Here is a 143,296-nt window from a genome sequence, read left to right on the forward strand (position 1 = left end):
CTGAGAACGAACGGAACGGTCTGCTAAAACGAATATGATTATGTAGTTTCTTTCTAACTTTCTTTAAAGCCTTACCTTTTGTTTGAAAAGCAAGCTGCATATTATAATAATAATACACACTGATGCAGTTGCAGAGGAAGAAGAAGAAGAAGAAGAAACGCGCTTTTAAAGTCGTACAGTGTGGTCCTCGCGATACACCGCACCGCAACCCGTGACGTACATGACAAACAGGAAGTGAGTTGCTGTTATTTCTGCTACTTCCAGTTTTTTTACCCCCCCTCTCGGGTAGACAAATAATATTTACACTTTTTCGGCTAAACCATGTCTCAGGATCCGTGGTAAGTGGATCTGCATCATTCTTTGCATTTTTCAAAATATCTGTGCAGCTCGAATTAGCTTGATATTTGCCTGGCTGTGCTTGTGTGAGCTGAAGTAGCTAGCTGCTAACAACAACAAGCCAAACAGATCAGAATTCCTTTCGCTTGCTTTTGTATGAGAGAATAAATAGGTGGGAATAACTATATGAAGGAAGCAAAAGACAGTTTGAATGTTTTCACTTCCTTCTCATTTAGCTGAATCGATTAGCAGTATGTACGTGATATGATTCCAGTGGATTGGCATGGTTGTTTTTTTTTTTTTTTTTTTTTTTTTTTTTTCTTTTTTAAAAAAAAAACAACTTTGTCAGTTGTGGAAAAAAATGGGCCCTGTCTGGCCTGTCAGAAAGTGCCACCACATTGTCGTTTTGACATATACCACCTCTGTCCTTACCTTTCATGATGATTCCTATGCCGGTTTGCTTCATGTTCAGCCATGGCAGGATGACCAGGGCAGTGTGACCATCACATGACTAGAGTTCATTTCTGAGCCATGAGCACCAAGGCCCAAGGCTTGTGATCTGGATTTCCGTTTGTGATCTGGATTGAAAACTATCCGTAGGTTCAGCGGAGACACGTCTACACTTGCATTTTTTTCATTTCGCTGACACCTTTGTTCAAGACAGCTTACGGTCCTACGTAATCAACTCCATATCCATTGATAGAGCTGGGTATTGTTAGTGTATCAGTTCAGGGTGAGTACCTTCATTAAGGGTCCTACAGCAGGAGTGGAGCTTTAAACTAATGTCCTTCAGATTGTGAGGCAACAGCTCTGCAACTGCATCAGCTGTTACCCTCACCTACCTCATAACCTTTTCCGAATCCATGCCTCCCCAACACATGAATGTATGGATATAGTTTTTGGCCTCACCTTTCAACAAGTTGTAACAGAACATTTGTATGCCCACTCAGTTGAGATACAATAATGAATGTAATCCCATATGTCTACTTAAAACAAAGTGCCTAATGTACAAATGTTAATAACTGTCTGCAGTGTGTTTCATTGTTTTGATGTGTTTGCTAATTACTGTCAGCCACTTGTTTCAGGCTGCAGAATTATGATGCCACCTGTCGCCTTGCCCAAGAGATCGCAGAAAATATCCATGAGAGGAACAAGCTGCAGAGAAATGGCGGGAACCCCGCCAAGGTGAATGGGTGCATGTGATATAAGGAATAAACATGACTTTGTCTTAGGTCTTTGAAGACATGTTTCATTTGGAATGAACTCCCTCAGAAATGCTGAATCACCCCCGCAGAATTCAGGAAGGGTCTTAAAAGACACTTCTTGGACCATTTCTTTCCTGATCCCCTGACAGCTGTAAAAATTTGTTTAATGTCATCTACTGTGGTTGTGTAGCATATATTTGCTATTGGAATTTCACTTTTATAGGAATATACTCAAATACCTCCTTTGTGCTAACATATGGTATCAAAAAAACTCTGAGCTGTACTTCACTTGGGAGAAAAGTGTCTGCCAAATGAATAAATGTAAAATGTAAATGTAAACAAGGTGTGCTTTAATAATCACCTGATAGTATTGAAAGCTCTTCCTCTGTTGTTGAATTAATTTTTTGTAAATGTGCTGTCTTCTGTCTTTTTTCCAGTTCAACATGTCTCTTCGAGCTTCACTACAAAAGCTAAAGCAGCAGATAGCCCAGCTAAGAGAGACTTTGCTCCGAGCTACATCTTCCCGTCGCATGTATCTTTAAAAAAATCCATGTATTTCCAGTAAAGTGCTGTAGTCAGAATTACTTATTTACAACATTGGGATTGAATTTATGTTGGTTTTAATTTACTATAGTGCACCATTCTGATTTTATGCATAGTTTTAACTCATATCTGCCTTTGAAATGTTGGCAACTTTTTTTCTATGGAACGAAAATGAGAACCTATGCATATGTAATTAGCTTTGTTGTCCTTTAGGTGGCACTGTTTTTTTAAAATTGCAGTTACCCAGCTGCACAGTTACAATAACCTATTAAAATATAGTTTTATATTTATAACTTTACGTTTATAAATGTAACACTTTATAATTTTTTCTATTTTCCATGGTTTCAGGGCATAATTCTCATATTTAAAAATGTAAAGATATGGTGCCTTGATGACCATCATTTTCATATTAGTTTTTTGCATAGTGAGCGGTGTTTGTCTCCATAGTTCATGGTATTGTTATTGTCATTATGGAAGACTGAATTAATCCCTTAATGTAACTAAAACCACAGAATGCAATCAGAATCGGACAGAAGGCAGAACCTTGTGGATGATCTTGTTACACGAGAAAAGCAGCTCAATGCCACATTCAGGGGTGATGCCACAGAACCGGAGTCATCAAGGTAATTAGAGTAATTGAGTCTTTGATCTTCTGCTGTACGTTTTTACAGCATGATGGGTGACTAGTCAATATATTTTCCGAATCTGTTAATTTGCTTTTTGAGCTATTAAGTGTATATATATATAATGTTCCTCAGTGGGTGGACTCGTTGAACATGTATTTTGAGTGATCTGTAGCAGGCTCGATTGCTTTGTTTTTCCTTACAATACTCCACATGGTGTTTTGAAAAGATGTCATTAATGATCGCTATGGACAGCTGCAGAAGTTGCCTGGTGTTAAGATCCCCTTCTTACTGACCCAGCCTGACCTGCTCTAAAAGCGGATGTCCCTGTGCCTTTCAAAGTAGCTGACTTTTGAATTATTTCATTCATTAAGTGTCCTGCGCCAACGATCACACACTTGGCACCTCCTGGAAATGAGCATGGGGGGTTTTTTCAGAAACACAACTTGAACCCAAGTTTATAGTTTAACACCGTTCACTGAGCTCACATCCTCTCATGGGCGGTTTAAGTAAGGAGCAGTATGCCATCAGCTATATCCTGTGTACATATTATTCTTAATCTAAGTGACAGCTTTGTACTGTTGCTTAGGAACCGGCTAGTCTTTATTTTGTATTGAACCTGACCCAAGTGCCATGAATTTGGACAGGAAAGGAAGTGTAGTTGAGTCGCAGTGGCTTGGACATCCTCTGTTGTTTTCATTTCGAAGCCCCTTCAGTCTAACACTACTGTACTGTTTAAAGAAGCTAATGCAAAAAATCTAAAACGGATCAATGTTACTTTTACCTATTGTGCCAAGACAGGAATAAATAAGGGTGTGTTGGAAGCGCGGTGATTAGTGCTGTTCTTTTGCACTCCAAGGACCTAGGTTTGAATTACTGTTCCTGCTGTTGCACCCTTGAGCGCGATGCTTACTCTGAATTTGTCCAGTTAAAATTACCCTGGTGTAAATGGGTAAATCATTGAAAGCAGTTCAGAATGAAAGCATAGAATTATAGTTTGCTTTGGAGAAACACATCAGCTAAATGGGGGGAAAAAAAAAAAATATAGCGCTTATTTGCCTTTATGAAATGGCAGATGCTCTGTAGAAAGCTCAAGAATTGTCTTATCCTTTTAAATCTTTTAAAAGCTACAGTCAGCTACAACTTTTATTAGCTACAGTCAACTAGAATGTATTTTGTACTTATATCCGCAGTTAAAACTCCATTCCTTCACCAGAGACATTACATTCTTGTTTTATTAGCAGTGCTTAAAGAAACCTCTTCCATCAATGACATGGAGATTCTTGATTATGCGTTTTGCAAGTGTTTTAAGCTGGTCAGATGAATGTATTTTGGTGTATTTGCTGGGAGGGTCCTACTCAGTGTGTGGTCTTTGTCTGGCGGTGGAATTAGCTGTGCGTGAATAATCTAAGCTTTTCATTTTTAAACCGGTGGCAGCCAAAAGTGGGCTTACCATATTCACAGACTAATACATTCTTGAATGTCATGCCCTTAATCAAGTAAAAAGGGACATGGCACCTGTTTTCCAAAGTTGGAACTCCCAGCCTTCCCTGTTTCAACATTAGTCTACTTTAACATTTGATCACCGCACCATTAGTTGTAAGAAAGCAAATATCCTCCTCAGATTCAAGCCCTGTTTTCCGGCGACCATAGCAGCGTGATCGTTTTTCTGAGCTCCGCTTGATTGACTTGGCCAACTTAAGTGGATGGTTAATTGGATAAACTTTAATCTTCACGCTACTAACCTTGAGAGTTCAGAGGTGCTGTAGGAAACGGAGAGGTGCCCAGCATTAAGGAAGTTACCAAACATGTCAGAAAGATTAGCATTGACTAGCAACCTCTTGACAGGGATCGCTGGTAGATTAGCAGCAACTGGGTGCAGGAAAAAGTCTGCACTGATAATAGCATTAAAATGCCTCAGTTGGGTCTTCCTCCAAAATAGGGAGAAATATTTAAACTTCAGCAAAGGTGAGCAACCCCTGTTAGTGCCAAGTAGCACAGCCTGAACTAAAAACAACAGAAGGAAATATATGATCAGTTTAATGAAGACCTGTCTCTTTAATCTCCACAAGGTGTTAATAAAAATTAGTAGTGGGCAGCGTTGGGGTGCCCATTATTGCAAAAATACATATACTTTTCTTGCTAGCAAGTACCAATAATTTCCCAGTAATCAGAGGTGGCTAGCAGTGAGTCCCATTCACTCACTTATGAGTTACATTTGCATTTAATACTCACATACTTACTTGTACTGAAGCAGATTTCTAAACAGACTATAGTGTTCAGAGTAGTTTTCGAGAAAGATGCTTTTTACTGTGACCCAAGTATATTTGAAAATAAAAGAAATGTACTGTTAGCACGTTACATTCATATCACTTTCAGCCTCTTACTTTTGAGTTGTTCACATGTAATGTTTGAATGTTCTCTCCCTTTTCCTACCAACAGTAGTGACATCTCTTCACTCTCAGCTCACTTGTTCCATGGATTATACTGGCTGCTGTTGGCTGTCATTTGCAGTTTTCCCTTTAACCGGTCAAGTGTAAACAGAACTTTTACCAGCGAGTCTTGAGCAGCGGCCAGTTAAATGTTTCAGACGTTGACTATGCTTTCAGGTTTGGGAGATTGAGAATCGTGAAACATTAAATAGTGGAAATAGGTTAAGGCAGCACAGTGGCACAACAGGTAGCACCATCCCTCACAATTCCTGTGTTGTGAAATTAAATCTGTGTTTGAATCTCGCTGATACTCTGTGGAGTCCTCCTTGTTAACGTGAGTTTCTTCTGGGTGCTCTGGTTTCCACAGTTCGAAGAATTGGCTATAGTTTGCGTTGCATTTGTCCTGAATGTGTGAATTATTCTTCATAGTTTAGTGTATCTGGTATTATAAGCTGCTTTAGAGAAGTGTGTCAGCTAAATACTTATTGTCCATAGTGTGTGTGTGTGTGTGTGGGATAGCCTTGTGATTGACTGGCTCCTCATCCACAGTGTACCCTGTGTTTCCAAATTTTCCTGCGGATAACTCCAGTGCTGTATTGGACAAGTTTATTGATAAATATTAATAGCATCAGTCAATATGCTTTTTTTTTCTTTCACAAACTTGCTTCTAGTGATGTGCATAGTTATAAATTCTTTCATGGATTTGTGGTAAGAAATATTAAAGCAAATGGGAAATAAGAGGGCAGAGTGGAGAAAACATGGGAACTTTCCACCTAGTACATCTCGTGCCAGGTGCCCTGCATCATTGAAGTAGGGTAAATATTTCGGAAGACTTGGCACAGAGCCCGAGGAAATGGCAACCTATAACACATCAGACCCCCATGGCAAACCTGATCTGTTTGCAATTTCCTCTCTAAACTGTGTATGCAGAAACACTCCCCTTGAACTCAGCTATGTGGCAACAAAGTTTCAGCCATCGTCATTCCAGTTATTTCAGTGTTTCTCTTTGTCTGATTTTTTTTTTTTTTTTTTGTGGCATAAAATGTCTTGCTTTGCACCGCGTATTTGTTACAGCAGTACAGTTGATGGCTTCATGGAATATTTCCAGATGGGATACAATTTGAAATGTTGAAGAAGACCATAAGATGTAACTGGCTCCTTCAGCATGAAGTCTTCCACACTATGGCTATCATGTCAGTGTATGCAAATAAAAGTCTGTAAAAATTCTAGGTTTGTCAGTGCAAGGATTATATGGAACAACTTTGTATGTAAAAAGGAGACATAATTTTATTCCCTTGTTTTTTTTTTTTTAAAAATGAGTATCAAAGTTCTCAAGAAGCAATGTTAGAAGGAAGCAGAACTAGTCCATTGTTCACTTCTTTCTTTAATCTAAAAAAAGGTAAAATTATTGACTGATTCCACTTTGTGCTTAAGTAATTGTCTGCTTTTTATTATGCCTTTCCCAGCATGCTGCATTTCATGAATTTTTAGTCCCAGAAAACTACAGAGGAGTGTTGAGCCACGTTTGTAACTTGTAACTTAACTAATTAGTGTCACTGTGTTGGTATGGATTTATGTTTATGTCTGCAGTTAAATGAACCACAGTATAGGACAGGATAGGATAATATTTTATTACCTCCTACAGGGAAATTCACAGTTCTGCTGACGTAGTATGACATGATCTCATTAATAAATCCATTGTATTTCTAACATAACTGAAAAGACATATACTTGTAACCTGAGGGATTCAGGTTTTAGTCCAAGCTTTTATACTACTGCTTGAGTACCCTTGAGCAAAGTACTGAATTGCACAGTAGAAATACCAAGTTGCATAAATAGGTCAAGTACTAGAAGCTTTTTAAAATAATAATAATAATAATAATAATAATAATAATAATAATAATTTTTACATAACCAATAGGTGGCGCAATGCTCTTGAGTTTATGTTTTTTCCAAGGCTATTCCTGACTTCAGAGGACTTTCAGCTCTTGTTGGCCAGACAGTTTCAGGGTTTGGATACAGATTTTCTTAATTAGCATAAGAATAGCATAAAACCACATAACATTCTTAATACAACACCACAGACCTCTCTTATTATGCAGCTCTGACGGTGTTAGCCTGCGCCCTGCAGCTGATTATCTAGTGCTGTTTACAGCGAGCCTTCTCTTTTCAGCGCATAAAACTCGCTGCCTCTTTCAGAAGATGTCGAGAGGCCTAAGTAAACATCATGTGATCTTTTGGGAGAAATGTTATTTGTTGTTCCAAAGGTATAAAATACAATTTCTTGAGTGCTCTGCATAAATATTCAAAGAAACATAAGTGTCACAGATGTGGTCGATTTAACAAACTGCACCAGCGCGCCCGTCTGCGTCGTGCGCTCGCAGGCTCGACGTGTTTATTTCCGTTAGGGAAGTCAACAGGGTCTGTTTATTCAGCCTGCGTGGTTTGCTGCTGATTGACAGCTATGTGCTAGGTATGCAGTGCAGCATCGTGTGACGGACGCCCTGTGTTGTTCTCTGATGCTCCACAGGTCGACCCTGATGATGGGGGCAGGGGAGCAGGGGGCCCCAGTGAACCCATGGCTAATCGATGAGCCAGACGAGACCCGTGGCCTAGGCTTCGGAGAGATCAAGCAGCAGCAGCAGCGCATCATTGAAGGTGAGGAGGCGCCAGGGCACTCGTACAAGATGGCAACAACTGTTCTGATGCTCACCTCGGAGCAGAGAGTCCTGCTGGACCTGTTACAGCAGAAGTTCCCCTAAACCACAGATGAGTCCTTCATTCATCAAGTCCACTTGTGCATCAAGGCTAATTTCGCAACACTCCTCCATCATAACGTCTCCATAGTGGTTTCTCATATAACCACTGTCAGCGAAAAGCTAGTACTTCAGATAGTTCTCCTTCCAGCAGCAGAAACCCCTTTACACATTTAAGCCACACAGGGCCAGCATGTGGCAGAGTGGTTAAAGCATTTGCCTTACATTTACTTTTATTCATTTAGCAGACACTTTTCTCCAAAGCAGTGTACAACTCACAGAAAAATACAATGAGTGCATTACGATGCAGACGCGTGATTCTAAAGCACAGTTAATTTACTTTCCACGTTATGAACCAATCTTATATCACACGAGTAGCTACAGAAAGGTTTATCCAAATAATCGGCAATTCCTAGTCACATTTTTTTTTTAAAATCCTTTACATCACTAGCTGCATGAAAGTTTATTCGTTATTCAACAGTTTCAATCAGAAGGCCCAGGTTAAAATCTCTGTTTCTATTGTAGGACCCTTAAGCAAGGTTCTTAGCCTGAATCTTCCCAGTAACAATTTCCCAGCTCTATAAATAGTTAGATATTTCTAAGTAGCTTAACTTTGTAAATTAACAATAATAATAATGATAATAGTTCTTGTGGTATCATGTGGTGAGTTTGTAAAAAGAGTTGGGCCCTCCTGTCCCTTACCTCATGTGGCAATAAGCAGTGGCTCTGACTTAGCAGGGAGCTTCAGAGAAGCTAGCTGGAAGACAGTTACTGTGGGGACCTTATGCTGAAAGCTGAACATGCCTTAAGTGTAGAGCACTGTCTGAGCTAGTGTTTGTACCGCACTCCCACCCTTGATGTCTAGATAACTGTCTTTCTCAGCACTGACTGTGAAGGTAAAAGCCCCAGACTCTTCTACTCGGGGCAAAGTGCAACATGACTCATCAGTGTCAGAACTGAAGCACAACACCACCACACTCCATTCCCAAATTGTTGTATTATGAAATCATAACACAGGAAATTGGTTCCTACTTCCAAATGACTTGTTTAAGGAGGATTTTAAAAATTGTTTTTATTCTCCCTTCTGGAGTTTAATAAAAAAAAAAAAAAAAAAAAAGACCCACCTTCCTTGTCCCCAGCCACATTCTCACACATTTTCAGACAGTCATGTCTGCAGTGCCAGCTCTGAGACCCTCCAAGGAGCAGTGGCCCTCTGTTCTGACTCTTTGTGGGGCCTGAGGCTTATTGGAGTGGGGCTGCTGGTGCCGTGCAACCATCAACGTCCACAAGTGGAAGTCTGCAGATTAGAGGTTTTTTATAGCTTGACTAACAGGGAAATGGAAGCTATACAACAAGGCCCGGTACCAGTTATCTGGGGTTTAAAGGACGATAGTGTATGACATGAGAAAATTTACTCAGCATTGTTTCCTACATTACTTTCTTCTTGTGCTAGGTATACTTAACTGTGTGTGTCGGTGTATATTTGTGTATACACAATCAGTCTAGAAAGTATTCCACCCTAGACTACCACACTTTGCTATGTTACAACTGAATGTTACAACAAATTTCAGTTCTTTTTCTTTGTATGGTAAACCAATCATAACTTTTATGATTGACCATAATAACTTTTATACACACCGTCTGAAATTGCTTGTCCCAAGCGGGGTCGCGGCGAACCAGAGTCTAACCCGGCAACATAGAGCGCAAGGCTGGAGGGGGGACACACACACCCAGGACGGTATGCCAGTCTGGCACAAGGCACCCCAAGCAGGAATCGAACCCCAGACCCACCAGAGAACAGGCACAGGCCAAACCCGCCACGCCACCACGCCCCCTACTAACTTTTATTATTAAAGTAAGTACAAATACACAACGGAAAAATCCCACTTTAAAAAATATTAACCCCCTTAGCATTTAGTGTCATCAAAAAACACAGCCTTAGTCTGTCTTCATTTCCAGTTGAAAAATTTGTTGGTGGGAATCCATCTCTGTACTTGCACTGTTTTTACTGAATTCACCTGTCCTTGTAAAGTTAAATACACCTGTCTGCTTGAGATCACAGTTCTGGCCATTGCACACAAAGCACTATGAAGACAAAAGGAGCTTCCTCAGTAGCTGAGGAACAGAGTTGATGACAAACACAAGTCAGGTGAGGGATATAATAGGATTTCAAAGGTGCTGGGAACTCCAAGGAAAGCAGTTAAATCAATATCAGGTAATAGAGGACACACAAAACTACGCAGAATCTTAAAAGAACAAGTAATCCCCCAAAACCCACAGCTGAGCAAGAAAATTGACCAGAAAAGCAGTTGAAAGACTTAAAACAACTCTTAAAGATTTGCAGCATGTTGCAAATGAGATGGGAGAAATTGAGTCAGTTAACAGTTGCTCAGGTACTCCACCAGTGTGGACCGCATGGTGGAGTAGTGAGGGATTGAATTTAGAAAATTTAATTTCCAAAAAAAGCATGTAGCAGCCTCTAAGGGTTTGTGAAAAAGAGTTCTGTGGTATGATGAGACAAAAATGTAGTTACTTGGTCTTAATGCTAAGTACTATGTGTGGTGAAAAGAGCAAATCTTATCATTTACAAAACACAATCTCTACATTAAAGTATGGTGGTGGCAGCATTATGCTATGGGGTTGCTTTTCATTGGCAGGGAATGGTAGGCTTGTCAAAACACAGGTTAAAATTGATGGAGCAAGATATTGAGACATAATGGAGCAAACTTGTACAGTCTTGAAAAAAATATGAAACTGGGACAGCTTCAACAAGTCACTGACCCCTTTCTCAGAGCAAAGGTGAAAGTGAAACTCCTTCAGTGGTCCAGTCAAATTCCTGAGTTAAATCCAACACAAAATCTATTGCAGGAAATAAAAATTGTTGTACACTGTTATTCCACAGATAACCTGCAACAGTTGCAACAATTTTGCAAGGAAGAGTGGGAAAATTAAACTGTTAAAATGCTAAAAACTGGTTACCACAAAAGACTTGAATCTGTAATTGTTGTGAAAAGGGCAAAAACTAAAGAGGGGCGAATATTTTTTAATTTTACATTTTTACAGTTTTATTCACCTTTCTAATAAAAGTGATTATGCTTAATCAAAATGTTAAGTATGTTTTGTTTTAACTTTTAGTTGTAACACAGGAAGTTGTGGTAGCAGTCTGGGGGGGGTTAGAATGTTTTCTGAACCCACTGTGTGTGTGTGTGTGTGTGTGTGTGTGTGTGTGTGTGTGTGTGTGTGTGTGTGTGTGTATCACAGGTGGACTGAATGTTGTGCATCAGATGGCATTTAAGCTTATGCACTGGATTGTTATGATTTTTAGAATGCCACTGATGTAGCTCTAATTGCAGCTGTAACATGTCGTCTGTGCAGCGTTGGCAATGTGTATACTTTCTCTACTGAAATATTACATTCCTCATCACAGTTTATAGTGAGACATGTGCAGGATTTCAGTGAAGTGTTTTGTTACTAGATCATCTCATGGTCTGCTGACCTTTCTACTGAAGCGCCCCTATTTGTCTGCCCACAGAACAGGATGCGGGACTGGATGTCCTGGCGGCTGTCATCAGCAGACAGAAGCAGATGGGTCAGGAGATCGGCAATGAACTGGACGAGCAGAATGGTGAGGATGGCTCAAGGAGCAATATGAAGGGGACTGAAGTTATTGTTGTATATTAATTGCCTATATAGCAACTGGTTTCCTGAATCAAACATGAGCGTTGTCTTTGCTGAGTTGGATGTTCAGGAAATGTGCCCAGCAATATTTGGGAGTCCTTTGCAAGCTGTACCTTTGCTACAAGTTCATTGCTAAGACACAAGAACTGAAGTACTCCCAGATTTTATTATGGTACACCTTAAATTTCACTGTCAACAAAAACAATGCTGGGATGTGTTAATGAAGTCCTTCCCAGGCTACCCATGGAGCAACCCTTCTGACAGCATTCTCCGTGTTGTTAGACTGCTATGTGTTGTCTTCCCAAAATATTTAACAAGGATTTCTTTCATAGGCCCAGCTTGCAGGCACCAGACTTATTTATGCATTATGGAGGGAATCCCAGGAGCGCTTAGCAGCTGTAGAGGCAGGAGTTGTGGGGATTTCTGACCAGTGCTGGCGCGCTCCCTGAGCAGGTGACAGTCTTTAAACACTGAGGGGTGCATCAAGAGCCAAGGCCAGTGATACCAGCAATGGAAGAGTACAGCTCCGAGTTCATGAGTTCCCCATTGCTTTTCTTGGACACCCTGCCCCACAGTGCCACAGTTCTAGAGGCCACATAATTACAACCTGCTATTCCACTAAATGGTGCTTTTCTTTCTGCTTCATGTGTAAAAGTGACGACATGATTGGTGTTTGCCCCCAAAGAGCCTGAATTTTGCTGTTTGGGTTCCCATCTAGACCAGGCCGCCTTCTTGGGTCTCAGAACCTGTTGAAATAGCAGCGATGTCATGCTCTGCATATTCATAAGCAAACTTTATGTAAACCTATGCATATTTATATGCATTGTTATGTGAAGCCTTTGTTTATTTTAGATTGGCCATTCCAGGTTAGGTAAGATGACTTGGTAATACTGTGTCCCTGGCTCACCACAAACAAATTTTAGGTTCGTATAGCAGAACGTAACCTTCCCGTCAAACTAAACTAATTAATCCTGCTCTGGGAATCAGAGGGGCTTGGCTCACATTGGCCTTTAATGGTCCATCCCAGTCAGGGAAAGTGGTACGCCTGATTATTTTAGCCTGTTCTCCACTTACCTTATTTAGCATGAGTATCACTTTCTAGTGCTGCGATGTGTTTTTTCCTTTTGAAATGTGTGTATATATATAAATATATATATATGTGTGTGTGTGTGTGTGTATGATGTCATTGTTTCCAATAACAAGTTCCTGGGACAGCGATGTGGAACCTGTAACTGAGAATGAGGAGTTTTTAGCAGCAAGGGAAAGAGAAGGAATGAGATGGAAAGTGATGGAAAGCCAAGTGTTTGATGATGGGCATGCTCTCCACCGTGCGATTCCTCTGAAGCAGGATACATGCTGGCTCAGCCAGTTTCCCAGCTGCGCTGCTGCATTTCACGAGAGGTGGAACCTGCTTAATCCAGGCTTTTGCAGCTCAGCAACAATTCTTAGCATGCAGCGCCTTCTCTGAACTTTCTTGAAGAGGGCCCCGCAGAAGGAGAATGTAGGGTTTCTGCTTTCTGTGTTGCTTCAGGTTCTAGAACATCTCAAATTTGTCTGCACCATGACCAAATTTACAGTGCTCCCCCATGAGGTCATGCGGGTTCATTCAGTAGTGCAAAGCAGTTATTTACAAAGCCAGTCCTGCTTTCATCTAACCTTCCACAAGTGACTCATTTGATGCTGTGGTCCTGAGGTGTGAGGCAGGTGAAATGAGTAGATGGTGAGTTGCACTGATGCTGATGAGCTCTGGGTAACTGTAGGTGCAGGGTCTCCCTGCCTGATTTGCAGCTTTAGCCTCTGGGGGGGACCAGTGAATGAAAGTGGAGGGATCGCCACCGTTGAGCACGCTCTGCTGGAGCTGATCCGAGCCACGGCTGCTTGAGAGACGGCGTGGTGACAAATTTATAGTGTGTAAGTGTTTGGAGTCACCCACACACCTATGGCCCCAGGACCACCGCATGTGATATATGTTCCCAGTAAGCATATGCACTTTCTGCATGGAAATGATTGACGGTCCTCTTTTTCCACTCATTTTAATATAAGGCACTTTTTACATCTGTGCTGAGTTTAAAGTTTTTCTTCATTAAATACTTTCATTATGTCACCTGCTGCTTTGGAATGTTTGCTTTGGTAGAAATGGTATTTCATATTTGTAAAAAATGAGTACATTTGCAAGGTCAAATAGTGTGGCACAACCACAGATGAGATGAAAGCAGACAAGGACGGAGAACCTTCTTTCATTTCTTCCAGAACCCCGCATTTACATCACTTGTAATTTTTTCCATGGAGCACTGGAATGTACCGGTTCCCCTTCTGTGCATTTCTATAAATAGGCTGAGAGCTTGGGGTAGATGCAAGGGTGGTGGTGTTCTCTGTTGCCCTTCAGACCTCTGCATGACCAGGGCTGCAGATACCTCCTAGTTTGGGAAGAAGCTGTGGCTGAGGGTGACTGTGAAGATTGATTGGAATGAGGTCCCTGGGCTGCCACTCAGCTCCATGCTGTACGCTACAATGCAGCCCCACGAAACTGCTTGTGTTCATAAGTAACCGGCCTTGTACCCTCAGACTTCCCTCTGTTTTTTTCCTTGTCAACACCGTGCATAGATAAACTTCACAGCACAATTGTACACCAGGTAGTGCTGATGCTCCACACCTCTTTGCAGTACCTTCAAATATAGCTGAAGAGTTATTGTGTTTTACCCATGTTTACATGGGGTTCCCGCATTTGCTTTGGTTTGATTTCAAAAGACATTTCAGGCGAGCTGGTGACAGTAACTTGCCTGCTGTGTGTGTGTGTGTGTGTGTGTGTGTGTGTGTGTGTGTGTGTGTGTGTGTTACATTACATTGTTATATGAATAAGTCAATTATTGTGGATTGTTTAGTAAAATACCTCTAGCAATGTATGTCATCTTAGATGCAGGTGTCAGCTGAGTACAATGTTATAGTTTTTCATATTAAAAGCATTATTAGTTTTTGTCTGTTAAAATCCTAACTTCTAAATTATACTTCTAATCTGTTGATTGTAGCTGTAAAGTAGATGTGCTTGGTTTCTCTGTTTCATACAGAGTCCTTCATCTTCACTCCATACTTTTATGAGGCCCATTAATGCTCTGGCATGATAGGATTGTTAGATTAATTTGTCTGGGTTATGCATGTTCTCTCTCCTGTTTCGTGTTATTTTGCCAACACTGATACCCTTTCGAGATGGACATTAAGATCCCCCAGCACATGTACTATTCATTGGAGTTGGTCATTATGGTTTGGATTACCACCCTACCTCATTCTTTTTTCATAAATACGCTTTGCTATTACAGAATGGGTTTGGGCATTGCAACGGTGACCTTTGTTCAACCCACCTTGCTTTGCTCATAATGCTACCTGGACCGTGCTATAGCCTCTTTTCTTTGTGTTCACATTATTTTATTATGAGACAATATTTTGCCAGTATCTGTTAAAAGTGAACTCATTCTGAGCAGGAAAGATCAGTGTCACTTTGTTTGGATTTGGGCTGCTCTGCTGGGCATTTGGGGATAAGGTCCTGAAAGAAATATAAAATACCCCTGCCTTGTAAAAGTTTAAAAAAAAAAAGTTTACATAGTATAACCTTCAATACTGAAGCCCAGCAAGCCAGTGTCGGCAAAGACCCATACGTTAGCCATGTCACTTTTGGAGACTGAATTTACACAGTGCAGAAAATGACTGCATGTTGAAAGAAATGAAGTATCATTGGTTGCGTGTGAGAGCAGTATTTGGAGAACTAGGGCCTGTTTTAATCTTGGGGGGAGGAAGCTGCAGCCTTCAGGTTCCCGCCAGATCATTGTCCCTCAACCGGATCAGCAGTTTCAGTCTGGGCCCTAATTAGCTACAAATAAACACTGGACTTGGGAAAGTGTTTATTATGCAGGAAGACAGAGACGTCATTGGCGGGCTGTCCCTCCGCGGACCAGCGGGGTCCCGGTCGCCGCTTCAGCAACAGCCATCAGAACAAATAAACTGTGCTAATGGTTGCGCTCAGCAGCCAGATGAAGCAGCAGGTTGATTAATGGTTCCCCTTCCTTGTTGCAGCTGGCCTCTGCCGTTTAATACGACATCTCTATCGACGGGCCTCCAGGGCGTCAGAAACACCGGTGTCAGTGCCATTGTTGTTGTTCTTGCTGTTCACCAAACCGCACTGTCAGTGTGGGTTCTGTGTTGATCCACTGCAGTTATACTCAAAACTGGCTGAACCAGAGTTATTTCAGTGTGGTTGTTCAGTCATGAGCCAAATGGCAATTTTTTAACCTCATCATTGCTTACTTTGGCTTTCTTTTAAAACAGCTTTCCAGGAAGAGAGGGAAAAATAGTTATTGCTGTATTGTACTGTTTTTGCTTTTGCTGTGTGCTTTTCTTCCTGTTTCATCTGCCCTGGCAGTAAAGATTGACATTTTCATGCATCCAGAGGAAAGCATCCTGCTGCACTCTGTCAGGTTGTGCTGGACATTATGGAGATCGCATCGCAATATTGACTGTACCTGCAGCTGTGTGTGAACTGATTCTTAAACAGCTCTCCTTGTTTGGGGGACCAGTGACTTGAACGTAAACAGTAATAATGCTTTAACGCAGTAATAATCATGTGTTTGTTCCATGGCTTTTTCTGTCTGTGGCTGATGGAGTAGAACAAACGGCGTCTTGCAGACTGACAAAGACAGAAGAAGGATTTACTAAGTTAGGGGGCCAGACTCTGGTTTGGCACAGTAGGACTATGGAGGGATCCATCATGCAGCATCTCTTTGCTGTTCGGCAGCGTGCGCTTCTGTTACAGTTCCTGAGGGCTTTGATTTGGGTGGCCGCTGTGACGAATGAACACCCAGTCAGTGTGGGTGAGAGTGTGTACGGGAAGGAGAAGAGAGGAAGGATTTGTATGCAGATGGCTTCATCAATCATGACTTTTACGATATGCACAAATGGCCTAGCTCTATTCATCAGGTTGTTTCTCCGGAAGCTCCCCAGTGCCGTTTTTTTGTAGCAGTGTAGCTTTCAGATCTAGATTAGTGCAGTGCAGAAAGAGATGTCAGGGGCTCAGTCTGGCTGGTGTACAAACTGTTACGGCTAGTGTGAAAACAAAGTAATACCCTGAACTGCGATAACACTGACTCATTGGTTCTGCTGTTCAGGTTTAACTTCTACTTGAGGAGATTGCTTGACAAACCCAAACAGAGTACTACCATTGTTTCGTATACTATTAAGGCTTTCATGCTCTGCGATCTATTGGGTATATTGAGGTTACCAGTAATGTAGTAAACAATCATGACGCCTTGAATATACTCATGGTGTATTCAGTGCACATTTCCTGACAAACTTGGATATGATCTGCTGTCCTAAGAGAACTTTTTCAGGGTCTGAAAAAAATAAATCCTGTGCAGGACAACAGTGACACTGTAGCACAGAGGTAAAACTCTTATTGATGGTGAAATAGCTGTGTTTACCTGTGGCACATTGTGGGTTTCAGTTTTGCTCTGTACATCCTTGATTAACCACATGAATTTCCAGTCATCATCTGGAGCAAAAGAGGCTCACATTGTCAGACAATGGAGGCAGTTCCAGATGCCACATAGGCGCGATTTTTCCCATTGCATACTGATGGGCTAGAGAGGGAGTGGAGTGCGGAGCCTGATGTTTCTGTTGCACTTCCTGTCGTTATTAATACAGAAAGACACACTTTTAGGCATTCGTGCTGGAGAATTCAGCACCTGCCCTTGCTGTCACGTGTGAATTCATAAACATTAAAGACTTCAGGATGAGTAAATAGACCTCCTTGTTTAGCGCTCATGTAAATATTCATGTAATATAAATGAGATGATAGTTTAAATGCACTGTATTTTCAAAATACACAAAGGAATGTGGTACAGCAGACCTAATGAGGTTGTGGGCTTCAGTTGTTTAAAATGAAACACTGCATAATGGGGTGCGGAGTTGCATGTGTGTGAGACCGACCAGGGAGAAGGAGATCAGTATGAATTCTTATACGGTCTGGCCTTTTTGCTGTATAAGTCTTTGGCAGGCACCTTTGCTAGACTAGCTGGTGTGCCCCTGGGTTCAAATGACCCTGAGTCTGCACTTGGCAGTCCAGTACAAAGGGTGTTTGTGGCAGTTTGTGCTTGGAATGGCTAAATAAAAACCTCCATTCCAGAATATTTAACTGGCATGCATTATTCAGCAAACGGGTATGTATTCAGAAGTACGGTCAGCAAAAAATATCTACTGTTACAAGATTGCACCTCATTCTTGCCCCTCTAAAAAAGAGACAATGCTCTGGATACTGTGCTGGTGAAGGAAAGCTGTGTATTAGTTCAGATCTGTATGTGTAAATGATCTCTCTCTGCTGCTTTGGATTCAAAGATAAGATGAACAGCTCTGAAAAATCTAACAAGAAGGTTCGAGAAAACCCAGGGACACTTCTGCACACCTTTCCAGTGGCTTTGGATCCTTAAACCATGAAATGAGGAGGCTATAATAACCCAAGAATGGGTACTTTTTAAGACGTTTTGCACTGAGTGAAAAAGTCAAAACGGCACATGGTCAAGAGTTTCTGTTCTGGAGGATGTCACATAAGTTTAGCACTCGATCCACGTTGGTGTATCATTCTAATGTGCTGTAGTCCACATTCAAATCTGTCATCTGCAATGAATCTCTTGTATACAGTTGTGATGGATAATATCAGAGATGTTTTTCAGGGCTTTGCATTACCCAGCAGCTCCTGCAGCAACTGCCCTGTGTTTGGTCACCAGGAATATTACAGTAAAGACACCCTACGGTCCCATCATTAGGCATCATGCACCTTAATGCTGAGGTTTAGTGTGTTCAGCAGATGCCTGTCAGCGGACTCTCTTGTCAAAGTGTCGGGCCCACGTGGGGGTTATCCTGCACCTCCAGCTCTTCCAGCTTGTCCACCACAATCACTTGCATGTTTTGCCTGCCAATGGGACAGTAGATCGCATCCAGATGTGCACACGGTGGGAGAGATTCTCCCCATCAGTGATGGTCTTGCACCCATTTTATTCAGAGAAAATAAAAAGGGTTAATATGCGGGTAATGGAGAGGATGCGTAATGTGTAAGAATGATGTTGCGTACATGTCCTCTTGTGTTTACTGTTTTTCAGGAGGAGCTATTGCTTGTAAGCATAAAATTGCTTTGTGATTTGTTTTTGACATGAGCGGCATGTGAATTCAAAATGTGCCACATTGCGTTGTATTTATTACTTTTGCTCAGGGTCACTGGTGTAATGGGAAGCAGTGGATTTTCTAGTGTGTTCTCCATTTACTGCTCATCGTTAATACTGTCTTATTTTTGTATACCTGTTGGTTAATCTACAAGTGGCTGCTTGTTAATGTATAGCTACTAGTAAGTGTCTGTCTGTTTCCAATTAGATTTGGGTTGTCTCTTTTGTTTACCTTTAGCCAGGTTTGAAAGCAAAGGAATGCCTGCGCTTTTCTTTCCCCCCACTCTCCCTAAATAGCATGTGGGGGCTGACAGGGTTAAACTCTTGATCCCTTTTGTTCACATAGCCATGTCACCGTTATTACTTTTTTTGAGGAGTGTTACCTAACGCTGGTGGTATTTAAGTCATTAAGCTACAGCCCGGCCCTTGCATCTGAATATCTGGCTGTAATTTTCCCCTGGAGGAGGTTGCGGACTGCTCTGGAGGGAAGGGTTTGCCACGAATGAGCTTTGCAATTTCTCTTGGCAGTTTCTCCCCTCTAGTAGTGAAAGGATTCCCAGCCATTATATTACACCTTGGACCGTTCTAAGTTGGCCAGTGGCAGCTGTGATCGACAGTGGTAATGAATCCCCCCACTCATGTTTATTTAGCTAGTCTTACAGCTTGTGTACTTGGGCCGCTGCAACTGACTTTTACCCACAGCACATATTTGCAACATCAGTCGTCTCTCAGCACTAGTGGAGCACCTGTTTCACATTCTGCAGGTTTTGAAAAAAGGAAAGGAGACTGTATGCTCTTGTCATCAAGCAGTGTTGTGAATACCGTTGTAGCATTCAGGACGTTTGTAAGGGCTTTCTGAACATGTGCCGAATTGTTACCACACTCTTCCCACCGTCCTCTCCTTTCTTGAACATTTTTTCTGTCAATCTGCACTTCGTTGACATCTTAGTGTGGGACTTCTCCTTTGCACATTAAGAGGAGTTACAAGACTTAGTCATCCAATATGACGAAGTTATAGCGCCTGCTCTGGTCTCTTATTTTTTTGTCTGCTAAATGCTAGTTTCACTAATTGGGATTTGTCTTTGACTGGGATAATTGGTCTTGCTAAATGTTTTTCAATAATCCACAGTCACTTCTTTATGGTGACTGATAGAGGGTGAGTCTTTTAAGGTGTTGGTTGAGAACCATGTTATTAGTAGGACACACCACAAGAGCTGGTTGGTTTTTCAACAGAGTCTGATAGCCTTTCCTCCTGATGCTAGTGTATCCATTGTTCTGAGAAAACTTGTTGTTCAGGATGTTGAGTTTAAACATTGAGCTTTGCTTTTGTTTTGCACATGTTTGTTACCAATCTAGGAGACATAGTATGTCTTTCTTCTTTTGCCCCAGGAGGGATGGAAGGCATAGGCTGCCAACAAGGTCTCTCCAGGCATCCCTAAGAGCTGAGTTGTCATGAAGTTCCCTTGTTGGCGTTTCTGTAGCTGGCAAGGTTTTTACGGTGTGGGTTAGCTAGCCCTGTGCCCAACCCTCCTCCTTTCTTAGCTGGACTTAAGACTGTCCATAGTGGAGTTTGTAGTACGTAGAAAATGGAGGGGCATGGGAGGAGCACATAAGCTATCAAAGAACCCTGATAGGTGCATGGTTTCTGACTGGCTGATCAGTTTGCAACTACCTTGATCCTTTGCTATTCACCTTTTTTTGGGTTTCTGGATGTGTTCAACCTATCTGCGGCATGAGCTCCTTACCCCTCGTAGATGGCGTCAGAATCCACGTGCTGGTTGATGAATCTGGTCTGGAGGATCAAGCTTCCAGAAACTCCATACTTTGTCTGTAGCTGGGTCAGATGAAAACCTTTACCTTTTCCCAACTGGAGGTGTGTCACTTATTTCCTATTTACTATTTTTTAGGTTCATGTGTTCAGAGGGTTGTACAAAGTACTAGTCAGTTAAAATGTAGCGCACTGGACAAATTGCAGTTGCAGAGTGTATGTGCTCCAAGTGCAGCTGACACACCACAGTTACAATAACACTTTGACAAAATGTCAAACAGCAAATAACTGAACCCAGATCAGCCTGAGATTGACATTCTGAAGGAAGGTGCTGATTGAAAGCTTTAGGTAAAAGAGCCTAGTTCTGCTTGCTCTGCTGCAAGACTTGTTGCAGATATCAGACCTGGGCTGTGGACAGAGGACTTCATCTGATTCACTCATTTGCTAAATTTTGTTGTGGAATCTGGCTCGCCTGGCTAGATCTTGTACACTTTCACACATTTGTCAGTTTAGTCACGTTCTATTTTTTTTAGTGCTTGAGGCTGCTGGGTTTAAGTCCTCTTGTCCCAATGGAGGAAGGTGGTTCTGATTCTGCTGCAGTGTTAATGTACCTGTACAACTTTGGGACTCCTGGGCATCACACTGATGCTGATAAAAATGAAGCAAAGAAGATGGTAAAAAACACTTCAGATTTAAATTGATACTATGGAAGCAGGTGATTTGAAACCTTGGTGATCCCCAAAGCACGAGACGCTTTATAACGCATTGGCATTAGCAGCGTGATGGAAAGACAAGTGGCATAACTGTCTCAAAACCTGTAAACCCCAGGGCTCTTTGTTGGGATATTTATCATGCTGAAGGAGATGGAGTAAAAAAAATTTTGTTTGTTAAAGGGAGAAATGGGTGAACACAGGTGCCTGAGCTCCTAGTGAAGGTCCTTGAAATGCTCAATAAGGACATTTTTTGTCTAACTGTTGTGTCATTTGACATGCTTACTGTGCCTAAAATTCACAAAACAAATCCTGCGGATTAAGAGCAGCAAATGCCAATGTTAGCAGAACTTCCATGTCCAAGCCTGCTTTTGTACTTAACAAAATATTTCCTTTTTTTGTTGAGTGTGGAGAGCTGTTTTGTTTTGCGGTTCTTCTATTTATTCAGCTCGCATAAACACAGTGCTGCTTTGATCTGTCATCTCAGAAACCAAACTTTTTGTTCATGTCCCCCAAATCTTTTACTTCAAAGCAGGGCGAGCGGGTAGCATTAACCAGGTCAGTATGATGGCCCACTGGCTGTGTGGTGCCCAGATGGAGTTGTGCGGCACCATCTGAGAGGTATGATGACCTCTTCCTTTTGTGAATCACCTTCATTTTGATTTATAGCTTACCGGAAATGTTTTGTACACTTCCCCCCCACATTATTGCATTCAAACTGAAATTTGCTGGCTTAAGTTCCAGAGTTTTCAGTTTTGGTTTTCAGGAGCAAGGTTCTAAATCTGAGTTGGTTGGATAATATGCATCTGTACATATAAAACTTTAGGCAGCGTTGCAATTCTTTACTACATTACTGCGAAAGCTGTTTTGTACCTAAATATATAACTGTGGGTGAATGCGCCATTCCATTTGTACGGGCTTCGTTGCACATTGGTCTTGCCTAGTCCTTACATGTTCACAGCTGCATTCTCTGTTCGGAACTGTGTTTCGGCTGGGGAAGTTGCTGGAGCGTCCATCCACCAGTGGGCATTCTAGGAGATGCCATCGTGTCTCTGGGGCACAGGCTACAGTGGGACCTGCTAAAGACAGTGCAGCACAGATGAGGTCATGATGCCTCTATTTGAATTTGTTCATTTGCTTTAAATCCCAGAGAGGGTTTTGTTTTCAGTTAGCCCTCACCCAACCTCAGTTTCAGTTTGTTAACCGCTTGCCACAATCTCATTTTTCTCACAGTCAGCGGAGAACACCTGCAGTTACTGCTGGACGCATTGCTCTTCTGAGCTGCTGAATGAAATTAGGGGGATTGAAAAACATTTGTATGATTGCTATTAAAAGTTGATAAAAACCCAAGCTGAACACTGGCAGTGTGTTGTCCGTAGCAGTTATGAGTATTTTAATTTGACTAAACAATTAAAAACTAGACATTTACATTTATTTATTTTGATGACACTTTACTCCAAAATGACTTACAGTTAAGGTGTATATGATGATTTACCCATTTGTACAGCTGTATGGATTCAGTAACTTGCTCAAGGGTGCTACAGCAGGAGGTGGGATTCAGATGTGCAAAGTTGGTACAAAGTGCAGGGTAGCAACTCTAACCACTATCACTTCTACAATAAAAATTGTGATATGTTTAGTCGTTTTTATGTTGTTTTTAAGGGGGGGTGCGGTGGCGCAGTGGGCTTGGCTGGGTCCCACTCTGTGGTGGGTCTGGGGTTCGAGTCCTGCTTGGGGTGCCTTGCGATGGACTGATGTCCTGTCCTGGGCGTGTCCCTTCCCGATCCAAGCATACACCCTGTGTTGCCAGGTTAGGCTCCGGTTCACCATGACCCTGCTTAAGACAAGCGGTTTCAGACTGTGTGTGTGTATGTGTGTATGATGATGTTTTCATATGTAAAGTTTAGTTTTGCATTTTTCCTTTGTAAGAAGGAGAATGATATGTTTTATATCCATGGACTGGGTTGCCAGTTTTTTGTTAGAAGTTAGATGGTCACCTGTTAGTTGAGGTATATCTAACTGAAACGTGCCTTTACAGGTATATCAAAACTATCACATAAAACTCATTAACTCCAGGTGGGCCGATGTTTAAATTGACACATGATAGATCATTTCTGCCAATTTCACGACTGACATCCTTAAGCATCATGGGATCGGTTTGTGGCCAGTTTGCCACCTTTAAATTATTTATTTTTTGCAACAGACTGCAGCGTGAGTTATACGAGCCTCCTATTTTTCTAATGTCATCACGATAGCTCTCCATTCCCCTTCACCTCTAAACCCTTTCTGGAGTCACTGTTTGTCCCGCAGTGAGTTTGCAGGTTCGATTCCTATCTCCAGCTATAGTACCTTTGAGTGTGGATGCCCCTCTCCGCACCTCTTTTCAGCTCTCCTTCGTTCCTCTTGCCCTCCTCTAGCCCCGACCCAGACGCCGCTTCTGGTCCTTTCTTATTCTTCAGCTTTGCCAAGATCAAGGAGTCCCTCTCAAGGAAGGGTGGCATCTCCATCAGAACTGTGAGAGAGGGAACAAGGAACGGAGGGAAGGGTAGGATGAGTGAAGAAATTCAGATTACAACTGCATATATTCACTCACCAGCAGTTCTGGAAAAACTTTAGTGTGGGAAAGAAACCTTCAAAATGAATAAACTCAAGTCATTAAGACAGTTAAGTGGTACAGATGGTAGTGTAGTGGTTAGCTTTTAATCTGAAGATGTCTGGTTTTAATCTCTCCTAGTGCTCTTGTGCTCTTGAGCAAAGTACTTATTGCTCCAGTAAAATTACTCAGTTGTATAAATGGCTAAATAATTGTAAGTAACTTAAACTTGTAAGTTACTCTGGGTAAAAGCATCTGCTACATGAATTAATGTTGATTTTGTAAATCTGTGAGTGCATGCATCAGTATTTAGCTGACGCTTTTCTCCAAAGTGATTTACAGTGTTAATCTGCTCACAGTTATTTACCCATTTATACAGCCAGGTAATTTTGTAGTTGTATGCATATTTGATTGTGTGCCAATATTTCTCAGTCTGTTCTGTATGTGTATTTGATTTCAGTTTAAGGAGTTTCCAGGTCTTGCTGATTAGTCAGTTGCAGTTGCCTGGTTGACACTGGAAGCGCAGAGCAGAGGAAGTGACCCCTCTCCTAGAGAGGAGTCCTGCTCCCAGTGTTGATAGGAAGTTGTTTCAGGTGGTACATATGCAAACGTTTTCACTGGCTGCGACCAACCTGTCAAGCTCAGTATTACCTCGCTGCCACTCCCCCCTGCCCCATGCACCCGACTATAGGTGTGTGTGGGGCCCTGATTCCACAACCTGTGCCATAAAATGGTGGATTCCAGCAGGAAATATATTCATATATTGCACATTCTGAACCGGTCAATCTCATGGGGTACCGTTTAGAAAAATGTTGAAATAACACCTGCTCAAGGAAGTATGTTGTACGTACATGCTTTTTTTCCCCTCCCCAAATTCCATCATTTCTGTTTTGCAAGAATGCACACTAGTACAATGTGGTTTTAGTTTACTGTGGTATATCATCATATGTGAAAGCTGAAAAACCATGGTACTCTTCAGAGTGAATTTACTTACCTTGGAACTCATATGTGAAGTATAATCCACATTAATCAAGTTTATCTTACAAGTAAATATGCACACTCTCTAAATGTTTTTCAGGTGATCATTGTATGACAGACCACTAGTTTTGTAATGTTGTCATGAAAAGAAGGGAGAGTATGCAAACAGTATATTCCTGCGTCCCGGTCAGTCGTTTTCCTTGTACTTGTTTTGTTCAAATTATTTGAATAACTAATGAATTTTTTTCACATTATTCTGAACAGCTGAGTTGAGCTGAGGGCCAAATTTGATTTGGTACAAGTAAGTGGCAGGAAGGAGGTCCTCTATTTTATTTATTTATTTATTTATTTTTTTTTTACAGACTACCAAGACCTACGTAGTCAAAATTATGAGCTTGTAGATTCTCAGTCTTGACTCCACTGTGGTGGAACAAACTCCCTCTGTTCCTTAGAACTGCTGAGTTCTTTCCGGCATTCAAGAAGGGTCTCAAAACTCATCTCTTTAGCACCCAATTCTCTCCTGAGCTCCTGATAATTTTGTAAGTTTGTCCTTCACCACTTGTTCCTTTAACCTATGTATTTTCCTATTCATATCTCACTTCTGTAGACAACTGATAGGAAAATAGCAGTACCAAACAAACAGTGTTTAAGTGCTGTGTCTTTTGTGAGATTCCCTTTTTGATCTATACATCTACTAAAAAATGTCTGCTAAATGAACAACTGTAAATACGGTGTCCTGTCCACTCTCAGCATAATTTTTGATCATCCTGACCCTGATCTGACAGGCAGGCACTTGGCAGCCTGTATCCTTGACACACTTAACTACACTCTCACCTTGATGGTGATAGTGGTGCGGGTCGCTGTGTTCCCAACGGCCCACTCGAGTCATTCTCAGTGGAGCAGGACTACGGTCATAGAGCTATACATCCTCCTCCGTGTTACATCTGTGAGCACACAGGGCCAGGGCCCTACGATCTCATGGAAAATGCAGGAAATCACACTTGGCAGACAGAGCTGGCACTGATTCCCTTCTCTGGCCTTGTTCTCCTTACCCTCTCTTTATTGACGCCATTGCCACTCGTTTGGGACGGTAGCTGTCCCTTGTTTAGAAAATATGGCCCATGTTGTGACGTGACCTTGTCACTCCACTTTCCGGAAGGGACATGAGGAAATGGCTACTGCCAACAGGATATCCATTTCACGCCTTCAAGTTGTTTTTCCCCCACTTTTCATTTTGCTTCAGCCCAGGTCTCCTTTCCAGGAGTGCTGGAGTTGGCATGCATAGTGGGAGAGCGGTGGTATAATGAGGGTGACTTCTCAATTGGGAAGGGCAGCCAGGGGAGGAAGGTCAGCTCCCAAATGGCCAGGCAGGTGCGTGCCGGGTTACAGGTCTCGGCAGCAGATCAAAGTGGTCCTGGAACTGTGTGGGGTCAGCACCATCTCTAGCCTTGTAAACCGCCCCACCAGTCCTCGGCACCCCCAGCTGGGGAACATAAATTGGTACTGATGTGTTTTGGTTTTGAAAAATCCACAACCTGTTTGTTTTTTATTTCCAAATTCTGTGCATGGCTTTTACAGAGAGTCTACACCTAACACATGGATGCTGAAGGTACACCATACAGTAGCAGGTTTGAAAAATGTGTTCTTTAAAACCACTGCTTTTTTGTATTTTCTCACTTTTTAGCACTTCAATTTTTCATCATTGGCCAGTCAGTGAACTCTAACAGTAGGGGTGCACCTTTGAGTTTGTCTCCTTGTCCCCTTGGGCTTCTGCAGGTCTGGCTGTGCAGCCGGTGCCCTCATTCTAATCACTGCGTCTGTTGTCCAGTGGAGTTTTGTCTGCAGTGAGCATATCCCAGGCCCACAGAACTGAGAGTCGTGAACCGACTCTGCTGGGACTGAGTGTTAGTTTTTTTTTTTTTTTTTTTTTTTCTTTCTTTCTTTCTTTAAAAAAAAGAAAAAACTATTATAATAAAATAATCACAGTACTATTCTTCAGCTTTTCCATTCCAGTGTGGAAGACTATCCAGTAAGAACTTCTTAATCATTACTGAAATTGATTTTTAGAAGCTGACAAGTTAACATGGAGGTATTTACCACTGATTTTCTTGGCTCTTATGGATGCCAAGTTGCTCCTGCTTCTTAAATGGTTGTTTGAGAACTCTTTCCAGGAGGGAGACTCACTGAGGAGCACTCTAGCAAAATTCTAGATCCAGGTATTCACACTGGGTCCAATACCTTAAACAGCTGTTTGGCATACCTGATTTCACCTGATGTCTGTTTCTGTTAAGAGCCCATTCAGCCTGTTGGCCACCATCAAGCTCATTCACCCTAACTTCATGTACTAGCACTAGTGTCTCACAGCACCTGGGTGACACAAGAGGACGTGGGTTTGATCCCCGCTCAGTCTGTGTGGAGTTTGCATGTTCTCCGGGTGCTTTGGTTTTCTCCCGTAGTTCAAAACGGGCTGTTCAGTGGATTGGTGATTCAAAAAAGTCACTCATTGTTTGTGTGTGTGTCACTGATGGGAAGAAAGTGTGTTTCTCTGGTGTATGAATGAATAACTCATTGTAAATACTGTATCTAGTATTTTAAGTCACCTTGGGTAAATAAGATGTGGGCTCATAACACTACATAGTATTTATTGGAAGTTGCTTTGGAGAAAAGCGTCTGCTAATTGAATAAAGTTAGAAACTTAAATGTACTGCTTCACTTTTATGTTGCACTGTGATGAGGTGGGTACTGAAGTGGTGGTGGACAAGAATGAGCTGTTGGTATGCACTCTTTGTTGGGGTTTAGTTTGTGACTGACAGCTGGAAATGTAGTGGTTAGAGCTGCTGCCTTTGGACCCAAAGGCTGCAGGTTCAAATCTCACCTCCAGCTGTAGTACCCTTGAGCAATCTACTTACCCCAAAATTGCTCTAGTAATATTACCCAGCTGTATAAATGGGTAAATAATTGCAAGTACCTTAACATCACTTTGGAGGAAAGTGTCTGCTAAATAAATAAATGTAAAATGTAAATGAGTGACAGACCAACCAAGCATTCTGTTGTGTGGTAGCTTAGCCCTCAGCAGGTAAAGGGTGGAATCTGTATTTAACCTGTTGTACCAGCACTGGTTCAGCTCCTTCACTTGTGTGTGTAATCACCAGATGAGAAGAAGAGACTTCAAGATTGACTGGAACTCTTCTTTATCTCACACACTCATACTGTCATGCACAGTGATAATCAAGTGTTCTTCTCATATCCTTGTAGGTGGATTGGGCCTCACCTCTCCATATGGACTGCTTTGTCCCTCTGTCCATAGACTGTGTGGCTCCAGGTGGTGGCTGCAGGTCTGCAGCATTGCTGAGGCTTTATTGACGCCAGACCTCTGTGGTTCTGACGTGATGTTTGAAAGGGTTTCCCATTAACAGCCAGCCCCCTTCACAAATGAACAACAGATCAAATGCTCACCACGGGTTGTTTCTGCTGTGTTTGTCACAACAGGGCACCATGGTCTTGCGGCAGGATTCCACAGCTTTCGCTGGCATTGAGAAGGCTTTAATGAGCAGCAAATGTTAGCTACTTTTGCAGCCATACAGTGTGGACCTTTCCTTTGTATATTTTGTATACCACTGTTCCTGCACCTTCCCCTTGTACGGCAGGCAGAGCAGCCCATGGAGAAGACATCTCCAGCTAAGAGAGCTTTTACCCTTTAGCAGAGAAGCAAGGGTTGAGCCGTTGTGGGTTCTTTCGTATTTATTTGGGGGAAAAAAACGTACTCGAGTCCTGTTCACTGCAGCCTTCCCTGTGGCTTTTGGTTCTTTTGGAAATGTGGGTCTAGGGTTTTTTTTTTTTTTTCTTCTCTTCTCCCCCCTCTTTGTTTCATTTTTATACTCAGGCAGCATTCACCCTTACATAGAGTTGGTGTGTGGAAAGTGCTGTCACATTGAGTTCAATCTGTGATTGTTTTATGATCTCTGCCTTCAGCATATAACTTTGGGTTTGTGAACACAAGAAGGACATACAAACTCTATACACTGTGAGCTGCATTTGAACCTACACTTGAATGAACAGCTCAATTACTGCACCACTCAGCCAATAATATTTTTCTTTTAGGGTGAAGACCAGTTTGAAGTCTTGTTTTGCCATCAGATTTTACAGTTTTATGTGTCTGTAAATTGGGACAAGCATAGTGGTTAGAGCTGCTGCCTTTGGGCCTAAAGGTTGCAGGTTCAAATCCCAGCTATAGTACCCTTACTACTTGTAAGTTGCTTTGGAGAAAAGCATCAGCTATGTGAATTAATGCAATGTATACACAGTGCTGGGTATTTACTGTCCTCTTCAGACTCGATCCTGAAATCTTGTGTATAGAAGTCGATTTATTTGACAGCTATGCTGCTTACTGGCCTGTGAGGCCTCTTGCAGATACAACCAGGGATGTGGCAGGTTGCTGTAGGGCACTCAGTAGTTGAGCTTCAGGGGGACAACATGTCCCTACTACATATGAAACTTAACTGTAACAATCAAAATGGAACATTTCAGGATTTTTGTCCTTTCTGTTGAACAAGAGCAATTATCTCTGTGTGTGTAAATCTCTGTGCCAGATGGTTATGAAATGAGTTACCGCCAACTCTCCGTGGGACCAGCTGCCCTGGGTTCAGCTGCAGCTCAGTGATGCTCACTGGGTTTATTGCAGCCTTGTGCAGCTGTAAAATCTCCCTGTCTGGTGCTCTGGTCCTTGGTCAACAGGTTTTGGGGGGTGCCTGGAGAGATGGGTGAAGGGCTGACCCTACGGCAAGGAAACAGGAGGACATCCAGCAAATATCATGAATGCCTGAAATATGTTGCTGAAGTATAGGAGGCTATGTGACTAAAGTTCCAGGAACACCGGAGTGCTGTGTTTTTGTTGGCAGGTGCTGTTCCTGCTGTGGGCCAGATAGAAACAGTTGTAGGAGAGCAGGCTGGGCAGAGCCTCCCCACCCCAGTCAATGTCAGTGCCTGCAGTAGCCTCAGGAGGAATTATCTGAGTAAATGCAACGGAGCTATCGTGGGTAGGTTTGTGTTTGAGCCAAGGGAAAGCAAGTGGCAAGCAAAGCGGTTCAGGAGAAGGTATCCTTTAGTAGCGTACATGGCTTGTAGGTTGGGGCCATGTTTGTTACTGGGAGTGGTGAAGTTGGGTGGCGGTGCTTATAAATCAATTTCTGACAGTCAGTGTTGTGTCACATCCCTCAACTATGTTGGCTGCAGGAGGTACTGGACACTGTTTCATGGCAGAGGCATGATGTATGGATTCTTGGGCCCCTTTACTGGCTTACACAGCACCTAGGGCAACATGGGGCAACTTCATACCAGCTCCAGCATCCCTAAGTCCTCCCTGGTGGTGCACACTGTACATTCTTGTGATGACAGCTGGCTACCAGGCTACCAATTCATTAGTACCTTCAGGTTGTCATGGATGGTCTTTAGAGTCTGGAACATTGTTCTAATGGCTCTTAACAGTCTTCATGCTCTTTGGGCTCCACTGGAACTAGTGGTATAGACACACATTAATACTGCTAATGAATACTCTTAATATACTGTATTAATACTGTGTCTTTGTTGGTTTTATTCTGCGTATTTTCACAGTTATATAAGTGTATTTTTCAGACTGTCCTGCCCTCCTCGCACTTTTCTCAAACCAGTTCATAAAGATACCCCTTAACTTTACTTTAGAGCCTTGCCTTTTGGGCTGTTTTTCTGTGACTGGTTGAAGTACCACAATTTAATAGGATGAACTGTGGTCAGCCAGTAATAGTTGTTTTGTTTAATGTGGCACATCTGGATGCTCCTGACTAAGTAGGAAAACCACAGAAGGACAAAATCCTGGCCCATTTGTGGTCCTTTGCTGTTAATAGCCTTTTCCTATACTTCTGACAATTTCTATGGAGACATTGCTTGTGATGGAGTGGTAACCATGGTATTAATGGTAACCATATCCATGATAATGGTTACTATTATCTGGTCATGTCAACAGTGATTGTAAGCACCTGTTTGTGTTCTAGGCATTTTTAGGACCCAGTGTCAAAACTGATTAGATTATATTATAAAACACAGAAATATTTGAATGTTTGTTTTATCAGAATATATATTATAAACAACATTTATAGTCATAAGTTTCTGTAATGGCTCTGTTAATTCAGTTTAACCTCAGTATAGTGTAGTCTTATAGTTTGTGTGTGTGTTATTTGTATGAAAGGTTGTGGTGAAGAGGGACAGGAAGGAGGCTTTCAAGTGACATTCAATCAGAATACAGATATATACATGGTTACTCTCCCTCCCTTCAGACATATAACTTTCTCAGTTATTTAATAATCCTCTAAAGTGTTGTCATGTTACTCCTGGAAAAGCTGCCTAGTTCCTGAAATAAAGAGACCTTTTGTTCATGTCACACTGAGCTGTAAAGGAAGTTTCCCATTAAAGTCCAACTTTCAAAAGCTAAGGAATGGGAACCTGCACACTAATTTGTCTCCTTAAGTGTAACTGGCAAGAATAAAGACATTTTTAACAAAGGCTTTATGATCTGCAGTTGGGAAATAAAAGAAAGGGATGATGTAATCCAGTTGAACATCTGTGTCCGATTGCCCTTATTCTCAAGTTGTCTCATTCCAACAGGTCTGGTGGCGAGGATGCGAAGCCGTGCTGTTCCAGTGGGCTCCGGTGATATGAGCTGCCATTGTTCAGTTCACTCAGGCCAACTTCATGCATTGGACAGCTGTTTGAGCAAGTGTTTTGTGTGTTTCACACACAGTGATGCCCTAGTTACTGGCAAGAATGCCCCCTTCTTACTTGCGCACATGCTGATCCTCTAGCCTGGCCTCCACCTGTTCAGGAAAGGGAACTCGAGACAATGAAACAGCTCAAAAAACATAACAAAACGAGAGAAAGAAGAGGCCATGCATCTTATGCACTTGTTTACTGGGAATGTGAAAGGAGGACATGGAGGGTACAGGAACCTCTGAGAGAGATGGGATTGCTGCATCGTGTTAGTGGAAAGTATTTCTCATGTGGTCACTTCTCTTGTTCCCTTCAGCATGTAAGTTCAGCCTGTCGGTCACTCTCCTCGCTCCATGGATTCCCTGATTCTTTGGCTGCCGAACAGCGCGGCTCTGTTCTCCTATTGCTTCAGCTCTGGTGTCACCACCTGCGGTGCAGAAGTACTAACACAGTGAGGGCAGGCTGCACTTACAATTAGGAACACATTAGTTACTCTTTACGCTATTTGGAAAATCATCCTGCTGGTACACGTGTCATTGTTTGAGTCAAGACAGTGTAGAAAAACTTTATAAACATGAGAGATCTGCATCTTCTTTCTTTTCAGAGTGTGGCTTGACTACACACGTAATTGGAATGAGCGTGATTTACCTTGTTTGTTTTACTTATTTTGTCAACGGTTCTAGCTTGCATTCACTTGTCCCTCAGTTAACAAGTAAACAACAACTGAATTGTGCAAATGCCTGTTTTCCAAAGATTTGCACGTCTTTGATTTTCATTTTTTTCTCTAATAATTGTTTTATGTGAAACCCATTTGTAGACAGGTTTTTTTTTTTTTTTGGGTGATCGTGAGGTATTAATCATGTATACATGTATGCATACATAATAATAATAGGATTAATCATGCTCTTTTAGTTTTGTACAGTAAACTGAGGAGTGTCTTGTTTCATCCAGCGAAAGGAAGGTTACTTTAGTGTGAATGTTTTGTCTGCGGTGAATCATGCTGTAAAAGACAATGGTGTTCAGAGAAGTCACCTGTTTGCTGCAATACTTTGCTGGTCTTGGCTTTTTTCTGTCTTTCCTGAGGGTCCTAGTCTCTATTGCCGCTGCCATGCTCATCCATGAGTCTCTTTTATTGTTGTTTGTTGCAGAAGTTGCGAGTTGAGACAGCCAGCATCATGAATACATGTCCCATTTTTCACACAGATACAATGCCTAAATCTAAGTGTAGATAGCGCATCATGCTGGCACTCTTTCTAGTGCCTCATGAAAGGTGGAGACTCTCAAATTGTCCACTTCCTGCCCTGTTGGTTTGCGCTAGTTAGAGAGGTGTGTGTGTGTGTGTGTGTGTGTGTGTGTGTGTGTGTGTGTGTGTGTGTGTGAGAGAGAGAAAGAGAGAGAAGGTCCTCTATAAGGATTTTGAAGTTTATCCAGTTTAATAGCCTTTAAATAAACAGCCTTAGCTTGGAACAGGCCCTGTTTTGTTCTGCGGTTGATCGAGAAAGTTACAGCCAAAAAGAGCAGCTGTCATATATCTGAACGAGCACTACATTAGGAAATTGAGAATTATGTTGTTGGAGTGTTCTGAGGAAAAGGGGTGGGAAGGGCTTTGGTTTCGTGAAAAGCCATGATGTGTAACTGGTGAAGTTTACACATTCGTGCAGCCAAAATCTGTCTTTCTTTTGAGACAGCTGCTCCTGGGTTTTCTTTGTTTATTTGGCTCTGCAGGCATTGTTCATCTAAAGCTTCTCATGTAGCTGGCCATTTGACACGTCACCTACTGGTTAGACAACTGGATATCTTCTACCAAAGAAATCTTGGTCATTTACATCGCCCAAGGTTACAGCACGTTTTAGTTACTGATGCAGTTTCTTAACTTTTGCATATTCTTGTTTCACGCATAATATTTCTTGGCAAAAATTCCTGCATTATGCCAAGGTTAAGTGCTTATCACCTTCAAAGAATTGCTCTGAACCCTTCACAAAGATGGCCCTTCCTGTGTCTATGTCAAATCAAAACCTTCTTGTAGCTAGGTCAACCTGTCTACATATCAAACTCATACCTTCAGGCAGCAGGGTCAAATTTTCTACATATCAAACCCAACACTTCACACAACTGGCTCAACCAATTTCGATGTCAGATTCAACCTTTTTAGGTAACTGGGCCAACCTGCCTCCATTTCAAACCCAACCCTCAATACTGCTGTGTCATCCTTTGCCTACATCACCCCTAACCTTCACACAAATAAGCTACCCCTCTAGCCACAACATACCCAAACCCTTCAGACTAGTCATTCTCCACATCACCACCAGTCTTTCGCACAACTGGACCCCTCTATCTCTACATCATCACCAACCACTCTTCATACAGGACTATATACTCATTATGCACACAACTGCTTCATTCATCACTTACTTCCCACATTGGTATTGTTTTAGAATTTTTGTAACGTAGGCCATTTTCCTGAGTTGGCACTGCCGCCCAGAAGGTGGATAGTGGGTAAGAATTGCAATGGGAGGCTTGGCGAATTAGTCCTCCAAGGATGTCGTAAGTGAGGAAATATTGCCCCAGCGCTCCCAGCATTCCCTGGGAATGCTATTGTATAACTTGGTCTTCGCCACACAGTGCGCTGATTATATCTGAGTGTCAATGACCAATCTTTAGAGTATGCTGGGTGTTTTTCCCCTCATGTGAAACAGGTTATTTCTTCTCCATAGTGCCTTGTTTGAGTTGGCAGACGAGGGCCACCACCAGAAGAAAGCCATGCTTCCCTTCTCTCCTGACAAACATCCAACTTGCTGTTAGTATATATTTGAATGGGGTTTCTGTCGTAGAGCCTTTTTTCAGCAACGGTTTCTGTTTGCAGATTGAGTTTACTTCATTGTTCCCTGCTCTGTTATTAGAAAAATGGCTGCTGGGAGAAGCTTCCTGTGAAAGTGACCAAATATCTTCTAGACAAAGTAGCCAGAGCATGCTTTTTTTTTTTTTCTTTTTTTTCTTTTTTTCAACAGATGGCCTATAAAGTTTGTACATTAGGCATATTTTTTTAGAGGAATAGCCATGTATTATGTAAATTCTTTTTTTTTTCTTAAGATTTATCCCAGTTTAAGGCTCGGTTTCTGCAGCATTTCTGAGTTGAATTGCAGCTGTTGAAAAGTCTTTGGGGTCAGAGTTCAAGGCCATCCATCTAAAGTCAATGCTGTGAATTAGTTTTCATTGAGGGCATGAACCTGGGGCTATGTTTCTCCATGGATGAGCAGTTTGAAAGAGGCATCCATGACCTCAAGTTTTCCTCGTCTCTGCTCATAAGTGACATGATTGAGCTCTCTGGGAGCTTCTTGGGGTGCTCAGGTGAAATTTCATGCAGGATCTCTTCACCCAAGTCCCAGACTCAGTGAGCAGTGTGTAGACTTTAATTTCAGATGCTGGCTTTGTTCATCCAATAAACCATCTTCTGCTGGCCCCCAATAGCTCCACTCATGAACACACCCTTTCTCTCTGTGTTCAACACAACAGCTCTCCTCACTGAACATCCCATCCCTGTCAACTTAACCCAACAGCACTCCTCACTGAACACATCTAGTATCTGTTTGCTCAGTACAACAGCGCCTTTCAATGAATGCTGAATGTGCTTACCATCTCCACTCAGCAGCAGACCACTTCCAAGCCCCCTCCATCCTCTCAAAGCACCAAACCTCTGCTTCTCAACTTAACAAGCATAGCCCACCCATCTCCATACAGAGCCATTTCTCTGTCACCACACACCACCTCCATACACTGCTCAGTTTGGCAGTGGGAATCACAGTGGTGTGCAGCAGCAGCAACGGCAGCACGAATGGTGGTCTCTGCACAGTGTTACAAATGCCAGACCTCCTGCTGGGCAGCCCTGGGCTAAGGCCCTCCTGCGGCAAGGCCCGGAGCACTGCTTTTCAAACAGCCCTCAGTGCTGATTAAAGCCAGATTTGAGCTGAATGTGAGGCGTGTGGGACTTCGCACATTTCCACTCATGGCTTTTGTCCGGCCAGTTGTGCCGTAAAAGCTGCCATCAGGTCAAACATCATTTCCTTTTTTGTCAGTTGCATTTCTGTGTATGCTGATTTTATTGGTAGAGAGAAAATCATGAGGGAGTGTAACATTAGTACTGTTTTGTTCATAGCCCAATTGAACTGATTGCTCAAATTAAATGTTCGTTTGTGTTTGCAGAAATCATCGATGACCTCACGCACCTTGTGGACAAAACAGACAGCAGGATTCGGAACGAGTCTCGGAGGGTTAAACTAGTGGAGACAAAGTCATCCTCCTGTGGTGAGTCTGACCTTTTAGCACAAAGTTTTTTTTTTAAATCTATATTGTTTTAATGTCTCATATCTCATCATTGTTGTAATATCTTGTCATTTTGGTGAGACTTTGGTCACACTTCTTGGGTCTATACCTTTGAGGCAAGGCATTGATATTGACCTTACTGGCAATAACTCAAAGCTGATGTTAAAGTGTGACCTTTGTCACCTTTAAACTGCTGTTAAAACATTAAGAATGCCTTAATAGAAGTCATCTCTGCAAAATATTATGCTCCAGACAACAGAGCTGTCTATTGAAAACTAGTACAGTTGAGTTGAACTGGTTTGCTGTGACCTTTCAGCAAGAGTCAGGAAAAAGCCACTTGGCTTATGTGAGCCACTGTGCAGAAACAGGGCATGCTGGGAGCCAAGCTGAGAAACATTTCTTCACGATCATTAGTATTGCATCCATGTTGCGCCTCCCAGCTAGGCCTAATGCAAGAATTACTGTTTAAATGAGATTCCAAATGTGGAAGTGAGGATAGGCATATGAAATTTAATTGTTTTTGTTTGAGATCAGTTTCTCCTATTTGTACCTACATGTTTATAATCTAGAGCTGGTGTGGTTTATAAAGGCTCCCGCAGCATTACCTGGGACTTTCTATTCCGCCTTTTTTTGTCCTTCCATGGACCTGTCCAATGTGAAAAGCCAAGAGGGCTAGAGATAACCACCAGGGCAGGGGAGAAGGGGCCTTCTTTTATTTGCCAGGGGCTAGATTGTCTGGGAAAAGTCTGCATACTTGTGTCTTTGGTGCCCTGGTAACAGCCAGCTCAGGGCTTCGTGGTCAGCTCTACTGAAACAACTAGATGAAGGTCAACTAATATAACAGTTGATGCCATTTCCTGGTCCCCATGACATCCAGTAAGGCTTTATTTGAGGATCCCAGACCTCAAGTCACTGCTCATTGTTCCAGGCGTGAAGATCTCCCTCTTTTGCCAGTGCTTAACGATATTAATGTATTCCGTGTGGAGGGGTGGAGGGAGACCACGCTGAATGGGAAAACACCCCACTTATTTACACCCATCCTACCTCTGTCTTCTCCTCCCTCCTTTCTGCCTCTCCCTCTATTTCTTTCTTTCTCCCTCTCTGTCAGTCTGTCTGTCTCTTTCACTTTGTTTGACATTTGTCTTTGTCTCTCCAGCAGAAGGAACTGAAAATAGAACATACCACAAATCTATTGGAAGATTTTGTTTTAGAGTTCATGCTTGTGATACTTCTGTTTATTTTTGAAGTCCCATTGATCTAAAGGCAGAGCCTTATGTTATGTCTTCCTTGAATGATTCTGTACATGGGAAAGGCGGTATTTAACACTTGAGGGCATATCTGGCATACTTTCCTGCAACCATGTCATTATAACTGTCACCTTCAAACATTTGAGGCATTCCGTTGCAGTGAACTGAGCCAGCAAAGCTTTAGGAGGAACTGCCCCTTCAAAATCACAGTTCATTATAAAAGGATGATAAAAATGATGAAAAACAATTTCCTTTACAATGTTTTTGACTGCAGAGCAAAGTGTAACATGCTCTGTTGAGTGCAGAAAAGGTTAGTTTTCCACAACGGTCAAGGGGTCTGGAATGAAATGTACCACAAAATCACCATGGAATGCATTGTTTCCTTCCCCACGAACTCATACCTTTCATTTTTAATCACCTAGACAAACACGATGAGAAATGTATTTCCAGTTCAGACATGTAGTAGGTGTAAGATAAACTTAACTTATTAATGTTGCTGTGTTTAACAGAAGTTTTGAAGGTTTGGAAACCCTAAAGAAGAAGCTGAAATGGTTACTTCCTCTGTCCAGATATGAGAATTGATGTGTACTGCAGAACCCCTGTCAGTGTTGTATTCTCAGCATTAGCAAGACCACCGTCTAGGGATTGTTCACATTACGTTTAAGGGAACAGGCAAAAAAGAGACGAGTCAGAACACAGAGGGAGAGAAATTCTCGCCTGAACCATTAATTTGTAATATGCTCTTTAATCCTGCATGGAAATGTTAATGAGGAGAAAGCAAAGGGGCTGAAATACCTCTGCGCACTTTGGAAGGCTTGAGAGGTGGGAGGGTTGGGAGGGTGAGATGAATCTCAGACTTTCTAGAAGGGCTTCTCCAAGACACATGAGAAGAGCCTTTGTTTCCTGTTTAATAAGCCAGGAATAAAGCCTTCGAATCACAAGAGCCCTGGAAGCAAAGACAGAGAGGTGGGAGGCGGGAGACGCGGGGGGTTTGTGTCACACTTTGTGGGTATTATACACTTGGTTTATAGAGAAGGTGAGGGTTTGCCGGTTTGGATTGGTCGCTCCAAAAGGGCTGATGCGATGGACACACACTGAAGGTGTAAGCTGAGCACTCCAGTGGGCCTTCCTCCCGTTTTGACTTAATTAAGGAACTTGAGCCTTTTGTTTCTGAGACTTCCCATTACGTGCAGAGCTCCGAAACTGAGTGGACTTCGGCCCTGGAGATGGGGGGCAGCTGGGGCGTGGAGGGGGAGGTTGAGGCTGTTCAGGCTGGAAAAAGTGTCTGCACGCAGCCTGCCTTTGTCTTTTGTTGCCAAACTGAAGGCAGGAATAAGTGCGGGCCAGGCCTTGCCAGGGGTCACCTCCCATGAAGGGGGAGATCCCTCAGCGTCCATGGCTCTGGGCGGTGGGTTCCCAGCTCTGGGCTCCCTGCTCTTTTAAATGGCAGCCTGCAAACAAGCTGAGGGAGAAACAGGTAGCTTGTAGCCGGTAGCATGACTCTGGTAGACAAACAAAGGGACCTTTGCTCCACACCCCTCCACCTCCACCCAGCCCACCCAGCCGAGAACATGTGCAAACCCGGTCTCCATCACTGCCCGTGGTAACTTTTGGCTACTGCTCTGTTTGAAAACAATTTCCACACAGATGAAAAAGCCTTCATATCCAGGATAAGTAGTGATTGGACTGGATGTTAATGTAAAAAAAAAAAAATTCTAATTTATTATTATTTATTGTTTTTACTGACACTTTTCTCCAAATTGACTTACAGTGTTAGGTTTGCTTACTAAACCTCGTAAAATCATTTATCCAATTTCATGAAAGGGCCATTTTTTACTATGTCAGTTGCAGAGAAAGACCTTTTCAGTGGTGCTGCAGCAGGAGGTGGGATTCAAACCTATGTCCTTGAACGCAAGGCTCGGCTATAAGCACTTTGCTGCTCTCTAGTTTGAGAAATACTGAGAATGAATACTGGTAAAGTAGTTGTGAAGAAACTGATGAAGGAAATGGCATACTTTTTTGTAATTATGCTGCCTTTAATGAATCTTTCCATTGATAACGATTTGATATGACACGCAGTGCACGATTTAGCCTGTATTCAGCAGACGGACTGGTTTTCCAGCAGACTAATGAGTTTGTGAGCTGCTGTGAACTTCCACAGTAGTGCCGTTAAGTTGTTATTGAGCTTAATTGCTGGAAAGCAGTCATGGAAGCATATTTAAAGATGTCAGACATTTGATTCCCAGTACTGCCAGAGCTGTGATGATGACTTCCCTTTGAATGTGATGTTCCCTTTGACACTGTGATGCTATGATGCTATTAAAAAATGGATTTGAATGGCATCTTAAGCATGTCTTGGATAGTTTGTGTCAGCTTCATGAGCAGTGAGAGAATGCCTGGGAGTGTAGGCAAAGGGGCGAAAAATACCAGTAGATGCAGAAGAAGAATACCAGAAGATGGCTTGATCACGTATAGTTTACAGTTGAATAGGAACTTTGAACTGAGGGAGAAAAACAGCCTTAAATTGGCCTATTCTAATGGCCACTGAGCGCACCCCAACTGAAATTAGGAGCCGAGTCCACCTTTAAAAAGTTAAATGAAATGCTTTTCATAGAGTCACTTTTCCAGCTGGAGAGGAGAGGGAAGATTAACCCAGTGATGCTGAAGGCCTCAGGCTGGGTGGCGCGAGTTTCCCAAGGGGCTTAATCGCCTTGTGGGGGTACTCCGGGGCAGCTCCTCTTCACCACTAATCTGCTTAGTCAGCAGCGGGACACTCCTTCGGTCTGCATGTGGCTCTGCATCTTAAACTGCCGTGTTTTGCCGGCGCTCTTGAAGAGTCGTCGTACAGGGGAACAGCGAGCCAACCATGGGGCGCCTCGTTTATTTCTGCTGGGGTTCTCCATTTCCATCTTAGACTCATTCCTTTCCTGTTGGAGAATGCGATTCAAGGCCTGTCACCTGGAAATTGAAATGTGTGTATTGTCACATCTGTGCGTGACGGGCACACACACGAACTCGCCATTAGTGTGGCATCTGGCAATTACTCCCACATTCTGCTCTTGTAAAAGTTCATTTTTCTGTGTTGTATGAAGTTTTCTGTTTTCCCCTTCAATTCATAATCCTTTTTTTATCTTTATGTAATGATTATATGCCAATCAGGAGGGTTTGTGAATCGTGTGGTGGGGGATGGGCAATGTACGTTTTATGAAAGCCTATTGTGTGGCTGCTAACAGGATTACAATTGCTAAAATGATGGCTGATCATGTTAACACAAGACCTGACCCCTCCGCAAAGGTCACTGGCGCCTTTTGTTCCTCACCGTGGTGCTGAACATGAGCCTGGGAGTTTCTGATGTGTGCCCTGGCATCTCACCCCCATCTGATTTTGTTTGCGGGACTGAGAATGGGGGGTGCTGCTTTCAAAACCCTTGGGTGGTCAATTTGACTCTGGTAGAGAGTGTAAGGGCCACCTACTGAATTGTTGCCTCTGATCTGTTCAGCCAGTGATGGTGATCATTAAAAGTCATTCGCAGAAGCTGGGTCAGAAGCAGCTCATTCAGTTACTTAGATCCCTGATGACTTGATGACAGTTCTAAAAAAAAGAATGGCGTGAAAAAGGCACAAGGAGAGTGGTGAAGGTGAAGCCACTGTGACTAAAACGGGGCAGAGTTGAGCCCCTTTCAAAGTGCTCCTCCGTTCCCCCATGTGACAGCGGAAGGCTTGCCTGTAGCTTTGCACAGTTTCACCCAAAGTGATGTTGTCCATGTGGTGAGGCTCCATGTGTATATTTTTCTTCTTTGTGGCATTCAAGGATACATTATGAGGATTATTTGGAGGAAGTTTTTTACCGCCGCGCTCACATATGTGATCCGTACAGGGCAGCCGGTCCATTTAGACTGTGGATCAAATGGCGTTAAAGGATCGCAGCTTTCGCTGCTTTCACTCACTCGCTCCGTGCCGTTGCCGTCTCGCATATGGGAACGCTATCTCAGGCCGTGGCCCTGTTGTTCCCCTTGTTTTCACCTCCCATGTGTGAGTGTGTGGGAGTGTTGGGGGATTCAGCATTTTCTGCTGTTGGTACCTCCTCCCACCCCCGTTATTGCTCGAGAACATTGCCCCCATTCTTACCACCTCCTTGTTGTGTAGAAGGCTCTCCCCTCCCCCTGCAGCCCCACAGCCTGTTTCCTGGGAGCTCAGGGCTGCCGATGGAGTGGTCCTGAAGGTACGGTGGCCCAGAGCAGAGGAGTGACGGCAAGTACGCAGAGCTGTCCGGAACGGAGAGCCGCAGCAGGCCTTTGGACCCTGTCCGGACCCCGGTGCACTCACAGTACCGTACTCTTCTGTGTCGCTGCGGCTTCCCGTTGTCCCATGGCGGCCGTACAAAATTTAAACCAAAAGTAGAAGAGAAAGAAGCCAGCAGCCCTGGAAGTAACAATGGACAGTGCGTATATTGCTTGGCCTTTGCGTTCGTACATGTTTGAAACCCATGTTGACTCCTTCCGCAAAACCATGAGGAAATTGCAGTTAACTTGGCTCTCAGAGTCACAGTTGTCCTCAAATCACGTGTGGCACAGAAACAGAAAGAAGTGCAGCTTGTCACATCGCATATGAGTGGCGCTGGTGGGCGTCTGTTGAATACTGTACTATATGCGACAGGATGTTGTTCTTGTTATCGCAGTTATGTTGCTTAGCTCACCGATTTAATCATTTTATTGATGCCGCTGACCTCATGGAAACACCGTCCTGTTTGTGTAAAGAGACAGTTCAAGTGCTTGGCTGTGGTCACCCGTCTTACCACCTTTGCACCCTGTTGTGCCGGGAATCTCGACCTCTGTATTTCACTCCCACAACGTGGGCCAAGAAATCGAGAGGGATTTCTAATAAATATTAGGAAGCCTAAGAGAAGCATTCAGCACCAGCCCAGGAGAGAGCCTGCGGAGCCTTGAAGGGGTTGAGGTGCGAGGGCAGTAGCGGCGGCTGCGCAGTGCAAATTGTCTGTCGCCATGGTGTCTCTCACCGTGGTGGATTTCGTAACGCACGTTTTTATGGAAGAACTGGGCACCAGCCGTCCGACTGGTCTGAGTTGCGTAATGCACAGTGTTCATACAAAGGACTTGTTTATTTTACCACAAATATGTTTTAGAATGCTGTCAGTTACAAAACAGTTTGAGCAGCTTGTGATTTTCATGAGAAAGAGCGAGCAGAAAAAAACTCTGTACAGGTGGTCCCCGATTTACGATGGGGTTTCGTTGTGTGAAACCCACTGGAAGTCGAAAATATTGTAAGTCAAAAATGCATTTAATACATCTAATGCATGCCTCCCAGCATCGCGAGAGACTATCACTCTGCATATCGCTTGTCCAGGATAAAATCGAAATTCAAAGTTCGAGGTACAGTTTCTATTGAATGTCTATCACCAGCTCATCATCGTAAAGTCGAAAAAATCATGTTGAGCAATCGTAAATCGGGTACCACCTGTATACCGTGTATCTGACTCTACACCGTAGTTTCTGGTTTCTATCATTCCTACTGTATCTTTAAAATAGTTTTCCACCTTTTTTTTTTTTTTTTTTTTGTTTTTGTGTGTCAGTGAGGGGGATATGAACATTTCAAAGTGTCTTTGGAATCTGAAAGGTGTCAACTATAAGCACTTCTCCCCCCCCCCCCCGATATCCTTTGCCCACATTTTTTGAATAGATTGCAACCTATCTGTTTTTGTATTTTATAATATTTGTCATTGTTTCTGTTTGGAACTCCAGGAAAAAAATTGGGAAAAAAGCCACACCGTAACAGCCTTTGCAGTGAGGCTGCAGGTCCTTGCAGGGGGTGATTGTGCAATGTCAGTCTCAGCATAATATATCACCTCTGTGCATCTGAGACCGACTTGTTCAGGACACTGTAGGCATCTGTGTTTCTCTCCTCTCTTCTCATGACAGGAATGCTGGTGGTGATTGTACTGCTCCTCATCGCCATCGTGGTGGTCGCCGTGTGGCCCACCAGCTAACGGGGGCGGCCCTGCCGGGAGAAGCGTTTCGATGAGCACGTATGGTGACGGTTCTTCTTACTGCAGAGGAGATGCAGCGGAGAGGGGGGTCCTTCCCAGCTCTTTGTACTACTGGTCACTTCCACCCCTTAGCCCCTACCTCCACACACTCCTCCCCCCCTGCACTTTTTGTTCCTCCCAATTGAAATTTGAATTACGACGGAAACTGCAGCTGGGTAAATGAGTCCTTGTGGAAAACTAGCACCAGTGTTTCTCTGGAGTGGGGTGCGGGGTGTGAACTGGTGACCTCTGGGTTTCTAAGCACCTTTTCTTTCCAAAGTATGGCTGCATTCCAATGTCAAGATTGTATTTAATCCGGCGCTCTTCTCATGCCATGTGTTAGCCCAACACGTCTGTCATTGGTGCAAATCACAGGTCAGTGATGATGATGATGATGATGATGATGATGATGATAATACCACTAGCTTAACAATATTCACACATATTTACTCTACATGCTTATATGTTGTTGTCTCTGCTGGAATTTTCTAATGTTTATATGAGAAACTGAGCCAGAACAAAATAATGATACTGTCTGCTAACTTAACTGTTATAATTATGTAAATCAGATAGGATTAACAACTGCAGTTTCTAATAAATTACACTGGAAGATAATAAATACCCTGGCGGTTGTGGTTTTACGTGCGTTTTTCTCAGTCTGCAAACCTAGAAAGGATTATGGCCATAATAGTTTAGATTATATAAATCCTTTTATCCTCTGTGCATTTTCTTGTTTATCACCGCTTACAGTCCATGTCAAAATCGAGTTACAAAAGAGTGGCAGAAAAGTTGCATTGTGTGAAACATTTTAACATGCTGCTTCGAGAAGGATGTGTGCGTAGGGTGCACTTTTCACTTGTGTTAAGAACTGACATTATAAATTTAATTCCACAGACACAGAACCTGCTGTTTGTATGGTGACAACACTGATCACACTGGTCAGAGTGAACAGATTTTTGAGTATATAAATGTGTAGCCCGATTTAGGATATAGAAATGGTAACACTGTAAATTAGCTTGGGTACGAAATGCGAACATCATCTCAAAAATGTTTTTTTTTTTGAGTTCACATTGTGTTAATGCAGAACATTTAGTCAATTCTGTGATGAGGAAAATAACGAGAAAGCATTTTTGGTGACTTTGCTAAGGAAATGACACACTTTGCTGGAATACCTGTTCTGGGGCGACTGGTGACCTCCGTTTAAAATAAATGATCTGAATTGTGTGGTGATTGAATCACAGCACAAGGAAGGAGTTGCCTCCTCTGCAGGAACACCAGGATTCGACCCACGGAAAGGGACTCCATTGTTGGGTTTACACGAGTTTATTTCAGTTGAGTTCTGGATTTAGTTCCACTAGGTTGGTGTTCAGTAGTTATAGTTTCCTTCTGATTTTAATTACAACCATCTAACAAGCACAAATCTTAAAAAAAGACAAAAAAATCCACAATGTTTCATGTCATTAAATATATTCATATATAATAACCATAATATATTAGTATGCATTGTAAAACAACATGGCAAACCTGCAACTGCCACAGCTAGACAACATTTACAATTCATAGTATGAACAAAAGCTGACGAGTCAGCTCTAAACATTGGATGCTGGGACACATTTTCCTGTAACTTGAGAAAAAAAGAATTAAAATTTATAACGTTGGGCTACTGAACACAATACATAAGTTTTAGGTTTGATTACGTATGTTGTGCCAAACATAGATACATTTACATGTGATACTTTTGAATATTATGATGCATGACAGTAAAATGTATTTTTATAAATATATGTTTCAGAAGACAACAGTACAAAGTGTTTATTTTAATGTTCTACATATTTATTACATACGTGAAATCTTTACACCTCCTTAACATATTCTCCCTTAAATTCTGCTTGATGGAAAGGATTTGGGACTAATTTATTTGCAGACCTCCTCCCTCTGCCCTAATAAAGAGAATGTGCTGTTTTCGCTTTATTAGCCTGCACTACCTCTTTGTGCGAGACCGTTTTTCCGTGCGCCTGTGAGATGGTCACCGCTGATGGCCCGGCGTCTTCTAAATCCTCTTGGCCGCGGAGGAGATGGGCAGGCTTATACTGGCAACACCGCACAGGAGCTCCAAGGCGTCACAGGTGTCCGGACATGTAAAATACATGCATATTGTCCTCGATTTTCAAACTGCTCCCTTTAATTTTTTTTTTTTTTTTAACAACCACTAGCATGTTGCTTTCCTCCAAGGCACCGTATAATTTTAGCCTTTTGTTACAGGGTGTTTTACTGGAGCAATTCACATTAAGCATCTTCCTTAACAGCACAGCAGCAGCGTCCCACCGGGGACCGAGTGCGTTTCTGTGCGAGTTCGATGTGTACTGCACAAAACCGCCAGCCGGTGCCCATATTAACCTTTATCCCGGCAAACAGCACTGCGCTTTCTGTTCGTTTGTCTCTTTGTTATAATCTACATTAATTAGAATTTTGGTTAATCTTTAGATATAATCTATATAATGATTTACATCAAAATACTAACTATACAGATAAATATCATCGACTTGCCACCCTTCCGTGGATGGAAGAACGCTTTCAGGGTTTATGAATTCACACATCAATTACAGGTTTGCTATATTCACACTATGCTTGTTCTTTTTATTGTTGTTGAATTTGCATTTTTGTTCTTTACAGCCACAGGAGAGAAAAAAAAACTGAATGCGTGATGTAATTAAGCCAAGTTGGAATGTTTGATGAACCTTTTCAATGGCATTATTCTGTTCAGAATTTTTTCCACAGACATACGTGTTTTCCGACTGGTGCTCCGCTGCAGTAAATTGCTGTGCCTGTATGTTCACTCGCACTGCCTTTGTGAGTCAGCTTTTTTGTTTCTAATGAAGTTTTTTTTGCTCATTTTGTTTCTCAATTTTGCCTGGCCGACCAATAATTTCCTTTGTTTTATATTTTCACCCAGTTCTGCGATGTTGTCAACCCAGCTATTTTGACAGCGCAAGCAGGGTAAAGGCTGCAGAATCAGACGTACGCTTCTGGAAGCAGTATTTCTAACACAACTTTGTCCATGCGTTGGAGGAAATAGCGGAAATCAACAATTGCCGTGGTGTCGCCAAATAAGTGCTGGATCCAGCTGGGTTTCTGCACCGGGTGCCGCAAAAACCTTACGCTTTAGACGCTTTAGACTGAGATTAGTTGTTGGGTCTTTGTGTGTGTTGAGTACAGATTCCGTTTTTGAAACGCAGTCCCTGCCGGCACACCAGAAGGCTCCGGGTTGGCCTGAACCAACCCGCAGAGCAAAGCTGCCTCTTTGCTAAAGCGCATTGTTGGTGTGGTCGTCGTCGGACCTCATCGTTACCCGCCCGCTGACTCGGGAGAGCTGAACCCCATTATCCGGCGTTCGAACAATGAGCGCTACCGCCTGACGACGAGAAGAATACACGCGACACGTCGCAAGCCAGCGCAAACCAACAAGAACGAGTTCTGATCCGTGCTCTAATTTGAAGGGATCTCCGGGATGCCCAAACACCTCTGGGTAAAGTCGCAGACGCCGTTTAAACAGTCCGTTGTCTTTATATGTTGGAAATCCAGCAGACAGATAAAAGAAAAATAATAAAGTAAGTATGGAACAGCAGCACCAGTCTCGAGAACAAGTAAATGAGAGAATTGTGGGAAGAGACACATGCAACCATAAACTGTACAAGAGAGCATCACACTAAGAACATTCATTCCCTATAGGTGAGAATACTGCTTTTTGCCCCCCTTGCAGCTGCAGCTGTAAAATCTACAGATATTTCTCACCTTAGTATCCTCAGTATTGGCGAGAAACACTCAAAGCAATGTTAAATTAAATCTGGGTCTCAGACCCACAACTATTTACTTAAACCCCCTGAAGTGATGACTAGAGTGTTAAAGGATGCGCACAGTAGATTTAACCCAAACATGCAACTTCTGGGTCCCTTATTTACCTACAAAGAGAGCTTTTACCTATGAGGTATTGTCCATGTAACGACCGCTTTCTTAACAAAGGATTTTTCTTAATATTCCAAGGATGCTGGTTAGCGTTTCACCGACACTGCCCCCTTTGCAAAAGCGTGTGTTCTTTCCGATCCCGTTTTATCGTGTCGAATGCAGAATCCACCTTTAAAGTGAAGCTCTGCTATAACTTTTCCTTGGCTGCTCACACAGTTTTTTTTTTTTTTTTTTTCCGCACATTAAACAAGAACTCGCAGCTAAAGGTGTGAATCGTGGGACAACAGCTCCCGCTCACATCCTGTTCCACCGCCTCTGCCGGTAAAAAGCTGTACAACATAGGGTGCGTAGCCTCAGCGCCGACTTCCGAACAGAACTGCGATACAGTGGCACGTTTCCTTGTAACTGCAGTATAACGACACGCGGAGCTTAAGACGAACTGAAAAAGCTACGGAATTATAATGGATGGAAAAAGGAGCTTGGGTGCAAACTCGGCAAATCCACGAAAAATCTTGAAGGGAATAATAGGAAAAAAAACTGCAATCGAGCTCCTTCACAATAAGTCCCTAGGAAAAAAAATCGTCCTAATACACTCTTCATGCTTCTACTCAAAGCAGCAACGTTCAGTTCCTTTCTCCTTCTCTCTCCACCCCCTCCTGTCTCTCTCTCTCCCCGCTCTCAGTTTCCCATGATATCGTGCTCCTTCCTCTTCCTCCTCCCCAGAAAGGATGCGCCCCTTATTTTAGGCCTTCTTGCACTTGCCCTTCTTCTCGCGCTGCTGGAACTTCCTGAGTCGCCGGGCCCACGTGTCCCTCCACTGGATCACCAGGCTGCCCTTATCGGCCACCACGCCGCTCTGGTCCGGAGAGTCATCATCGTTGCCCAGCAGAAGGTATTTCTTCCCAGGCTTGATCTTTGGGCACTTGCAGGCTACGTCCTTGGCACGCACCCAAAGGAACTGGTCGCCGCGTCGGATGCGGTATTCCCCTTGCTTGTAGACAGAGATTATGTTAACGGTGAACTTCCACCATTCACCCGCCTTGTCTGCCTTAAGGATGTGCACCTGGACCGCTGGAACACAAGAGATGAAGAAACATGAGAAAGTTCTTTTTGGAAAGAAACGCTGTTATTAATATACAGGCTTCACGTGCACAAGTATCATTTGTCCCATAAATCTGTTTTTAAAGCGAATTTTCGGGGGAAAAAAACTCTTAATTACCAGTTAAGAGTTGAACTAAGTTAAAGAGGAGAAATAAAGTGTTCATGAGACACAAATTATTCTGCCATTTTTTCACATAACGTTCATTTCCTGTCCTACCTTTTAAACATGGAGAAAATGTCATTCTCAACCAGTTTCAGAACATCACAACTACTCTGGGCACCTTTAATTCCAGGTTTAAGACCCACATGTTCAAAACTGTTCATGCATAACATACTCGCATGTCTCCTTTTCCTCTTATTAGTTATCTAAGCAATATTTTCTCTTTTTATTTTGTTCTCTAGTATGTTTTTCTTGAGCTGTACAGTAGCGTAGTGGGTAGTGCCGCACAGCTCCTGTGCTGTAGGTTCACATCAAGCGTAGTGTGTGTAGATTTTGCATGTTGGTGTCTCTGTTCAGAGTGAATAAGTGTGTGTGTTTGCCCTGGAGTGGACTGGTGTACATACAGGGTGTCCCCTCTATCGTGGCCTACGTTTCTCCGATAGGGTCTTGGCCACTGTGACCATGCACTAGACAAGAGCTTAATGATAATGGGTGCATTCTGTTATTCTTTTACCGATGTAATTTTTTAAATGCTGATTTTAAAGAGTGAGCTTTTTTAAAAATTTGTTTTTTCTTATTGTTCATTTGTTTTTGATGCTGACATTTAAATTAGTTTGCTTTGCATTTCCAGCCCATATCTTCCTTTTTTATTGTAAGTACTTTGAGAAGCTGCTTTTATATATGTTATATAAACAAAAAAAATATTGTTATCAGAACACTGCCCAACAAGGCAATTGAAATTACAGTAGTTACTCATGCATGTAACCAGTCAAATCACATACAATCACTCATAATGATATTGCTTTTCTAGAGAATTCTATGCATTTTATTACTTTGTACCTTAAACTGATATGTAAGGCTTCCCATTGAATTTTGCATATTCGGCTTTTTTTAGGACTTTCTTTAAATTTTTTTTTTTTTTGCGTTAAGTCTCACGATTTCAGCGGTTTTACATGATGATAAAAAGGACAGTTTTTTAAAGATGGTTTTATAAACAGCACTGGGTTACAGCAGCAAATTGACAGAATCAGCACACTGAGGCATTGCAAATATAACATACGTAGATCGAGGACTGAGGTTCGAAAGAATACAATATTCAGTGGCATGAACATGTAACGCTATCTAATAAGTTCCAGAGTGTCGAGACATTCCATTTGTCATGCAGATCAAATATTAATTTTTCAATCAGGACAAGCAGAAGAAAATTAAACACTATAGTCTTCCACATATTCACAGACCAGACTTCAGTTGTAGACCATAGTACTGAAATACGTTTCCTAGAATGCAGATTGTGATGAAACATGAAAATAATTGGGAACAAATAAAATTTTAAAGGTTTTTTAAATGGTTTACATTTACATTTATTACATTTACATTTTAATAGATGCTTTTCTCCAAAGCAATGTATGACTCCATGACTGAATGAACATCATTCCAGTCACCTTGTATCTCATCACCTTCCTATAATAAATGACAGCAGGTAGCATAGTGGTTAGACCTGTTGCCTTTAGATCTAGGAATTACAGGTTCTAATCCCATTTCCAGATGTAGTACCCTTGAGCAATGTACTTACCCTGAACTGCTCCAGTGATGTTACCCAGCTGTATGAATGGGTAAGTTGCTTTGGAGAAAAGTGTCACCTTAATGTTATCAAGTGCAAACATTAAACTATGGAATGCAAGGCATGAATCCTAACAGTCTTTGATAGTGTGGAATTAACTCTGTAAAACCTCCAGAATCTATCCCAATGTTGAACCAATAAATGATGTATTTAATTTGTGCAGCCCAATAGTAAAATCTCATGTTTGGTACAGAAGCCCAACCCAACTGAAGCTGTGCTCCACAAGTGTGAGATACGGCCCTCTTCGAACATGTTGCCAATTTCTGGTATTAGCACAGGGCACCAATTTGTCCACAATTTCTTAGAGAATTCCAGGGGCTTTTCTCAAATGCATCGATCGGATACTATCCCAGATGTCTTCAGAAATAAATGGGGCTTTTAGAGAAGAACAGTCCTCATCTGTGACGCTCGGCATCAATAGCCTTTCTTAATATGATTCTATTACATCAGCTGAGCCGTGCCCCTAGGCGGTGTAAAGGGACCTATAATACTCTCTGAAAGTGTTATTAATCGCCAGTGGGTCATGTGTAACTGAACTCATGGTGTCCGTACTGCCTCATTCTTTGGTGATTTCAGCTGACGGATGGGTGGGCCAGCGGGCACACAGCTACTGGACGGCTGACTTGTTCGGGAGAAGCCACGGCACGTGTGCCTGGCGGAAGGGTGCTTGCTTCGAGTGCTCTTCGGCGTCACCGCAACTCCAGTTCTGAACGGAGCTTTCTCTTCTAACAAGGTGTTTCTCCTAAGTGTGAGCTCACGGTTGTTATAAAAAATGTAGGGAACAAATGACTTGCACACTCAAGTCTGAAGTCTTGCGATATGAGCATTTGTTATGTGAGGGAATCCTGTGTAGTTTCATCAGTCCAAAAGCCCACCTCGGTGCTTTGCTTAAGGAACAACACCGGGGGCTCTACCGGGACTTGAAGACAGAGCCATCAAGCCAAACGGTTCATTTTCTTCACTTCCATACTCCCAGCTTCCTATAATTCCTTACGGTTGGAAACAAATGATGTATGGATGAGTGTGCCAGTGTAAGTAGTGTATCTAGCAGTGTAAGTCACCTTGGTGAATAAGGTGTGTGGGCTCATAACACTGCATAGAGTTCGTTGGAAGTCGCTTTGGAGAAAAGCTTCTGTATAAATGTAAATGTAATGTAAATGTAAACAGGGTTCTGCACACATGCACACCGTCTCTCTAGAGTTTCTCATACCGGAGGTGACATCACGAAGGCTACTCCAAGCTTCTTTTTACCTAATCGGGCATACGGAAGCACTGCTGTCCCACAAGTGAGAACAGCTGACCCAGTTGGCCCTTACCACTTTACCCATTCTCCCCTCCTGGCCTGACCTTTATCCTCCCCTTGTTGTGCAGTCCCACACATTCATTATCACAGCAACAGTTGCCATAGTGTGTTTTTTTTTTTTTTTCCGCCAAGTTGGCAGAATAGCTGCTCACTATGTACACTTGAAAGCACACCTCCCCAAGAAGTAAAATCCTCCTCGTGGCTTGACTGGGGGTTCCCCTAGCAACTGTTTTCCTTCCTCGACCAATTCGGAGCACAAAAAAAGGGGTTCCGACAAAAAGGAGAGGTGCCGGGACTGTTCCAACCCCTGAATTCCTTTTATTTTCATCGCAAATTAAGGGGGCTGGTGAAACACTTTGCAAAACACTCTGCAAACTCTGAAGAAGAAACAAGCAGTTGTCTAAAGTCAGGAGCAATAAAACCTCTGAGGTGCAAGTGGTATAAATGGCTGCACAGATTTACAGCGCGCCGGACAGAGTAAAAGAGGGAACCGCTGTCCCCGTAAGCTCGGTTACGCCGGAAGGCGGCAAGACGGAGACGAGCGGGTCGCGTCTCCATCACTCGTGCCGTTCCAGGTGTTGCGTGTTGTTTCGTTCGGGAATAACGCCACGCTTCCACAGGGACGCTCGGCGAGCGGCACCGTGGCCCGCTGGCCGCGCTCTTCCCGTTCGGCGCGCTACCTCATTTCTCAGCGCGCCGGGGCTCGGCAGAGCTGCACCTTGTCCTCGTGGTCTGCTGCGTTTAGAAGCGCTTGGCGGACGGAAAACAGGAATATAAAATCGAGTCGCCGCGTGAAGCTAGAAACATCCCGGAGAGGCCGTTCACTCCGCCCGCCCGCCCGCCCACCCAAGGGCTGCAGTGAACCACCCCAGTTCGGGAGGATATTTGTCTTCGGCGAACTGCGCTTAGGAGCTGCCTTTCAGGCCACACTGCCGTCCGAGACACAGATCACAGGGGCATTATCCTCCAAACCCGTAGGAAATGCTTTTTTTCCCACCTCCTCTGATGAATGCGCACACCGCCGTGTTTCGAGGGGGGCGTCCATGCTTCCAATGCTCGCGTGAAAAGCTCCGAGCGGGCACAGGGGCCTGCTGTGAGCAAATTGCGAGCAATTACTGAATGAAAAGGGGCCGCTGGAATCGGCGGAGCCCCCTCTCACAGGCTCGTCATTCACTGACCGCGTCTTTGGGCTGGCGGAAGGTGACTTGTTCCTTAAAAGAAGAAAGATGCTGAGGGAGGGCGGCTGGAACGGTGCCCGTACCGGGGTGCCTTTATTATTTGTCCTCCAAGTTACAGGAGTACGTTTGGTGCCAAAACCAGAATCTTGACAGTTGTGTTTTCCTATCCATGTTCACTCCAGCTGATAAGCTCATCTTTTTTTAACGCAGCCTTCGCTGGGACCGTCGGGCTTCAGATGTGCCGGAATATTCAAGTGCGGATCACAATGCCGATAGGAATGGGTTGGAAAAACGGAGTCTTTCAAGCACCACTGAAACACTATGAGGGTGACAGTGCTCATGTGCCACTCATGCTGGGGGTCACACCCGCACACAAGCCCCGCAGAGTTTTGCCGTGTACCTCACTCCCCAACAGCGCTGGAAACACACCTCATTATAGCCACAATCCAGTGTTTGTGCAAAGCGGGGGGGGGGTCTGCTGGCATCCTCCAGCTCACAGGTGCAGGAGCGGTAGGGTGTGGAGAGGAGAGCGTGGAGAGCCACGGATGGTGCACGGCCTCTCGGTGCTTGTTGACCCGCTAGAAGGTGGGATAGGTGGGTGGCTGGCTGAGGGTGCAGACAAAGCAAGAGAAGTTTCTTCCAAGTGTCCAGGCTTACTGTGGTCTCTACGGCCAAGGGATGTACTGGGGACTCGACCCTCCGTGCTGGCTGGAGAAGCAGCCAAGCAGAGCCAGCGGCACCTGCTTTTAAAACACTGACACCGCATCCCAACGGCCCATCGGATGAGCGGCAAAGTCGCGACGCGGGGCCGACAGGCACGCCCATGCGGACGCTATGCCGGGGCCGTGCTTTGAGGAAGGAGCGAGCCCTTCGCAAACAAGAGTGCTCTTTTGGCTCTTGATTCTGCGGCCCTAGAAGTATCAGAAGAGAATATTCCCCTCTTCGCCCTATCCTCTCTGTAGTAACGCACAGACAGATGTAGCACTACAAAGATGCCTCTTCCCCCCATCGTTGGCAAACTGTTGCTGTTCTGTTGCCGCTCACCCCAACCCTCCCCGCCAAGGGCCACAGCAGGGTGGCGGGAACGCGACACATTCCCCCACGGTGCCCGTTGGGGTCAGCCCGCAGGGGCCCAGCAGCCACTAACTGGGGACACTCGCTTCCCTGCCGCTCTAAAGATGCGCTGTCGAATGCGACGGACGGAGGAGCGAAGGAATGGGGGGTCGGCTCGTGACCGCCTCTCGCTGTGCGGAAAAGCGTAATCCGCGTGCGCCTCTTTAGACGGGACAGAGGGCTAATGGAGAAACTCCACAGTGTGCTCATTCCTTCGGCGCCTCATAGCCGACAGCTACAGCTGCATTACGGAGTTACGGCCTCACGAAGCTTAAATAAAATAACTCTGGAAATGTGTCATTTTTGAATTGCAAAAGGTTAATATTCTACCATTACCTACATATATATATAATAATCAATATATATAATACCTACATAATTGGAAGTCATTTTCACAATCACAAGGGCAAATATATATGAGAGAAAAATTAAATCCATACTTCTTATAAATCGCTTTTGAATGCTGTATTATTTTAATGGCAGATGAAATGTAAAACTGCTTCATACGTTAGGGACCAATTTCTGCACGACGGGGTCCAAGTAAGTCTTTTTTTTCTCGAGGGTGTAATCGAAGGGAGCGAGACGGGACAGAAAGCTGAAATGGCCTTCACTGCCGCAGACAGATCGTCCTGTCGATGCCAGAGATAATCATTGTGGGTGGACGACCTTGTTTATTTACAATAAAGTTTTAGACATACTATGACTAATCCGTTTTTAATACGTGCCAGTAAAATTCCAAATTTTGCACACACTAGTGAACCCAGCGAAAGTTTCACGCTGAAGGAATGTTTAATACATTATAAATGAACGTACATTGTAAATTCTATTATATGGATTGGCTCCGTTTCTTGGACTGCGGTTTGGGGAGAGCGTTGGATTTTATTTGATTTTAAGGAGAGAGGGCCCGGAGCTTTCGGTGAGAATTCCAGCATAGTGCTCATGTGTTCCCGCCTCTAGCCAAGGGCCAAAGCGGAGCCAGCGCCTGGAGCGGGGGACACGTCGGGAGGCAGCATGTGCTACGGAAAGTGCTGGAAAGCCCAACAGGCCCGTGCTGCTCCGCTCCCATTAAGTACGGTGCTTAGGATGATTTGTCATGTGGTTAGGAGACTAGTCTGCCAACCGGGGGGTTGCTCGTCGGAGCTGCTTGCTAATATTTTATGATTTATGGTTTGGCTGATCCCGAACTGGGTTGATAAAGACGGGGCGAGTCGAGACAGAAAAATAAAAGTGAGGGATAAAGGCTGAAAAGCACTTCCTTGTGTGCGGGGATTAAAGGTGTCTACCTTCCAGCTGAGCCAACAAGATGCTATCAGCGCTCTCCAGTTGAGCAGCAGTGTGAATCCACTGCAGAGTATCTATCCTCTAGACCCTTCACTCTCTATCTGGGATGAGCTTAGGCCTCGATCTCAGGCAGGCGGCGCGGGGGCCACACGGGAAATACGGGGCCACAAATCTCAGCCTCCGAACCAGCGTCAATATGATTCTCCAGGAAGGAGGTTCCGGAAACACCTCAGCAAGGCTTCGGTTTGACGACACACCTCCAGTAGATAGCTGTCCCTCCGCTGTGCGCTAGGAGGTAAGAGTAAGTTCTCTTATACTCGTCGCATAAGCCCCTCTGTCCGGTGGCGTCACCACTGGAAGGCGCTTTGTGTCAGTGTGGAAATTCACAACCAAACGAACCCAGCGGTTGAAGACCCTTCCAAAGCTGTGGGTCAAGTCTTCTGCAAGTCGGAGCTCATTCAGCGGTAAATACAGAATCGGTGGGGCAATATAGTGATATGCGGTCCTCTAAGATGATATTTGTCACATTCCCCTTGCTTTATTTTCGTTAGCGAGGTGAAGCTGTGCGTATCTGATATGGACAACATCGCTGTGTGGGCGGTTCAACAATGCAGGGTTTGTTTCGTTCATTGACGTTGAGCAGAAAACGCTCTACGTTGGTCTTGCGGATTGACGCGATGCCGGCATGGCACGAGTCCGCACGCGACTCGGTTCTCCTCCCTGCGCACCTGAGAGGATTCGGTGCAGACCGGTGATGTTCGGTTCCTCTTAGCCCATAGTAGCTTTGCCCTAATGCGACCCCCGCAAGCCCTGCCACAAAGCAAGAGAAAGTGGATTAAAACCGAGTCTTGGCAAAAGGGGGCCTGGGGAAGGCGGGCCGGGCCCCTGCCGGGCCATGGGGGGCACAGCGGGGTGGGCTGGAGAGGAAATTGCCTGTAATTCGTAATGGAGGAGAACCGTAAGAGCGGGGGCTTCAGTGGCAGCTGCTTCGATGCCCCAAGTCACGGCCACGCATCCCCCCCAAGTGGTGGAAATCCGATGAGTCACAGCTCCCTGCGAGGCCTGGCGGGGGTGGCGCCGCGATCGTTGCTTACTGGCAGGGGGCCGGCTCGTGCCAGACACCCCAGGAGGTTCCCCCTCCGGGGCCTTCCCAATGGCGGAGGACTGCTGGGAATAAGATCAGGATAGTCCCAATAGGCCCCGGTACCTCCCATCCCCGCTCCTCCTAGGCAGGCCGTCCACCTGCAGCGGACCCCGTATCCCTCGGCAAATCGCTCCGCTTTCCAGCGTCGCACCTGCTTCTCACCGGAGGCAAATGTCGAGAAGCAAATATTAGCAGTGCAGCAGAGACGTGACCCCCTGCTGCATCTTGTCACACCAGCTTTCCAGTGTGTAAACGCTAATAAATAACACAGTAAGTGAGGGCAGCATGCAGGAGAAGGTACATGAAAATACACGTTTCATGGTGGGGGGGGGGCTGGTGGTGCAGTGGGTTGGACCGGGTCCTGCTCTCTGGTGGGTCTGGGGTTCAAGTCCCGCTTGGGATGTCTTGCGATGGACTGGTGTCCCATCCTGGGTGTGTCCCCTCCCCCTCCAGCCCTGTGCCCTGTGCTGCTGGGTTAGGCTCTGTCTCCCTGCAACCCCATATGAGACACGTGGTTTCAGATGATGTGTGTGTGTGTTTCATGATGTCAGGGCTGATGCAGAGTTGCACGGCAGCAGATGCTTTTCCATATCAGAAGCACTTAGCAGGACTTCAAAGCATTGGAGCCCAGTTAAAACTCACCTGGACAACAACCGTTGAGTGTTTTCATTCGAAACAGAAACCGTGCAGCCTGGCCTGTAGCGGGTCCAGTTAATGATCATTTGTGTGTATGCAACAGTGTTCCCATCAGAGCCCGATGTGGTGTCATTACATCTGTAACGGCAGCCTTGCTGGTGGACCCATTAGACAGCCTGGCTTCAGGCACACATTGCATTTATTTAGCAGATGCTTCTCTCCAAAAAGGGGGGCACAGTGGTTTGGCCGGGGCCTGCTCTGTGGTCCTGCTTGGGGTGCCTTGCCGCAGCCCGTCCGAGGTATGTCCCCTCTCCCTCCAGCCTGGCGCCCCGTGTTGCGGGGTTAGGCTCCAGTTTGCCACGACCCCCGCTCCGGACAAGCGGTTGTAGACATTGTGTGTGTTTTCTCCAAAGCAACTTCCACTGAACTCTATGTAATGTTATCAGCCCACGCACCTTGTTCACCAAGGTGATATACACTGCTAGATACACTACTTACAATTGGTCACTCATCCATACATCAGTGGAACACACACTCTGTCACTCACATACTATGGATGAACCTGAACAGCATGTCTTTGGAGTGTGGGAGGAAACCAGAGCACCCGGAGGAAACCCACGCAGACACGGGGAGAACGTGCAAACCCCACACAGACTGAGCGGCCATCGAACCTACGTCCTCTCGCACCACCCAGGTGCCGTGAGAGAGCAGCGCTACTCGCTGTGCCACCGTGCCGCCCGTTTCCCGCATGGAGGTGGGAAAGTCCAAATGCCTGTTAATGATGACAAGTGTTGGGAGGCCACAAGAAGGCTGGCAGAAGAAAGGGGAAGGTGTCATCTCTTAATGAGCACTTCTGGAGTTGTCAGAACCCCTCCCCCTTACCCGCACCCCCCCATCCGTCACACCAACTTTGCCTTATCCGCTTACGGACTGAATACCTGCTGGGCTGTCCATCAGCGAGCTCCTACTGATTGCCTTTCCTCCCGTTTGATCCTTTGACGCTTTTTGCGTTAAAAGCCGAAGTAAGCCTTCACCTCAAAGCCTGGGGAGAGGCTCAGTGTTCTGGCCTCGGAGACCTCTGGCCACGGCTAAAGGTAAATAAACAGACGCTTTCGGGTCATCCGGACAGAGCGGGCTTACCGTAATCTTTCTTGCAGTACTTCTTCATGTTGATCTTCAGCTTGCCTTTGGATGCCTTGCAGTAGGAATCACAGTCTACGTGGGATGGGTGGGTGGAGGGAGGGAGGAAGAGGGAAAGAAAGGAGCGTCAATAATTGCATGTGGAACATCCAAGCCTGCTGGGAATGGAGCGGAGACGGCCCTTAGCTACAGGTCCGCTCCCGGATACCTTTGCTGCTAGTAATACCCATCTGCCAGGTTGGATTGTGTTGTCTACTAGAGTTCGCTAAGCCGCGAGGAGAGGAAAGCTCACACAAAAGCCTCTGGACGGTAAATACCGCGGCTGTCCGCGCGCTGCCTACGCCTATAATGCGAGCGATCTCTCGGCCGCGCTCATTGTGCCACCCAGGTCTTTTGAGAGCCGCACAAAGTCCACCCCCACCCACTGTCAAAGTGCCACCGTGGGACTGATTAAGGCCTATACGGGCCCCGTTGTCAGCTCGAGCCCCCCTCCCAGCTCCGTTGACCCTGGGCCATGTCAACCTTTGGCATTTATTGCACCGGGACCCTGGGGAAGGGGTCGGCGCGCCACAAAGGGAGGTCGGGGAGGAAATTAGCAGCCCGTGAAGCGTTAGCAAAGCCCCCTTTGGTGTCCACTCCACCGCGGTGAACAAATAAATACGCGGAGCTGGCCGAGCCGAGGGCTCGTTCCGCATCGGCGCTCGGTCGCCGCTCGCCGGGCCAGCCGGCGCGCAGCCGCCACGGACCGCCTCGCGTACGAACGTTGTCGCGCAAAGCGGCTCTCGGCGTCACCCCCGGCGCCCTTACCGATCTCCTCCACCGCGCCGTCGCCACGCCGGGCACCTTTCGCGACCGAAAAGTGCGACGCGAGGCCGAACGGAAAATTAAAATCATTTGTTTCCTTTCGCTCGTTCTCAGACTGACGCAAATTGGATCCAGAATATCTCGCTCGGCCCCCCCCCCCCCCCCCTGCCCAAGCCCCCCACGCATTGTGAACGGCCCTTCTTTGAGGAGACGGAGGTGAAGGGCGGTGGGTTGCGGGTGCTGGGGGGGGGTTGGAGAGGGAGAGGACCTTTCAGCCAGCCTGAATATGAACAAACTACATTGTTGTGTCCAGTCCTTGGTCCATGCCCGCCTTTTATTTTCTATTATACTCCGTGTGAATGAAGTTGCCCGGGTAACCATGGAATGAGAAAAAATGCACCGAAAGGGGAGGGGTGTCACTTCTAGTAAACCCCAAATCAGCTCTGGGACAGTGAGGGCGGTGGGCCGGCGGGGAGGACGGGGAGGGAAAATGGCAAAGTAAATGAAATTAAGGAGTCCATATCAGCCGCGCCTGATTTCCATGTAAATGAAAGCGGGGGGCAAAGCCCGCTTTGTGTGCCCCTGCCTCTCCGGACGCCATCGCCATACTTCCCTTTGATAGACCACGGTTCCCATTAGAATCTCGGGGTCTCCTCCATCTCCTTCCAGAGGCTTCGCCCGGCTTACATCGCGCCCCGGACCGGCGACAAGTGTCCCGGGAGTCGAGACGGCGGCGCGGTGACGGGACACCCCCGTACGGCCTCCACCCGTCGCCCGGGTTTCCTAGCGCCGGGGACGGTCCCTTCGCAGAACAGAATGAGCTCAGACATCTTGGCCCTTCGCGTACGAAGCCAAAGGGACGCATGCGAGCACGCACCCCCCCGCCCCGCTGGCCGGGAGGCGAGATCGCGCCGCGGCGGCCAGCTCTCCGCCTGGACGCGGTGCGTGTTACACAACCGTTGCTCCGGAGCCAGTGACACGGAGGCCGAGACAGAGACCTGCGTCCCGAAACAATAAGGTGTAAATAAGCGCACAGGGGGAGGCCTTTCTACCCGCCGAACAAGACCGATTGAAAAACAAATTGCCGCAAATAAAGCATGTAATTAGATTATAGCCGAAGCCTGGAGCCACTAGAATGGGGGGCCAGCGGGGTTGGGGTGGGCGCCCGGATTTGTCCGCGGGCAGATTCTGTTTCCTCTTGGATCGAAAAACCTTGAAAAGAAAAAAGTTGATTCTCAGCTCAAAATGATAATGTGTTTATTTGCCATTTAGATACGGTTCAGCGATAAAAACGGAAAGCGGAAAACGGGACGCTTCTCGCGGGCGACGCGGCTCCGGCCGAGAGGCGAAACGAGCCGAGGCCGGGCTGCCCGGCGCGCTTTCGGAGTAGACGTGCAGCGCGCGCCCGAAGAACTCGAAGACGTCACGCCAGACCGTAAATCGCGTTCTGTGCGCCGCTCTGTTGAAGGCGTTTTAATGCAAGGACCTGCGGGTTTTCGCCACGTGCCCCCGTGTCGGGACCGCGCGGCGCTGCGGAAGGCCGGGCGCAGAGGCGCGAGAGGCCGCCCTCGCGGCGGAGGAATCCCGAGAGCCGCCCGCCGTAGCTCACGACCCCGGGCGGCATCCGTTTCTTCCGCGGTTTGCACGCCGAGCTGCCGACCGTACGCTTCTCGCTACGTGCGGCCGGGGAGCCTGCGCCGGAGATAATTTCGCGCCGCGAACCCCTCGGCACCCCCCGCGCCGCCAATTTATGGACGAGGCACCTGCCGCGCAGCTGTCCGGCTGGCGGGGACGGGTACTTTCCTGGAACGGGGCTCGCTTTCCTCGTCACGCTGCACGCCCCGTTGATGGGCCAGCGGGACCCGCGGGGTTGGGGGGGTGGAGGTAAGGGGGCGGACGATGCCCCGATAAGACCACTTCCATATGTTTGTAATTACGGCTGGGATGAGATCATGTTTTTTTCACGCACCGTACTGTCCTGAGGTGGGCTCCCGGGCCTTTGGGAATGCAGTGGAGTGTGCGCGTGTGTGTGTGTGTGTGTGTGTGTGTGTGTTTCACTGAGCAGCGTGCCTGGGTGGTCAGGATCCCCGTCCCCCTGGCTGAGCGTGGGTCTTTATGCATATCTGCCAGATCCCCATACTGTACCTTTCCACAGCTCCCATCAAACAGTCCAGCCCTGTAGCTGCAGCCTCAAATTAAAAATTAATAGAACACATTACTAACTTTAATGTGGGACCAGTGCAAAAAACACACATTTATAGTCCAAAAAACTCTGCATGAGTTCTCACATTATCGGTCGAAAAGTGAGCATGTAAATATGTATGTTTTGTATTAAGTTCGGGGGATGCGGTGGTACAGTGGGTTTGGCCTGTATCTGCTCTCGGGTGGGTCTGGGGTTCGAGTCCCGCTTGGGGTGCCTTGCGATGGACTGGCGTCCCGTCCTGGGTGTGTCCCCTCCCCTCCAGCCTTGCGCCGTGTGTTGCTGGGTTAGACTACGGCTTCCTGCGACCCTCCTTGGGACAAGCAGTGTGTGTGTGTGTGTGTGTGTGTGTGTGTGTGTTAAGTTCATTCTGAACCACTGCTCCACAGGTCTTGGGCTGTTTGGTTAGATAAGGGTTTGAATCCAGCTCAAGTCTGTGTGGTGTTTCCATGTTTTCCCCTTGTTTATGTGGGCTTCCTCCAGGCTCTGGTTTCCTCCCACAGTTCAAAAACATGCTTCAGGTGAAGTGATAACTGTCCTTAGTGCGTTTGCTCTTCTATATGTGTGTGTTTCGCTACCCCGGCACAGTGCACCAGCTGCCTTTCTAAAGGTTTCTGCAGAGATTTGGACAAAAACAGTATTAAAAATTGAACAATGTCAGTTCCGGTTAGGCAGCCTTGGGCGTTTTGCAGCACTTGCATTATTAAAGCATGTGGAGGAAAACCAAGAGCATGTTAATGAGGTCAGAAATGAGTTTTGTGGGTGCGGGCAGGATTCGAGGATTCGAGGATTTCGGGATTTCGGCAATTAGGGAACTTATTTCGGGTCAACGGGCAGCGATTAATTTGCCGCCGAAAGCACGTCTGTTCTCCCACGCGTCCCCGGCGAGACGGATCGGCGTGTGGCGAAGCGGTGTCGGTTCGCTGTTTGCGGAAGGTTTGTTTGTTGGTTTTGCACGGGTGTAAACAGGGCCTCCCCGGTGCATTCTCCATTAGGCCGCAGACAGTTTCCATTATGTAAAGAGCGCTCCGATCGACACGTCGACACAAAGGATGCTCGGCGAAAGAAACGGCTGAATGAGAAATGGGACGGGGGTGGGGACTGACCCAGGAGGGGTTTCGCGCCCTCCTCTTTTACGTGTCAATTTAGCCGGCAAAAGTCACGCCGGGAGACCCCTGGGCTCGCTTAAAACGGCCGCGCCGCTCTCGCGCATGCCCGAATTCCCGAGTCGCGTCTCAGGCTCCGGTCATTACTCACCCCTACGGCGAGCCGTCATACCGTCACGCCGTTCCGACCGGGAGACGTGTCGCGGGTGGAAAACTGCGTTTCCACGTTGCGCCGCTTGGTGTGTGTGTGTGTGTTTGATTTTCTTTCTCTTCCCATCTATTTCTAAGAATTAAATACATGTCAGTCGCTATTACACGTAGAACGAATGTGACAGTAGCAAGTCCCTACGACGTCATTTGTAAAGAAAAGGCTTCCCTTGCTTTCCCTCCCTTTAAAATCACCGCCGAGTTATATTCCACGGTAAATGCGTAATCTTCAGCGATATTGTTACTAATTCAGATTTTCCTCAATCTGGCTTGCAGTGTCAAGGTTTGAGTGCTAAGCTGTGATTTACAATGATTTACCCATTTTTACAGCAGCATGGTATCTACCCCATCGCTTCAACCGCAGGAGGTGGGATTTGAACCCCGGTTCTTCAACGTCAAGGCAACGTGGGCTCTGTCCACTCTGCTACCAGCTGTATTAAGTGATGTAATCAGCGTAACGTTTTTACCACCCATTTTACAGCACATAACTTATTCATACTAGTGAAATATAATAACGTGTTTAAGAGAAGGGGGGTGCGGTGGCGCAGTGGGTTGGACCACGGTCCTGCTCTCCGGTGGGTCTGGGGTTCGAGTCCCGCTTGGGGTGCCTTGCGATGGACTGGCGTCCCGCCCTGGGTGTGTCCCCTCCCCCTCCAACCTTATGCCCTGTGCTGCTGGATTAGGCTCTGTGACCCCATATGGGACAAGCGGTTCAGAAAGCGTGTGTGTGTGTTTAAGAGAATGTAAGACATGATATTGGGAAAAAGATCAGACCGAGTGAAGTAATGCAGCTCTCACCTGAGGGCTCCTCCGGGCCACTTGCCATAGTGGTGGGTGGGGCAACGGGAATCTCTGTGGGCAGAGAAGGATGTTGAAGCACAGAACGAGCTTAGACACACTCATCACGCTGCATCGCACCCTCTTCAGCATATATGCAAAGCAAAGTTGCATGGCTGAATGCGTGTGTTTTTCGTGTGTTCCGCTGCGCTGGGGAAGAAAGCAAGCGGCCGAGAGAAAGGGTCGCTCGCGTCGCTGGCAGAAGGCATGTGACCCCTAAATTTTTCAATCCGTCCTCCCGGCTGCCGCGCGAGTTACGTCCGAGCCGCGTTACGTTACTTTCTCAACGAGGCTCGATTTTTCCACCCGCCGCTCGCGTTCAAAGAGGCAGGAAGCTGACATTTAGGGAAGCCAAGCGTGGCGGCAAGGAGTTGCTCTTATCTCCCGCGGTACGAGCCGGCGGCAGCGGGGAAAGGCGCTTTTCTTTCGGGCGGGGAAAGAAACCCGCAAGACGTCCGGGGGACGAGGGCCCTTTACAAAGGCGTCAGCACGCGCGGGGGCAAAGCGACGGAGAGATGGAGGCGATACGTGAGGAAATTGCCAGCAGCTGGGTGGTATGAGGGTTATGGCCCAGGGGTAAGGCGGAGCAAAGATAACGAAACGTTTCGATGAAAACATCTCCGCGTTAGACACGACACATGTTCGCGACGAGACGAAAACAGTAACTTGCGCCCTCATTTCGCTGGCGCTTTTCTCCAAAGGTAACTTGCGACGACATTCACGTGTAGAGCGCGGTCATTTTTACCGTTCCGCTTCCGCCAAGTACCTCGATCGAGGGCACTACGGCAGGATGCGGGATTTGAACAGAGATGAGTTATGTACTGGGACTAATAAGCTTGTTCTATCAATTCACAGAAACGCACGGAATTATTGCGAACGAAAAGATTCGTTCAAAACATCAGCCGCTGAAATTTAAACTCGTTATTCTCACTGTTGATATTTAGTAAGAAAAAAACCTGCGTGTCTATGCGTATTATTTAAGATTTCATTTAGAAATTATGGAAGTGTCACGTTTCATTTTAAATTTTAATTTCCAATTGTATGTCTCCCAAGGTTAAAACGAACGGTGGAGCCATACAGCATTCTGCTAGAAGTACGAAGCAGAATAAAAACAAACGTCCCTTCCGGTAACGACAAGTGCACTTTTGCATGTTTTTAGAAATTATTTCTGGGAGTATGGATCACTTTTACATTTTACAGTCTGCAACAAAAGTTGTCGGATTATAAAATAAAAAGTTCTACGGACTTGGACATGGGCTTTCCGAAAAATTGTGAAGGTAAAGATGGAATGACGTTGTTCTGATTTTGAGTTCATGCTGAGTGGACTTGGTAGCAGCTGAGAAACCCATGTTATTCCATTAATCCAACCCGTATTATTTTATTATTATTATTATTATTAGGGGGCGCGGTGGTGCAGTGGGTTGAACCGGGTCCTGCTCTCCGGTTCGAATCCCGCTTGGGGTGCCTTGTGATGGAGTGGCGTCCCGTCCTGGGTGTGTCCCCTCCCCCTCCGGCCTTATGCCCTGTGTTGCCGGGTTAGGCTCTGGCTCCATGTGACCCTGTATGGGACAAGCAGTTTGGTGTGTGTGTGTGTGTGTGCGCTCTCAGAATGCATCTGATAAGATGTGAACTGAAGGGCGTGTGACAACACCCTAGGAGCGTGGGGAAGGTGTGCACGCAGGTTCGGGACGGCCCGCCGAGGTTCGAGGACATCTGAAGTCCGTCCTTTGTGTGGAACGCGCAGATGCGCCGAAGCAAGGAGCGCCTCGGAGCAGCCCGGCGACGTTCGCCTCTTCCTCTCTCTCGACACGGTCCCGTTACCCGACGCCGACCGTTATTCGGCCCCGGGCTCGGCGCCCCGGCCGTAGTTGCGCTTCGCCGCAGGCTCGGCGGACACGCTCGGGTCTCCTCCGTTACGGCACTCGTTTGCTTCCATCACGACGTCGAAAATGTGCACGCCAACATCGCGGGGACCAAATAACGCGTGGCGCTTAAACAAAGCCCAGTTCTCGCCGACGGACCGAAGGGCTCCGATAGTAGATCGCCGTTCCGAGCTGTGCGCCAGTTTAAATAAAAACTCTTGCCGAATCCTACGGATTTATGGCTCTCTACACTGCAAATTATACGAAGGCAGAGCAACGACTCTTCCTTGTTAAACCTGAACTTGGCAACGCGCTCGATATTATAGAATTCGATATCGAGCTATTAAAACCGAAATAGAGTGCCGGGCGGTTGCGCGAGAAACCGAACGTATCCGGTTTAATCGGAGGGACGGACGCCTGTCCAAGTTTCGCGCCTCTGTCCGTGTCACTTTCCCGGCACCGTCGAGGAAATCCGATTCCAGCGGGTTTATAAGTCTGATTTATCTTTTTGTACCTCCGCCAACAATATCTTGAGAACGCGCATTCCTTTTACAAGGGCTTCGTTCGGTCTCCAAGCACGACTTCTTTGGCGAAGACGCCCGTTAAAAACGTGTCGATCGCGGTCCGGTTGCTCGGGGACACGGCGCGTCTCTCCTTGTCGTCTTTATCGGAGGGCCCGGCCATCTCCGATACGGACCCGGCAGCGACGAGTGGCCCGGGGCCCCTATGAGTCTGGACCTTTATCTCCACGGGCCAAAGTGTCCCGCCGGAGATAGTGCGGCTGCGTTCTCCAGATTTATTAGGAGCGTGACTGTCGGCACGCAGCCGCCACGTAACGGGAAAACGCGACGGCTTTAATGCTCCGTTTGTTTTAGGAGCCGGTCCCGTTGGTCGTCCGGGGAAACAACGGAATAGGAAAAGGGAACGAAATGCAATCTGGCGCGCGAGGTTGAGAACGAGGGCTGACGGAGCGCAGGAAACGTCCCGCCCGCATGGCGCGTTGCGTTTCAGCGCGAGAGCCCCGGTCGCGCTTACGGGGGTGCGGATGTCGGGGAGCGGCGGGCGGTGCCGGCGAGCCCGCTCGGGTGCAAAGGAGGCGGCGCCACCTACTTATGCAGGGTGCGATGGGAGAGCGGCTCTGCTGGTAGCCCTTGGCACAGCGGTTGCAGGTGATGCCCGTCACGCCGTCCTTGCAGGGGCACTGGCCCGTGGTCTGGTTGCAGGTCTTGCCGGCGGCCCCCACGGGGTGGCAGTCGCATGCTGTGGGCCGCAGGGGGTGGCAGACAAAAGACAAGACGTGAGAGGAAGGACAGCCGGAGCACACGGAGAACGCGTCCCGACAGCGGGCCGGTCCGGGCCTGTCCCGGAGGACGTCTGCGGGACGAGCCGGTCAAGCCCTCCGACACCGCATTTGTCACATTTCTCATGTTTTGACTTCCTTCTCTCGTCTCTTCGCCAGACTTGTCTCTGCAGCACCTGTGGCACAAAGCACCCCGTCACCGGGGACGATTTCGCCCCAAGTGCTGCAGGAAGACACCAGCGATCATATTTGTGGCAGTTCATAAAAACACTCTATGGTGTGTGTGTGTCTCTCTCTCTCTCTCTCTGTGTGTGTGTGAAGCCGATCTGTCAAGAAGATTTGTTTCTGTGAGCCTCCGAGCTGTAAAGTGTGGGAAAAGTGCATTTCTCAGGCCTCATCCCTCTTCTGCTCAGGGGCCTCAGTGTTTCCAGCTTTTTGATGAGGTTGTCAGCGTGCGTGATCCAAACATACTTCATACTTCACGGCGATGCTGCTGCGTCACAGGCGAAGCATCCTAATTAGAAACAGCGGCTTCCCGCTCGCTCGGCCCCCTTCTTCCGCGCCCCTCCCCCGTCTCCGAACCGCCGTCCCGATCGCACCTTGCTCCTCTTTTCGCCGACCCGCGAACGCCCGTCTCCGGCGGCACGGACGCTGACCTTCAGCCGAGGGGAAGGGGGCGGAGTCTCATGGACGGAGACCCACCTTCAGCGTGCGGATCTCTGCCTTGCGTCACCCGTCACCCCGAAACCGCCCGGGGCCTAATTGGGTTACAGGAGCTAAAACCTTGATTGAACACCGATCCGTTACACTTCGTTCCCGGGCAACGCTGCAGAAAGGAGAGGCGCTTAAATTCATCTCAAGTTCGAATTTGTCCAAAGTCGAGCTGCGTTTTATCACTCGACCTGGACATTCTTCGCGGACTGGCACGGCTTCCATTACCTCCGAACGCTCTTTCCGACTGCTCCGTGCCCATATAAAAATAATCTAAGCTTTACGATCGTACATTGGAACATAGGATACTCCCCCCCCCCAACCGCCCCAACTGTCTCACATCACAGCATCAAAGAGAGCTAAAGCGTTGCTCGATTGCGGGGAATTCCTCTTCGATTTGCTGTGTGTCTCCTGGGGAGCCGAGGAGTTCAAGGTGGGCCTCCGTTCCCCCCCATCAACACACCGCCATCGGCACCATGTCCCTCCTTGTCTGAAGTGGGGGCTTTGAAGCGCTGGCAGCCATCGGTGCCTGATCATTTGGATCTCTTACTATCTCCGAGTTGGGGGGTGAGCCAGGGAGGCAGTCGCGCGCACACCTTGAGCACATATGTGAGCGTTTCCCTGCACGTGAATGTGAACGGCCTGGGCTCGACCGCCCGCCTGCTACTCACCCCGGACGGGATAAGACGGGCGGCGAACGGAGCGGCGCAGCGCATGGGGCACGGATGAGCGCTAAAACACGGGTGCGCAAAGCTCCGCCCCCGTGCTGGACCCCCACAGGGCCCAGGAATCCAGAGGGAGCACAAGTGGAAGCCCACTTAGCGGTCAAGTGGTTGCGCCGCCCTTTACGGCCCACTCCAGATGGCCACCGGAGATACGAAGCTTGCGAGGACTCACCGCCTCGCTTTGCCTGTTGACTAACAATGAAAAATTAACAATATTTAAATATATATATATATTATATAAGGGGGCGCGGCGGTGCACTGGGTTGGACCGGGTCCTGCTCTTCGGTGGGTCTGGGGTTCGAGTCCCGCTTGGGGTGCTTTGTGATGGACTGGCGTCCCGTCCTGGGTGTGTCCCCTCCCTCCTCCAGCCCCACGCCCCGTGTTGCCAGGTTAGGCTCTGGCTCCCTCCGACCCCGCCCGGGATAAGCGGTTTCAGTCAATGTGTGTGTGTGATATTAGAATTAAATATATACATATTCAAACCTATATTCAAAGCTGAGCGCAGCTCAGAAAGAGTTTCAGACTCTGCAAGAAACAAAGACCAAGAAAAAAGTTCATCCTTATGTAGGATAACAGAAAGTATCTCAAGTATTGCACAGTGTGAGAGCTTTTACTCAGCCAAAAATGTTACCGTAAAACTGTTTCAAGTTTGAATTCTTTGCCATTAAGTTATTTTTATTATTTTTTTTTTTTCAATGCCAGCATAATTTTTTCTTCTTGGAAAAACTCCAGCAAAGTCAAGGGTTTCTATTATTACTGGGCTCCTGATGCCTTTCAAACTTGTGCCTAAAGTCAACTGGAAGAACGATGGACTTTTCTGGAAAAAGGACTTTTGTTATGAATTCTTTCCTGCCCCCCCCTCCCCGGTTAGACAGACCTCCAGCGTATCTATGTCTCGCTGCGTTGTTTGTGTCATCGACGTTTCCCTCAGACGCTCGTGTCAAAAGGCAGCGTTCCGATCTTCTCTGCGCCAAAGCCTCCTTCGAAATATTTTCCCATGCTGCCTAATTGTGGTCTCATGCAAACAATGTCGAGAACTGTGTCACAGCAAATTGAAAGCAGCCAGAAGGAGGCATTCGTTTTCGCAATTAAAACAATGAAAACAGTGAGGTAATTGCAAAAACAACGTCCCGCGGCCGCGCTCGGCCGCGCTCCGCCGTTTGAGCTTTAACGAGGTCCCGCTCCCTCGCTACGGCACGCGGCCCCGGACGCGAGCATCTCTCCGCCTCTCGGAAGGTGACTGCTTGCCTTTTGCCATTTTCACGCGTTGAGACGCGCTCCAAAAGTACTGCGGGTGCGCGCGTCCAACGGACGTGAAGGTTTTCGAAAATCACCGCTGCTTCACTCCATCCCCCGACGCGATTCTTCCGCAGTCCTCGCCTCCTCTTTCTTTCCCTTCCCCTCCGAGCGGATGCCGCACTAATTTCCCCCGCCACCCCGAGCGAAGTCCGCTCGCCGCGTGCGCGCCGCATACGTGCAACTCCCGAGGTTCGCGGTCGAAGAAGCGGACTTGTGACCGCCCTAAAATCCCGAGGGTGGGAACAACTGGGCCCGGCGGCGGGATAAAAGGATAAAGCTGCAAACTGAAACCGTCTATGGGAACATTCGTAGGTGCACGCGGTCCGAATAATTGTAAGTGCATGTTTCTGAGCCCCGTTTTCTCCAACTCTGAGCCGGAGCGTAACTGCAGGACGGCCCGCCAAATAAGGCCTCGACGCACGGAGATCCGGCCGCGCCGCGAACGCGCGAGGCGCCGGGGAGGCCGCAGGGTGAATTATCCGAGCGGGTTTGTGCTGCAGCCGGTGAAAGAAAGACGAACTCGTAAATCTACGGAGAACATAGCGTTCGGCGTTTCACGCCGCCGCCGTTGGGGGTGCCTGCATGGCAGCCTTGGGTCAGATCTTGGCGACTCCTGCGAAAATACTCAGCACCGGGGCTCTCCGTCTCGCAGACAAAGCTGCATTTCCACCGCCCCCCCCCGGAAACGTTTTCTCGCACGATAAATACCGGCTCCTTTAATTGCCGTCACGGAGCGGCGCATTCGTCATTTTAAGGAAGCGCCGAGAACGTATTCGGTTGCTTTCAGTCCCTTTGAATGATGTCGCTTTCGGGCGGAGCGACGCGTCTCGAAGCGTTGGAAACGTTTATGGCAAATTCATTAAGAGGAAAGGGTTTCGGCGGCAGCGAGAGGCACCGCGCGTATCTCTGCGTTTTGCCTCTGCCGTCTTCCAAAAATAGGCCCAGCAAATGTTTGAACTGGCAAGGACGAGAGATCGTGCTTCGTATCATTTGTCACCGCGCGGCAATAAGCTCGGATTCGGCATCGTAGCTCCGTTTCGATGTAATCGAACACCGCGCCGTAACCTGGGCCGTGTTTGCTTATAATTATATTACGGGCTTTAACTCTGGCAAACCTCAGGATAAAGTTTTGCAAAAGCGCTTAGGTAAGCTGCTGCCTTCGTAAATTATGACGAAATCTGTTTACTCTTTAATTTAGTGCGGAGCAACGCTTTCTTTCTTTCTTTCTTTCTGTTTTTTCGAGGGAGGCACGGAGAACGAGCAGAAAAAATGTCCTTGCCCCAGTGAGAGAGGCTCCATGCTTCCCAGGCACGACTGCGGGGCGACGGGACTGGATCTCTTAGCCTCTCCTCCCCTCATCCGTGTCTCTCCGTGTCAACGATTACAATAACGAGGATGCAAATCGGCCCCCGAATAGCCTCGGAAAGCACTTAAACGGGCACGACCGCATTTCTGTCGACGGTGCAGCGAGGCCCGGTTTTAGGGTGGGAAGAACGCGGGCCGCAGCGGTGTGGACAACTGGGCTCTACGGGAGAATGTGGAGCAAAACTGTTGCGTGTCAGAGAGTGTCGCGGAACAGCAGCTGCCTTAGAGTACGCGGTCACTTTCAGGGCTCAGAAAGCGGGCAGGGTACCTCTCGAACCCTCGGACGGGGGGGGGGGGGCGACGGGTCTGCGGGCAGTAAATCACAGCGACTCTCGCGACGATTTGCAGAGAACTCGGCTGTCCAGCGCAACCGGCAACGTACCGGTTCGAGCCGTGGCCTTCGGACCCTAAAGGCCGCCGGTTCGAATCCCGCCACCCTTGAGCGCGACATTTATCCCGAGCCGCTCCACCGAAAACGACCCATCTGAGAAAATACGCCACTTTGGAGAGAAGCGTCAGATAAACGTAGATATTAGAAAAATCTCTTCGAAGTACTGGCGTTCTTACACTTCTAGCTGAGGGTAAAAACTTTGCTCAACATGGAGGATTCAAAGCAGGGACCTTCAGATGGCAAAGGCTACAGTCCTAATTGCTGCTCCACCTCCTGCCGGTTTTGCTGCACAGCCACTTTGACTTTTATCCAAGGTCCCCAGATTTAGGCAATTCGACTTCATTCCGTCGCCCGAAGATCAGAGCGCAGGGTCCTTTGCGGGACCTCGACAAGAACCTCCGGGTGATACGCGTACGCGTCTGCGCCTTATGCTGCGCGCTTGATGCCCGCTCTTTATTTCCAGCGTTCCTCCGCGCGCTGACACTCTAGGCTCTGACCGGCGCCTGCTCCTCCCAGCCCGTCTGGATTTAACCTTGCGTCGGTAACCCTTCGATTTATTCCTCGCCGGTTTCGTCGAAGGAGATTTTTTTTCGGGGTTTCCCACATGCGGAATGCAGAATAGCCATGCAGCGTTTGGCCTTGGCAGAAAAGTGGGTTTGGGGGACGTGTGAATCTAATGAGGTTCCGCCAGGGAATCAGCAAGTCCATTTACAGCGGTCCTCATTGCGGCGAGCGTCGACTTGATCTTGCGGTCCGAAACGGCGGTCGGCAGCCAGTTCGCTCCGATTTCGGCAGCTCGCTATCCGATTCGTTCGCTCGTTTGTTCATCCGGACTCTAAACTCTACAGAAATCCCCCAAAGCCTCTGTCTTCTTATCTGGCTGGGAAAAGGGCTGCTCATTAGCTCCGCAAGTTATTCAATAATATTTTATATTTCATTTTTTATACAAACAGAGTTTCTACGGGATAGTGGCGTTATTAGGCATCGTCTCTGTTACTCATATCCTCTTTACGCCGCAAAGACGTCAGATTTTTTTCATTAAACGAACATTAATGTCAGCCGGCTTATTTATTTACGCCGCATTTCCGTTATTTACGGCTTGAGACGCCGAGATTATTTAGCTCCCTTTCCTTCATGCACGGGTGGCTCTTGTCCAGTTTTTAAGCGCCTTTTTAACTCTTTGCAACTTCATCAACTCTCTCGCTTTTGTCGAATCGTGGCCGTCTGTTTTCAATCGGCCCGAAAAAAAAAAATCAATCGCTTGACCCGCAGGCGTGCGCGTCTGACGCGAAGAGCCACGCCGAGCTGTGCGTGCGGGATGGATTAAGGCCGGTGCGAGCGAAACGAAGCACATCTGTTCGAAGGGCTCGCGGCTCGTCACGTGCATCAGGCGCCAGGATAAGTCAGAGTTTTCACGTCGAGACGGCAGAACCGAAATGGGTGTGACTCCCATTGTATTTCTCTCATTTTTTGCCGTCTTTTCCCATCATATGTCAACCTTTGACATCCACTGGATATCAAAAACACACATGCTTTCTGAACCGCCTGTCCCATACAGGGTCGGGGGGAGCCGGAGCCTAACCCGGCAACACAGGGCGCAAGGCTGGAGGGGGAGGGGAAACACCCAGGATGGGACGCCAGGCCATCACAAGGCACCCCAAGCGGGACTCGAACCCCAGACCCACCGGAGGGCAGGACCCGGTCCAACCCACTGCGCCACCGCGCCCCCCTTCGGATGTCAAATAATACGCAATAATACGTAACGTAATCAATATCATTCATTAAAGCTCCTAATAAGTCTGTTTTCATCCTCTCCAAATTTTCCACAATTTTCGCTAGAAATACTGATCATGTACATGCAAAGCGATATAAAACTGTCCTCTCCACGTCGCTTTGATCGCAGACGATCTAGAAGAATCTGATGAGAAAATACAGTTGTCACCAACGTTTGTGCCAAATTTCTGAATTCCCAAAATTACTTTCTGATGCAAAATCTGTGGAGCTGAAGATGAGATCGTAATAATGGACTCGACGTAACTCGTTAATTCCACCTCAGTAAATTTATTAAAAAACTGTGCTTTCCAGTAAAAAATCCTTCATTTTCATTTCTACTCGAGTACGCTCGTAAAGAAAAAATTACTTTCTCCGTTACATAAGTATAACCCTCTTTTCATTACTTAATTTTTCGCATTTATTTTTTTTAAAGGGGGGGCGCAGTGGGTTGGACCAGGTGCTGCTCTCCAGTGGGTCTGGGGTTCGAGTCCCGCTTGGGGTGCCTTGTGATGGACTGGCGTCCCGTCCTGGGTGTGTCCCCTCCCCCTCCGGCCTTACACCCTTTGCTGCTGGGTTAGGCTCCGGTTCCCCGCGACCCTGTATGGGACGAGCGGTTCAGAAAGTGTGTGTGTGTGTGTGTGTGTGTATTTTTTTTTAAAACCTTCCTTAAAGCAACTGTCTCCACACTGCAACCTCAGTACATAAATAAGAAAACCTCCTTACTGCCAGCTGTCCTCTGTGGATCTAACCGTCCATCGTTTACTGACAAATCTGAAACAAAAATTCATTGCCGTGTCGTGCCCCGTCTTTGTTCGTATTTAGAAAAATGTGTTTTCAAAAGCCTAATAGTTTTTATAAAAAGAGTTCGTCAAGACCGATCTTAAATAAAGCATTAAATAAACCCGTTTTAAAACATTCCTCTCCCAATTTAAATTTTGCGCTTTTACTGTGGCCGGTTCATGAAATATTTTCCATTTTCAAAAAGAATAAAACATTTTCCGCTAACAAATCTTATTTTTTCATACTTATTTTTTCATTTTTTCATCATTTCATGATTTTCATGTGATTCATCTCAGAACAGAGCAAACGCAAGGTGTTGAACCTCCCTTCTCCTTCGCCTGAAACTGCACGGCGAACCGAGCGGTAAAGTCAGTCGCAAATTCACCGCTGGGCGTCTTCATATGATCCTGGCCAACCCCGGCGGCGCAGAACGGGGCAGATCTACACTCCGATGATGCAGTTTTTGTGAAGGACACGCCTGTCGTACGCAAAGGCCCCGAAGCAGAAGCGGAAACAAGAGCGGCGCTTCACTTTGTTTCAGCTGATTATTTTTTATTATTTTTATATAGTAGCCTCAGGCTGCGGCCGTCATCGTCGAGCGCCCTTCAAAGCAAGCCGCGTCGAACCCGGGGACGGTCGGGAGCGCAAAAGGTGTCGCTACGCGCGGCACGTTTGCCCGGAGCCCGAGCTCCCGCTCTCTCGGCCGCGCCGCCGAGCGCTTTTGTCTCCCACCGGGGGTGATCCCGGCAAGGACGCCATCCCGACGGTTGATCGCGGCACGCCTGCGGAGGAGAGCGCCCCCCGCGGCCCCCTCCTCTGCCATCTCTCACCTGACCTGTGTCGAGGATCAGTCCGCACCTCCCTGCTGTTTGTTTTGCTTGTCCTGTCAGACGATCCCCAAATATATTTCAAATATTTCGGCCCCGGGGGCTCCGTTCCGAGCAGGTAACTGACGGGGCCACGTGGGAAGAAGGAGGAGGTGGTCGGGAATGCCGGGACTCGCCTTTCGTCCTCCGCATGTTTTTTACATTTAGATGAGTTGTAACGTATACTCATCTTTTTAAAAACATTTTTATACAGCTCGCACTTCTCTCCGGGGTGCGGCGGCGCAGCGGGTTTGGCCTGGTCCTGCTCTCTGGAGGGTCTGGGGTTCGAGCGCCGCTTGGGGTCCCTTGTGATGGACTGGCGTCCCGTCCCGGGTGCGTCCCCTCCCCCTCCGGCCTTCCACTAGTGGCTTCAGCCAGCGTGCGGGTGTGTTTGCGTGCACTTCTCTCCAAAGCCCCTTCGCTGGGCGAGCAGCTTACCGAAGGGCGCCGGAGCTAGGGATTCCAACCCGGGTCCCGCAAGCGCAGGGGAGCAGCTCTAAGCGCTACCCCGCCAACGTGAGCTCCCGGCTGTCGCCTTTCGGGGCGCTTCGCTTCGCGACTCCTCCTTCATCGGGTTACTTCGGAAACGAAGGCCGCGCTCGGCGAGAGCGAGCCGCGCTTTCCGACGCACCTCCGTACGTAGAGCATATTAACGGAAGAGCGTGGCTGAGCGTCCGGGCCGGTCCTCCCCGGTCCACCCCGGTCCACCCTACCTTTGCAGGCCTTCCTGTGGGAGATGGGCTTGGACATGTCACGGTAGTAGCCCTCCTTGCAGTAGTGGCAGTGGCGCCCGGCCGTGTTGTGGCGGCAGTTGAGGCAGACGCCGCCGCTCTTCCTTCCCGACAGCTTGTAGAGCTCCATGTTGAAGCGGCAGCGGCGGGCGTGCAGGTTGCAGTTGCAGGCTGGGAAGCGGGTGTAGACGGCGGGGGGGGGGGGGAAGAAAGAGGAAGAGAGGGTTACTCGTTTGACCGCGATGCTGCTCGGCTGCTCTGCTTTCCATCAGCCGGTAGCTCTCAGTTTACCGCACAGCTGTCCAGCTGTCTTTTGTAAGAGCCTCGAGCGGCGCTTCCTGCCGGCGATAAGCCGTGGCGTCTTTACAAATCGCCCCACGTTCAAGAAAACTCATTTTCGCTCCCTTTCCCTTCGGTTCCTCGTTTCCCTTTGTTAGGTAAAATCCCCTTTTCGCGCGGCCCTTTGGAAATATGACGGGGGGGGGGACAAAAAAAAAAGCACAAACGCGAAGACGCGACGGACACGTAATGAGGTCAGTGGTGAGATGCTAAACACTTCCACTTGTTTCAGCTTAATGGAAAAGCACATAAGACGGGGCGTCAAATTATCATTCGGGCTGAATCCCCGCTGCGCTTATGAGAGGTGCCGCTGCTTGTTTGCTAATGAATAAAGTTGCTACCGCTGAGTTTAATTAACGGCCGATGTTTATTCATGACTCTTTTGTACGCAGGCATGCTCGCCTTCATTATCCCCGCCAGAGACGCCGCTTCGGCATCTCTTCATGCATTATTTACCGTTGCGCCGAAACAGATCTGGCGCAAAACGGTCCCCCGCTCCCTCCCGCGGCCCCTCCTCCCCGCCGCCGCCGCCGCCGCCGACCCCTCTCCGAACAGGAAGCGCCCCCTCCTGGACGTCCGACGCAGCGACCCGCTCTTATCCGCGACGCGGGCCAGAGGCGCGGAGAGCCCGGGTCCGTTCGCAGCGGGCTTCCGCCGAACCCGAACGAGCGCGCCGGATAGGGGGTCTCCTCGAGATGCGACAAGACGGCGTGGACGACCCGCTTTAATTGGGCTCCTGCGTACACGCAAAGGGAAGAGAAACCATGTAGCTGGGTCCCGGCCGACCCCGTCCGCCGCTGACTTTCTTATCTCGGGGGAGGGGGTCGAGTTTCCCGAATCTCAGCAGGGCCTAATGTGCTTTAATTAGCCTTCCCCGCAGCCGTACCGCCGGCTCACCTCGCCCTCCGGATCTGCGGATCGCCCTGCTCCCCGAGGAAGCCCGGCCGCTCGCAAGCGTCTCCGCCGAAACCGATCCCCCGCGGCCCCGAGCTGGGGATTAGTCGCCGGCCGAGTTGCGGATCAGCGTCGACCCGCGCCAGGCGATCCCAGCCCCGCCGGTCTTAAATATACGCTGTTCTCGTAAGACCTTAACCGTCCTACTCGGAGCCGCCCGGCGTGCGGCGAGGTGCCGGGGCCGCGCGTCTGCGAAGCGTTGCCCGTTTGTAGCGCTTCGACCTTCCCGTGATGCACGCGCATTCGGGAGCGCTGACCCCAAACACTCGCAGCGCCGCCATCTCCAGCAAAGTTTTCGGTCCCGCTGGATACAGCTGCGTTTTTGCTTTTCCGAATCCTAAACAAACAGCCAGCGATGGGGGCGGCCGGAGGAGCGGCTCGCCCCCCCGCGTTATCGCGTCGGCGCTCAGATGACGCCGATAAGGCTGCTCGGATAAAAGACGAGGACGCCGCGGACCCCTTCCGAGCCGCGACCGGCCGCGTCGCACCTGCCGTTTTCGGAATGCGAAAGCGGGCGTGCGGAGATTCAGGGCGGCTGCCTCTCAAAGGAGGTGCGTTCCGCAACCCCGCTCTCACCCGGCCAGGGCCAAACCGCACCTGCGCCAGCCAGCCAACCGGGCACCCGAGCTTCGAAGCACTCGTCCCCCCCCCCGAACCCGCCTGCTAATCTCTCCAGCCATCGTTCCCGGGAGGTGTGAGCACCTCGTCAGCAGGACTTTGTGAAGGAAGAGCAGTTCAAGAGCCACGCGGGCACTGAGATGCGTGTCTGCCGGGCACGAGTCGCCCGGGCGTCCTGGCCCTGCCCTGGCGGTCCCTTGTGCTCCGGCAGCATAAGACCCCCCGTAAATTGTGACCGAAGGAAGTTTACTCGCTGCCCTGATGAATGCGTCTGGGATTGAGATTGTTATCCAGACACTCGAGTTCCTTCCTGGCTGCCCATACACTGTGTACATACCTGTCAAAAGTAAATCAAGCAGGCTCGTACCACCGCTTTTTCCAGTCGTTCGCTCATGGAGCATTAGAAAAATTCCCACAATTAGTAAAAAGGTACCATCTTTTTCACGATTTCGAGTCGCTCGGGAGCGCGAGAGCGACGTGCTACCTGCATTTACAGCTACTCTTCGTTTATTCGTTTAACAGATGCTTTTATCCAAAGCGCAGCGCAGCTCAGTGAAGACAAAAGTGCATTACACCAACAGGCAGAGAGAGATAGACGCGGACGCGCCATTCCCCGAGTACAGTCAGTTTGCGTGATGTGATGTCACCGTTTAAACCGGGACACGTCGCCATATAGAGTTGCTAGAACACAAATTTTAAAACAGGTAACAGTAACAGTAACATCACATGGGTAGCAGCACATAGATTTGGTAGGAAATCCAAAAGTACTTGTGAGAAATGACATAACATAAATTTATGGAGTAGATAGGAGGTCTGGAGAGCCTTTGAGACCCTTATTGAACATTGAGAGGGATTCAGCAGTTCTGAGTGACGGGGGGAGGTCATTCTACTACATCGGAGCCCAAAAACCTCTCCGATTTTGAACCTCTTGCGCGTGGGGCCACCGAGTGACCGGAGGCGGAGGAGCACAGCAGTCCGGTTGGGGCGTAGCGAGCCATCGGGTCCCGAACTCCGTATACTTGCCGGGCAAGGCCAAGCAGAGCTGAGCAGAGCTTCGCGTCCACATAATCTGTTACGAGTCGAGAGCGGACGCAGCCCCCGTGAACAGCCCCGGCGCTATCTGCAGCCCGCATCCCTGTTCCGCTGCCCTCATTAACCAGCTAATTGTCCCACAGAGCAACGGCTCAGAAGCTGATAATCTTCACCGAGGCCCCGTTCGCTCTTGCTCCGCCTCGTGGCCTTGCGTGCTGTATTACTGTATTACCGTACTACTGTATTCCCGTTACCCTGGGGCCAGGCCGGGCCAGCTGCCGTCGTACCACCCCTCCTCAGCAGCGCGGCTTTATTCGTGTCCCATCTGCTCCAAACTGGAGCTGACAACTAGGAGGAGGCGGGCTTTCAATGTTTTCACAGTAGAATACGTCAGGTTTATTATACCTCAACGTTTACGTTCATTTATTTTCGCCCAAAGGTTCCCTAACCGTGTCTCGTTTCTGTGGTTGGCAGAGATACCGTAGTACGGCAGTGAGCTCTTTATACTCTTTGGCAGCCCTCTTTCAGTTTCATCTCTATTTGTTCAGTTTTCTTTAATAAATGGTCATTTTTGATTTTACTACAATGAATAAAACTTGTCTGCTATGGACTGGTTTCCATCCGGAGGGTTATCCTCCCTCACGCCCTTCGTCTCTGGACGGCGGATCGTGCTGTCACAGCCGCGCTTCCCGGCCCGGTCCGGCCACTCTGACCGTCAGGACACGCTTCGGCGACGAGAGGAACGCGCATTAAGCACGCCGGCACCGCGGGGCCCCCTACGATAAGCAGAGTTGGAAAACTGGAGATCTGCCTAGCGCTTCCTCGGTGCCTCGAAGTCCTCGCTGCTCGGACACGGAACCGCATTTCTGGCCACCGAAGACGAGTCGCGGCCCCGCGTCGGCGCCGACGTCCCGGACGGCGCGTTACGCGGATTTGCATCTCCCGTCTCGGGACGCATTCGCGTTCGCGCTCTTCGCGAACGGCCTCGACGAGCTCCATCGCCGCGGCGTCGGCAACCTCTCGGAAACCACGGGCGTCTCGGCCGCGCCTCCCGCGCCGCTCCGCCGGGGGTCCCGTCCGCCGTGCAGTCGGTGGGTTTCCCCGCTGCGATTATAACATCAACAGTGAAGAATCGCTCGGGGGAACCGACGCGTCTGCGCAAAGTGCAGAGGGCAGCGGCCGAAAGAACGGAGCGTTGAACGGGACTTCTTCGGAAGCGATAAAACGGAAAGGTCCCAGCCAGCAGGAAGAGCGAGTCATGCCCCGGCTCCGTTTCCGTTCGGCATCACTAAACAAACAGAGCGTGCGGTTTCGCCACACACACACACACAACACGGATGTGCGCGTTCCAGCAGGAGACTCGGTTCAGAAGGCGTGAAATGCCCGCGTGCCGGAATAGGGACATGCGGCGAGGACTGGCCACGGGGGACAGGCGTTTTTGTATTTTTTCCTCTCCTCGAGGACCTTTCAGCAGTTGTCGTCCCCCCCTGACCCCGCCCCCCACGCCCCACGGCCACCGCCAACGGCAGGCGCAATTCCAACCCCTGACACCGGCGCTTAAAATACAGAGGTCGCGAAGTGCCTTTTAAACAAATTCCCGGAGAGCCCTTATGTGGCAAGTTTACATTTGATCCCATCGGTGCCCCCCCTCCCTGTGAGGGACAAGATTAGCCTCATTCCCCCCCGAAAGACACAGGGAGGAAATACTGGGCGTCCTCTTTCGGCAACATTTTGGTTTTGCTGACCCTCAAAGGGGGGTGGTGGCGCGGTGGCGCGGTGAGTTGGACTGGGTCCTTCTCTCCAGTGGGTCTGGGGTTCGAGTCCCGCTTGGGGTGCCTTGTGATGGACTGGCGTCCCGTCCTGGGTGTGTCCCCTTCCCCTCCGGCCTTTTGCCCCGAGTTGCTGGGTTAGGCTCCACTTTGCCGTGACCCTGCTTGGGACAAGCGGTTCAGACAATGTGTGTGTGTGTGTGTGTTTAAGCATCTCCGTGACTGCCCTGGACATGGCTACGTTGCCGTCAGCACCAAGGTCCCGTCAGCCACCTCAAAGCGTGCAGGACCCCCTGAAGAGACACAGTCATCAAGGGCAGTGACTGCCGTCTCCTAGGTGACAACGTCCCCACGTCGTGCAGATGTACAGAGGCCAGCGGGCTGCTTTGGGTGCTTGGGCCTTTTCTTCTCCATGTCATGAATGTTCCATGTGACCAGTGCACAATACCAGTGGTCTAATAAAGACAAAAATCAATAACGGAAACGCACACATGACCCGAATTCGCTTGTCCCAAGTGGGGTTGCGGTGAACCGGAGTCTAACCTGGCAACACAGGGTCATAAGGCTGGAGGGGGAGGGGACACACCCCGGACGGGACACCCGTCCATCACAAGGCACCCCAAGCGGGACTCAAACCTCAGACCCACAAGGACAGCTGGACCCGGGCCAACCCACCGCACCACCACACTCCCTTCGATAAAGGAAATAAACAGTTAAAACAAGCCAGGGCCAGGAATCAAAATGTTTAAGGTTGTTTCATTCCTGTCCAAGAGCATTTTGTCCGGATCACACAGGTGCAAAGTGACTTATATTGGAAGGAATGTTGCTTTTGCTTATTAAAAAGAAAATAAAAAGCCCGTTCTCAGTCGGCGAAAACTTCACCGTATGAAAGACAAAGAGACACGAAGCCTCATATTTAGTGCGCCAGTCATCAGCGCAAACACAATTTCCATCCGTTTCGCACAACCGGAGGAAACGATAATATTTGCGTCTGCGCCGTCACACACGCGTTCTGTTGATGCAACACTTCTATTTGACAACACTCATTTTAATCGCTCCCTGTCTAGGAATACGTTTTTCTTCACGTTCTTCAATTCAACAACGTTGTTTAGTGTAAAGAAAAGCGCTTCGCAAGTTGCCTTTGTGTACAGGGTTAAAATATGCAATCTCGGCGCCAACGATCGGGGGATTTTTCCCTTGATTTGTTTTAATAAGAGGGCCGCTTTTCCAATAACAGCACTGCTTACTAAAATATAGTAATCACTGATTTTTTTTTTTTAATGAATCAGCTAAATTAATAACTCTAAATATTGTGGCGCCTAGGGGGGTGTGGTGGCGCAGTGGGTTGGACCAGGTCCTGCTCTCTGGTGGGTCTGGGGTTCGAGTCCCGCTTGGGGTGCCTTGCGGTGGACTGGCGTCCCGTCCTGGGTGTGTCCCCTCCCCCTCCGGCCTTACGCCCTGTGTTGCCGGGTAGGCTCTGGCTCCCCGCGACCCCGTATGGGATAAGCGGTTCAGAAAATGTGTGTGTGTATTGTGGCGCATAGCGCCGGGGGTTTGGATGGGGCAAAGAAGGACGCGGAGACGGTGTTCATAACAAACGATTTAGTTGAACACCAGCACAAAGGAAATAATACTCTCAGTCCAAGGGCCCCTTTTTCTCCAAGACCTGTGCTTATAGCCAGCTTTTCCAACCTGCCTTAACGCCCCTAGACTCTTTCCCAACGCAGTCGGAGACACGGTCACCCTACCATTTTCCCCGTAAGTGCCCCCAGTGGTTACACACACTTAACATTATTTCCCATAATGCAACTATTTACATTGAATCAGTAACGCGGGTCGTTACAATACGTCTTCTTACACTGACAAAATTTATAAAACCAAGGGTGAAAATGGTATCTCCCAAGGTGCTCAACATAAACTCATTAGCTGCTCACTAAAAGTAGGGTGGCTGGTGGTGTAGAGGCTACTACCTTTGGACCCAAAGGTTGCAGGTTTGATCCCCCTCTAGCTGTAGTACCCTTGAGCAAGGTACTTACCCTAAATTACTCCAGTAAAATTACCCAGCTGTATAAATGGGTAAGTGATTGTAAGCATGTAATAATTGTGACCTTCACATTGTAAGTCACTTTACTGAAAAGTGTCAGCTAAATAAAAATACATAAATCTAAAACTCAGTGATCTGCTCCCAAATTTATCCAAAGAGCTAGAAAATAGAAGGGGAATTTCATATAATTACAGGTATGTGATGTATACTACTGTCACACATCGAAGTTTTATCTGCTTTCTGAAGGTGAGCAGTGATTGCTAGGTATTCGAAAAGTGGAGTTTATCGCGCTTCACCGCGTTTCACAATTACAGGCACTCCTCACTCAACGACCTACCCGAGAACTTTGGTCGTGGAAACGGCAGCGCGGCACCTCAGCATCTCGCATCTCATCTCACATCACCCCACAGTCGCTCGGTATTCACTACTAGCGTTCGCAATCTCCAAGACTACGCATTTCGCCTATACATTTGTGCTTTATCGTGCACCTCATAGCGCAAGACGTCGGTGAAAATATACTAAATATACTAGAAATATAGTAGAAATGTCATAAATGGTGCAAAGGTGACATAAAAGAATGCCTAAAGATGGTTGACGCAAACCCACTACCAGTACAGTATGCTTGAAACGCGGGTAAGGAGCGCCGTAGGAACGGAACTCGGTCGTTAAGCGAGGAGCGTCCGTACATTTTGTACCTACTCATTTTGCATTTCCTTTTCTCCGAAGTTATGCTTCTGTGATTTTAATGCAATGCAATAGAATCCAAGAAAGGTTCCGGTGCTGGGAAAGGCTATCGAAGAGGCCGTCGCTTCAGAGCGCGTGACCAGGGTCCTGTTGCGTTCAGGTCAGCCGAGCAGCTCTCCGAGAGGTGTTTCATTACTCCCCGGGTGTCCCGCGACGGCGCTCTCGCGCCGTCCCCTCCTCCCTGCTAGGCCTTTCCCGCATCCCCCCGCCGCGAAACACATTGATTACACATTCTCAAGCCAGCTGTTATTTTCTGAGGCGGAAAGAGACATAGACACACGCTCCAGTTTGGGCACAAGCCATCGAGATGATGAATCATTCAACAAGTTTCCGGAATGCTTTTGATGGTTTGGAGAATACATAAATGTTTCAAATTAGGATATCAAGAGACTCCTCGCATATTGGAAAAGTCTGATTGTAAACTATCACCTCTGCATTACGTAAACAAATAAAAGATTAGAGAGCGAACCAGGAAGAGACCTATTAGGATCGTGGGCTTTGATCACGCAAACCGGAGCGGACAGGATCCAGAGAAACAGCTGGGGATCGAAATGAGCGCTGGCATCGGGTGCGACGCGTTTGATACCGTTTTAATGGGAGACACATTGGACGCGGCGGAGTTGGGAGGCACGCCACGAGAGCAGAAACGACTCGTGCGGGTTGAGCTCCATCCGCACAAACACCTGTATCGGACAAGAGGCCCGAGACCCCGGCACCGGAGCTCGTTTAACGCGAACGGTGACGGCACGGTCAACCGGTCGCTCCAGATGGCCCTTGAAGCATGCGGTCACGCTCACACACATACACACACGCACATGCATTGCCATTCCTGTAACTGAGGGGACTAACCCCGTTGCCAACGAAACACATGAGGTGAGCACAGAATGAAGCGCTGGCAACGCTCCTTCAAAAACTTCTTAAAAATACCTGGCTCTTTCAGAAATGGTTTATACTGTGGTGAAACGCCCACAAAGGTTAGTGTGTAAGTAACAGAGAGAGTGTGTTCCACTGATGTACGGATGAGTGACCAAGTGTAAGTAGTGTATCTAGCAGTGTAAGTCTTCGGGTGCTCTGGTTTCCTCCCACAGTCCAAAGACATGCTGTTCAGGTTCCCCCATAGTGTGTGAGTGACAAAGAGTGTGTGTGTGTGTGTTCCACTGATGTATGGGTGAGTGAGCCAGTGTAAGTAGTGTATCTAGCAGTGTAAGTCACCGCGGTGAATAAGGTGTGTGGGCTGATGACACTACATAGTATCCGTTGGAAGTTGCTTTGGAGAAAGCGTCTGCTAAATAAAGACATGAGGGTACATGAGACAGGGGATCTCCTCGGTTTAGCGTGACTCTAACACTGTATATAACCGGCAACAGTGCTTCTGACAGCTCTCTCCCACCGCATCAAACCCACAAGCCCTCATAGAGGAGACCCCGACGCCGCAGCCCGGCCGTACGGCTGCCGCCGCGCCAGATGCTGCGGCGGAGCCTCGATGTGCTGTGTCAGAACCCGGAGGCTCCGCGCTCTCCGAATACACGCAAGTACACAAGAGTCGACCGTCGGGCTTCTGCCAAATAAATCACAGAGTTGACTGCGAGGCCTCGTAGGGCTGCGCTAATTGAGTTCTGACTCGAAACATTCATCGCTGTGTCCCCTCCCGCGTTCATAACACGATAAAATATGGATCGAGATGAAACTTAGCTGATTTCAAGTTGTCTGGTTAATACATTTTTTTGTATTGCTTGTGGGGGGTGCGGTGGCGCAGTGGGTTGGACCGCAGTCCTGCTCTCCGGTGGGTCTGGGGTTCAAGTCCCGCTTGGGGTGCCTTGCGGCGGACTGGCGTCCCGTCCTGGGTGTGTCCCCTTCCCCCTCTGGCCTTACGCCCTGTGTTGCCGGGTAGGCTCCGGTTCCCCGTGACCCCGTAAGGGACAAGCGGTTCTGAAAATGTGTGTGTGTGTGTGTGTGTGTGTGTATTGCTTGTCACTGTTAATACGTTTTTTTTTATAGTTCTGTTGTGACTATCCGCAGGGTTTAATTGTTGTCTCGGCTTCATTTTAAGAGGAAGTTCCCTGAGCGAAGGGGGCGCGGTGTCGCAGTGGGTTGGACCGGGTCCTGCTCTCCGGTGGGTCTGGGGTTCGAGTCCCGCTTGGGGTGCCTTGCGGCGGACTGGCGTCCCGTCCTGGGTGTGTCCCCTCCCCCTCTAGCCTTACGCCCTGAGTTGCTGGGTTAGGCTCCGGTTCCCCGTGACCCCATATGGGACAAGCGGTTCAGAAAATGTGTGTGTGTATGTTCCCTGAGCGGCCAGATGCAAATGCCAGACCTCCCGTGTGACTCTGATGAACAGTAACATGCAACGGTGAGTCCGGGCTCTCGCGATTAGAAGCACGCCATGCAGGGCGCTCTCTCGCCCCCAATGACTCTGCCTTCTGTAGCATTGAGCATAAGGCGAAAACGCAAGCTGGAGGACGTGCAGCGGCAGGCCGAACGCTAAAGCTCTTTTAATATTAACATTTGTTTAAGAGATGTAATGGTTTAGTCAACAGATGTGCCAGGCTCTATGCGGCATGTGTGTGGTGACACTGGAAAAGGAAACAGTCTAGAAACCTGAACCCTGCAAATTTTATTCGGAAGGCTGACGGTCCATAGCTTCTGTGTGTGTGTGTGTGTGTGTGTGTGTGTGGCTACCCTGCAGTGAACGAGCGCCCTGTCTAGGGTATCCCACACCTTGCCTGGCACACTTTCAGCATAGGCTCAGCGCCTCTGTGGCTTTGTCTAGGACAAGATGTTATTGATGTGAGTGAGTGAGTGTGTCACTGTGTGTGTGTGACAGCTCCAGCAGAAAAAAATCCAGTTTTATTATTTATTCTTTAGCTGATGCTTGTCACCAAAGCGATGAACAATGTGAGGTTTGCAGAGTGAGCTACTTACAATTACCTGTTTCATACTGCAGGCTAATTGTATCAATCCAGGGTAAATACCCTGATCTGAGTTACTACAACGGCAGTAAGATTGAACCTGGGTTCTGCACTAGGTCCTTTTAATGGAAGGCTTTAAGCATTAAGCAACCTGCTGCCCCTTAAGTATTGGCACTGGAAATTATAAGATGCTTTGGCTACAAGGACTGGAGCTGGATGCAGGAGCCCCGATGTCTAGAAAAGAAGTGTTCAGGGTTGTAAAGGCTGCTTTACTGTAATGTGCACGAAAAACACACACACAGACTGAAAGCACTTGTCCCAAGTGGGGTCGCGGCGAGCCGGAGCCTAACCCGGCAACACATGGCGTAAGGCCGGAGGGGGAGGGGACGCACCCAGGACGGGACGCCGGTCCGTCACAAGGCACCCCGAGCGGGACTCGAACCCCAGACCCGCCGGAGAGCAGGACCCGGCCGAACGCCCTTGCACGAAAAACACAATTTTAAAAGGATTATACGCACATAAAAGACTTTCAAAATTGAAAAACGGGGCATCGGTTCGTTATTGCGAAGGAGAACAAGCAAATATTGGACCATGCATGAGTCTTACAGGGTTTACTGCGTTTGCGGTAACGCGGAGAGCGTGAGCATCCTTTTTCCCCTGTAGGAAAAGCAATGTCTCACTCAACTGTCCCCATTACAGTTAAGCGTTATCCATTCTGGGTTTGACTTGACCGCCAAACCTCCAGAGCACCGTGGTGAATCTGCAGCCTGTAACGTCGGTCATTCGGCCCCGGCTGCTCCAGACCGATCGCAGTTTTCCCGGCGACAAAGGCCTAACAATGTTGGCCAATTCCGCGGAGTTAAGGCCAGTTTAATGAGCAGCTTTTGCTAGGCTGTCCCCAGCAGGCCGACCTCTCCTTCCTCACCTGGCCGTCCTTTTCGTTGCGCCCCGCAAAGTCTCGGCGAAGGATTCCTGCGGCCCGAAGCGATGTCACGCGGCCCTGCTTGCGACCACCCCCCTCGGTCCGCCCGCCGAAGGATCCGACCCGTTTCCCCCGCATTCGGGTGGTTTATTCCACCGAGCGGAACGCGTTTCCCTAGCAAACTCCCCATACAGCATGGCCGCCCGGTGAAACGTTTCTTTTTTTCCTCTTCGGAAGGAAGAAAAACAAAGATTGCAGACAGGCAGGGCCCAGAAACGTCCTCCGACGGGGGCAAAGCCGCGGCATGTCTGAAGCGTGCCATAAAAATGCCACGGGCGGTGAGTGATGCTGTCGGGCCGGCCCCCGTCCCTCCTCCGCCGGGCTGAATGCCCCCCGAAGGGGCTGAAAACGCTGAACGCCGCTCGCTGTCGGCTCTCAGTAACCGCGCCGGAACAACAATGCGAGGAGGCCGATGGCCTTATTGCCGTGAAGGAATGTCCACATGGAGACGCCCCTGGCATATTCACTCACGCCGCTACGCTTATGGGGATATCGGGGTTTTTTTCTATTTTTTTTTCGGTTTGCTCTCTAGTGAAACAATTAGTCGAGCCTGTCTCAGACTGTTTAAAACGGTCGGCGAACGTCCCCCCGTCGACAGCAAAATCGAACGTGATCCCGCGGACTCGTTTCGCGGCGCGGAACGCTTGGTTTTGTTTCCGTCCTCCTGGAAAAAAGGAAGGCAAAGTAACATTTTAGCTTCCACTTTTAGTTAAAAAAAAATCTCATTTCAATTAATACCTACAAATAAAATTTGCTATATTATAGTGAGAAAGAAAATAAATGGTTTCCATACAGTTTTGCAGCGTTTATCCGGAATATCGTGTTCCGGTAGAAACGTCTTGATCTCGCGGGGGTAATGCGGGTGATCTTTACCCGGTAAAAAATGTGTCCAAGCCATGTAAAAATGGAGTAATTGAGTAATCTCGTAGCATAACCCCTCTGCACACTGGCTGCTTCGCCAATGATAATACCTTCTATTTTCCAGCACAGATCCGGCCCCCGTGCCAGGGACGCCCGCTCTCCGGCCCGGCGTCATGTGTGGCTTCTGCCGATATCTCGGACCACCGCGGACGAGAATGGAAAGAAGCGATGGCGAGAAAAGAGTCGAGGCCCGCTCGGAAAAAGGCGAAACGCCTGTAGGCAACGGGCATAACTGCCAGTCGAGTTGCGTCGATTTTCCGAGAACCGGTTTTCCAAAAGCCGGTCATGGGACCGAAGCCGTTGGCCGTCCTCCGTGAGCGGGGGCGCATCGATGCGAGAAACCCCGGATCGCAGGCCTGCGCAATAAGCGTTAGCTCCCTCATCCCTCACGTACCTCGGCGGTGACTTGTGCTAAAAGCATGGGTCCTGGGTCACTTAGGCGGAAACATGATGGTCTACAATTTCTAATTAGAATTTGATGCTGTCTTTTTACTCGCAAGCGCGCAGGCAGGGCGACATGGCTGCGTGTTATTGTCTTGAAAATCAACCGTACTTTAAATCCGACACGTCACGTTAACCCCTTATACGGATTTTGTTGCGTGCCCCGTCTTTCCTGTCGGCCAAAATGGTTACGACCGTGAAATTTGCGCGAGTTTCTCCGAGTTACCGCTCTTCCACCGGTGCCTTTGGTTTACCGTTTTCTTCAATTGCTTGATGAGAAAGAAGATTCTAGTCGAGCTGATTTTTCACACGTGTCTGATTTGGAAACCTATTCATTTTATGCAGTGCCAAGCACTGAACAGCAGAGAAACGATAAATAGATGAGTTTATTAAAAGCTAAAGTGTCAGTAAATGCACTTGTATTCAGACCAAATGGTAGTCCTATTCTCAGTCCAATATATCATCATCTGGTATATTTTCATAAAGGCTCAGCAGAGAAACGTAGCGATTAAGGTGAGACGCAGACTCGTAGCCTTGCAAAAGTCACTTTTTGATAAAAATGCCACGTAAGTAACAAATCAATAATTTTCTTCCTCGAAGCACAATCGAAGGAAATGTGCGAATTTCAGAGGGCGTCTTGCGATCGCGCTACGAAGCCAAACGTCTTGGAACATCGCGTCCTGAAACCCAGGCCAGACCTGACATCACAATTCACGGCGAAAAAAAAGCGCAATACCTAGGAAAATTCAAGATCCATTTGGTCAACGGACCATGCGTGAGGTTTCCCAGAACACGCACTCCTGGGATGTCCTTTCTGCTTCATATACCGTAATGTAAAACACGCGGATTTTTTCACGTTCACCTCACTCCAGCAAGGGAGGGCTAAGTTGTAAATCCTTCCCGACTCCCATTGTCCAACAGTCAATTAGTGACCGTGCCGATAAGAGAGATGGAACAGATGGATGGAATGGACGTCGGACGTGGAACAAGAAAACGCGGCACTGAAAACTACTACATGGTAAAAAAAGCAGATGCGGGACCGCTGGGACTCGGTCCCGAGACCAAATACCGTCGCCGTTTATGGTTCGGACAACAGCTTCCGTTGTTCCTACTCCTCATTAGGCTACTAAAGAGGAGAGCGAAGCATCAAGCACATACACCCTTTGAGTTTTGCAGACTTTTTCCCCCAGTCTACCATTTCCACGGTCTTCGCTCTGAAACATGTGGAGCGAACCTCGCGGGGGTGGAGCCCTTTCCTGCTGCAGATGTCATTAGAATGTGTCACCTTTCACCGTCCAGCTGGATTTATCGCTCCCGGTCTGCTTTAACAAGCCGTCATGCTGCTTTATTGGAATGCAATTCTTCCACCCTGTGCTTCTTTTTTTTTGAATGAAATTTATGGAGCATGAAAACGATTTCGGTTCGGGCAGAGGCCGCTCGACAGTCCGACGGCGGAGAAGACCAGGGCGGAGGTGCTGGCTCGAGCCCCGGGACCGACCCACGAGGAACGCCCGGGCTATCCGAGCTGCCGGTAATCAGCCTGCGAGGAGGAAGCTCCGAAGATAATTAGGTTCTTTTATTTTCATTGGTTGATCCCTTCAATAACCTTTACAACTGGTCAATTACCGCGAATGGTCTCAGAGGACGGATTTGTTGGAAGCATGGTGGGACAATAAAACACGTCGTTAAATCAACTTATAAGGTCCATTCGGTAAACAGCGGGGAGCCTTCGCTTCCGTGCGGCTTTTTTTTCCCGCAAATTCAGCGCCGCCGTAAGAGTTAAAGGCTCATGCCAGCGATCTGAAACCTGCGGGCATCTTTTTCGTTCTTAGCATTCGCATCTTCGGAATATCCCAAAAGAAAGGAATCTCAATCAAAAGCTACCCTAACGGTCTGCCGATATTCCTATTCATCCGTCAGTCCGCCGCAAACATGTCCGGTTTATTATCCGCACCGCTGAGCCTTTCGGTAAATACTGTCATCATTTCCACAGTTTAAAGCAGTGACAGAAAACAGTATCCGGTATCCTGGAGAGGCTAAGGCCCTATATGCGCAGAAGCCCTGCCGGAGCACGAGTTACAGCTCTCTCGTCTCGCAACTCCCCGGAGCGGCCGGGACGTGAGCCGAGAGCCAGGATGGCGGAGCGGGTGGTATTTTCGCTCCTTTAACACTCCAGCGGGTAAAGCAGTACCCGCACTAGGGTTTTTTTGGGCACCCGTCGTCCCAGGGCTCTCAGCGCACGTCTCGCGCGATGTCTTCTTTTAAGGAAAAAGGCCCATCGGAAGGGGCCAATCCCTCGGCCACTGACCGCTCGCTTTCTGGCCCGTCTATAGTGCTCCTCTACTTTCTATATTGACACCTGCTCTCAAACGTCACATCTTGCATCCAGCTCACTTCTCCGTATTTGCTTGCTTGGTTGATGGTTTAATGTAAAGTAACTTTCAATATGATCCAATTAAACAACTTGTTATTTTAAAGTAGTGATGCAGAGCACCTTTCTCAAGGATACTGACCCACAGCCCCTCCCGGATCTAACCACAGTCTCCCAGTTATAAAATCTGGGTCCTTCCGCCATTATACTACCTGCAGTCCTGTCTGTTGGTCTGCGGGACTCCGAAAGCTGCGTTTTTCCTTCCATTGTTGTAAGGTGCCAGCGGTAATTTGCTCCTCCTTGTTCCCAGTGGGTACCGACAGCCTGGGAAAGATTGGTAACCGGGATCCCATTACTGCCTGGGACGTCGCGGTCCGCGAGTGTGCATCCGATCGGCATCTGCTCACAAACAATGACTCGGTGAACATTTTGTGTGGAAATACATCAGTCAAAGTGACATCCTCAGACGTTGGAAAGATCACTGCCTGCGAAAGTGACAGCTGGTCATCCCACACACTAAATAAGAAATCCCGCCGAATGAGCATAACTCATGTGCGGCAGAAGGGCACGCCCTGCGACGGCTGCAAGCGACGATCCATGCGCAGAACGTGCTCCCCTAAGCAACGCCGGAGAGCTGCGGATTCTGCTGCCGAGGCCACGGAGAGCCCGCGCTCCGATCGCTGCGTCCTCGAGGATAAAACTTCTTGGACACCGCCGACCGAGGGAAGAGCGCAGGAGCCGAGGGAAGGGAGAAGGGGCTTTGGCTCCAGTAGCTCAAAACTTTGTCATAATTAACTCATCAGCCCAGAGCAATTAGTGTAACTGGCTTAGAAAATATTGGCTCATCCCATGTTTTTCAGATCAATCATTAAGCAATAATTACACTAATAATTACATGGGCTGGAAGGTTCTAACAACAGCCCTCAGCGCAGCCACTTAGAATACCACATGGCTGCAGCATGCATTCACACACACGCACAGGACACACACCACGGGTGCTGTGTCCTCTTGTCCCATGGAACAGTACAGTTGTCACAATGGCCTTGAAAGGTTCACTTCGGTCATGAAAAAAGCAGACGAATAGCTGCATTGCTGCAGTGTGAAACACTAAGGAGTCAGGGAGACGTTTCGGATTTATCAAAGTCAGCCGGTGGGGGAAGAGTCCGTTGTTTTTACTGTATTATTTTTTTCACAGTGATGTGCTCAATTAACAGGGGGCACATTGGCGCAGCGGGTCGGACCGGGTCTCCGGTGGGTCTGGGGTTCGAGTCCCGCTTGGGGTGCCTTGCGACAAGCTGGCGTCCCGTCCTGGGTGCGTCCCCTCCCCCTCCGGCCTTACGCCCTGTGTTGCCGGGTAGGCTCCGGTTCCCCGCGACCCTGTATGGGGCAAGCGCTTCAGACAGCGCGTGTGTGTGTGTGTGTGTGTGTGTGTGTGTGTGTGTGTGTGTGTGCGCTCAATTAAGTACTCTTTTAGCTGACTAAATAAACTCGGTTAAGGTTGTCGCTCCATCGCATGGAGATGGTTTTTGGCAGTAACTTGCGTCATGTGGACAAACAATTGGCCGTTCAGACTTCGCAGCTGCTGCGGTACCCTTGAGCACGGTACATATCTCAAACCGCCGTGGTAAAATATCTAGATGTGTAAATATGTAAAAATTACTTGCTGCTTTAGACAAAGCAACCGGATAACCAAAAAACATAACAGTAATGATGACAGAATACTCCCGTTGCACAAGAATATCAAAAAGTGGTGTCACGGGTCATCGAAAACAAGTCCAACATCTTCCGGCATGAGGAAGGCAACGCAGTGCTTTAACCGAACTGTCTCGTGGCATCCCGTCTTTGGCGGTGTGCAAGAAAATGATAACAATGACAGGTAAAAACACACACGCACATTTTCGGAACCGCTTGTCCCATACGGGGTCGCGGGGAACCGGAGCCAACCTAGTAACACAGGGCGTGAGGACACACCCAGGACGGGACGCCACTCCATTGCAAGGCACCCCAAGCGGGACTCGAACCCCAGACCTACTGGAGAGCAGGACCTGGTCCAACCCACTGCGCCACTGCACCACCACGCCCCCCATCACGTAAAAACAATCTCTTGGAAAGTTTCCTTAAGCCTCTCGCTACAATTGCAACGAAGTTTGAACAGACAGAATAAACTTCCTCGGCGTAACGGGAAAAGTGCAACTGATCTAGGATGGTTGGCGCAATCAAATTTTCATTAACTTTGCTGCAAATACGCCTCAAAAGCGTATATTGATGCGCTGGCAGGAACGGTGCTGGAGTTTTTGCTGCCCCGAGGCCAGAATCGATCCAGCGCCCCTTAGACTTCTCTCTCTAAACGAGTAAAGCGGCACATACCGTACGAATATATGAAAATAATATTTTTATTTTAGACGTACTATACATACAGACAAATCACGAAGAAGGGAAAATGAAATTTCAATTTACCGATGTTCTTTTTCTGCAATTACGATAACATCTGTGAACGTTTCATATGCAAAGAAGCAAAATTTATGCTTGAACAACTGAAAACGGACCGAATACTAATATTATTTTCGAAACTGCAGTCTCGTTAGGGAACGAATCGATGAGCAGACCGACAACCTACAAAGTGGCAACGTTTCAGAGACACGGGGGGGGGCGAAGCGTCACACGATGCTTGCATACTCTATAAAGGCAACAGATCTTCAGTTTTCTGATAAAACTTTATGCAAAGTTTTTTATTCACTTTTTTCCAAGACTACAGTTTTTTATTAGCAAAATTTGGGACCCTTTAATTTCAGCGCCGCTGGGCAAATGCTGAGGTTTGCCTAATTATAAAACAAGCCCGGTGCACAGGTACAATTCTCAGATACAATTAGCCAGAAAGAGCTGTCGACATGAAGTATGTCCTGAGTTTTCAGCACAACTTTTTAGGAGCTCCGTGCCATATTTTCTTCCCTTACATGTCAGCAATCAGCGGAAGACCAACACTTAAGGAGTCAATAGAGGCGGCTTCCTCAGCTCAACTGGTGTCTTGCAGAGCGGCACCGAATCCCTCTTCAGCAGTGCGGTCAAGCTGCCAGACAAACCCCTTAAGTCCTACATATTATTTACCATAGTGCACCACCGCCCTAATGTGGTACAAAGACGGCTACGAAGCCCCGTCTGCGGAGGCCGGGCAAGAACTATATCGGAATGCATGACTTTTTTGACGCGCCAACATTTTCGAGCTTTGACTCTCCACCGTGCCCCACACAACCCTGCTCTTTGTGCTCCTCGGCGTTCTTAGCTACAGCCACGCTCCCGAAGCTCACGCACCGCACAGTCGGATAACCCAAACACAGTTGTTGTTATCCCGAGTTCTCCGATTTATCACCGTTCGTTGTTGAGACTCTGGTCTTGTTTCATTGCCGCTCGTACGAGCCCGTGTGAGGACAGCTCCCTAGGAAAATCAGTCACCGCATCCCCTCTACATTAGAAGTGCAGCATTGACTCCGAACAGATATACCGCTTGGCCTGCAGCCGTGGGGCTACCGGAGAGCTTGAGGACAGATGATCTCGGACTCGTGCTTGCATAAGTGCCGAGTGCTCCCCTTTCTCCAGCCTTGCTGGAGGGTCAAGAGGGCACGGAGGAAGTAATGTCTTAGGGATGGGGGAGTCATTAGCTTATCCCGGCGGTGGTGGACGGGATTTCCGGTACTGCCAACCAGCTCGGAGAGCATAAGCTGTCCTCTAGGCTGCTTCGCCCAACCACCCTCTCCTGCATAAGGGCCATCTGCAACCATCTCGTACGGATTCTCCTCCCTGCTCGATCATTGTCCTGGCTTGGGCGCGAAGTGGTAAAAGCGGGTTTGCTAATATGCAGGAGGGGGAAATTTATGGATCCCCAACTCTTTCCGGACGGGACTCCGGGACCACATTAGGCGGATAACGGGATATTTAATGCTGAGCTGGGAAATGGGACTGTCAACAACTGCCAGCTCCCTTGTCTTCTACCCCAATATTTATTTCCCAGAAAGGACCATAAATGATCCTTGAATAACTAGTCATCGGGGGCAATTGTCCTGTATGAAATTAATTTCCAGTCAGGGATGGGATTTGGGAATGTTTAAGTCATATCTTTCAGTGAAATATATTGCAGTGGTAATAACTTAGTTTTCTTATCGTTGCAGTGATGATGTGTATTTACTTTGTGTTTCCGTGTTCCAGAGATAAACGTTACTTTTTGAAGGGTGAAACTGCTGTAAACTATGTAAACATCCTCAGAGATGAATTCATGAGCTCTGTGGCTTTACATCTTCTCGGAGGCTCCCGAGTACAGAGCAGACAGGAAGATGCCATTTAAAGCACTGAATCCAACAGCCCTATTTCACAAAATGCCACAGGGACACATAATCCCTAAAAAATGTGGTGCCTTGTGGACCCCCGCTTATTCTCTTGCCCATTCCGACTCCCTATCGCCATTGCTCTTGCAAGGAGGGTAAGGGGACAGGTTGATGAGACGGTCTTTCCAACGACAGGTCTCTCCTTTCCCCCCACTATCGTTCGGTCTCCACACATGGCTCTATTCCTTCTTTTCCTATTTCCCTAGTCCGGCCACAACTCGCCTCGCGTGAGATGTTAGACGTAACAGCTAAGATTAGTATAAGTGGGTAGAGTAGGGAAAAACAATATGTAAGCAGAACAATGACTCAAGTAAAAGGAAAAATTCCTGTCAAAAAATGTATGAGTAGAAGTAAAAAGTATCAACTACTTTTGATCAAGTTAATTTAAAGAAAATTTTTAATGTTCTCAACGATAGCGCTAGCAATGTCGACAACATAAATAAACAGTTTTTACTCACGGAAAAAACATATATACATATATACAGCTGACCATCCCTAACCTCTAATTTGTCTCCTATATCCATTCAAATATCCATCCCTATTCATGCAAACAGGGGGTGTGGTGATGCAGCGGGATTGGCCTGGTCCTGCTCCCCGGTGGGCCTGGGGTTCGAGTCCCGCTTGGCGTGCCTTGTGATGGACTGGCGTCCCATCCTGGGTGAGTCCCCTCCCCGCCAACCTTGCGCCCCGTGTTGCCGGGTTAGGCTCCGGTTTGCCCCAACCCTGCTTGTGACAAGCGGTTTCAGCAAACGTCAGTCTGTATTCACGCAAACGTTAACATTTCTTATACCTTCCTTGCGTGGCCATGTGATACAGGCTCCTGCTCATCACTGAATGTATCTCAACTACGGAGCAAGGGGATGCCCTACGAATGGGTACAACCTGAGTCTACAACCTGATCCTGATCATAAAAGGGCTGTCGGACTTGGAGCTGTTGCCCGGCAACGTCCACCCCTCAGAATCCCAAAAGCTCGTTCTGCATATAACTTGCGTAGCAGCCTTCTTTGCTCGGGGCAGAATCACCTAGTCGGTGACACTCGATCTGAACGAAACTGATCTGAAAACCCATCATCGTGGACTCACCCGGCTTATAACGCCGTCAAAACACAGAGCTATGCGCCCAGAGAGGAGGGGGCCATTCGGTAGTGGTGAGCACCACGCTGATAAGCCGTGAGCTGGCTGGGTGACGGTGACTCACGGCACAGCAGTAGTGAACACTCAGAACAGCACCGAATGCTTCAAATGCTTAGATAAATAAAACATATTTGCTAAAAAATGCATGAATGTCCATGGGATGACTAATTGCGTTTGCTGGCTCGCTCTCGTTCCGCAAGTCTTCTTTGCCCTGTATTTACTTAACAATCTGTTATTGTTCCGTCTCTTCGATTGGCCTGGGGCCCCTGACCACATCGCGGTGGGTAGGAGTGGGGGGGGGGGGGGTAAACAGGAGGCACAAGACAGATTGCTACCTTGTTGCTGACAAACCACCTGGTGATGCTAGGGGGTGGATGAGGGTGCCCAGGGAGGAGATTTATTGGTCCTGATGCTGGCTCCCTCTAACGGGCAGCAAAGATGTGGGAGCGGAAGAGGGAGGGGATTCGAACTGCACCACGGGACCGAGCAGAATTTTGTGCAACCATTAATCATTCATAATTCTGCGCAATGCAGCCCTCGTCGGGGACGATGCGCTCATTTTCAGCATAGGTGGTCCTGTCGATATTCAGCCCCAGCGGTGCCAGAGAGGGGGTCCGGGGCTCTACGCTGAGTTATATGCGCAAGCAGACGAACGCGCGTACAAAGATCAACACGCGCAGGCATACAGCCTCACACACAGACACACGGACACACTGTCACGCTGGGGCAGGCAGGCGGACGCACGTAGCTCCACGCCGACACGCGCGGCCACACGCAACCTGTGTGCGTGCAAAGCCGGCAGCGCACGCCTCTTCTCGCCCCGCCACACGGAATCCCTTTTCTCTGCTGTGGCTGTTAGTCACTTTTATATCGATTGCGCTGCTAAAGGACGGGACCCCGAGTCGCACGCGTGTCGAGCTCCTCATTTCGACAAGAGCTGCGTGACGTTGCGCAATTAATAGCGGCGTCGGTACGGACCGTCGGTCTACGGTTCGGCTGCGTTCCGGTCTCGGTCACGCCGAGACACCAGCGAGATGTGACAGGGCAGCAACCAAAACAAGCGGACAGATTTCAGCCCCCACTCCCCCCCCCCATCCTCCCATTGCTCGTTACCACTTGGCCTCCGCTGTATATTTGCCTTGGCAACATTTCCACCCGTGGTTGCCTGCCGCTCTGGAACCACACAGGGGTGCTGAGGTCATCGAATCCGACCTGCAGATCCGCAGCATTTTCATCCGATGCCAGACGAGTTCAGTGACTGAGCTTTTTTACCTTTGTTTATTGTTCCATTTATGACCTCCGCAAAGAAACCGGTGACGCTCGAGCAAGCTAGAACATTCGGCCTCGCTGAATTCGGCTCGCGAATCAAGAGCGCCCTGGAATCGCGACGCGCTCCTCGGGAGGAGACCTGAACTTCAAACATCTCCCGTCTCCGCTCCGGCGTCGCGTCGCGGAAAATGAGCCGATCGACACTTGCGAGGGCGGGGGTTCGTACGGAAGGGACGAAACGCCGATGAGAAACGTTTCCCGAGATGCTTTCTCGACACTTCGAGTCAAGGGAGGCTCGTGAAACTTAGACACAGTTTCCTCAAACATCCAAGCAGAAAGAATTTCGGTTCTGTCACAGAAACAGCCAAATCCATCATTCCCTCACCCTCTGTGCTTTGAGCGATCGCCAGATGAAACCCACAGCTCTTGAGCAGATGGTTAAAGCTCTCATCGCACGCCGTTTCCAACATTCCTTTCGCCGCGCTGCGTTCCGCGATGTCCTCAGGTCGCCGTCTAACGCCGTCCGCTTCCTCGGCAGCCCCGCAACATCGCGCCTCTTAGCTGCCGCCGACGCGAACTTAGAAAGGAAGCGCAGTGGTTAAGGATCCCTTGGTGTGGTGTCTAACGTGAAGCAAAATATCCACGCGCAGAAATCAGAAGAAGCACGAGTTGCTTCGGATAAAAGCCCGTCAGCCGAGTAGCGAAATAATAACAACGGAGAGCGGTCTCTCAACATTTAACTGTCAGGGAAAAGGAGATGCGAAATGTCCGGGGTCGATTTTCTTTGGCTCGGCTACCTGCCGCAACCTTTTCCTCTCGCCTAACCTGGCATTAACCGCCGATGGCTGTCCGTAGCCAGTTTACGGGAGGAAGTCCGTAGCCTTACGTGTTTACACCATCTGGTGTAATTACAGGTAAAATTGCACCGAACTCTGTTGTTTTTAAATCTGGGTCTTGTCATTCACAGCCTGTGACCCGGAGCCCTTTGGCACGGTTACAAATTGGCCGCGCTCCACTGTTCCAGCAACGGAGGAAAGATTTCAGAAAAGGGCTACCTGGGAGAACTACTCGCTCTAGTAGCTTTGCTGACCTGCCCGGCACCTGTGAGATCAAGGAAACAAACACACGCGCCGAAATCACTCGTCCCAGCAAACCGGAGCCTAACCCGGCAACACCCACCCAGGACGGGACGCCAGTCCATCACAAGGCACCCCGAGCGGGGCTCGCACCCCAGACCCACCGAAGAGCAGCACCCGTCCAAACCTGCTGCACCACCACACCCCCGTGCAGCTAAGGAAAAAACAATTTACGAAATGTGTCAAATGTAAATATAATAATGATAATTTTTTCTGTGCTGTGCGCTTCAACCAGCTCATCACAAGTTGTTTTCATTCACTTTCACATTTACGTTTATTCACTGAGCGGACGCTTTTCTCCGAAGCGACGTGCATCTCAGAGAAAAATACAATAAGCGCATTATATCAAGAGAAGGACTCGTCCCTGCAAGCAAACCAACCGGGCACGGCTGGTAGTGCAGCGGTTAGTGCTGCTGCCGGGAGACCTGAAGGTTGCTGGTTTAGATCCCACATTAAGGTGCAGTGTGGCGCCTCCCCCTAAATTGCTGCGGTGAGAATACCCAGCTGTATAAATAATGGCAGGTAGCCTGACACTGTAAGTCACCTGTGTGAATAAATGTAGCTTGTAGTGCTGAACTCTGAGGTCCAGGCTGCATTTTTTTCTTCTCAACAGAAATTCCCCTAGCAAAGCCAGACTGCCAGAGACAACCGGCACGATGTTTGGTAAACAAGCCCCGTAGGCAAGTGGAAACGGGTATCAGCACGGATGTACCTGACCGACTCCGTAGCACCTGATGGAATTAATCGCGTTTAATTCTGAAACCCCGAGTCCGGCCGGGAAGGGCCACCGTCCGTTCCCTCCAGGCTGAGTCATAGCTGGCCTTGCAGGTCCCTGCCTCTCCATGACCAAACACTGACTCACACATTTCCACGAATATCACGGCTTATGGCGTACGTTTGCTAATTCGAAGCCTGAAATTCCACCCGGTTATCAAAAGCCAGTCCGCCGCAAAAGGGGCTCCGTCTGGCTTACGTTGCAATGATTTTCACACACACACACACACAATCAAAGAATGGCCAATTCCTTCCTTCTGGCAGGCCCTTGGCTGCAAAGCGACTGTCACTCACAGTGAAAGTGGGGCAAGACAATGAGCCGTCAACAATTAAGAGCAAAGTGATGCTCTGGGAGGAAGTGACCCCGAGGCAGGAGACAAGCGGAGGACTGTCCCCTCACGTGGCATCGAGTCAAAATGCACCGCAAAACAGGCTCAGGTTTTTTGTCCTTGAATGTTAGAGCAAAATCTTTTTTTTTGACTTTGCTGGCTGTATCTGTGTTGAATTATGGGTTGAACTTCGCCAACAAAACAGAACAAAACCCCAAAAATGCGGGCTTCGCCCAGGGGAGACTTGGTTTCATCAGGGTGCAGATTGTAAAATTTCAAAATGCATATTTTTGTTCCCCCTCTCAACGGAGACTTAACCCAACAAGCCAGTCTTCAGAGAACCGCGCAATTTTAAGGGTTAAGAACACGATTTTCATGTCAAGACAACAGCGCAGAGGAAGCCACAGCTTCCACTTTCCGTCGATGTGCGAGAATTTTTCGTGCTCACATCTCCATCATCTCGGTGTCAGAGCTGGACGTCTCACTCACACTTCGGCACGACGTGTTTCCTCGCTCAAATGATGCATTTCGAGCCACTGCGGCACGCAAGAGGGCAGATTTAGTCGTACAATGTCACGCCTTCCAGAAGACCTCCATCTGCCAGACCTGTCTTCTTGCAGGCTTCATCATTTTATTAAATTACGCTCGGGGAGGGAAGAATAACCAAAACCAAACATGAAAAAACATTGGATTATTAACCACCATCAAGTGAGGTTTTGAGTCTTGCTCAATTTTTGTCCGAAATGATTTAAGAGCGATCGTAATTGTGTGCTTTTAAAGTCCCATTTGTGCATTTTTAAAATCTTGGATTTCAGGCAGCAACAGGATAGTCAACTGTGTATTCGAGAGACCCCCGGAGCATACCTAAAGTGCATATGATTCTCATTACGAAGCCAGACATTTCGCTCTGCTACATTTACGTTTCACTTTGTTTTGTTTTTGCATTTTCAGTAGATTTCCGTTTTTATTTAGCCATGACAGGAATGTAATTTACTAAAATGAAAATTTGATTTCAAGCCTTAGGTCAACGATTCAGCTGTGTCTGACTCTTGTTTGGATATACACTAAAAGGCTTTGGCGACACGTCTCCTCGCCTTGAGCCTCTGTTACTGAGCCTAATGCACGTTGGCAACGCAGCCTTCGACGCGCACGCGGACGCGGCGGCACGCTCCCCGACCCTCGAGCGCGGCTGGCAACTTCACAGAAAGGTTCATTCACCTCTTTGACAGAATCCTCCTTCCCGATTGGTCACCAGTACAAAGCGAGCCCATCTCAAACCGCGGATCCGCATCATCCGAAGAGCCAAAGAGCGGCCCTACCCCACTGCCGCCCCTTAATAACGCACGTTTCGGGTGGCGGCGTTTTTTTCAATCGACCACAAATTGACCGGGGCTTAATAATGACATCGCTGCAAACGATAAATCCTGAGAACCACCGTTCCTTGATTTGTGCCGCTTCTTCCTGTGGCGAAGCCCATCAGAACACGCCCTCCATCCGACACGGAGGACAGGAGGCAACCCCGGCAAGACGTGCGATACACGGCACTGACAGCGTCTCTCTTCGCCAAGCCAGGATGCTCGCAAATGCAAGAAAACGCATATGCCGAAGAAAAAGTAACAGGAAAAGGCCGGACCCAAACCCTGGCAGCCCGACCCTGGATGGCTGGAGCGCTCGAGCAGGAAAAACGGTGACTTCATGTTTCGACACATTCTTCTCCAAGTCACATGGGCCGAGATCACGGCTAAACAAGATGCAGATGGCCCGCAGGCCCGCGAGGCCCTGGCCCGGTCCGGCCTGGCAGCTCTCGCCGCGAATTCGCGGCCGCGAAGGCTGCGATGGGCCCGGGCACCCCTCTGGAAGCCGAGCGGCCCCGCAACACGATACCGTGGCGCGGACCGCCAGGGAACAGGCCGTGCCATAAATGACCGAGGCTTCCAGGCCTTCTCCGGCCTTGCGGGTTTCTTGGCGTTTTGGATTTTTCTGCAGTTATCAGTTTGGCTCTGCTTCAGCAGACAGCTTCAAGGGAATTTGCTTCAATCTAAGCTTCGTATGTAATTGTTATTATTCTTCGTGCTTAACATCCGGCGCGTCTCATGGAAATGTTAAAACGTTTCACGGCAGCGGTCGCGAACGCTGTTTTTGAAGCTCAGCGCGCGGTCACTGGGAAGCTCTCGAAAACAATTGCCCCAAAAAAAGTAAATCCCTTAAATTCCGGAGAGGTAAGCGCACAAAAACCGCATGCGGCCTGTGCTATTTTCAGTTTCTACGGCTAGTTCCCCCATGGCACAGGACTTTCCTGGATGGCTGCTCGCACGGAGTCCCAGTGTTCCCCATTCCCAGGCGCAATCGGCGGCGGACGTGTCGCTCCAAACCCGGAATAACTTGTGTGTTGTTTGAAAGCTGCCAAATGTTAAGCGGGGTTTATAGAACAAGCTGTAAATGCTGATAAGGATTCTGGGAAACGTGCTCTCTGGGAGAAGATTTGCCACGAGAGTGTACGGTCCCCCTTTTGAAAGCGGGGGCAGGGGGTGTTTGGCGCAAAGGGCAACGCGCTGTCGCACCTTCCTCACCCGCGATTCGCGTTCTTCTGCTTGCAAGGAGGCGATTAAAGGCTACCTTTGAAGATGAATCGTTCCGCTCCGTAAGGTCATCCTAATATCTCCAGCGAGATTAAAAATTAACCAGAATTTCCACATGCATATCACCACCGGTCGCAATACTGAGCACAGGGAGGAAAAAAAAAAGAAATGAAACAACTGAAGGACATAAAAATCCAAATGGCCACCTACTCTTTGGCATGACTTTTGCATCCCTCCCTTAACCAATTCATCCTACCCTAAACGAGACTCTTTCTAAAAATTCATTATAACCGGTGACTGGTGTTACGCAAAGCCGTTTCCTGATGTCACGTTGGAGGCAAATATAGGAAACGAACCAAAAAGCGCACTTCGAGAAGCATGCCGCGCACGCGTCTGCTGCAAGTCCGTTCGTCCGGAGAAGCACATCAGCCTATCGCTATTTTCTTTTTTCATCTTTAACTCTTGAATCTGAGTACGCCGTTTAAAAATACCAGAGTTTGCACTAATCCTTCTGTTTTAAAGTGAGATCAGTTCAACAACGATATTTGCAGTCTGCGCTTAGTCGTAATCCCGCCTTTGAGAGCTGTCATACTGATGCCGTTTAATAAAATAGCTTACAGCTGAGAAATGCACGAATGGGATAATTACACCACATCAATGGGGCATGTCAGAGTTGTTTTCTGCCTTCGGTATGACTAGACGGGATCTAGAAAAACACGTGTCTGAAACGTCCTTCTTGCTAAGTGCTTAAAAACTTGCGAGCGTGACTTTCCCGCTACGCAATGAGCCCTGCGCTCCATATCGGGTCCTCGAATGCGCTCGATTCCGCTGTCAGTCAGCGACCGGAGGGGCCGTCGGAGCGGAAGCTTCGGTGCCGTCGAGCCGCGTACGTTCGAGCCGCGGTCTCGGGCAAGATGCCTCCGCTGCGGGGAGGGAGTGTGTAAGTGCGTCTTTTCCTTTTTTTATTCTCGGCAGCCACAGCTGGAACACGGGGCCCCGCGCGGTGACGAGTACAGCCCAGGCTAAGGTGCTCGATCCAGGCTCCGTCTCGGCCGCAGGAACCCATCCTCTGGTAGGGCTCGTTGGAGAGGCCCAAAGCAGCCACGCGACCGCCTGCTCTGTGAGCGGCGTCACCGCGACTGTACCCCACACGCCGTGCGCTGCTCCATCTACCTCGCTTGGCTTCTCAGGGTTACTTTTTCTACTTCTCTCTTTCCTTCAAGTTCACCAACTCAAATTCAGATGGATTTAACGACAAGACAAACCGTCTTGCAAAATCCTGAACGCGCTGCCAAAGCCCAGAGTGGATATACTGGGGAATGTAAGTCATCAAGTCATAACAGAAACTACAGTAATAAATGATGCTAAGAGTTCAAACATTTTTTTTTTTTTCTTCTGTTAATTGCTTTGTGTCTCTGTCTCAGTATCCGTCCGCCTCTTCTTCTGTTTCTCTTTCTCTCTCACCTTGTCTGATGAACTTGCACGGGCAGAGTGCTGCGGGACCTTCTGGCGTTGCCGCGGCCGATGAAAGATTGAGCTGTCTGCGGAAACCAATCCGAAACTCTTCCTTGTGCCTCGACTGACGCAACATCGCCATTCATACTCTTAATCGCTTTGAGGATCCTGCGGAGATGGGATCGACGGTTCGGATCGAGACCCTATCCCCCACCCTCACGTCGTTGCTGAGCGACAACCTTGAGGAGGCCGTCACGGGAGCTGTGACATGTTGGCGGACGCAGAGGTCCACCCAGTCATTCCTAATTGAATAGAACCAGGATCCTGCTTCATGCTTTCATCCCCAGCTCATTGCATTAGAGGCTTTCATGCAGCCCCTCCAGATCAATATTATAAATGCACTTCAAAACCAATTCATAAGGGCATGGAGGTACCAATCAGCCAAGTGCACTTCAAGGGGGATGCGCTCCATCGAACTCCACATGTCGTTTTCTTTTTGTGGTACTGGCTGGGGGGGGGGCGGAGAGTTTGCTGAGAAATTCCTTCCAACAAATTCCTTTCTATGCCTTTTCTGTTCTTCATGTCAAAACAAAGTGTAGATTGATTTAGCGGGGAAAGTATTCTACGCTGCATGCTGTGTTTACGGTTTTCACAACCCCAAATACGCATTAACACCGCTGCATTCTTTTACGATTGTTTTGGCTACACATCATTTCAGAAAATCCCTCCAAAAATGTTACACGGACGCACGGTACCCCGTGCGATTTCTCGCCGTGGGCGTGTTAGGTTTAACAATGTCGGGTTTACTTACTGACGAAAGCGAGCGCTGCCCTTTGTCCTGCGTCCGAGCATGATTTGGAAACACCTGAGAGCGTGGTTACAGAAACCTGCCTTTACTCTGCCTTCCCCATCATCACATCCTGCCGAGTCAGTGTGAAACTTCTCATTCGGAGCCTTTGTTCTATCATCGCTCTTCCACTGCCAACACTCTAATCTGCAAACAACAATCTGATCGGAACAAAAGACCCCAATAAACCACCTGAACGTGTGATTTCAACTCCTGTGTCGAGTTCATCCAAACCCGTTCGCCAAAGGTACCCATCGTATCCTCATTCCTCCGCCCTCCCGGCAGCATTTTTCACGATATCGCTTTCCAAGAGGGGTCACGGTTGTAATGCACAAGTGCACATGCGAAGCAGCTGGGCTGAATTTAAAACGTGCCTTCATGTTGAGTAAGGATTGCAGCGCGTCTCAGGAGAGGCGGTTTTCTCAGCCCACGGATGCTGAATAACTCTTCAATCTGCCCCCCCCTTCGTTAAACCAATCACCAAAAGGCCAGGAAAATGCAGAGTACCTCAGGTCCCTGGTTTCTTCTACCTGCATTCACCCCTTAATGGCCCGCAACTCTTCAACCGCCTGTTTTGTGCCCAGACCCCCTTATTTGGGTGCCTCCATCTTTCACCTTCCTGCGTGGCTTTTCAGTGATGGACTGAAGGCCATAGATTTCCCATCAACGCCCCATTATTATTATTATCACTACATCACCCTCATGTATTACTCACAGAACCCGTAGCACCGGCCGTTTCATCATCTTCCCTTGTTTTATACTCGATTCAATTTCTTTTGCATTTTTTTTTTTTATTCGCTCCACACGTCTTATGATATCGTACCCAGAGCGAAATGCCACAAAGTCTCAAAGAAGGTTGAGAACAAACTCTGGTTATCAGATTTAGCCCCTAGGCCCAATCCAAGGCAGCAGCCCCCAAGAAAAAGTGGCCATGCCCTCTCACAGAGGTGTCAGGCAGCCCTTTCTTCTCCTGTTTGGAGCTCTGTGTTTGCTTTAGCGAACGCTCCCCCCCGCCACTACCACCAACATCACCACCACCACCACCACCTCCACCACCTCCCCCTACCCCTTTTCATTGGGACGACTCCTCTGATGACATCGGCTACAAAAACACACGAAAGGAATGTGTTGCAACAGGGCCGCTTCGCTGACAGTATGATGGATGCAACGAGTGACGCTCCTTTGTGCCGGTGTAACACACTCACATGCTGGTTCGGCAAAAAATAAAGCGTCAAGGATCCTCGAAACAATTCATTCCAATTGCAGAATTTGTGTCCCGACTGGTATGTTTGCTTTGTGAGCGCATGCCTTTGAGCCCAAGTCGACACAAAAAGCCCATGCGTGCGTTCTCGGTCTCATTTTTTATACGAATCTGGACTTAAAATCACCACATTTCCCTCTAACCGCTTGCTGCAAAGACGTCCGACTTCACATTTTGAAAAGAAATGCTGTCAAGTGAGTTCTGTTAAAATGCATCCCCGTGCGACGCGAAACAGGCCTATGATTTTTCCCGTGCTCGTAATCTGCGGTAGCGGCGTGTACATTTCCGCAGTCCGGTCTTTTACCTCGATTACCTCAATTGTGAGCACCTCCCAAAAGTTACGGCCAAACGTTTCTGTTAAATCTCAAAATATGTAACATGCCTTTTTCTCTATTAATAATACACGAGGATTAGTACGTAATCATGATTCATACATATAGTTAGCAGCAAATGATGCTAAATGAGTTACAAGAACACAACCCTTTGACAGCTATTCATTAAAATCTAAGAATATTTCAGATTTATAATTAAAAGATCACCATCTACAAAACCCACACATTTCGGTGGCATCTACTCGGATTGCTCGTGCGTGCTTCATTCGAGCGTCTCCCACGCATTGACACTCCTCGATTTCACAAGAGCACTGGCCACTCTAAAGACAAAAAAGTGACAACATCCTCTTTAAACACCAGACTTAAAGCTGCTGCCATAATTTTATCGTTCGCACAAATGCTTATCGATGCAGTAATCCGGCCTTCTAAAATACACTCCATTCATCAAAGCAAGTTAACAGTAATAATATTTGTGCTCATAGAGACAGACATAAGATGTAAAGTGATGTGTAGCAGTTTCAATGGACTGAGCCGTGCGATACATTTCCGCAGCACTCCATCACACAGGGACCGTCCCTCGGCCTCTACGGGGGCCAAGTGTCATTGTTCTCTCATTCTGACAAGGGGTGCTTCTCTAAAAACTACAGTAAACACAAAACTATCTAAAAGAGATACATCTCGGCTAATTTGTGTTTCGTCTTCCGGGATACTCGCACCTCGGGTGTCAAAGCTGTGTCCAAACTGTCTCCGTCTCACATCAAACTTGGTGAATCGCCTGACTTTCAGGAACGCGGATGCTCGCGGCCACCTGCCCGCGACAGGGGCTCCGCGTGCATGCGTCGAGTGCGTGCACGAAGGCGTCCAGCTCCTGTCAACGCTATGAGACGAGAGTCCTTCGAGGTGAGAGTCAAACATGACGAAATCCCTGGATAACGTAATTGTTAACTCATCTCTGTATAAAACATCATCACAGACGAGAATAGTATCTGTCATTCCAGTGGTTATTGTGATCAAATTTTAACCAATAATAATAATAATAATAATAAAAGTCCAAAGTTTGGAATTTTATACATTTATTTGAAAATAAATCTGAAAATAGTGGCAGCATATCTTTTTCACTTAATGTTCCATTCCTGTATGACCCTGAACCTGCAAATTTAGAGAACCACGTGTGTAAATCAGGATTATTGACATTTATTCTATTATTGTTCTATTGTTAACCCGTTTGGTGGCTTCTGGAATACCTTATGTTCCGTCCTTTACTCCTAAATTGATTTTAAACCATTCAGTTCAGGGAATTCCTAGTTTATCACAAGTGTTTTATTTAGTAGATTTGCAAGTTAAAAGAAAAGCGCGTTTGTTTCAATGCTTTTTTTTGCACCTCCTTAAGTGTCCCGTTATTGCTGTGCTATTTTTCCACATTAAATTAAGAGCGGCTCACAGTTCAGACATTCATATTATATATTTCCTGCATGTTCATTATGACATCTATAGCGTAATAATGTAATTCAGGCGGATTAATACATCAAGAAAATATTTTTACAGCCAAAGGTGAAAAAATGCTTTGCTTGTTTAGTAGTGAATTAAGACCAAAAAAAGTAACAATATTATTCCGAAGTAATTTTCGTGATACATGATGGAGTATTTACCGCAAGCGTTTTATTTTCTATTTGTAGCCCAGTTGTTTCATCGCTCAGGAAGCTGAACACAGCAAGACTCCCAGCGAAAATGCGCTCATACCTGCCCAGTGCAGTGCTTTTTTTCTTGTGTTTCATCTGAACCTGTGCGGGTTGCGGGTTCGAAACCCGGCCGCTCGACACTTCGTCTAATAATACATAACTGTTAACATTAAATGACCCCTTTACACTTTTGAAGCCAAGAATCTACGAAATTAATTACTCCTTCAGAGAATGTGAGTAGTTCAATACAAGGCTGTGATTATCGCCATATAAAACACATTAAAACTCTTACAGAAAATCGATCAGAAGAATTACATTTTTATCATAGCGGCGTTTGGACCGTTAACTCGAGTCGGTATTAAAACAAATTAAACGAGTGTACGAGTATGTAACTGGTTAAAGCAGGAAAACTAACCGCTTCCCCACAGCTTTGGCCCACAAATGTAACGCACTGTATTATTATTACTATTACTATTATTATTAGGCTTATAATAATAATAATAATAATAATAACAACAACATCAATAATAATAATAATAATAATAATAATAATAATAATAATAATAATGAATGGCTCTTGCAGTCTATGGATGACGCCAAGCCAAGGCTATGAACAATTAAAGTTTCATCTACTTCGCACAATGAGAAAATCGCGTTTCTCCTTCACGGCATGATAGTCCGCATCAGCGCAAATATGTTTCAAATTACGCAGAAAACAGGAAAAAATCGAGGGACGAAAAAGCGTGATGAGGTCCGGTGTGTTTTGGCGAATATCGACACGGTTCTATCGAATTGCACAGCATCGTTTTGATTTTTTGAGAATTTATTTGCGCTTTCGATTATTATAAAAAGATAAAATTGCACCCCCGCCGCCCCACACCGAGAATGTGGATTTTGGCTAATCGGTGAATTGCGCCCATAAAGCGCGCTTCTGTTGATTTTTTAAGACGGCGCGTTTATCCGCTGATCTTAATGATAGTATCATAGTTTGTTACAAAAAAAAAAAGAGCGAAACAAGCACGAGCAATGAATGAATGCTCGTCTTAGCTCTTCCCGCAGCACTTTTTTTTTCCATGATCCACCGCACAGAGAAATATACTGCACACAATAATTAAAAAAAAAATATGCCACAGTGATTCGGAACGATTTGTTGGCTCTCAAAACAGTGTAAAAAAGAGTTGATCCAGCGAGCGGGTGATGCGACTCGGCTGAGCGAGGCGAGGCGCGTCACAGACCGCGCGTGACAGACACTGACCGACGGAGGCGCGCGGCGGAAGCCGAGGCGAAGGCGCCCGCGACCGTCACTGACTCACCGACGCACTCGTTGGCCTCGCGGGCGGTCGCGCGCTGCCACGGCCGGTCGTAGTGAAAGGGCTTGCAGCGGTCGCACTCGGGCCCCGCCGTGTTGTGCTTGCACTCGCACACCAGGTTCCCGTCGCGCTCGCGCACGCAGCGCGCCGCGTGCCCGTTGCACTTGCAGCGCCCGCCGACCTGCAGGTCCGACACCGCGTAGGAGTACGAGTCGCGCGCCAGCTCCGAGTCGTCCTCGTTCTCGTCCCCGAAGGTGTGCAGGCGGCTGAAGATGACCCGGATGTCCGTGGCCGTCACCCAGTCCTGCAGCACGGGCGAGTTGTCGAAGTCGTGCGCCGAGGGCCGGCCGTCCAGCGTGCTGAAGGCGATGAGGCCGCCCGAGAGCGGGTGCATGTCCGTGTGCGAGTCCGTGCAGATGGCCTCCTGCTCGTTCTGCTTCGTGATGGCAGCCTTGTTCTGCCGGTTGTACATCTTGCGGCACTGCGTCGAGTAGAACTGGAAGGGCACCCACGTCTTGCCGTAGTCCATGGACTTGTAGATGGCCATGGACTCGGGGCGCGGCGAGCAGAACTGCAGGCTCACGTAGGTCACCTCGAACTTCTTGCCCAGCGACAGCGTGAGCGTCACGTTCTGCGGGTACTGCACGTAGTTCTCCGACTGCCAGCACGTGAGGTTGTGCGGGTTGTTCAGGTCCGTGAGGTACGCGGGCGGGTGGTGCTTCTTGGGGTCCGCCGCGTCGCACGTGTGGCAGTTCCTGTGCCGCTCGTCGCCCTTCTCGCTCACCGCGCAGTACCTGGCGGCGGGCTTCCCGCACGTGCTGGACACGCGCACCTCCTTGCCGAACGCCGCGTTCACGAAGTCGGGGATGCACCTCCGCGGGTTGCCGTTCTCGTCGTAGCACGGGTCCGGCGGGGAGCTCTGCGCCGCGAACATGCTCGTCATCCCGTAGCCGCCGAGCGCGCCGGCGCGCAGCGCCACGGACACGAGCAGAACCTCGGCGATCGCCCACATGGCAGCCCGCAGCCGTTCGCTCGGAGAGAGCAGCGCGCACTGGAGAGGAGCCCGCGACGCGCAGCCGCGCAGCCGCGCAGCCAAGTACGAAGTAGTGGAGAAATTATATCGCCGTGCGCCGATACGGTCTCGGAGGGCAGATGTTGATGCGCCGGCAACGTTGCGTGGTCACCAGCAATACCAGTCACCAGTCGTTGACATCATCATGTCGACCAACCGAAAATGTATTTTGCCGGGACAAGTTATTCTGGGGGAAAAAAAAAAAAGAATATGTAGAGTCGGTCAGTGCAAAAAAAAAAAAAGAAGAAGAAACGTTTGGACGCGTCCTGCGTGCGCCGCGTGGATTTACATGCGCCCACGAGGTGAAGGAATCCCCACGCACGACACCGCTGTACCTCGCAGTAACAGTTAAGCCCGGGAGAAAAGTCATGCGAACAAAATGTGTGCGCGCTCGCCCTCGTGCTCCTCCTGCGCGCTGTGCGTAAGGCGCGCGCGCCTTTCTCGCCTTGTTTGTTTGTTTCCTGGGATACGGACGCAAAAATACAGTATAGGACAGCTCTCTGCTTGTTGCCTTTTTCTCTCCCTCGTTCTCCCCTTCTTTCCCTCTCACCCCCCCCCCTCCTCTCTCTCTCTCTCTCTCTCTCTCTCTCTCACACACACACACTCTCATCCTCTGTGTGTGCGGAAAGTGACGGGCGACTTGCGCTTCTCCTTCTCGCTGAGCTCGAGGTCATATTGAGAGGGTGACACAAAGAAGAGAACAACGACATCCACTGGTAGCTGATCAATAACAAAGCACTCCGTCAGTAATACGCCAATAACCAAACAGTTACACCACCGTGATAATACGGTAACTGCAGCAATAACACAGTGATAAAATCAATACAGTAATATAGTAGTACAATAACACGGCCGTACGTTTTACACAAATATTGGGGAATATTAAAAACTTTGTACTATGCTATACGATCACACAATAACGCGCTTACACACCAGACCAGTGAGGGACGGAGCAAAGCGGTGATACAATCTCACATTACTGCAGTAATGCAGTGGTAAAGTAATCCAGTAACACTATTATGCAGTTTAGTGTGACAGTTGTACACGTAACACTGTTACAAAGTAACACAATGATAGAGTAACAGAGTTTTACCATAATTCAGTAATAAATCCAATAATAGAGTATTTCGGTGGTACGGTGGCGCTGCGAGTAGCGCGGGTGCCTAACAGGCTCTCGGCTGTGGGTTCGAATTCGGCTCAGTTTGCATGGAATTTTTCATGTTCTCCCCATATTTCCTCTTCGTGCTCCGGTTTCCTCCCATACTACAGGGACATGTGTTTCAGATGAATCGGTGACCTCAAATTGACCTGCTGTGTGAAGGTGTGACGGCTCTGCGATGGACTGGTGTCCCGTCCAGGTTGTACCCTGGCAGCCCTCCGCTTACTGGCAGTATACGGATGGATACAGTATGTGGAACAGTAATACAGTTGTATCGCAAGCAGTGTGGTAAAACAGTGGCTCGGTGACAGTGTCAGAGATACAATAGCAGAGTAACAATGAAGGACACAAAAAAAAGCAGTAATTCGGTGCTACAGTAACGGGGTTATACGCACATACAGCGATGTGTGAAAAGAGCAACAGGTTGAAAGAGACTATAAACGCTTCTGCATTTACTTCAGATACATTTATGGAGGCTATATATCTTCAGTTGTTTATGAACTAGGGATCACAAGAAGCGCCTTTTACGCAGTGTAACCCATTTTTATTGTTAACGCTCTTATCTTATCGCCACGGCTGCTTCTTCTCGGCGTCCTTTGAAACTTGAAAGTTTATAATAAGCAGCGCTCCGTGGCTTTAGAGTGCGGCGGACGGACGCTCGGCCTCCCACAGCCACGCAGAGCCACGCAGAGCCGCCCAGAGGCAGAGCCGCGGTGGAAACGCTCGGGAGCGCGAGGGAGATCCTGCGCTTCACGCGCGCCAGCCCCACGTGCGCTGTGGAAAAAGTCGCGGAGGCGTTGACCTGGAGTGCGTTTCCCTACGCACCTGTCTGGGGGAAACCTTCCTCCGGGAAGCACAATATTGCATAGAAAAAAAGAAGTAATTAACAAAATAAAACGTATTTTTTTATATTTTAGACTTTTATTCCTTTAGCATATTTAAAATGGCCTGGCCTAATAACGGCGATAAAAAAATAAATAAAAATACATGAGCAACAATGATAAAAATAATAGGCAATACCACAGCCAGTAGCTATTATTATTATTATCATTATTATTGTTAGTGTTATTGTAATTATCATCGCCAGAATATTTTCTTTAAAAAACTGTTAATACAAAGGAAATTAGTCACGGTATTCAAAAACGTAAAATCGATGTAATTTTACTATGCAGTGTAAGCATGGACCTTTGGAGGAGCAGGCAGTGCGCTGTAGGGTGTGTGTGGTTTCAGGCGCGTTTCAGCAGTGTGTGAAGCGCTTCTTCTCCATTTCTGCCCCTCGAACTGTGTGTGTGTGACGGCTGCGCTGGAGATGGAGAACAAAACAGAAATTGCGCACAGACTCCTTTTCGCTGACATCGTTTGCTTCGCTACAGTGCAACACTACGTTTTCACTATGTTAAATACATTGTTCTTGCACTTCAGACCCCACGCCACGCTGTAAAGGACATTAAAGCATTTTTTATGATGTCTCGGTGTTCATTACAAGGGTCATATTTTGCATACGAGCACCAGGCGGATGGATGCACAGCAGATGTTTAACTGGTAGTGTATTGGATTCAGTCCCACTTCAGGCGTTTTCCTTTCCTTAAATAAGAACTATTTACTTTGTGTCACATCATATAACTTGGCTATACGTCAAGAAAAGGGCGAAGTAGAATAGTTTAAAATAGGTTAAAATAATAGGTTTTGACTCTTAATTGTTCTTGTCATGGGTCGGATGAAGAGGTGATTGGATGGGGGCCTCCTGGCTCGTACTGTTGCTGGAGAGCACGTGCTTTTATATGAATATGTCACCTCTGCAAGGTAGAGCGGCCCATATGTGCAAAACGAGCAGGCAGCCATGGGAAATGTACTACTTACTGTGGTAAATTTATATCAAGGGTTTTTCCCTAGAAGCCTGCGATTTTCAGTCTAGCACAACTCAGCACGGAAAGGACACTTGTCATGGTCGTGGTCCCCATGCAGATGTCCACTGGGAATGTCCCCCGAGTGGGACCAGCAGAGGTAAAGGGCTTCCTGTTGGGAGGTAAATGGAGTGAGATGCTGATGAATGTGTCGCGAGGAATTTTTGGCACTGCAGTTGGGGACAGTGCGACGCTGTGGGTCCTATTGGGACATCCGCCTGCTGTCCTCTGTCCTCTGTTGTCCATCCATGCACATCGTGGCTCATCCGATTTTAGAAGCACCCTGTTATTTTCGCTTGTTTTTTTGCAGTTACAAGTCAATCACGTCTTCAGGAACATTTTAATGACTTCGTTCTCTGCTAATTTTTTGCGCTGTGTGTTGCCTACGTATGGTTATGAAAAACAATGCCTGAAAAAATGTAACGGCATTAATAAATAAAAATTTTATCCGTTAAAATGATTGTTTTTTTTTTTTTCCCCGATTATTATTACGGCAATAAAATGTAGTGTAAATATTATTTAATGTAACGGTTTTAATGAATTTATGTTGTATGAGTTGGTCAGAAAATAAAATAATTGATGTTATGGCGTACTTATTTAATTTATGCATAACGAAATTAATTAATGAATCTGGAGTCAAAGAATAACCTTTCATTTAAGAATTCGGTGTACTGACGAAAGTATTTGTTAAAGCAATAAATATATCAGTGTTGTGTTTTTCATTGGACGTAGGCTATTCCTACTCCTCCTGCTTTTAAATAAGTTTTTATCTTATTTTATCATATTCGTTTGAACGAGTTTATATTCACTCAATAGCGTAAGTACGAATAATTTTTCCTTACATATTCATATTTATTCTTCTGTGAGGGATTCTCTGTAAATGCCCATGCGTATTAGTGGCTGTTATTATGTTTGTTCATAACGTTCATAATTTATGTTCACTCACAATAATGTAATTTTAGTCCTTCCGAGAGTTTGAGTCATTGGATTCAGGATAAGGTATAAAATGTGCTTCGTGAAGTATTCCTGCAAATCGCCCTGTCAGCAAAATGAATAACAAATATTAATTAATTTCTGGAAGGAGACGGAAGACTCGTTAATTTGACCTGTTTACATAAATCAGTGGGTTTCACTGAACTCGCTTGGCGGAATATTTCGTGGCGTGTCTGGAGTAGCTGCAACATTTATTCCCTTTATCCTCCACCTGTTCGCACTTCTCCATGTTATGTGTAACATGAACAGTATTTTGATTTTTCCTAAATTTCTTTGCATTTGTTTCACTCCATCCTGAGATCGGGGTGAAGTGTGTGGGTGTACATGAGCTCTGTAGGGACATGCATACCGCGCTCAGGTGGGGGTAGGGGTGGGGGCACCTCTCCTGGTCCGTTATAAAGCTGGGGGTGGGGTGGGGTGGGGGTGATTTGTCGCTCACGGGGTTCCGTGTGCAAGGCGTGGTGAAAAGTGTGTAAATGTGGGTAACGGGGGAGCCCGTTTTTAGGGAAAGGCAGGCAGCGAGCCCTGCCCCCCCCCCGCCCCAAACCAGGCAGGAGAGGAGAGGTCGGCCCACCCCGGTCCAGCCCGGACCAGCCCGGACCTGCCCCCACCCGGAGTGACAGCTCTTTAGAAGCGCGCGCCAATGGCATTTTCCTGCCTTCGCAGCGCCTTTTCTTACACATTTTGTTCGGATCAGACAGGGTGATGAATGCGGCCATTATTCGCGCTACTTTCTGTCCCGAAATGCCAAATTAATTACCAAGGGCGCGTTCAGGGCCAGAGGAGCCGCGAAAGAGCAGCTAAAGATGATGTATATGGGGGCCGCACACGTACAGGGACACATTTCTGCGCCTTATTAGATACTGTATTATAATACTGGTTCCCCGCGTAACGGCCGGGCGGCAGAGCGCGCGCTCCAAGGACCGCCGCGGGTCGCGCCTCTTTGCGCTTCGGCTTCCCGTTCGCCTCCTTTTTCACGGGTCTGTCTCTGTTCGAGGCGCCACATTTCACTGCTTATAGACTAGTGATATTTCAACAAAACGAAGCCGTGTTTCAGTAACAGCCCCTTTGTTACTTGGCTGGTTGTGTTTGAATGAACTGACCGGTTTCTAATTCTGCCTGTAGCTTATAATAATTTCATCATCATCATCAACATCAACATCTTATTATTATTACTATTATTGTTACTTTTGTTACTATTTCTAAGTTACTGTTGCTATTACTGTATTATTTCTATATTTTATATATATTATTGTATTATTATCTATTATTATTATTAGTAGTAGTAGTTGTAGTAGTGGTAGTAGTAGTTATGAATCATGGCCATGGATTCCTTCACCTACATTAAATATCATCTAAGCGCAGTGCTCCATGATAATTTTGGACTCCTGCAAAATAGACAGACTTAGACTCCCGCAACCGGAGCGACTTTTCCCTGCCAAGAAAGAATGTACTAGAAAGGAAGGAAGCCCGAGGAAACAGGTGCAGATCCCGCATGGCCCGCCGCCCTCGACAAAGCGCTGCTTTCGGCCCATGAAGCGGGCCGTGATTGCGGTCCAGCGCGGTCCGTTTCGGAGCGCCGCCTTCCTCAGTGTGGAGCCGAAACGCGCTCTTTCCGCCGACACCCTTCGGCCCTATTTCACCTTTTTTTAAATTAATTAATTTTTTTTTTAGAAACATATTTATGTTGGACGAGCAAAGAAGCTGCGGTGCGAATCTGACCGCGTGAATTGACCGTGAATTTATTCAGAGCTGCGATGTGGTAACGGCCGGTCACAGAGGTTCACACGGACACAGAGAACAAGTGGTTTCCACATGAAATCAGCCTGTTCTGCTGCTCTTTTCCTCCAGCACATCTCTCGTCTCGTCTGCACGTCTGCTGCGATGGGCCCTGCTGTCGGACCTTTAACTGGGAAATTACTCCGCTTCCATTCAGTAAATATTAAGTCATAGTAACAGAGCTACAGTAGAAATCCTATTCGGGCAGAGTTTAGGTAATTGCTACAATATTATATAACTGTTATGTGAATATTTGCTTATATTTCTATTTTCAGTCACAGTTCATTTTAGAGCTTTGCGTCCTTTGTATAGCGTAGCGAGAATTAAATATTGTTAATTTACAATGTATTTTCGCATTGATTTACGGTAACTATTTCCCTGCATCTTTTTTTGCTTTAAGACCTTTAATTCAAGAGACAGATAAAAAATGCTCAAACTGTTTCGACAAAAACATCTTGGACTATGTATTTTCTTAACATCAAGAGCAAAAACAAATTGTAAAAATTTCAATTTTGTCCGAAAAACACATTTTATGTTATCCATTCATTCGCAAAAGAACCGATTACTTCATTTACGAAGGCTCACATCTTATTAAGAATAAATTTCCTGTTGTTTAAAGGGTCGATACAAATACTCTAACACGTGATATTATTCCCTGGATTAAGTGAAAATGGCACGACCAGTTTTGCATTTCAACATTTATTTAACATTTAGAAAAAAATAACTGTGAGACTCTGATATCAATGTTATGAGGACAATAAATCATTACCTTTGGTTCTTTAATTATGCCTGTATCACTTCATTTTAATATGACAGCTATGTGAATGATGCCTTCATATCACATTTTTATTTCATATATGAATGAATTATGAATGCCTTGATATTTTACTCAAAGTGTTTCGGCTCAGAAATTGTACCAAAAACTATAAGAAATGTTCTCTAATGGCTTCAACTGTTCTTCTTCTGTAATTACAATTAGCGGTTCGTAATTTTGTGTCCGCGGCGCACGGCGAGAGAAGATTGAGTCTGTGTCAAGAGCGACATCTTGTGGTTATGAAAGGTAAAGCAATGACAGGTGACGGGTACAGTTTCGAAAATGCAAATTACTGTTGTCAGCAATCCAACGCAGCATATGATATTGCACCTGTTCTTGCATTCTATTGTTTTACAATTAAATGTTCGGGCAAATCCCTGTAAATAATTCTCAAACAATCCCTTTAATGTAGACTCACTATGGACGGGAATGAGAACTAGAACATACAGTATTATATGGAGACAGAGCTGAACCTGTCCATATTATTCGCCTATAAAACTTGTAAAAATGTTCGTGGAATAAATTACTGCTTATTTATGTACAATAGGAATATATTTACAAAATATTCTAGTTTATAAATTTATGATATTTTATAATATACAAACATTTGAAAAAAGCACACGCACAGACAAAAGCAATGTTGACAAAAACATTTTTGAAAGGAATAAATTGTCATACTACAAATTTTCCACATTGATTCGAAAAAAATAACTGACGGGGAGAAAAATGACAAAATATATGCTTTGAAAGTTTATAAAATCTTTGTTCTAGAAAGACAATTGATTAGCTATATTTTTAAGATGTACTGAAGCTAGCGTAAACGAAAATGAAGACGACGTAAAATGCTGTAAGAATGGCGCAAAATGTCATGATACATCGTCATAATATTATGTAAGAGTGAAACATAAAGTGCGTCGATCATTTAAACTGCAGAGCCGTTGACATTTACGCCTGGAAACCGCAGTGACTTTACTAATGACTCTTCGGAGGCTCCAACGACTTCGCACCACAGTAAACCGCCGCACCTGTGTCTGTCTAGGATGACAGGTTTTCTGTTTCTTTTCTCCTAAAATACCTTCTGCGGAAGATATGACTATCTGCAGACGCTCCTCCACTTACGACGGCCCGACTTACGATTTTCCGACGTTACGATGGTGAGCTGGCGATAGACATTCGGTAGAAACCGTACTTAATTTTAATTTTGATTAAATGCAGTTTCGACTTACGAAGAGTTTCGCGGATCGTAAGTCGGGGACCATCTGTACGAGCTTCTTTAAAAGCACTGACTGAACACGAGCGCGATACTTTGTCTCACATGAGGACATGACTCCTGTTTAGGGAAAGAAAACAAATGGGTTCCTTTTATTTTGGTGTTCAGTACCGCTTTCGTTATTATATGAACCTTAGAAGCAATGAGGAATTAACAGAATTTCCCTCACACTGCTGAATATGAGAAGGTTTGTGGAATAAATATAAAAAATTAAAAGAAAACATAAAAATAATAAAATTCGCGTTGCCCACAGCAGCCCTTTGCGGAGACGGGCGCAGCGCACGTGGCGCTAGATGGCGCTGTTTCGCACACGCTAAACTGCTCACCCCCATCGCCAGCGCTGCCCAGGGATGCATTTCATTACACGGGAAAGCTATAAAATAAAATAAAGGTCTTTTATATTTTTATTGAACGCTTTTACGAGTGTCTTTAAACAAATTACTCCGCTATTATACAAATTACCAGGCGCGAATAAAGCAACTGTACAACCCTGATGACGTAATGATTATGATTATGATAATGGTAATATTTTTATTTTATTACAACACAGTTTAGTTCATTGTGCTATCACGGTGTAGATAAAACATCCTAAAAATACCCAAATGCCGTAACTGCTACTTAATGTTACGCTGGTAAAATGCGCAGCGTCACAGTCGACGGGCCCGCGTGTCTGGGCTGTTGGTTCGGACGTAGGTTTGATCCCTCCTCGTGCGTATGGAATTTGCACGTCTGCCCCATGTTGTGTGAACGTGTGAGTGAAGGAGCGTGTATGTTGCCCTGTGACGGGCTGGTGTCCCCATCTATCCTAACACCCTGCGCGGTTTTCTTTAAAGTTGTCCAAACATAATACAAGGTGCCTCCGCCAAAAACTTGAGAAGCTCGGTCAGCCTGCTTTCTTTGCAGTGATGAATTATGTTACATCCGTCATTTCCCCTAGTTCTTACAGGGAAAATATCCCCTCTGTATGCGAATTCAGTACAGGGCACACTTTTCTGTCCACCTTAGCACTGCAGGGCAAGGACGTCCTTTATTTTTAATTGTTGCAGATCTGAAACATTTTAGCCTCGCTGTGAGTTAAGTCTAAGTACAAAGTAAAAGAGCAAATGTGTTCGGTTTACACATATGCCTTCGGGAAGGACTTCCATTGTGTGGGAGGACTGTCTGTAGCACCAAGAAGGGGACAATTGTCTTCCTGATTGTTTTCCTGTCAGGTGCTACCACGCCACGTCTCTACTGATCACCGAAGCGGTCGCTAAACGCCGGACTAAACGGCCACTGGAACTGGAGCGGGAAGCTCCGGCCGCACGGTGTCCCGCGCAGCGTTCAGCTGTCGTCCAGATGTTGTCCTCCGGTTCAGTGCAGGCAGCTTCACAGCTTCTTCTGTACGTTACGTTTATCGGGGTTTAGGAGAACGAGTGTCATAAAACGTCCTTGCTCGAGGAAGATGCCAAACCCCTGCCCTGCCACCATCTCGCGGACCCCCGCTCTCGCAGTAACCATAACCCGCTGCTGCTCCGCTTGGTCCCGGCTCAGCCGGACATCTTCAGGCTGTGGTCCTCAGGGCATAACGAAAACCAAGGGTTCTTGCTCTCTGCTCCATGGCTCCACAGACAAGCAAACCAAATAAAATACACGCGCCGCGTGCCCGTGCGGCTGTGGCCCGACACACGAGGAGGGGAAAGTTTCACGGAACGGCCTGAATGCAAATTTCAGGCAAAACAGCATCTCAGGAAGTCAGAAGCGGGTGATGCATTCAGCGAGAAGGGCTCAACGTGACCTGCAAGTTGGACCTGCTGTTGCTGCAAAGCGATCTCGTGCAAAGCTGCCAGCCAGTATGTATTTCACGTATGTCCTTCCAGCAACTCGCCGTATAGCCTGGACGGCATTGTGAGTTTAATTCGTGAATTATAGAGGCTACGCCACCAGCCTCCGGCACATTAATCACACTTTTCACTGTGTCAGAAAGAAGGAAATTACTGTTTCACAACCATCTTCTCTGTTATTCTGATGGGGGGTGTAGAAAGCCAGGAAGTCACCAGATGGGACTGAGGCAAAGTGTACATTATGATGACAGAGTCTGCAGCCTGCAATGTTTGCGATATTGCGCTATTTTTGCAAGCACGTCAATATCTGCAGCTTCCACCTGTGCTCCGTGTCTCTTAGTTGCTCTAAAGGCACCGATTTCCTGAATATTCCCCGGCAAGAATGTCAAATGACCTCATAGATCCTGCAGGTTCATAAATGGAGGTCCTTTTCAACCTTGAAACCCAGGTTTTGACTTAATAAACACCTCCGCCCCCCGCCACCGCCACCTTGAGAGAAAAAAAATCCTATAAAGATGACAACATTAGTAGGAATTAACCTGAAAGTCCTTCACCGTGTGATGTTGCCGTGTCAGGCGGATCATATACTACAGCTGTAATTCCAGGTATTTTTTTCCCATTATAGGGAGTTTTCTCGCACTCTTAAAATAAATCATTCAGGGGACTGCACTTTGGACCCATCCACATATGACCCTAACGTAAGCGATTCAATCAGTCACACTTCCTGACTCTTCCTTTGCTTACGTGTCATTTTCTTGGCCAAGAGGACTTCTGACACATCTTCGACGTCTCGTAGTTTCAACAGTTTTCATATACCTGCCACCTCCGCTGCTTCCTCCTATTTACGCACAGCGATGCCAGAGCATCCAAAATCAATCAATCTATCTATCTATCTATCTATCTATCTATCTATCTATCTATCTATCTATCTATCTATCTACATGTTTACAGACTTGTTTATAGAATTATTCGCTCATTCGTTCAGAATATTTTTTTCCCCCAAAAAACAAGGCATATCAGTGAATGAATGAATGAAAATTAGAGCAAAACGACATCTCCTTTCAGCACACAAAAGTGTAGCTCCTCCCTTTGGTTAGAACACAGTGTGGCTTCCTCCTTTCGTGCACCTTTATTTCAGTTCCTGTTTTGCCAGGAGCAGATTCACAAGTCTGTTTGTGCGAGGACTGTTTTGTCGAGGTTGTACAAGGGACGGTCGAAGGATGCGGTCGCGCTGCTAGCCTCCGGCGTACAAATGAAACACGGCTGGGTTGAGAAGACCGCTGTAGAACAACCGGATTCGAGATCCTCTCCGACTCTGAAGTCATGGTGCGAAGCACACAGCACTTAGGATAACCACAGGGTAAGACACCAGCCACTTTCCCCTCTCTCCCGTAACCATAATCCTCAATGTAGAGACTTTTTCCATTTTCTCTTCGCAATATTCTGCAGCTGTTAATTCCAGGGACAGTCATTGAAAGCTTTCTTTAATTTACCTTTTAAAATGTTCCATTGAAATGTACGGTCAGTCAAGCATATTGGACCCTTATGTGTCGTTAAACCTTTCTTACTGTAGCGTGACAATATCACTCTGCTTTTACCCCGATTCGGCCGCATGTCGTTCTTTCTAATTGTTGCTTTGGCATCTCCTGTCAGTAAATGTAACGCATTCTGACGGGAAGAGGGGATGGAGATAGTTCCTGTAACGTGGAGAACGTTATCAGTCCAGCTGAGTTCAGGCAGCAGGTGTGTTCCTTATATGAAGGAGAACAGAGCTTCTGCAAAAGGACCCGGTCTTTTCAAAACCAACGGATGGTCCGCACTTTTTTTATAACCTAAAGTGCCAAAGTGGTTAATGGACCGACGTCCTCTCCGGGGTCTAGCCCACCTAGCCCCGAGCCCGGACATTCCTGGTGAGACTCCGGACCAACGCGACCCTGATCGGGACAAAGGGTTCAAAAAGCGAACGAGTGAGTGAATATGGCAGGATAAGTAGTTAAGGAACCTGACATGTGGCCAGTAAGTTGCAGGTTCCAGTAACTGAGAGGGCATTTGCCGCTGTACCCTTGGAGCTTTCTCTCAAAGCTACACCTGACCAAGAGGACGACGGTGTTAGCCAAGAAATGTCCATCGTTTCCTCCTCTCTTCTCCTGCTCCCGCTCCTTCTCTCGAGAGTCTGGAACAGTCTACGTGTGAGAAGTGTCCTTTAAGAGAAGCCGCAACGTGAGCGGAGGTTCGCGCGGAGCTAACGCATGTTGAAAGTGAAATCCAAGAGGCGGCGCGGAGTGCAGTCATAGCAGCAAAGACCTACACGCTCTGCACACCAGTCACATTCAAGTAGCCTTAATAGTATAAGTGGTGTAGCAGCAGTGCATTGGCCAGGGCGTTTTGACGGAAGTCATTGGTCCCTCTACTCATTCGTGTCACATGTAATGTACCGCAGAGATGCATCGACTTAAGAAATTGCTTGTCGGAGGAGAAGTGGACGAACGTTATTGATCACCTGTCGAGGGGGGTGTTTCGGCACGACCATCGGTTGATGCCGCGCAGAGGACGTCGAACCGTTGCCCTGGTGATTCAGAGCGAGAAACGTCGCTGTGCTTTTCAGAACAGTTCGTGTCAATCGGTTGTTCCAGCGTCGCTATGCGATGCCGGAGAGAAACCCCAACGTGGTCACCAGACTGAGGAGGACCCGAATGCAGTCATCCTCGCGGTGCCACGCGTCATCACGTTGCCAGCGTGCGAGAATGGAGAAGGCAACCCGAAGCATTTGTCCGTCAGCATCTCTGAGCATCCTGGCTATTGAATACGGAGCTCTCTTTGTCTCCCTCACAAACTTTCCCGCTTTTCATGCCTAAATCGGCCGTGGATGCCAAACATCTAGGTGCATTTTAGCTAAATTCGACTAAATGCACCGAATTACGGAGCGAAAAACAATGGCGGTTGAAATAAGTGACACTTTAATTAAATTTATGGGCTACAATGAGAAAAAACAGGCCATGGCAGTTGGCTTAAATGCAGTCCTTTTAAAAAGTGTGACTGTTCCTGTTTCGATGTATATTTCAGCGTCAGATGAACACGTGAGCATTCAAATTAGAGTCGACAGAAGAATACAGCGAAATATCGTAATTATATAACTAGAGTAACTGAGCCAGTTAAATACTAATATATGTTATGTGTATATATATTGAATGCTAATAATTTGTGTTAGATTATGTACGGTTGGAAAAGCTGAATAAACTGAGAAGGAAGTAGCTTCCTGTACAGCGCCCCCCCCAGCATCACTTCTGTGGAATTGACAGTAAAATTGAGCCATCATTCAAAAAGTTCTCTGTGAGGAAACAAAGGAACAAAATAACAATCCAGTTGTGTAAGTGCACCAATGTGCGTGTCCCTGCGGCCGGAAGAACAAAGCTGTTACTTTACATACTACTCCTGTGAATGGCCTGACTGCTATTTCGGATCGTAATCCGAACATCTTTGTACAGCTTTGGGTCCCAGGATGGGAACTTTGAGCTGCTGCTGTGAAATATCTTTGCTCTGTCACTTGGGATTTAAGTTGCTTTAAATTAATTAGTCAGTTTGAGGAGTTTAGTAAAAATATCATCTATGTGCTTTACGAGAAAATACTTACGGTTCTTCGTCGTTTCATAGAAAAGTGTAAAAATAAATGTGTTTAGTCTATTTCTATATGTCTGAATTACTGTAAGAGCAAAAAACACCTTCCAAGTGTCCACAACCAGTTAACGAAGCCAGATAACGACTTGGTCAAGTAATGGACTAAACCTTGGTCAGATACACCTGCACTGCATTATTCTTCCACAGTAAAGGTGACGAGTCTGTCTTCATCACCTAAACCGATTGTACCAGGATGATCTGCGTTTAATTCTATGGCAAGGACACTTGAACCTGTACTTTGAGTGTCCCCGAGCCACGTTGCGTTGCTTCTTACCCTGAATCACCTGCCATGACCTCTGAAGCAGGAGGTTTGTCGCGCTGAAATACTCTTATGCAGATGTTTACATACACAGGTTTGTTGCTATGGAAACCTTAAAGGGACTCCTGCTTGCTGCGCTGTAGAGATGCGGCGGTGCTGTGCTGCCAGATAGGTCAAAGAAGGTCAAAGAAGGTCAAAGAAGGACACACGATGCCGTGGAGGGTTAGAAAGGATTCCTCGATCTCAGCACCGCAGCGTTAGTTCATATCCCGTACAGGCAAATACCGTCACCATTAAACTCTTCAGGGGAACCTCATTAACGTGATTTTTTTCTCACTTTCTCAGTGTTTTTACCTAAAGCAATCCGTGCGCAATTTTCCAACTTGCATGCTCGTGCGGAACGAGCAATCCATGAGCCGTTTACCCGCGAAACGAAATGTAGCGGGACTCTCCCGGACCGAGTGTGAGCTCCGCCGCTTTCTCCAGAAGTGTCCTGTTTTCGTTTTTAAACAGCCTCCGTCCATCCGATTGCGTGACCGTGACGCCTTTCATCCAGCTTCTGAGTGAAATTGGAAACGGTGATCATCTTGCTTGTGGAACTCAGATTAGCAGAATGTGGTTTTCTGAAGCCCGTATCTATCGACAAGGAGCACAAAAGATGATAATCTTTTATATGCATCAGACGAACGCGTTTAATGTTTGCTTTTCCACGTACGCCAGCTGCGGGCCTGTGGCCTTTTGCACCAATCTTTATAAATAACCCCGGTGCGTCTCTCTCCCCAGCAGCGGAGACGTGAAAGCGCTCGCTTCAATCTTTTTGGCGCACTTTCACCTTTACTATTTTTAAATGACCGTTTTTAAACCAACTTGCTAAGATTTTCTCTTATTTTGTATAGCCACTCAGTTTCCCTCCCCTTGTCTTGAAGAGGGCGGCAGTTTTCTCTTGTAGGATTGCTGCGAAGGTATTTTTTAATTCTAAAATGTGCCCTTTTGTGTATTTTAGCAGGGCAGCAGAGGTGTCTTACCCCCTTTTCCATAAACTTCATCATTAATACCATGCAGAGGGAGATTTTTCGAGATTTTAGAGACATGTGTATCAAGCACCTCAGCAGTAAACGCACGAAGTAACCGGAACACATCCTCGGAATAATCAGGATATGTCAGCGGTCATGGAAACTGAGTAGCAGCGAACTACACAGCTACAGGGAAAGACCCACACTTCAGCCAGGACGCGGCTCGCAGTAAACGCGGTGCGCTGCTGCGCCGCTTCTCGCGATCGTGCAGGATGTTCAGCCCCGTTGTTCACAACCTCAGACGCAAGTTTGCTCCCGCAGAGACGGTCGCCCTGCTCGCACCGCTTTTCGCACGGCGGCAGAGTACGCGCTGGCTCTGTCGAGGAAGGAAAGTTACCTAGAGTTCTTGACGGCTCCTTGGTCTAATGGCTTTTCTTCTGACAGCAGTGCAACTGTCACGGCGGGTCACGTCAAAAGTGAGCAGCTTGCATCGCCCCCTCTTTCTCGCACCCTGGCATTCGGTCGGAGGGGCGGTGGTGTGGCGGGTTTGCCTGGATCCTGGCCTCTCGTGGGTCTGGGGTTCGAGTCCCGCTCGGGGTGCCTTGAGATGGACTGGCGTCCCGTCCTGGGTGTGTCCCCTCCTGGGTGTGTCCCCTCCAGCCTCGCACCCTTTGTTGGTGGGTTAGGCTCCGATTTGCTGGGACAAGCAGCTTCGGACTCTGTGCGTGTGTGTTATTCGGTCTGCCCTGTGGTTTTAATATGCGCCACCCGTAGTGACCCTCAAAATATTCTTTACACCCCCAAAACCGCTCGGTCTCTAAGCTGCGGCAGCACCAGCTGGCATTCGGAAAGATGACATTTGAAAAATTATGTCACCGGAAATATTTCCGACTACGTTTCGCATGCTGCGTAGCAACCAAAGAATCTCTGTCCGCACTCTCGATTATTTTAATTTTTAGCAAACGTCCGTTGCTCCCGAGCAATACCGTCGGCCGAACGTGCGCTTTCTAGAGCGGCGTCCCGTTTCCTCAGATACTTGGCTGTGCGCAGAGCCGGATAACTGAGCGACGTCAGGTAATCGCTTGACGCGACAAATGACGAACGCTCATTCCTACGTACGATTCTTTCGGAGTTCACGTGGCTCCGCTGGTACCTCTCCTCTGTTTTTCTCGCGTTGTGGCTTTTGGCGAGAGCTGCTCTGGCACAAAAAAACAAGTTTGCCTTCACACTATTATTCTGTGTCACACATGACATTTTCATTATTGCTCTTTTGCTCTTGATCTGACTGTACCGCGTTTGCATAACTGATTTGTATTTTACCAGCCATATGTCATGTATATCAGTTAATTTCACTCGCTTAGCAGAGCATCTTCGAAGTAAAAGCAACTTAGATATTTGTACGTCCTCCAATTATACGGCTTTATATCTGCGGCTAATGCCGTTCGCCTGAAGGATTTACTCAGAGGTGCATGAGGGCAACTCTACGTTTTTTTTTTACCCATAAGTTTGGTTCCAAAATCAGTATATGATGCAATGGCCTTTGGCATTTATCACATCTGCTATACGCAGAGGGTGTGTTCTGCTAACTCCTGGAAATAACATGTGCAGCGTTTTACAGATGAAGAACGGGAGGAAGTACACGGTGTGTGTATTTTTTGCTTGTGGATGTCATGTTTATCTTACCACGTCGATTTTCGAGCCCGGGTCGCTTAGAGACAGCGTCAACACCTATTTTAATATGACGGGGTGTCAGAAGTTTTGTAACATCGAAAGCAGTTGCTGCCGCTTGAACAACACACCCAGCCTTCCTGTTTGTTTCTCTGCAGAGGCATCTTATCTGCAACCATCCTTATCACCTTTGCTTGGTTACAGATTCATAGCTATAGTAAAGGACTGTAGAGTTAGGTTCTTTTTCTGAATTTCCCCTTAGCCATACACCCTTATAATGACCCAGTTGTTTAGATATTATTACCACACACCCACACACGCACGGGATGAAACCGCTTGTCTTCAGTGGGGTCACGGTGAACCGGAGGCTAACCCGGCAACACAGGACGCAAGGCCGGAGGGGGAGGGGACGCACCCAGGACGGGACGCCAGTCCATCGCAAGGCACCCCAAGCGGGACTCGAACCCCAGACCCTCCAGAGAACGAGACCTGGCCAAGCCGGCTGCACCATCGCACCCCCGTGCCCCCCTGACATTATCACCAGATTTGTTAAAATGTCAGTCTGCACGTACAAACCTTTTTGTCTCTCAGACAGGCACCTGGATGGGCAAAAGCATGAACATCAAATTTTTGCATGGATGTATGTACAGAGCTTCGAACCCTGTGGATGTCATCATTGATATTGTTTCGCTCGTTGGCTTTCATTTTATATTTTCTCTACTCCCTCGGCATCCTCGAGTGCTACAGCGCAGCTGACAACGATTCCCCTCCTGGTTTTACCTGGATTTGCAGCATCCCTCTCCCTCTTATATGAATAATCCTAAGGATCTGCCTTTGCTTTGTGATGCCACTTTTGGAATCGAAGAATGGTAAAAAATACAGGGTTTGTGCTCTTTTCAAAAGCCTTGCAATAACTCTTAGTCTAATAGCTCTCTGAAGGTGAATAATCACTATCTCATGTTTACCAGTGATATAAAGTAGTGGGGGGTGTTGTGGCACAGCGGGTTTGGCTGGGTCCTGCTCTCGGGTGGGTCTTGGGTTCGAGTCCCGCTTGGGGTTCCTTGTGATGGACCGGCATCCTGTCCTGGGTGTGTCCGCTCCCCTCCAGCCTCGTGCCCTGCGTTGCTGGGTTAGACTCTGGTTTGCTGTGACCCTTCTTGGGACAAGTGCTTTCAGAGAGTGTGTGATTTGAAGTTTTGCTGATATTTTTGTGATTATTACCTTCAGCGCTACATAAAATGAAGGTGCCATCCGTATATTCCTGCGCTTCTGTGTTCGCATACAGTTTTTAACATTTTTCAGGAAAATGACTGCAGTTTGAAATACCTTAATATCTTACGTACATTCTGCGATGCAGGGGTAAACAATTGTTTGAGGACGTTGGAAAAGAGAATTTGCTGACTGCAGCAAAACATTTGCTTTTTTAATAGATGCGTGTTGCTCTTTCCGATTCCTTTTTGTGAACTTGATTCATTTCTCAGTTCCTCCTTTAAAACAGTCCTCGTTTGAACCAAACATTCATTGCCACCAGTATGTTAATACTTAAAAAAAAAAAGAAAAATATGGGGCCGAGGATGAAGCCTTAGGGATAGTGATTCAATAACTTGTCTTTTTTTTTGGCGAAGGAGGTGGGAAATGGCTGTTTTATTGTTGCAGCAGATCAATGGAATATTACAAGCGATTAATTCTCAGTATGTTGTCCGGCGCAGACCTTAGGAGAGACCCGTTCTCTTGGCAGCTCCTAAACAAAAGGGAAGCACTTGCTGTAGCACATTATTGTTTGACTCCTGTTATTTCCTAAAGCCATCAAAATCTGGTTCTCATTGTTGGGGTTGGTGGGGGACCACCATTTGTTTATGGTGCAGAGGAAAGTAGTTCGGAATAGGTAGATGTATCATGCGCGAGTCCCCCCAGCACAATGTAGTACTCCAGCATTCGTGTGGGAGTCCATCGGCTCAGTGGATCACAGACAATGGTGCCGCACCTGCTTCCTCTGCCGACCCGGGGCACGGTCTTCCTGTTTGGCACTGCTTGGAAACGTGATGGGGTTGGGGGAGGCCTCGTGTGACGGCTCCCGTGCAAGGGTGCCACAAGGCACCCTTCGCGAACCTGCCGTAAAGTGGCTCGCGTAACGCGGTCTCTCAACGAGCTCTGCCGAACGGCCGCAGTCCCACCGGTCGTGATCCCGGGTGAGGTGCAACGAACACCAGCGCGGGTTGCGAGAAAACCTGCGGATGCTGGAACGGACGATGGCCGACCCCCCGCGGGACTTGCCTTCATTCATCCTGAGTAATTCTGTAATCGTTACCTAAAGCGGTTGCACAGTCCTGCCCGTGAATGGATTGTGTCACAATGGCCAGGGGCAACCCTTTCAGTAAGAGGGTCAGCTCATTTTAGATTCCTTCCTCTCAGGCCGTTTGTATATTTACTGACCCTTTACTTGATGCCCTAACGTTTTTTTTTTTTTTCCTTGTGTTTTCTGGTCATTTTCAAATACATGGCACTTCTCAGTAAAATTTTACATTTACTGGTGTGACCTGGGACTTGTCATCAGTTTTTTCCTGATGACTTGTCCGCTGCTCGGTCAAGTAGCATCGCTTCAAGCACCGGATCAGCGATCTGATCCTCTCCCGTTTCGTGTTCCGAGATGTTCAGCCTGCCCTTGAAAATCCCCTTCTGAGTCCAAAATTTGCATAATGTTGACGGAAGAAAATGAGCTATGTGAAAAACTGCCAACCACTGCTAATAAAATTCTAATGGCTTGCTCCCACATGGCAGAAATAAAGAGGAAGGAACTCAGTGGGGATCGGAGGTAAAGACCATCCACGAAGTTTATAATATCGCTATGGTAAGTGCACCGGTATAAGGCGGCATGTCAGCTTCCTGATCGTTTGCATCCCTTGTTGCAAAATACTGAAATGTGGAAGTTCACTTGTTGACGTTCTAAAGGACATGCACACATCCCCTTATGAAAGGCTATGACTTCATAATTACAACACTTGAGCACAAACACGGCTGAGCACAATGGGTTGCTATGTCTCCTTGTTTACATTGCGCTGGATAGAGGATCTAGCCGCTTTCATAAGCGCTTTAAAATATTATGCTTTACGCTAGGCGTGATCATAAGCGGTTAAATTCGTGCGAGAGTCTTGAAACGATGCCGCTGGCGTCACGCGCGGTTCTCCGCAGAGCAAGCGCTGAGAAACGCGTGAAAATCCGCGTTTTCCGACGTACCCTTTCAGAAAAATCGACACGCACCCAAAAAAGTGTGAGTTTTTCCTCTTCCTTCGCCGCGGGGACGTGAAGCGGTCGACATCCTGCTTTGCGCCGGGTTCAGAGGTTAATCGTGTCTGGAGCTGCAACGTGGAAGCTCTTGCCAAAGGTGTTAGTTAGATGGGGAGCGGAATGAGAGCGGTTTCGCGGTGTTGTTACAAGCCCTGGCTGGGGCTGCGCACACCTCCCCCCTGGGGTGCCTCCGGGTCTCATTAATGAGGGGAGCTCCCCGTCGGCCCTCGCTGACCCCGGCAGCCCTCGGCTTCCCCATCCGCCGTCCGCCGCAGGAGAGGGGTCGCGCTCGCCCCGGTGACCCCAGCTGCACACAATGATAGCTTCCTGTCCACTCTGCGTAAGAAAAGCCCCTGCGGGCTAATAATAGCCCCCCCCCACCAGCCCCTACAGCAGCGGGTGAGCATAAAGCACGAGGGTCATAGTGCTCCAGCCCCGAATTTGAAACTGGCCCCAATTAGAGAGGTCCCAGTCAAAGGCGCTGCCCGGCAAGACCGGCTCAAGGTGCGAAGCAAGGCAACAGGAGCACGCAGTCCGTGCGCGGAGGTGTGTTCGCTTCCTCCGTTTCAGGCTCGATTTTGCTTCTCCGAAAAATTATACACAGCCGCCCTGGCAAAAGGAAGTACATTTCACATCCAAATAACATTCAGTAACAGGACGCTGTCAGCTGAAAATCCCGTTATGGTTTGAACATAAAAAATAAACAGTTACTGAAGTCATTCCCTCATATATTCATATTGCAGATTTATATATTATATTGCAAAATGAAGTATTTTTTCCTATTTACTTGGTTCAGTGAGTTCATGTAAATGAGTATTTCCTCTTCTGGACTTTACTGTGCTTCACTTGGAGCTCTGCGGGTTCAAAGAACTTCTAGGGAAAAAGTCTAGGAGCGAGTTGCAAATGATCTGGCTTCCCACTTACAGTCCAGCGCAATATTCAAATGGACTTTTTCTTTCCTCTTGCTTTCGTACGGCCTGATGGACAGGCGCAGCCTGCTTATTGATTCTGAAGGAGAACAATAGGAAGCTCACCGTGAGACTGTGGAAGTCATTAGTCACTGCCGCCGGTGTCCTGGAGGGCTGAGACATCCCAGTGACACCAGTTTTATTGGTTATCACTTAATGAAAGCTGCATGAAATTTCTTGGTCTTGCCCATGTGATCACCACCATAATGATTTTTTTTTTTTTTTTCACTCAATCAGGTTAGTTTTAAGTACCATGCATCTATTTTCTGACCTTTGACTTTGAGTCACTTTGAAAGACAAGTACCTATTTCCATTATTACTGGTTAAAACTCCAGGGGGATTTTTCTTGATTTTTCAGCCCAAATTTTATGAGTTGAGAAACAGAGCAGATGAGTTTTTGGCCACAAAAAGCGCTTCCCTTTAATATTGTTCTTCCGTTAGATGTGACATCCAGTTCTATATATAACATCTCAAGCATCTGCGTCAAGTGAAACAATTGCCACATTGTGGAAAATGGTACGCTGCACTTTTTTCGCCTTCCTTTTTGCTGCTGCTCTGATTTTTTGAGGTTTTGGAAACACTTTGTGTCATGAAAAGAAAACCAAAGACCAGATCATGGGTAAGCAAGTGCGCGGTCTGCCCTGTCGCCCCAAACCTAGAACCTGCAGGAAAAATCCAGTGTGTGGCAAATGTAGGAAGTCTGCTGTAGAGCAACAGCGACAACTTCCGCATGTGTTCGTCACTGGTTTCACTGCCTTTCTACATGTGGTTTCATATAGCCTCGATTCCAGCGGTCCATCACATTCCTGCTTGACAACCCCTGGTGGCCCACGGTACTGTACAAGGGGGCTGCCACGTTAATTAAAAAAGTAATTATTTACAACTGTTGCTATAAGAGGCTGGGGAGTGTAGTGGGTTTGGCTTGCGCCTGCTCTGGTGGGTCTGGGGTTCGAGTCCCGCTTTGAGGTGCCTGGTGATGGAGTGGTGTCCCATCCTGGGTGTGTCCTCTTACCTTATGCCCTGTGTTGCCGGGTTAGCCTCCGGCTTGCCACGACCCCGCTCGGGACCAACAGTTTTAGTCTGTGTTGTGTGTTATAACAGGCCAATATTTTGTTTCTGGATATAGACATAATTCAATAAAGCCAAGACAAAAGTTAAGCCATGTGCAGTTATTGAAAGGAACTGTCTCAGCTGTAAGGATTTATTTATTTATGTATGGTGAGGAAATGGAGAGAAATCTCTGGAGCAAGTGGACCTCGAACTTCTGAAAGCATCGAAGGGCTTCTGCTGTAGACCAAGGGAAAGCTATGTGTAATTTTGCAGGCAGCACGTATGTGATAAAATATCAGTGATGATATATACACATTGATAACAGAAGCATCTGGTGCATAAGGTGTAAGTGTGTCTTCTGTTGTAAGACCACAGATGTTTTGAATTGAGACAAAGGGTAAAGAGCTAACAATTACGAAGTTCATAGAATCCTTGTTTTCCGTTTTCTCAGAATGTCATAACAAGCATTTTCATAGGAAAAGGTCCGCTGCGATGCAAAGCAGTTACTTGGTGTGAGATATGAAGGTATTTTGCATTTAAAAAGAGGCAGGATGATCCTCCAGTGCAGCCCATGGACCACGGACCACGCCTTCCGCGGGTCGGAGGGGGCGCCCTTTCGGATATGAGGGCTGTTTAAACACTCCTCACCATCAGAGCGAAGACACTGATGCTCGCTGTATGATAGCCAGTGTATGGGTATATTTTTTGCAAGTGAATCATGAAGTGCTTAACTGCACAAATAAAACTGCACCAAATTAGCAGCCTGAAGTAATAATTGGTTATTTGAAGGAAACTGAACTCTGACGACCTCCAGAAACAGCGTCAGATCCCGAACCAAGTAAATGACCTTACATGCCGACAATGTGCTTTCTGATCTCTGGAGTTAGGCTGCTAGACTCTTGTTGAAGCATCTCATATTAAGAGCCTGACTCCAAGGTACAATAGCTGCTCCCTTCCAGCATTGTGAACTCTGAATTCTTTGGCCGCCAGCGTAACTCTTCAGCCGCTTCCATGTGACGTCTGCTCCGTCTTTGCAGGAGGCGAGCCAAGATGCAGCACACCACATGCACGGAGGATCGCATCCAGCACGCTCTGGACAGGTGCCTGGATGGACTGAGTCCAGGCTACGCTCTCACGCAGTCCTGGAACGGTAAGCCATGCCCCCTGTAGCCCTACCTGGCATGTCTGACTCCCCCTTCACTCTGGAATCCTTCACACTGCTACAACGCTTCTTTTACTCAGAAGCGTGACGTACGGCTACGCATCCCACCTTAGGGAAACGCAGCGCAAGGGCGCGCTTTTCGAAAAGCTCGGCTGCTGCGCGCAGCTGCTCTCAGAACTTGTCTTCAATGGCATTTTGCGTCGTTCTCCGCTGACGCTCGCCAAGTGTACATTTCAGCTGACGCCTTCGCACACGAGCGTGATTTTGTAACGGAACGGTGGATGCTGACGAACGGCTATTGAATTTTATCAGGTTAAAATCATCTCCGGAGCGGCAGCTCGGCTGCGGACGCGTGTCGGCGTCCCCACGTGCCGCGTGCTGTGCCATGACGCGACGGGCCATTTTCTACGAAAAACGCGCGCTTCAGATGGCTCTGATGAGTGCTTTTTCTTTGCCCTCGCATTCGGAAAGGAAGTCTTTCATTTAGCACGCTGGCTAGGAAGGAAGTAGCAACGGAGGCCCATGACTGAGTGAGGTGGTGGGGGTGGAGGAGAGTATGGGGGCGGGCGGTTGGCGGTGGTAGGGTAATGGGCGAGCGGTGCCACCCACACACACAAACAACCCACGTCGAGTGTGGTGTGCAGAGCCGCAGAGTGACAGGATTGCCAAAAATACAGTGTCATATGGCTACATTCTTACGACGATATTGCGAAATAAAGTGATTTTAATTAACAGCGCGGTTTTCGCTCGGCTCTTTCTTCTCCGCACTTAAACGATTGAGCACAGCGGCACGAGAACAAAGCACGTACACGTTTAGCCGGTGCACTTCACCGAGGCGACTTGCAACGTTAAGCTAGGTACAGTTATTTATCCATTTATACAGCTGGATAATTTCATAAGAGCAGTTTGAGGTTGGAGCCTTGCTCAAGGGTACTACAGCTGGAGGTGGGATGCAAACCTACAACCTTCTGACCTAAAAGCAGCATCTGTAACCACTACTCTATCAGCTGTCCCTACAGATGTCTCTATAAGTGGATGTACGGGAGCTCCCCCCAGCGTTAGGTTGACAGCATTCGCTCTACAACAGTTTGTTTGCAAAAGGACACCCAGGCTGTCGACGCGCTCTTTGCTCAATGCCGCGCGTGAGTGTGTGTGTGTGTGTGTGCAAACATTGTGCGTTTGTCTCCCTGCCAGGGCTTTGCATGAACCGCTGGAGTCTGGAGGAGCTGGTGAGGCGATACCCTGACAACTTTCTCATCCTCCTCCAGCAGATTCTCAGGAAGGCCAGAGAGGTACAGAGTTCGAACCGCAACCGCCGCTCGACAACCGCTCCCCCCACAACTGCTCATTTACTTTCCCAAGGCGTGCTTGTAACCTGCTTCAGCATGGCTTTCTTGGTGAGCTGTTCGAAAGAAATAGCAGAGAGGGCTGCGTTATCCCACTGAGTCTGCTCCCGAGCTGGTGGATCGTGTGCTCTTTGGCGCCCCCTGTAGACCGGTCACCTTCACTGAATATTCTCCTTCCCATAACCGCCGTTCATTTTCCGCAGGTCCAGGAGCTGTGTCAGTATGAGCTGGTGGCGCCGCTGGCCATCATGTTTTCCTCGACTCTCCTGCAGGTGAGACCGATGCGCTCAGGCCTTCCCTCTGCACTCTCACTCTCAGCCCCCCCGGCGAGACGCTGCGGGCTCTGTCCCGAGAGCGCGCAACCAGAGCGCCATCAAGTGCCTGCAAACAATCCCACTCAAGTCCTCCCAAAATGTACATTTTTAGCATTGGCTTTTTCTTCTGGCTTTGTGTCCTTCGCTGTGTTTCTTCCACAACTCCTTAAAGATCCTGCTTGTGAAGGTCCTCAAGAAGCCTCCCCCTGTTCCTCCTAAAGGCCTCTGCTGTGCTTTCAGACACCACACATCCCTCCAGACAGCCAGCTGCTGCCGGAGGCCTATGAGGTGTTCCACCGCTTCCTGACGTGGCCAGAACCGTACAGCGGCGTGTGCCGGGAGCTGCTTTCTGTCCTCAGGCTGGAGCTCAAAGCGCCAGGTAACCAGGCCCTGACCCTGTCTCTGTCCCCCATAGCTGGTCTGGTGCTAATGGCCTGATGGTCTCTGTCATTCCATCATAATACCATTCACAGGAATAATCTGTCAAAATAACATTTACACAAAGAACGTGTGGAAAAAACCTGTTTTGTCTCCTGCCATCTAGTGATGAAAATCATTATTGCCGCTGCCGAGTGAACATGAACAGCATCTGATTTTCAGCACACATTTCCTTCTATTCATCTAGCTGACGCATCTCGCACTGTTAAGCTATCTACGGTTATCTACCCATTTATACATCTGGGTAATGTTACTGGAACAATTTAGGGTAAATATCTTGCTCAAGGGAGCTACAGCTGGGATTCGAACCAGCAAACTGAAGGCAGCGACTATAATAGCTACATTATCAGCAGCCGTGTTGTAACCTCAAAGGAACTCACTCACTATTGTCTAGTGCAAGGTGGCTGTGATCCACAGCCCATCCGGAACACATAGGGTTCTAGACCAAGCAGGCTACACCCTCGACAGGATAACAGTCCATCACAGGGCAATCACACACACATACACACAGAGTAAGGGCAATTTAGAAGCAAAAATTCACCTGAAATACATGTCTTGGGATTGTGAGAGGAAACCAGAGCACCCGGAGGAGACCTGCTCAAATATATGCAGCAGTTACAAAGTGTCATATCAGAACAATGTGCAAGTTACTTTCAGTTAGGGTGTCTGTGGTGCACATGAAAATGTGAAGGACAAGTAATGCAGAAGTTAAGGACATTTTTAGGTCTGTTTCAGGACCAAAAGCAGTTTTTAAAGGCTTTCTTCCCAGAAACGGGTTCTAGCACCCTTGTGCAAGTTCACAAGATGGTTCGAAAGTTTTACGGCAAAATACCAAGCTGTATAAATGGGCAAACGGCCTGTTGCTTTTGCTTAAAGCTGCAAAATAATGAAGCATCATCCTTTTTGAGAGGAATCCTAAAGTCCTAATGCTCGTGCAGGGATCTCCTACCAGAGGCTGGTGAGGGAGGAGCAAGGCCTGATCACGTCCAAGCAGCGGTCGAAAACTATGTGAGTATCGTGACGTAACTTTCTGTTTCTCTAATGCAGGGTCTTAGTGTAGCTGCTGTTATTCTGTGATATTTTGTTGTTCTGGTCAGTATGTTATTCACCTGTGTTCATGGCAGATCAGCTGTTGGCCGCATTTCTGCATTCGCTCTCATTCATTGCATTGTTTCCTCCCGGCTTATGTAAAAAAATGAAAGCCCCATGTCCACTTCTGCTTTTCTAAAATTTTTCTGAAACGAGGAAGATGATGCTTGAGGGCTCGAAGGGCTACGATCCCCACAAATTAAACCAAGCATGAACCGAAGAGGCTTCCTTTCTGCAGAGCGCATGCGACGCACGGCATGCACGTCGATACCATTGCGCGTTGGGGAGCCACAAAGCAAAACAGATGTTTAGCTCGGGAGATTAGGCCTCCTGAGGTTTACCACCTCGAGGCAGCGTGCGGAGGCAAACTTCGACCGAGCGCAGCGATCAGCAGGAGTAAAAGGCCGATAGCACGTTCCATAGAGAAAAAAAACAAAAAGAGAAAAACTACATCGGGCGCATCTGCCAAGGAAAGAGTGGGTGTGTTTTCCGACCAAAAGGGATGCGTGGAAGGTGTATAACAGCGTGAATGTGTGCTTTCCTCTACTGCCGCCCCCTCACCGTGCTCTGACAGGACGGTGCTGCTGATGAACCCCGTGGATGTGCCGACCGAGTTCCTGTCCATGTCGGAGCAGCTCAGCCACATGCAGCAGTCCCAAGAAGAGGCCTACGTGACCCTCATCAGGCACGCGTACCAGGCCACGCTCGGTGCAAAGTACTCCCTCCACGGCATGCAGAAGGCCCTGCAGGTACGTGGCGCGAAGCATACAAGGTGCACTTCGTCAGCCACGGGGCACGGGCCAAGCTTCGTGCTAACCGGAGCGCTGGGTTTGTTACGAGGTGGATGTAGGATCAGATCCCGGAAGCACAACTGCTTTAGTTGCCTACGTAGAAAGCACTATTTCAAATGGAGGCTGTTCACGTTACATCAGTGACCACTAAAATTAAGAGAAAAACACGGCACGAATGAAGTTCAAAGAATAAAACGAAAACACGTTAGCTTGTTGGGTGTTCAGCAGGGTTCAGTAGTAGAGAAGTATTTTTTTCAACACATACTGTACATGGAGTAATGTAGCGTATCGCCTAGTTTTTAAGTATTGTGTTAGGGTGTCAAGGTGCTGTCGATGTTCAGGCATACGCATCGAATCCAGCTCAGTCTGTGTGGAGTTTGCATGCTCTCCCCGTGCTTGTGTGGGTTTCCTCCAAGTGCTCTGGTTTCCTCCCACACTCCAAAGACATGTTTCAGGTCAACCGTTGACTCTAAACTGACTTTAGAGCGGCTAGCCGTGATGGTCTGGCATCCTGCCTAGGGTGTACCCCTACTAGCCTAGTGCCCAGAAATTCCGGGGTTAGACTCCAGACTGCAGAAACCCTAACAAGGAAAAGTAGTTTTAAAAAGCGAGTAATGAATATATTGTGTCGTATATTAAATTGTTTAAATGCCGTTAACTTTCCTGTGACTCTACAGTCCAAAAGTGTGGAAGAGTTGGAGAAGATCTTCTCCAGTGTGACCGAGCTCTTGGAGACTTCTGCTTCCATGGAGGACTCCAGTAAAGCCAGGGTCTACCTGCAGCAGGGTCTGGAGGCCCTGAAGGATAGAGTCGGCATCCAGGTTTCGAATGGCAGGAGGTCCGAGGGTGAGGGAACCGTCAGCCCCGCACAGGAACTGATTTACTCTAGTAAATGAAGTTTAATTTGTTCCTTCTGCTCTCTATGAGCGTCTGCTAAGTGTCAGCTCGCTGTTTCTGTTTTGCCCAGGCCTGCTGCAGACACTTCCATTGCCCATAGCCAAAAGTTACATGTACAAGTGGGATAAGGACAATTTCGGTAAGAAGCTTCATTGCCTTGTCACTAAAAAAGTGCTTTACACCTGATCATCCAACATCATGCCGGATAGTACCATTCTAACCGCTGCGTCAACGTTATGCCTTAGTTCATTGTGAATTTCTTGCACTCACAGACATTTTGAACAACATCCTGAATGTTGAGCAAGAACTGGCGACTCGGATTCCTTGTGGAGATCAGGAGGAGGAGGAGGATGAGGAGGAAGAACAGGAGGAGCAGGACGAGGAGCAAGAGGATCTGGAAGAAGAAGATGACCTGGAAGAAGCGGAGGCTGTGGTCAACGGCTGCATGGACCACAGGGCGTCGACCATTTCCACCTTCTCCACAGTTTCTAAAGACTCCATGTTTTCCACCATCTCCATCATCTCCAACTGCTCCATGCCCTCGGTAATGTCGGTGGCCTCAGGGACAGACAGCGACTTTTGCGAGGACCCAGAGGACAGCCCCCCCGAGAGGAGCAGCAAGTCGAAAGCGCGGCTTAGCAAGCGCTTCTCCATGCTCTTCAAGTCCAGGAGCAGCCACTCCCTGAATCGTGCCAAAAGCCTGGGCAGCCCCGAGACCAAAGACTTTGTGGCGGTGCGGTCCCAGCGCTCCAATTCGCTGCCCCAGCAAGCCAAGCTCCTCCTCCCGGAGCAGCAACAGCAGCGACAGAGCCCCAAGCCCGTGTGCTTTCGGAGGAGGCCCATTCTGAGCTGCGACGACGACGGCAAGGCCACCACCCTTCGGGTGGTGGTGTTTGGGGCTGACCATGCTGCCGGGAAGGTGGCTCGAGCTTACAGCAACCTTCGGCTGCAGGAGAGCGCCTGCCCCCTGCTCACCAGGGTGTTCAACCTGCAGTTCTTCTTCATCCCTGTTAGGAGGAGCTCTAGTAACTCCATTGCAGGCTGCCCTAGCCCCGGCAAGCTGTCCGAGAGCCCGCTTCGAGGGAACTCCTACACTGTACGTATGGGTGGCCCCTGAGCAACATGGAGCGAGATTTGATAGCTGCCGATTAGGGAACCTTACCTGATCAAGAGGCTCTATTTGTTTACTGCTGAATGTACTGTAAGATGTGAACATTTGTCTGGATCAAAGCTGCCAAGCCGCTGAACACTGTAATAATCCACTGAACTGAATCTGAATAAAGATCTAGCTATAGGATGAGGCCAGAAGGGATAAACTTCAGGCTGTTCATTGCAGTGTGATTAAGGCATCTAAGGAGAGCAAAATGAAAAGAGTAAAAAGGATGAGATTAGTGGATATATAAGAGAAGGCTCCTTGGAGGTGCATCCAGAGGTTTCGCCCTCCACATGGGTCCTCCTCCGTTTTCACACTGCTCTATGAAACACCCTCCACAGGAGCTGAGCTTACCCACCATTGAGGACAGCACCAATGACATTGCGCGCTTCATCGGCATGCTGGACCCCTGGTACGAGCGCAACATGCTCAGCCTGCTCAGGCTGCCCGTGGACGTCTTGTGCCAGGTGAGAACTGCAGCCTCTGCATTCCTCTGAAAGAGAGACCACAGCTACCCCGAAGAACAATAAGCTCACTGTTCTTTTTGTTTTAGTCGGTGGGCATGAGCATTCGTCTGACTAAGCACTTTCATTGCGTGTCTTGCGCCCTGGTGACTCATGGTCATGATGAATGACATGCCTCCAATGTCACGTACAGCAAACCACGAAAGCAGAAAGTGACTCCGGCAGCTCTGGCGAGCGTCCGTCCATCCTCGCTGACCTGGTCCTCTACTACTGTCGCAACGCAGGGCGGCCCGTTCTAGTGCAACTCTACCAGGCTGAGGTGAGGCTCACTCCCTCCACGCCCCACCTCGTTGCCAGTACAAACTGTACTTTTACAATGGTAGCTGTGCAGCCTGGCGCACAATTAAAGTTAGAGCACTGTATATGTCCTGGTGCAGCTGACCCTGGCTGGAGGGGAGAAGAGGACAGAGGTGTTCATCCACTCCCTGGAGTTGGGTCACGCAGCTGGAACGCGTGCCGTCAAGGCCTTGGGTGAGCAGAACTATCTCCTCAAACCACAGTCATTTTCATTTCAGCTCCTTGGAAACACCTACTTAGTATCAGTGGTGAACATACAATAGACTGGTCAGGGTCCTCCAAAAAAATGTCGTCTTTTCTCACTCTTATTTCCTCCACTCGTGCCCTCGCGCTCAAATCCAGTACTTCTTGTATATCGACTAGTTTTCTCCTTACGTTCCATCCCTTATCGATGTCAGTCATCTTTATTCATAACGCAGCTCTGTGCGAAGCTCTAGAAAATATTTGTCTTCATACAAACCTGAGTCAAGTGCTGCTTTTAGCTTGACGCCCGTTATGTATTGGCCCATGGGCCTTTGTGTTCTTTAGATTGCTTTTTCCAAATGTATATTTGTGTCTGTAGTGTTAGAGTTAGATCAGAAATCACAGCATACACAGGAGCGAGGGGGTACCGCCCCGCAGTGCTTCTTCACGGCTTTTCTCAGCAGCCCAGCCGCTCCTCTGGAGTAAGCATTGGGAAATTTGTATTTTATAGGGGCCGCCAGCAAGAGGTTCGGCATTGATGGAGATCGGGAGGCTGTTCCATTATCCTTGGAAGTGGTTTACAACAAGGTAGGCCAGCACCCGTTTGCCGTTGAAAATGTGATACGTAGGAAGCCCTCGCAGGGAACGGCTCTCCTGTCAACGCGGTGTCCGCAATTCTCCTGCCAGGTGGGCGTGAGCGGCCGAAGCCAGTGGCTCCGAACGGACAAAGTGTGCACCTCCATCAGCCTGACCAAAGCGTGCAGGAGACAAGAGGAGCTAGGTACAAAATCGCTTTGGCAAACATCTTCCCGGAGCTACCAGGAGATTGGTTTAGTCCAGTGATTGAGCGACCTTCAGGTTCTTGAGGACTTCAGTGCCTCCGGGGTTTCAGAGCTGTCATTGAGTTAGCAAAGTCATTACACCTGGAATACCAAGTAAGGTTGCTTCGTGCCCAAAGAATTGAGGCTGAATGAAGTGGGGCGCAACCTTTACTTTAAAGAGTAGAGTTCCCACCGTTCGTCTATGCTTGCAGCAATACGAATGCACTGAGATGAAATTACTTGGGCGAAAAATAGCCCCTACACATCACGGAAAACATAATAAGCTCCATCACCGTAGCGTAACGTGACGGGAGGGCGGCGAACGGTTCCTGCAAAGACAAGAGGCTGGCAAGTCTAGTCCTAGACGAACCAGCTCCGCTCATTTACGGACAAGCTCAGCTCTTTATTTCCTTATGAGGGTAATTTCCGTGACGGCAAGCCGCCCCCTCATGTGCCTCAGGTTTAAATCGAGCGCTGATTAAAGTGCAGGTTGAGAACTGTCGGACTGCTACTCTCAGAGACCGGTGTGTGAGACTCCTGGGTTCAATGCTTTTCTAAATAATGTTACAGGATGTGGTTTTCCAAGTATAGAATGAAGTTAAGTGTACGTGTGTGTGTGTGTGTGTGTGTGTGTGTGTGTGTAGTGCCTGCCAAGAACAATCCCACAATACATTTCTCTCGATCAAAGCGCTTTCATTGCATTCTGACTTGCCCCTTGGCTCAACTGAATTAAATAACTAACACGAATGCCATACGGCGGCGATGGCCCTCGTATGAAATTACAAAAGGGCAGCGGAACATTTTCTCACACTCTGAACTCCCTTCAGATTCAAAAATGGAGCGTCTGCAGCTGACGATGACGGAAGTCTTGAAGAGACAGAACTCAAAATCCAAGAAGGGCTACAATCAGGTGAGCAGGAAGCACGTGCGAGCGAGAAACGCTTGCGGCAAACAGGATAACGCACGGGGCGGCGGAATCAACAGGGTGCTTAACCCAGAAAAACAGGCATTTCATGTGGTCGGTGCAGCAAAGAGCTCCGAGCAACAAAAACACACAAACCGAAACCTAACCGAGTTCCTGCGCTCGGCTTTCTAAATACCACCGCCATCTGAGCGGCACACCTCGGCGTACGGCGCGAACGCCGTTTGCAGGAGGACTCGGCTTGCGCTTTCCGCGGTGTTAACAAACGCTTGCGGTCGCAGCGCGTACTGTACATGACATGAGCAAACTGTCAGCGAACGGATGCGCGGGGACCGACGCGTTTCTCTCTCTCCGTCTCGCCCATCATCAGCAACTCTCCACCACGGAAGTGAAGGTGGACAAGGTCCAGGTGTTTGGCTCCAGCAGCACCACCTTCCCCGTGTGTCTGGACCAGGATGAGAAGAAAATCTTCCAGAGTGTCACCAGGTACTGCGAGACACACCTGTCAGAGCGTGTGTACATGTACCTGTTTGCGTGTGCGTGCGTCTCAGTTGTGATCGCGTGCGTATTCATGCGTCTCTTTGGACATACTGTGTGTGTGTGTGTGGCTGACTCTGTCTACCTGCTCGACACAGGTGCGATGTGTCTGTGTGCTACAAGCCCGACGGCACAGCGGACCGGAGGCTGCGCAGGGTTCTGCCGAGCCACACCCCGCCCCCCAACCCCACCTTTTGCTCGCTCCTCTGCCTACCGGTCGCCACATTCGGAGGGGCTCAGCCGTGACGCCCCGGGACGTTCGGCCTGAGAGGGGCGCTAGAGAGCGCCGCAGTTTGCCGAGGCCTGTGCCACTGCAATGCAAAAAAGAAAAATGTACATACGTGTAAATCCAAAACCTACCACTTGATTCGTGTATTAATTTAGAAAACTGAAAAGAGACAATAACTGAAGAGGGGGGAATAACCTTTCTGGAGCATTTGAATTAAATCTGCCGGAAGACTTTTGGCACTGATTTGTTTGTACATTATATTCAGTTCTTGTGGACATCAATCATGTTGATTCTAAGGGTGTAATTTGAGATTTTTCATATTTATCTTCTCCGTATGAGAGTTTATAGTGCCACTGATGGCGGGTAAAACGTGCAATAACTTTAAAACGTCTTTTTGAATCTGACACAAATACCTTTAAAGCCACTTCTCTTTGACTCCTGCACAAATTGTTATAAATACAGATGACAGTAAGCATCACTGTAAGACATAAAGGGTGCAAAAAGTGTGTGTGTGTGCGTGTGCGTGCGTGTGCGAGGGTGTGCGAGCGTACATATATGTGCATTCACTCACATTTGAGATTTTTTTACCATTAATTGCATAAGTCAATATCTTTGTACATAAAGTAATTTATTGTGATTTTTCACTTCGCGTCGTTTGCAACGCATATTAACAAAATGATTGTTGACCGCCTTGTGTGGTTTAAAACTAAACATCTGCGCAGATGTTCTGAAAGAGATGAAATGGCGCATAAAGTCCAGACTGATGAGAGGAATAGAGGCTGCACAAGACGATTTCACGCTGGTGCTGCGTTGTCTGTCCACAAACTCATAGTGCTGGTTTCATCAAATCAAACCAGCCAGTGGGAAGACAAGCAAATGCGGTACATACACGGTACAGTCGCAAGCAGGAATGTTCAATATACTTTTGTGCTTTTTAAACAATGTGTGTTGAATCTTTATACATCTGATTCTGATCTCCTTCTCACCAAGGTCAAATGTGCTCCATCTGACTGAAGTTCAATAATATGATGACAACCATTATGTCAAAATGTATATACAGTACTCTGTCTTATGCACTAATAAAAAAAAATTGCCTTGAAAACTGACAACTGAGCTCTCAATCTGATATGTTAAGAAAAGGAGACGCTGAGAAAGTCGCTTCTGAATGATGCCTGGAAGAGGAAGCGTGAGTTACGCAGTCGGTGTTTTCTGCCTCCTAACTGTCCAAACACAAATAAGCAGAGCACCACACAGCGTCAGTGTATCCCAGTCCCCAGGGATGTGTTATTCCCCACATGTGCCAAGCATTGTGATGCATGTCAACGGTGTAAACTGACAACAGTACACTTTTTGGGTTTTGTCCTTCTCCAAGAATGGCGCCACAAACAGAGAAATCTTACTTCTCCTGCTCTACGCTGTCACGAACCAGAGAACTCTTTGGTAACGGGACCTTATTGGTTTTCTGAGCTGTGAAGAAAAGAGGATTTCCAGTCT

General features: G+C 47.6%; 3 protein-coding genes across 4 annotated transcripts; 2 read left to right on the top strand and 1 right to left on the bottom strand.

The window, feature by feature from the left end:
• Positions 1-228: 228 nt before the first annotated feature.
• stx8 (syntaxin 8) lies at positions 229-44,182 on the top strand. The gene is made up of 8 exons (XM_018762144.2): positions 229-338; positions 1,422-1,521; positions 1,979-2,073; positions 2,597-2,707; positions 7,670-7,797; positions 11,428-11,520; positions 35,760-35,861; positions 43,062-44,182. The coding sequence occupies exons 1-8, from the start codon at positions 322-324 to the stop codon at positions 43,127-43,129; spliced, it is 714 nt and encodes a 237-aa protein (XP_018617660.1). The 5' UTR covers positions 229-321; the 3' UTR covers positions 43,130-44,182.
• A 1,171-nt stretch (positions 44,183-45,353) lies between these two features.
• ntn1a (netrin 1a) lies at positions 45,354-109,977 on the bottom strand. Of its 2 annotated transcripts, XM_029246737.1 has the most exons (6): positions 108,371-109,977; positions 74,748-74,936; positions 65,935-66,084; positions 62,924-62,977; positions 57,809-57,883; positions 45,354-48,202 (listed from the first exon to the last, which is right to left on the bottom strand). In XM_029246737.1, exons 1-6 carry the CDS (start codon positions 109,377-109,379, stop codon positions 47,874-47,876), a joined length of 1,806 nt encoding a protein of 601 aa, XP_029102570.1. In that variant the 5' UTR covers positions 109,380-109,977; the 3' UTR covers positions 45,354-47,873. The 2 variants fall into 2 exon arrangements, with proteins under 2 accessions (XP_029102570.1, XP_018617048.2); XM_018761532.2 differs by lacking the exon at positions 65,935-66,084.
• A 10,353-nt stretch (positions 109,978-120,330) lies between these two features.
• Positions 120,331-142,904, top strand: pik3r5 (phosphoinositide-3-kinase, regulatory subunit 5). The gene is made up of 18 exons (XM_018762131.2): positions 120,331-120,541; positions 132,137-132,249; positions 133,456-133,553; positions 133,811-133,879; positions 134,162-134,300; positions 135,298-135,367; positions 136,023-136,197; positions 136,917-137,085; positions 137,207-137,275; positions 137,409-138,232; positions 138,631-138,756; positions 138,947-139,072; positions 139,191-139,284; positions 139,805-139,881; positions 139,981-140,074; positions 140,942-141,024; positions 141,407-141,522; positions 141,672-142,904. The coding sequence occupies exons 2-18, from the start codon at positions 132,150-132,152 to the stop codon at positions 141,817-141,819; spliced, it is 2,577 nt and encodes an 858-aa protein (XP_018617647.2). The 5' UTR covers positions 120,331-120,541; positions 132,137-132,149; the 3' UTR covers positions 141,820-142,904.
• Positions 142,905-143,296: the final 392 nt, after the last annotated feature.

This window comes from Scleropages formosus, chromosome 20 (assembly GCF_900964775.1).
Source record: "Scleropages formosus chromosome 20, fSclFor1.1, whole genome shotgun sequence".
NCBI lineage: Eukaryota > Metazoa > Chordata > Actinopteri > Osteoglossiformes > Osteoglossidae > Scleropages > Scleropages formosus.

Bases quoted from the DNA above. Each gene is read 5' to 3' on its own strand.
- stx8 (XM_018762144.2), top strand. The intron at 1,522-1,978 runs GTGAATGGGTGC...TCTTTTTTCCAG, and splicing joins ATGGCGGGAACCCCGCCAAG to TTCAACATGTCTCTTCGAGC. The intron at 2,074-2,596 runs GTATCTTTAAAA...CTAAAACCACAG, and splicing joins GCTACATCTTCCCGTCGCAT to AATGCAATCAGAATCGGACA.
- ntn1a (XM_029246737.1), bottom strand. From the start codon at position 109,379: ATGTGGGCGATCGCCGAGGTTCTGCTCGTGTCCGTGGCGCTGCGCGCC. The intron at 74,937-108,370 runs GTGAGTCAGTGA...CCCGCTTCCCAG, and splicing joins CGAGGCCAACGAGTGCGTCG to CCTGCAACTGCAACCTGCAC. The intron at 66,085-74,747 runs GTAGGGTGGACC...TGCGGCCCACAG, and splicing joins CCACAGGAAGGCCTGCAAAG to CATGCGACTGCCACCCCGTG.
- pik3r5 (XM_018762131.2), top strand. From the start codon at position 132,150: ATGCAGCACACCACATGCACGGAGGATCGCATCCAGCACGCTCTGGAC. The intron at 135,368-136,022 runs GTGAGTATCGTG...GTGCTCTGACAG, and splicing joins AAGCAGCGGTCGAAAACTAT to GACGGTGCTGCTGATGAACC. The intron at 139,882-139,980 runs GTAGGCCAGCAC...TTCTCCTGCCAG, and splicing joins TGGAAGTGGTTTACAACAAG to GTGGGCGTGAGCGGCCGAAG.